General features: G+C 36.4%; 1 long non-coding RNA gene across 1 annotated transcript; it reads right to left on the bottom strand.

The window, feature by feature from the left end:
- Window positions 1–58,073: 58,073 nt before the first annotated feature.
- LOC116529728 lies at window positions 58,074–99,864 on the bottom strand. Its single transcript, XR_004259633.1, has 3 exons — window positions 99,634–99,864; window positions 64,432–64,597; window positions 58,074–58,222 (listed from the first exon to the last, which is right to left on the bottom strand). It is a non-coding gene; the product is annotated as an uncharacterized LOC116529728 (long non-coding RNA).
- Between the last annotated feature and the right edge of the window lie 44,315 nt (window positions 99,865–144,179).

The raw sequence follows: 144,179 nt of genomic DNA on the forward strand, positions 1-144,179 counted from the left end.
AAATTTAACCTTATTAATAGACATATGGCTAGTCAATGTTATTTATTTCATTTTGATTGAGTTTTGATAGCTTGTGTCTTTCAACAATTATGACTTTTTAATCTACATTGTAGAATTTGTTGGTATAAAATTGGTTATAATATCTCTAATCAACCTTTAATATCAATGAAATCTTTAGTGAGTCCCCATCTTTCATTGCTCCTATTGGTAATTTGTATACTGTATTTGCTTTCTTTCTCCTGATCAGACTTGCTGAAAGTTTATTATTTTTGTTGGTCATTACAGAGAACCAGCTTTTGGGTTAATTTTTCTCTACTGTTTTTCTCTTTTCCATGTAATTAATTTGTTCTCTTATGTTTATTGTTTTTCCTTTTTGCTTTCTTTCTGCTCAGTTGTTCTTCTTGTACCATGTTCTTAGGTAAGAAGCTTACAATATTGATTTAAGCCTTTCCCTTCCCACAAATTTACTTTAATTATTGTCTTAGTCTGTTTGACTAAGAAAAACTTACCATAGATACTCGGTGGCTTAACAACGTCTCACACTTCTAGAGGCTGGAAGTCAGAGATCAGGTTGCCAGCTAGCACAGTCAGATTCTAGTAATGACTGTCATCTGGGTTGCAGAATAACTTCTTGTTGCATTCTCACCTAACAAAAAAAAAAGGCGGGGGGGAGGCAAGAGAGTTATCTGGGGTCTCTTTTATAAGGGCACTAATCCCATTCATGAGAGTTTCACACATATGACCTAATTATCTCCCGAAGTCTTCACCTTCTATGATCATCCAATTATGGTTTAAGGTTTCAAGATAAAATTCTTTAAAGAAAGGGCAAACATTTAGTTCATTGCATTTATACCTCACAAATTTTGACATTTTAAAATTTCATTAGGTTCAAAATATTTTCTAACTTGTCATGTAATTTCTGTTTTACTCTTTTTCGTACAAAAATGTATCTGTGGTTTAATTAGGTTGTTATAAATTTAGAAAATGAATTTGTGAAGATAAACTCCTTTCATCAGGCAAACAAAGATCACAGGTAACCCTGGAGCTGAGGAATAACTTTGATTTTTGGTAACTTTCACAAGTCCACAGCTTTCTGATCAACCTTGCACTGCTCTGTAATCTCATATTTCTCATTTTCTGTGTCTAAGATCTCACTGTCCTGGTTTCTGAGCATCGACAGCTGCTTTTTCTTGAAGAAAGCATCAGTGAGATGTTGGGGGATTTCTGTGTCATTGATAACAATTTTTGCGGAGGTGGCAGTGACACATTTCTGGTGTGTTCTATGCAGAAGAAACTGATTGAGAACCGTAGGTTCAGTTACAAGTAACAAGCCACTGCTCAAATGCTTTACAGCAACCAGTCTATTGCCCTGTAGTGTCCAGTGAGGATGAGCAGGATGGTCCTAGGAGAGACGCTAGCTCACATTTTTTCACATTTTTAGTTGTGGCTCAACAGCTTTTGAGGCTCATCTTCAGTAGAAGTGTATCTAAGCATTTTGTGAAGCTTAACCACTCAGGTTCCACATTTATATGACCACCAACTGGTTCTGGGACAATGGCAAGAGCTTTTATTTATTCATTCATTCATCCGTCCGTCCATCCATCCATGCATCCCTCTCTCCCTCCCTCTCTCTCTGGATTCAGTGGCTAAATACTTTATCTTGTATGTGACCTCTCAGAAATATATAGCAGATCGGGAATGTTTGCTATTCCCGTCGATGATGATGACACAATTTTATCTGCAGTGAGGCTTCCTCTTCTTGGGCTGTTTAGCCTTCATGTTAACATTTTTAACCTAACCAATGGCTTTAGACGTCTCTGCTACAGGTTTCTTCTTTCTACTATCAGGCTTCTCGGATTTTTTACTCACCATCCTGCAAGATGGGAAAGAGAGCCATTAATTTCTCATATGAACTTTGGGTGTATGGAAATTCACTGTCCAATTTTCATATATATGGGGATTTTCCAATGTTTTAATATTTTTAATTTCTACATTAATTTTGTGTTGGTTAATATATCATTTATGTTTTCAAACTTTTTAAAATTACTGATACTTATCACCCAAAATATGACCCGATTGTAAATATTCTGTGTTCATTTACTAATAACTTATTTTCAGCTATTTATTAGTAAAGTACTTTATAAATACCAATTACGTCAATTTAATTGATAGTGTTGCTCAAGCATTCTATATTTTTGCTGATTTTCTGTCAACTTTTTCTATCAATTACTGTGATCTCAGTACTGATCATTATAATAAGTATAGCTTATTATTTCTGTTCTATTAGTTTTGACTTCATGAATTTGAAGTCTAAGGTACACACCCATTTAGAATTGTTGTGTATTTTTGAGGCACTACCCACTCATATTTCTTAAGTATTTCGTATATATAAGATATAGCAGGTTCTTTCTTCTTAAATATACAATCTTATTCCTAATTGCCTTGTTTATATAATTATTCTTCAAGCAATTATCACTATGCTTGGTTTACATTTTCTTTCTTGTTGTTTATATCCAATAATTGCTAGAAGAAACTTAAAGTCATGAAGATCTGAATACACGCAAAATATAACTTATTTACCACTTTTATATAATTGCCAGTTATAGAACAATACACACAACAGAATATGCACTTTTTTCCATGTGCACACAAATGATTTACCAAGGTAGTTCATATTCTGTGCTATACAAGTCTCAATACATATCACAATATTTGAGTTAGTAAAACTATCTTCTCTACCCACAATAGAATTAGATTAGAAGTCATTCCTAAGTATTTGGAAATGAAATAATGCATTTCTTGATAACTCACAGATCAGATAATAAATCAAAGGAGAAATTGGAAAGGTTTTTTTTGTAACAAATGAAAATCAAAGCAAATCAAAATTTGTGGAATGAGGGAGGCAATATTTAGATGGAATCTTATAAAACTCAATATCCATGTAAAAAGTAGAAAAAATTTTATATCAATGAACTCAATGTCTAACTTTAGAATTATTTTAGAAAAAAAGAGCAAATTAAATCAAAGTAAGCAGAAGAAAAAATAATAACTATCAAAGCAAAAATATGTAAATATAGAGGAAAAAATAGAAAAAGATGACAAAATCAAAAACTGGTTGTTTGAGATTAATAAAATTGATTAACTTCAAGTGAGTCTGATTAGGAAAAAAGAGTTTGACAAAAATTAACACTATTTTCCATAAGAAAAATGACATCAATACAGGTATCACAGATTTAAAAGTATAAGAAAATAAATATTATAAACAATTTTGTGCCAATAATTTAGGTAACTTAGATGAAAATTTTTTGAAATACACAACCTACCAAAGCCTACTTTAGAATAAATAGATAACTTGTATAGCCTCATATCTATAAATGCATTCAAATTTGTGGTTAAAAACCTTTCCATGAGATCTCCAACCACAAACGGCTTCATGGGTTAAAGTGAAGAATAAATAAGTACATTCAGGAAAAATAATACCGAGCCTTCACAACTCTTCTAGAATATTGGAGAGAAAAGAATTCTTAGCAATTTACTTTATGAAGCCAACATTACTCTGAGAGCAAAACCAGATGGAGACATTATAAGAAATTTTTAGATCAATATCTTTTATAATCAGAGAGGTAAACATTCTTATCAAAATTTTAGTAAGCTAGGCTTAATAATAAATAGTTTTTAACTAATACATCATAACCAAGTGAGGCTTGTCCCAGGAAAGCAAGGTTGGCTTGACATTTAGAAATCAATCAATACAATTCATCATATTAACCAATTGTAAAAGACTTATCACATGATCATCTTAATAGATGCAAAAAAACATTTGATAAAATCCAGTATTACTCCTCATTTTTTTTTTTTAATCAATTTAGGAAAAACAAGTTACTTCTTCACCTACAGCAGCTAACATTACACCTAGGAGTCAAAGACTGAAAGCCTTTCCCTTAGTGTCAGGAACAAGACAAGGACAGCACCTCTATTTAACATTGCCTGGGAGTCTCTAGCTACTACAATTAAGTCAGTGCAAGGAAATAAAAGGCATCTAAATTGAAAAGGACAAAGTAAAACACTTATTATTCACAGACGACATAATAATCTATATTAAAACGTAGAGACTCTGCAAATTGCAACTGGAACTACTATGTAAGTTTAGTAAGTTTTCAGGATACAAGATGAATGTAACAATATAAAGTATATTTCCATATACTAGTATATTTCCAAATACTATGATTGATAATTAAAATGAACATTCACTTACAGAAGCAACAAAAAGTGTGAGCTACTTATTAACAAATGTAACATATTTACAACCTGAAGCACTAGTAACTACAAAGCATTGCTAAGATAGAAACTCTAAATAAACGGGGGTGTTTGAAATGTTCATTATTTTGAGTGTGGTGATGTTTCACAGGTATATTTATATATCACAGCTTACAGCTAGGCACAGTGGCTCATGCCTGTTATCCTAATACTGTGGGAAGCAGAGGCAGGTGAATTACTTGAGCTCAGGTATTCAAGAACAGATGGGCAACATGGTGAAACCCTGTCTCTACAAAAATTACAAAAATAAGCCAAGTGTTGCAGTGCATACCTGTAGTCCCAGCTACTTGTGGGGTTAAGGCAGGAGGATCACTTGAATCTGAGGTCAAGGCTGCAGTGAGCCCAGATCATGGCACTGCACTCACCTGGGTGACAGTGAGACCCTGTCTCTAACTCCAAAAAAAAAAAACAGAAGCCTTATCAAAATTGTACACTTACATATGCAGAATTTATTGTATGTCAATTTTAGCTCAATAAAATTCTAAAATACAGAAATAAACATTTGATATTATTCAGCATCGATTGGTGATCAAGTTTATCAGCAAACGAAGAATAGAAGAAAAGTTTCTCAATCTGATAAACAGCATCCACACAAACCTATAGTTAAAATTAAAAAGAATGGTATAATACTGGATGTTTTCCTTTCAATATTCAGAATGATACTAGTTGTACTTACTCATCAGTTTGACTTAACGTTTTACTGAAAGTGTAGCCAGTGAAATTGGTGGGATGAGATGCAATAATGATTGGGGAAGAAACACACACAACTGTCTTTGTTTACAGACAGTATGGCTGTTTACTTAGAATATCACAGGGAATCTTCAAAACAATTGCCAAGCTTATCAATTTATTTAGCAAGTTCTTAAGATACAGTATCAATATCCTTAAATCAATCATGTTTCTATAGAATAACAGCCAGTAATAGCAAATAAAAATTTAATATCCCATTTACGGTAACAACAGAAAAAAGAACTAAGGAATGGATAAAAGAATATGCAACCTGGTGTGGCTGCTCATGTCTATAATCCCAGAATTTTGTGAGGCTGAGGTGGAAGGACTGCTTGAGCTCAGGAGTTTGAGATCATCCTGGAAAACACAATGAGACTCAGTCTCAAAAAAAAATTTAAAAACATTTTTTAAAAGACTCCATGAAAAAGTGAAGAGGCCAGCCACAAAATGAGACAACATAGTTAAAATGCATATATTTTAAACAAAAAAAAAAAACTTGTACCTTAAATACATGATAACAACAAAACAATTAAAAAGACAACTCTCCTTTCATAAAATATGGACAAAAGATAATCACTTCACAAAAGAATGTCTAGGTGTGGTTAATAAGCCTATGAAAAAGTGCTGAATATCATTATGTATCAGGGTAATTGAAATCTGTATATGACAGCATTTTATAGTCACTAGAATAGCTGGATTAAAAAGATCAAATATTGGTCACAGTCTGGAACAAGTGAACACTCATATATTTCTAGAGGATGTACAGAACGGTAAAACCATTCTGAGAGCTATTTGACTTTTTCTTGTAAAGTTAAATGTACTCAACTATTCATTCCTAATTATTTTTCCAAGAGAAATATCCTAAAAGACTTATATAAGACTTTGTTCATAGCAGCTTCATTCAAAATATCAAAACCTAGAAAACCAAACTGTTTATCAAGCAAGTGTATTAAAGAAATCACAGAATAGTCATACCATGGAGTACTACACAGTAGTAATAGTGTCTTCTATTGATGCATATAACAACATGGATGAATCTCAAAAGCATTATGTTAATTGAAAGAAGCCAGAAGGAAATAAGGATATCTCACATGTTATTCTGTAAAAGGTTCAAAAACAAAGCAAAACTAATCCATGATAATAGAAATCAAAGCAATGATTGCCTTTGGGGGTGGGTTGACTACAAGATGACACAGGGCAACTTTCTCAAGCATTTGGAAGTATTCTCTGCCTTAAGTCGTTAACTAGAGTATGTTGATCTATTAAGATGTATCAAATTGTACTCTTAAGACTGATGCATTTCAAATTTATGTAAATTTTACCTCAATACAAAAAAATTTTTGATTTTTAGGCAAAATGAAGTGCCTTTTTGAGGGAGAAGAAAGATTTGAGGGAGCAAATTGCAGAGAATGGAAAGTAATAGGAAAGTTAGAGTGAAAAGAAAAAGACTGACAAGGAAGGAGGGAGGGAAGAACAATGAGAGAGAGCTCCGTGAAGTGGTGGGTACTACTTTGCAGTGTTTTCTAGATTAACCCTGCAGGAAAGCCAAAAATTATTGCTTATCTCACATTTTCATGATCATTTTGGAACTGCTTACTTGACTCTAAGATATGTTCATTGACCACTATCCCTAGTTGTATTTAGTGACTGGAAAATTTAAAAATGTAGTATTTTACATTTTTTAAATGGAACATCAATCAGAAATCTCTGAAGCCAAGTGACACCTAGAGGAAGCCTCAGCATCCCCAGATGCCCCATTGATTGTAGGCACAGAGCCCAGTATGGAGCTCAGCAACTTGGGTCTCTTGCTAGGCAGAGAGTGACGATTACATAGGGTTTCCGGTGTTTCATGCACCATGGGTTTAACATGTGCAACAGAGGAAGATTATTTTTGCAAGATAGCAGCCTGTATTGAGGCACACATGCATTTATATTGCTTTTGGCATCCAGGGGCCCTTTTTACCAAATTTTGTCAAGCACATTTCCTTTCTGAACAGAGGCTGCATGCAACAATTGGATGAACAATTTTTGCAAAATCTCTCAGGGGGCCTCTCTTGAGACTGAGCCTGTATGAGATCATGATATGAGACTATGGCTTGGCTGGATTTTTATTTCAGTAAGTGATCTCATTCATTTAAAGCACTAATCATTTTAACAGGAGAAAAAAAAATACAGCCTTCCAAAATCACAGCAGGAAAAAAATAAGGGAAAAAACATGTCAAAGTAATCTTGTGGAGGTCCCCATGTGATTTTACATGGAAAATTTTCCATTTATACATCATCAGAGTGGATATACAGTCTGATATTACTGGTAGAAGATATATGAGAAAGTCAACCTAATGCAAACAAATAGGATTCCCGGCTGCAAAACTGACTTACCTGGTTTGGGTTTATTACACTGACATGAAGAAAACCACGTTCCCCTTTTGGAAGTCTTTCCATCATGAGACACATAACATCTGCATGAGCATAATTTGCAGAAGAGAAAGATTATAATATGCTTTATAGCAAGTGTGATACTAGTGACAGGATTTACCTGATAAGAAATATCTGGATGAAAACTGGAAATTGCAACATGGCCACCCCTACCAGGCCTCTTGGTTTCACTTCATTTTATTTCCATATTGAGGTTAACTAAGCAGAGCTCTTTTGTTTATATTCCCCATCCTCCCAACTTTAAATCTGTCCCTTTGCTTATTTCTAACTATCCACTGTGAAAGCTTTGCTCTGAGTATACAGCAAAACACTTTTAAACATTCCACACTATAGGGAGTAAGATTATTTACAGCTAAACCTAACAAGTCTGCAAAGCACATTAAATCCAGAAACCAAGTTGGTCTAATTCTGTTTTCTATTAGTAAGTTCATCGGGAACAGATTCAAGTAATTTTGTGGAATGGTTATATTTTAAATAAAAATATGTATCTACCAGAGGGAAAAAAAAAAGACAGCAAGAGGATGATTAGCATTTCTGTAACTGCATGTGTGGCAGTTGTAATTCTTGGATTTTCTAGATAGAATACAGGGTAATTGTATTAGTCCATTCTCAAGCTGCTATAAAGACATACAAGAGACTAGGGAATTTATAAAAAAAAGGGGGTTTAATGGACTCATAGTATCACATGCCTGGGGAGGCCTCATAATCATGAAAGAGGCCAAAGGCACATCTTAGATGTCAGCAGGCAAGAGGTCCTCTGCTGGGGAACTGCCCTTTATAAAACCATTAGATCTCATGAGACTTATTCACAACAGAAGAACGCCAGGGAAAAACCCATGCCCAAGATGCAGTTACCTCCCACCAGATCCCTGTCATGACAGGTGAAGATTACAAGAGCTATAATTCAAGATGAGATTTGGGTGGGAACACAGCCAAACCATGTAATTCCACCCATGTCCTCTTCCAAATCTCATGTCCTCTCATTTAAAAACCAATCATGCCTTCCCAAAATCTTAGGTCATTTAGCATTAATTTGAAAGTCCACAGTCCAAAGTCTCATCTGAGACAAGTCAAGTCTCTTCCACCTATAAGCCTATAAAATCAAAAGCAAGTTAGTTACTTCCTAGATGCAATTGGGGTACAAGCATTCGGTAGATATATGTGTTCCAAAAGGGAGAAATTAGCCAAACTGAAAGGGTTACAGACCCCCATGCAAGTCTGAGGTCCATCATGGCAGTCAAATCTTAAAGCTCCAAAATGATCTGCTTTGACTCCAAGTGTCACATCCAGGTCATGCTGATGCAAGTGGTGGATTTCCATGGTCTTGGGCAGCTCTGCCCCTGTGGCTTTGCAGGGTACAGCTTCTCTCCTGCCTTCTTTCATGGGCTGGCATTGAGTGTCTGTGGCATTTCCTGGTTCACAGTGTAGGCTGTCAGTTAATCTACCATTCTCGGTCTGTAGAACGGTAGCCCCTTTCTCACAGCTCCACTAGACAGTGCCCCAATGGGCCCTCTGTGTGGGGGCTCTAGCCCCACATTTTCTTTCTGCACTGCACTAGCAGAGGTTCTCCATGAGGGTTCTGCCCCTGCAGCACACCTCTGCCTAGACATGCAGACATTGCCACACATCATCTGAAATCTAGGGGGACATTTCCAAGTCTCAATTCACAACTTCTGTACACCCACAGGCCCAATATCTCATGTAAGCCACCAAAGCTTGGGGCTTGCATTCTCTGAAGCAATGACCTAAGGTGTACATTGGCCACTTCTAGCAATGGCTGGGAGGCAGGGCATCAAGTCCAGAGACGGCACAAAGCAGGAAGGCTCTGGGCCCAGCCTACAAAACCATTTTTTCCTCCTAAGTGTCCACGCTTGTGACGGGAGGAGCTGCTGTGAAGACCTCTGACATGCCCTAGAGACATTTTCCCCCTTGTCTTGGTGATTAACACTTGGCTCCTTGTTACTTATGCAAATTTCTACAGCAGGCTTGAATTTCTTCTCAGAAAATGGATTTTTCTTTTCTATTCCATCATCAGGATGCAAATTTTCTGAGTTCTTAAGGTTCTGCTTCCCTTTTAAATGTAAGTTCCAATTCCAAACCATATCTTTGTGAATGAATAAAACTGAATGCTTTTAAGAGCACACACGCCACTTCATCAATGCTTTGTTGCTTAGAATATCTTCTGCCAGATACCCTAAATCATCCCACTGAAGTTTAAAGTTCCACACAATCTCTAGGGTAGGGGCAAAATGCTGCTGGTGTCTTTGCTAAAGCATAGCAAGAATCACCATTGCTCCAGTTCCCAGTAAATTATTCACCTCCATCTGAGACCACCTCAACCTAGACTTCATTTTCCATATCACTATCAGTGTTTTGATCAAAGCCATTCAACAAATCTCTAGGAAGTTTCAAACTTTCCCACATTTTCCTGTCTTCTGAGCTCTGCAAGTCTCTAGGAAATTTCAAACTTTCCCACATTTTCCCGTCTTCTTCTGAGCCCTCCAAACTGATTTAATCTCTGCCTGTTACCTAGTTCCAAAGTTGCTGCCACATTTTTGGGTATCCTTATAGCAGTACCCCACTATACCAGTACCACTTTATCAGTCTGTTCTCAAGCTGCTGTAAGGACATACCAAAGACTGGGTAATTTACAAAGAAAAAGAGGTTTAACTGACTTACATACAGTTCCAAAGGGCTAGAGAGGTCTCATAATCATGGTATAAGGCGAAGGAGGACCAAAGGCCCGCCTTACATGGCAGCAGGCACGAGAACATGTGAAGGAGAACTACCCTTTATAAAATCATCAGATCTCATGAGACTTATTCACTATCAGGAGAACAGCATGGGAAAAACTCACCCCCATGATTTAATTACCTCTTACTGGGTCCCTTCCACGGCATGTGTGGATCATGGGAGCTACAATTCAAAATGAGATGTGGGTGAGGACACAGCCAAACCATATCAGTAATGCAAACCCATTGCATCCCAAGTCAATTTAGTACAAGACTGGGGGCTGTCACTGAAGGTGCTCATGGCCAGTGGCTCCCATGGATTTAGAAAGCTTGAATTAATGATGAGCTTCTCTCAGCTTCTATGATCACGCCTATTCATGCCTCTACTATTAGATCTCCACCCTCACTCTTCATCATATACAATACAGTGGAGGGAGCCTATGTTTAGAAAACTTACAGCCAGAGCCTATCATCAGAGCCAATGCAATCCACCCAAGTCAGAATTTTCTCATCAAATGCCTTCAGAATTATGGCTACCCAAGTCACGGCCAGTCTTTCCCAAATGAATAATATACCACTACAGCCAGGTTTAAAAGTTAGTGGACAGTTTTGTCTGCCATTACTCAAATCTGTTATCTTTTCTCATTGCCCAAGTCTGAGCCTTTCTGCTCGTCTGTAATCTAGGTTCTGTTATATGTACTGCTCCAGGATCCAGGATCCTTCTTTCTTGGCCTAACTTCATTGCTCAGTACCTTCCATGTGCCTTTGGGACACCCTGATCTATAGTTACCAACTTCTTTGTTTTTTTTTTCTTATTTTGAATTTTTATCGATACATAGTAGGTGTAGATATTTATGGTGTACATGAGATATTTTGATACTGGCATACGATGTGTAAAAATCACATCAGGGTAAATGGGATATCCATTGCCTCAACATTTATTATTTCTTTGAATTACAAACATTCCAATTATATAAACTTATTTTTAAATGTACAATGTATATTACCTGACGTCAAATTATACTATAAATCTATAGTAACTAAAACAGCATAGTACTAGCATAAAAACACACACACAGATCAATGGAACAGAATGGAGAGCTCAGAAGGAAATCCACACATCTACAGTAAACTCATTTTTGACTAAGGGCCAAGAACACATATTAGGGAAGGGACAGTCTCTAAATGGTACTGGGAAAACTGGATCCCCATATACAGAAAAAGTAAACCAAACCCTTACCTCTTTACACATACAAAAACCAAATCAAAATTGATTCAATACTTAAATCCAAGACCTCAAACTATGAGACTACTAAAAGAAAACATTAGGGGAACTATTCTTTCTCATTTATGAGCTCTTCATTTAACATCCTTTCCTCTTCTGCACACTTAACTGGAAGTTGAGTCTTCCATGAAAAGCCTTTTTCTCCTGAAGCTTTTTCATTTGGTGTCTGTAAGTTCACCAGTACCGCATGGACTTTGTATCTGGCAATCAGACTTGACATTCTTCTGATCTCCATTCTGAATCATACACTACTTTTCTTCTGCTGTGAGTAACGATTATGCTCCTTGGCAGTTTATGCCAACCTTTCTGCGGCACTGTCATAGTCATCCGTGGATTTTCTGATTATCCTTGTTCATTTACTGATATCTTAGTAACTGGCCATAGTCTTTTCCACCTGGTTAAATTGGACTTTTATTTTAGGTGACTTTAAACTTTGTTTTGACAACCAATCTCATGTGATAGTCTCTCGATTCATGTGCCTCTTGCCCTGTTCCATTTGCCTTCACTTGACTCCACACTGGTCACATTGTTCAGTCCTCATGGTCACATCCTGGACCTTGACTTCTTCTGGAGCTCTTCCATCACGGGACCAAACTTTTAGAAGCCTGGCTGACATGGGAAAATGGGAAAGGTGAGAAAAAGCTGAGGAATTCTTCTGTTTAAAAGTAAACATGAGAATGTGTTTCAAATACATATTTAAAATTATGCTGCCATAAACTGCCAAGGAGCATACTTTCAAATACATATTTTAAAGGGGCCAATCAAGAGTCAGTGGATGAAACATATGGGAAAAGATTAGTGGTGAAGAAATGTGTTTAAGAAGGGTGAGGGAAAAATATGAAAGACTAGGTAGGATGATGAATCTCAGTTCAAGAAAAAACAACTTTTCCTCTGAAAGAGGTATAAATAAAATAAGGGCAAATGTTTACATATATGGAAAATTTAGGGAATGTAGGACTTCTGGTTTCTAATTTCTCTTTAAGGAAAAAGTAAAAATCTCCTTCTGAGAGCGAAAGAATGGGAGTGAGTGAAAATGGGTCCGAAGAGCTAACGAAAACTGTGAAGGGTTGAAAGAGGATTACCAAAGACTGTTGCCTATTCAAGTGAAGATCCAGATCATAAATGTGCCAGAGTAGAGGATGTAAAATGATGACTTGATAGATGTTTGTAGCAGAAGGCAGAAAAGCCGATACCGTGATGAGTGTGGTATTGATGGAGAAATGGTTTGATATTTGCTAAGGAAGGAAGTGAAGCAATACAAGAGAGCTAAGAGATAAAGATAACTGGAGGCTGGGCGCCGTGGCTAATGCCTGTAATCCCAGCACTTTGGGAGGCTGGGGTGGGCAGATCACCTGAGACTGGAAGATCAAGACCAGCCTGGCCAACATGGTGAAACTCTGGCTCTAATAAAAATACAAAAATTAGCTGGGCATGATGGCACACGCCTGTAGTCCCAGCTACTTGGGAGGCTGAGGCAGGAGAATTGCTTGAACCCAGGAGGTGGAGGTTGCAGTGAGCCGAGATTGCACCACTGCACTCCAGCCTGGCGCCTGGGAAAGGAGTGAAACTCTTTCTCAAAAAAAACACACAAAAATAAGCCAGGTGTGGTTCCTCACACCTGTAATCCCAGCTACATGGGAGGCTGAGGCACAAGAATCACTTGCACTATAGCTACTAGGAAGTAAAGGTTGCAGTGACCTAAGATCGTGCCACTGCACTCCAGCCTGGGCAATAGAGGGAGATTCTGTCTGAAAATAAAAAAAATTAATTAGAGAAATCAAAGGACAAAAAGTCTCAGAAATGTCAAAGAGAAAGTATAATAAAAACAAAAGAAAAAACCTGTAAAAATAGGAAATACAAAAGAGCAAAAGCCTGAAATATCACCCATAATTCCTTTCTCACATGAAAAATTAGGGGCTTATATTAACTTGTATAGAATATCACTACCAAGTAAAACTTATTAGGGATTCACAAAACCAAAAGCAGATAAAAAATGCATTTTAGTGACACAATCCATTTGTAATTTTGAGACTGACAGCTTGTTCAGCCTTGTCACAGCCTAAGTGAAGTGGGATCTCTAATCCAATAGTTTATTTAAAGAGCGAAAAAAGGGAGCTCCTTCAGCAGGAACAATAGAGAAAGCCATTCTATACCGAATTTATTTAGTCATAAATTGCCTCAATCCCACACTTCACAGCAAACAAACAGATGACAGTTATTCTATTCGAACAATGTATAAAGGTTGCAGAAATTAAATTATCACTCTTTTTAAAAAGAAACAGAGCAGTATCATAAAAGTACAATCAAGTTTCTATTTCATGTAACATTTTACTTAAAAATCAAAAAGGTGTTTTGACAGAGACAAAATGAAGCCAACCCCAGGTACAAATAAAAATCAAGCTGAGAATTAAAGATAACCACATGAGTAAATTAAACAAAACTATTGTAATTTTTAAAAAGGAACTGCTATTCTGCATCAAAAATACATTGAGAAGAAAGTTAAGCATTTTTAAATATTGTGAGAATATGTATTTGTTCTGTGGGATATACTGAGGGTAAATACAATGAATCTTCCAATTAGGGTTTCTTGATAAACCTTGGAAATCCAGCATTGAGAAATATTATCTATTGGAGAAAGAATTTCTTGCAGTTGTATTTTATCCCAGGCAATTGGTAAACAGCATTTGTTTGCATTGCGTTTTCTAGTAGGCTGGTTGTGGATTCTGGGAAAACAGCTTTTAGCCAAAGGGTAGACTTGATTCTATTACAACCCCACACTCAACTATTCTTGCTCACTGGGGACCATGACTCCAGTTTAACTTGCGTTCCAAAGAGAAATACACTTGCTGCTTTCAATGAAGTTTCTGGTAGACTGTAATCTGTACAAAATCCAGCCTCAGTGACAAAAAAACAAAAAACAAAAAAACAGAGCCTTTGTCAAAGGTATGAAAGAAAATGAAATACAGTAGGAATCGGTCCCTTTGCATCAACCTGGAAGGCATTTGTTTGGAAGTATATTTAATGACAAAGATGGAGCACAGCAGTGTTATGTGTTCTGTCCAAATATACTGAGAGATAAAAGGAGATTAGGGGGTCTGCATATTGCATTCCTTGCCCTTGAACTAGTTTGGTAGAAGGCGGAAGAAAGCTTTCTCATACTAGGGTTCAAGTATGCAACCTTAACATCATTATGAAAAATCACAATTCAGATACAAAGAAGCAGTTTATTTATCTCATCTTTTGAGTAGCTGCTGTCATTCATAATCAGTCTTATCCAGAGATGGATTGAGGAACCCCTTCCTCTGGAAGGACAGGGAAGAAAACAAGCAATCAAAACACTTGTATGTATTCATTCTTTCATTTAACAAATGTTTATTGGTACCTACTAGGAGCCAGGTGCCTGTAATACATCTGTGTGCAAAACAAACAAAGCTCCCAGTAGAACTTACATTCTACCTAGGTGTAGAACATTATAAATAAATTGGACAGTATGTTGAAAAGAGTATGTTAGAAAGTGATCATAAGGAATCAGGAGGACATTAAATAGGAGGGTTGAGATTTAAAAAGGTTACATGTTAAATCAAGTGTTTAAAATGTTGAAGGAGTGCTGCAGATATCTGAGGGAAATGATACATGTAAATGAGGATGAGTTTTGAAATGGAGAGACTTCAGTCTCCTATCTTTCTGGAAGAAAAGTCATGATCATCTAAGAATGAGGCAGGCTTGGAGTAAGCAACTTAATGAGAATACTGAGAGTCTGAAGGAACCACAGTGAGACATGAGAAAGGAAGGTATCCAGGAAAGCATAAGCCAGGTTCTCAGCAGTGCTGGGAAACCAGTTATGTTGGACACTAAATATTTGTATTGGATGCATTTGGAATAGTTGTACAGTTTTTTGAACACAATGCGTGGCAGAGCAAGAAATGATTTAATTGATTCTAAGTTGGGAATTATCAAGAGAGAGGGACAAGGGAATGAGGGAGTGAAGTTTGTTGACGAAAGAGCACGTGTGGAGGTGGGTCACAGGAGTCAATTCAGCAGTAGGAAAGTGAAGATGCACATGGGACTTACAGAGGAGAAGAAAAAACATAAAAATGTTTCAAGGGATTTGGAGATGAGGAAAGTGTATACTAAGATTAAGAATATGTGAGAAGTAAACAAATAAAATGTGGTGGTTGGGATTTTAGCTTCTAATTCTGAGGTTAAATTACCCCTGCAATGGTGACGTGTAATTTTGAGAATGAGATACTGAAGAAGAAGATGGTTACATTGTAGGAGATTATTTAAACTCATGTCTCATCCCCTGCTCTTGAAATTAATAGGTAGAATGCTTCATCTACCACAGCACCAGGAGAAAAAACACAAGCTTGGCAGCTAAGTCTAAAATACATAGACCATTCTTTCACTTACTAGCCCAGTAACCTTGAGAAAGCTCACTGAGTAAAATAAAGTTTCCTCAATTGCAGGATGGATAAAATTGAATGTAACACAGGACTATTGATGGGGAATAAATGAGTTAAGGCATGCAATCTGTGTCTAGCACAGTACCTGATTCAATAAAACTTAATACACCGTCTATAGCTTTTACCAAATTTTGTACATTCAGAGATTTTTTTTTACACTTAAACCTTCTATGATAAAGATGTGTCCTATAAGTTTTTCCCCATAAAGCTAATATTAAATTAATACGGCTTACATTCTTACAATGATAGTATCTTAGAATTCAAATATGATGTCCATTCCCTCTCCTTTGAACTGTCATTTCTTTCACAGTGAACGTGAAGGAATAATTTTAAGCTAAGAAATAATCATTGTAAGTATGAGCCGAGGCTGAAATAACTGGCTGGCAGGAATCTGGAATAAAATAGCTTTACTGAAAGGTATGAATTCAAATGATCCAGAAGGAGTGTCATGATGACACTGATACTACTAGTGGGTCTGAGATATGCTTTTATTTCCCCATGCTTAAATTCTACAACTTGCCCCAAATTCTCAGGAAGGAATTCTGTTTTGCTACTGAAATGCCAGGGGTTCAGTCTAGGTCCTGCTGCTCACAGCACAGACTGCCTATCACTGAGACAATGAGTACTGGCAGGGAAGAAGGTGTTACCTGGGTGGTGCAATCGGGAGAATGGGAGCTCAGTGTCAAATCCATCTCCCCTACTAACTAAAATCGAAAGGTTCTTGTAGCCAGGGAAGCCAGGAAAATAGGAACCATGGAGAGATAAGGAAGCAAACATGATGGTTGAGGGGTTTGGCATCTCATTGTCTCATGGCAGCTGATGGCAGCTGAGGCGAAAGAGAAACACAGCTCCTGTAAAAGGATGAAACAAAAGTACAACTACTGGCAGTGATGCTGAGGTTAAACTGGGGGAAAAAGCGAGACTGTAACTGGAAAGTGAGTCTCAAGTTCAGAAACAAGAAACAAGAGGAACAGATCAAAAAGTTGCAGGGAGTAGGAACTGGGTCAGTGAAGGGACTCAAGGCAGAGAGTCCCTTATGAGCAAAGAAGGAGAATCAAGGGCCACATTTACATGGAGTTAGTGTCCTACTGAAGGCTGAGGCAAGACTAGGTAATTGTGACACTTCTCTCCAGGATCTGAGAGTAGTCAGTGCATCCCATAAAAGTATCAACATTATTTTAATCTGATCATAATCTCTGTTCATAATTTTGCAGGTGTTTTTTTTTTTTTAGCAACAAAAATCATCTGATTATGAAGACTGGGTAATATTTGTCCTTGAAGTCACCAAAGGTTTGATAGCATGAAATAAAATGACTATGGGGCTAAATGGTAAGGTTCTCTTGTGCTTAGGTAACTACAATGATTACACTATTTTTATACCAAGCTCATGGCGTTAAGATTTTGTCTCTTCCACTTCGTTTTCTTGAACTCTTTTGCACAGCATGTGATCCATGATTTATAGCACACAAACAATTTATCTTACATTGAGGTCACATGTACATAGCTTCTATTCACGCAGGTACCTTATGAAACACAGCCTCTTCATTATAATCCAATAAATTTTACATTTGGGCCAGGATTTTATGTTTTTTAATTCTTGATTTTCTACTTGACTTCTTTCTAGATTTCATACAGAATTTACTGTGTAGCTCTCTTTCTTAGTCACCCCCCCCAAATTTTTATATATGTATATCAAATTGCCATCCAAGTAGCAACCTGATTTAAGACTTTGTATGCTAATGATAGTAAGTTTTATATTTATTGATCATGTATATGCACCAGATACTGTGCTAAGGGTTTTATATATATTATATATCATTTAATTGTAAGAATATCAATAACAATGGCTCTTTTCTTAACGGTAGATGTGGAGAAACTAATTTAGGATTAACTTGCCAAGAATCCTAAATCTGGTAACAGAACTTTGAGGCCTGGTTGTTGACCATGAGTTCTTATAGCTTAGCCATCATCATGTACTGTTTTCAGTTGTATTTCACAGAAATTCTCTTAAATCCTTTGTGTATGATTTCTGATCAGCAATTTCAATGTTTTCATTTCCTGTGGTTTTCCTAGCTGATTTGCCCCAGTCAGCTAATATTCTTCATTTTGATATACAATGTAACTACTTCAGGCATAATACAATTATCCTGCTTTCAGACCTCCAAACAGTTTACTCATGTCATTATCCCTGTCTTTTTCTTAGTGCACGTTTCTGGGCCTTCACTTAGAAGACACTAAACAGTCAATCCCTGTTAGGTCACCTGGCAGTCAAGCCTTGTTCGTGATAAACATCAGTAAGAATGAACCTGACACAGGCCCCTGTTGGTGCCTCCCTTTTGCAGATAATACTCATATTTAAAAGGACATCTATTTTTGGAAATGGATTTTCTTTACAGAAACTATTTTCTTTTAATTGTATATTACAAAGGTTTTAAGCAGTGATTTTTCTGCTTTAAATGGGAGCATCTATCTGGGTATTATGTTAATTCTAACTTTCTTTGTCTCTCCTAAATGAAAACATTTTAGGTCAAAGCAAATGGACAGCAATAGCACAACTGGGCTAACAACCTTTGTATCCTTTTCCCTGATATCCAGCCAAGATTAAGTGACACACTTTACAGTGTACTCTTAGCAAATACAAGGTGAAATTTATAAGCTGTTCAAATGGTATTGCCTCTAAGTATCATTGAAATGTTTCATATGTTACTCTGTCCCTAACTAGTGTTTAAGTTATGGCAGTTAGTAGTGGGAAATGCAACATGTTTGGAAATAGAACGGCTGAAAGCATTAATTTATCCTTTTTTTCTAAAATCTATAAAATATTTGTTAAACACCTACTTTGTGCCCTGCCTGTGTGGTAGTTTTTAACACATAATAGTAAATTACAGTGGTGAGATGCTATCCCCCTTTTTTTTTCAGGAGGGAAAGCCAGATGAAGAAATGATTGTAATGCAGTCTTATGGTGCCGTGATAGAGGCAGAACCATCCTTGGTGAACTAGTCACCACTTGGGAACCTTTCATTCAGAATTCTTTGAATGAGAATGGCATAATGGAGCCTTGGTTTGAACAGATCTAGTAAAGCAGCACAAGATGAAATTTAACATCTAATTCAAATAATAAAATATACTCATTTACAAATATATAATACTTTTACATATTTGTAATATATTTACAAATGTCATATATGAATAAAATCAATTTATTTACATGTATCTACATTTTCCAGTAGTATGATATGATCTATGTCTAGTTTTATGCTATGCTTAAGACAGTCTTTTCGACCTGTGGATCTGAAGTCAGGACAGGCACTTTCTTATTTTATAAAACTAAAGAACAGATGAAAGGAAAACGTAATAGAAGAAAGTTGGGAATTTAACATATCAGGTGATAATACTAACAACATATGGTTTATGACCTTCTGATAGCTCCACTGCACGGTTTTCATCACTCCCCTTTGCTTTGTGAGGAGGGAGGCAGAAAAGAATCATTTCTGCTGGTAGAACTGAGAACTATTGTACCTTCTTCTTGATTTTCTTTCCTTTTTTTTTTTAAAAAAAAAAAGAAAAAAGAAAGCCTTTCCTTACAAATTCATCAAGTTATAAATATTAAAAAGGCACTGCTCTATAATCCCATGAGTTGTAAAGACAGAAAAAAACCCACAAATTATGATGAATAAATAGCCAAAGTATACGCTTTCTTTTAGGTCATACTTTTCTGTTCAGCATTATTAGAAAATATATTCACATCATTATGAAAATAGTTTATTTATATTGAAAGCCTTGCTATTGCTCATTAAATATTTTCATATAGTAAATGCTAATTATTAATTATGTTTTTGGAAATTAATTATTGAACCTCTATTAAAGTTAATTAAACTAACTAGGGTGAATACTAATGGAAGTTTTGCAAGGAGAGTATATTATAGAACTTTCTTTTTTATAAAAAAGGAAGTAGTAGATAGAGTTATGCAACTCCATCAAAAAGTAAAAGGAAGTGAGGGATAGTCTAGAAAAGGAGACAGCAATGAAAATGCCCAGATGCAAGAAAAAAACAATGAAATATATTTAAAAACTAGAAGAACATGGTGTTTTCTAATGTATGCTACAGGATAGATAAAGTCCAGAGTTTAGGTTCAGAGACAGGGACAAGATTTAAACATCTAGTAGGCTCTTGAGGCACAAATAATGACTTCAATTTCTTTTAAAAAAGGATAGAAAAGAATGAGGTTATCTACCAAGAGACACTAAAGAAGGCCTCAACGGAGGCTGGGGTAGAAAAGTTATTAAAAGGTTTGGGAGAGTGTAAAGGATAAGTAAAAGAATTATTGTCCCTGAACATCCTGTTGTGTTTAGAGATGAATTTTAGAAGACAGAAATCATGGAATTGTTATGGACCGAACTGTGTTTCCCCAAATTCATGTATTGAAGCTGTAACCCCCAGTGTGACTGTGTTTGGAGATGGGGCTTTTGTGGTAGTAATTAAAGTTAAATGAGGACAGAAGCATGGGCCTTGATCTAACAGAACTGGTTTACTTTTAAGAAGAAGAAAGGAAGAGACATCAGGTCAATCCCCCCTCCCCCTCCCCCCCTTTTCCCCCTTCCTCCTTTCCCCCTCCCTTCCTCCATCCCTCCCCCTTCTCCCTCCCCCCTTTCCCCCCTCCCCCTCTCCCCCTCCCTCTCTCCCCCCTCCCTCCCTCCCTCTCTCTCTCTCTCTCTCTGTGGCTGCCTAAAGAAAGGCATTTGAGGACACAGTTAAGTAGGCAGCCATCTACAAGCCAGAAAAAGAGGCCTCACCAGAAACCAACCCTGCTGACAGTTTGGGAGTCTGCTGTACATAGTGACATGTTGAGACTTTAGGAGAATAGTAAATAACATTCTCCATTCCCTCTTGAATCAGGAATCAACTGAGTGATAAACGTGGATCCTATCAAAGAAGATCAAAATCTCAAATTTGTCACTAAGGAATATGGAAATTACATATTTGATTAGCATTTTAAAGGCTCATCAATGTTATACTCCTGAATTACAGAGATTCAACACCCATCACTAACACAGGTAGATGACCACGTGGCAAAAAAGCACAGCAGAATGCATGCCTCCTGCAGACAGACCTGGCTCAAAAGAAAAACGGGAACTCTTTCCTGAAGCCACCATAAAAAACTGCCACAAACTTGGTGGCTTAAACAACAGAAATTTATTTTCTTTTATTCTCTTCAGTAGGCTGGAAGTTCAAAGGTTTCAAAAGGATTATGCTGTCTCTGAAAGCTGGAGGAAAGAATCCTTTCTTACATTTTTCGACCTTTTGGTGGCTCCCAGAAAGGCAATTGTTGACATTACTTGGCCTGTAGCTGCATTGTTCCAAACTCTGCCTCTGTCATTACAAGCCTTTCCCCTATTGTTTCCATGTGTCCTTTCTCCCATAAGGACACTGATCATTGGTTTTAGGGCCCACCGTACTCTAGTAGGACTTTATCTTATTACAGCTGTAGAGACCCCATTTCCAAACAAGGTCAGATTCCAATGTTCCAGGTGGTCATGAGTTTTTCAGAGGATATCATGCAATCCACTAGAAGCTGGACTAGTTATGCCCAGATGTTTCTTCTGAACTCCCTAAATATATAAATCAGTTCTCTTATTATTTCTTCATAAGAAAGGGAAGGGAGAAAGTGTCAGGTGTCTCACTATAGAAGTCCTCCAAATAGAAAAATGAAGTCAGGAAATGAGAAGCTCCCCCAGTTACACTTTCAGCTCCTTCTTTGCTTAATTTGTCGCACTCAGCCCTTGGGTCTATATTCCACTGGCTCTGCGGCAATCTCTCTCAGAGGAGGCATGCAGCATTCTACGCAGACAACCCCACTCATACTTCATGAGCCATTCCCCAAACACCCGCTAATCCTGCTTTGGGTTTTCTTCTTCCTGGAGGTGTTTAACTTTTGCCTCCACAGACTCTGAAATGAGTCAGTATTACATAGGAAGGGCCTACTGTTCCCCAAGGCAAAACAGTGTTCCTTATGCTCATTTTACTTATTGTCAAAGTACATCTGGACACTTTGCAGAAGATACCTCAGTATAATTTATGCTGTTAAATTAAGTGACAGCATAAAAACATTCTAATGTCAATAATATAGAGATATCCCTAATTTAAACACTCCTTATTATCATATCTCTGAGCAGAAACTAAAATGTCAAAAATGAGATCCTTGCCAATCGAAGTCCACAGAAATCAAAGACCCATATTCTTGTTTCTACTCAAAAAAAATAAATTCCAAGGATGAAATTGTCTTGCCTCTACATATTACATTCAAGAAAAGTCCAAAACCTTGAAGCTGAAGTCAAAAAATCATCATTGTTTTGTTTTATTTTTTTAATCCTGCTAATTCTCAGCTGGAGAGGAGGACTGTAAATCAGATCCCTGAGCAAAGTTCAATAGCTTCAACCTGCCCCTCACTGACAGGGATGCAGTTTTGTCAATGTCCCTGATATTGAATTACCCCTGCTAAGTTTAGCCTGTGTCTCCATTTGTAAAAAGTCTAAAGTCTACATTACGAACAAAAGAAAGTATTAGCATTAAGTTGCATATTTACAAAATGAAGACAATAAAGCAACTCCCAGATTGTAGTTACCCCAAGCAAAAAGAAGTTTCCAAAAAACAGAGTTAAACTAGACCCACATTACTCTGGTTTAAGACTCAATAATATCTGAGCAATGGAGAATAGACAGAATCAAGAAAAACCTTTGTTTCAGGCCTACCAGCCTGTCAATCATTCTATCCCAGGAGAATATCCTTCAAGATATATAAATTAAAATTCAGTAAGGAGAACTATCTCACCATGGAATTAATTAGGGTACTATTTAAATTCTCTATATTGAAGAAAAAAATCTCTCCCAGTACATAGCATTAGAACAGTCCTGCTATCTTGGGGTGTTCAAAATTTGTAGTGATGGCAGACCCATTCTTCAGGGCTTATTTTTATCCAGCACATTAAAAATATCTTAATTTCTAGTTTCTCTGTGGACATTGAGTAGACAGTGTCCTGGTGCCACACTGAGAGTAGAATTTATGTGGGAATACTGCCCCTCAATAACACCTACATACACACGCACACACTCTCTCTCTCTCTCTCTTCCCCCTTTCTCGATTAGAAGGCATTTTTCCTCCAGTTCTATTGCAGCTTCTTGCAGCCATTAACTTTTACAATATGATTACTCTGGGCCTCTAAGGTAGAGTCCTTTAGTCTTGCAACTGGAAAATCATACTCAGCAAATTACTTAAAGGAAGCTGCTGCTGATGTATATGAAACTTGTGTCCCTAGAGACATAGTAGGTATCAACAGCTCAGCTATCTGCACGACAAGACATTATCTTCACTTGATGATTTTAATGTTTTGGATTTTGAGAAGGATCTTGTTTGGGAGGCACATAGCTTCTCCAGTGGTCTATTTCCCTTGTAATTTTTCTGCACTTTTGAGGAAGCTCAGCTGGATTGGTGACAGTGAAACTTAACTTCTTGACCTCATGCAGCACTGGCACATCTGAATGACGTGTTTTTTCTCTTTGTCTTCTTGCCTTAACATTTTTTTTTTTTTTGCTAACTTATTCTTCTAAACTTTGTCTTATGTCATTCTTTATAGTGAGAGATTGGGAATAAGTGAGTTCCAATTTTGCTAAAAGCATTAGTTGTTCATGCAATGTGTTCTCTGTTGCAATGTCCGTTACTCCACCTAATTAACAGAACCCTAATTTTGCTCAACTATTTACTTCTCAAACTCTCTCACAGAGAGACTGGCCATTAGCCCTAGTACTAGCTAAAAAGGGATCTATAATTTGCATATATTATGGGGTAGAAATTCAAAGAGGTTTTAAAAGAAAATTCTCAAAGCCTGCTCTACTTGTCTTTTGCATAGCTCTCTTTCACTTTTTTCCTTCCTGGAAGATGGATTCCTGCACATATAGCAGTCATCTTGATCAACATTTTATAGGTACAAGTACACAAAGACCAACATATCAAATGAACATCCCACAAATACAAAAGCCATTAAATTAACATCCAAAGAGGGCTGGATTCAATCTAACAATGACCATCTTCCTCACTTTCAAAAAATGTGTCTAATCTTCCCTATGCCTTATAACCCTGACTACATGCATTTCCAGGGTATATTCAACTAAGGCAGTAGTTACTTCCTCATATACAATATTTGAAATCACAAATTAATACTTTAATAATTCTATGTTAGTCTTTCCAGTCTTTACCTCTCAAATCATCCCAAATGTTATATAACCACTTGGAAGAGGTCCTTGGTCTTCAAGGGGTAATTTCCTGAAAGCTCTAATTTTGGGTTAAGTGAGTAGCTTTCAATTGTTTTAGTACTCAGGTTCCCTTCAAGGAGTCATTCCAGGTTACTCTTGGGGACTGTTGTCTCCTTTCCTCTAGATAATTTCTTTAAAGGCCCAGTCCCAGTTCCTGATTTATAACAACCAGATCAAGTCCCCGCTTTCTCATACTCTCTTCAAGAGTAGCCAGACCTGCAAGCACTTCATTGTACTTCTCTTTTCATCTAGCTTTTCCTTCAAGGTCCCATTTTTCCCTACATGTCTTCCTTGCAAACCTCCCAAAATCTCAAACTTGTCTTCTGCAGACATAGGTCTCTCTCACTTTAATCAACCTATTTGGCTTCATCTTTCTTTCATTCTTCCACTGCTCCTGTGCTGATGGAAAGACAAAGGCCTAATTTTCAAAGCTCACCAATTTTCTTTTGGGTTTCGTATTTTTAGAGTCAGGGATTTTCAGGGATAGAAATTTTAAACTGCCTTCTTAGCCTATGGATGAGCAGTTTCTCTGAATCATCCAAATTATTGAGAGGGTGAATTAGGTTGGCCTATCTTACTTCCCTATTACAGTCCCTATCTTTGGCCTCCACCAGCTCACAAAGGGACTATTCTTAGAGCTGACAGCCTCCCCTAGTTTAATCAAATGTGAAAAAAAAAAAAAAAAACTCATAGAATCCAAATAAATTTGCTTCTTTATTGCAAAAATGTGGGAATCGTGATTTTCTGAAGCACAGTTGGGGGCTGGCAGACGTTGACTGTTTTAATCTTATTAAAACGAGTGATGATCTGAATAGCGTCTTAGGGTCAAGGTGGACAGAACCAACCTCTCTAACCAAGCACTAATGAGTATAAAGGAAGCATCTGCCTTGACTCAATGGAGAAATTGCCGTCCATTGCCATGTGTCAGTTAAAGCTAGGAGATATGAGAAATACATTTTTAATTGATGAATATAGTAGTGGTACTTTTTATGACGAAAGAGGAGTTCTAGACATAAAACATTTGGAAAGAAGGACATTCGTGAGAGGTAAAGGAAGGCCAGAGTTAAATGGTCATATTAAAAAGATAATAGGACATTTGTGACCAAATACAGGGCTTACCTTTAAGTAGTGACCACGAGTGTCAGGGGTGTGAGGCTAATCAAACGCATCATGGGTCCTGACCACAGGTAACCTCATCTACATCATTACTACATTCAGTTTTATTCTAGAGACTATGCCAATTCCCTGAAATAATTTACCATGGGGACAGAGGTACATTTTTCTAAATAATATGTTGCCAAAGCTACACAGAAGTTACTTTATGAATATTGGCTAGCATATACACACAAGGAAGATGAATTTCAGATGAAAGAAGACTGTGGTCCAGTCGTCAAGTTTTGAAGATAATTTAAAATCTAGGTACTTGATGACAAACAGCAGGAACAGATATCCTAAAGCGACATAATATTTAGAATGCACATGTAAGATTATGAGGCTGATTGGCCTAGAATGTACCGTCAAACTACACAGAGGTGCCACTTTGTATCTGCAGTAGAAAGACTACCTTTCTTTTGGATAAAATTATGTAAGTGGATTTCCTGTTTAAGCACTGGTAATGCAAAAATCTCAAAGACAACATATTAATTTCATTTTCAGATAGTTCAAGAAGTCTGCTTGTGTTGATATATCTTTTAACAGATAAAATATTAATATCAAGCTAGAAGACCAAGGAACTTATAAAGCAAATACTACTGAAAAGCCATTTCCCTTGCTGTAATCATTTCGTCATTTAAACTATTCTGCTTCATAATGGAACAAAGAGGGAGTATAATGAGGCAAAAGCTATCAAAGTGATTGTTGCTATGAATGCTGAGATTGATTAATTGTTCACTTTTCAGTAAGGTCTCACTATAACCATAGGCAAAGACTGAGTCAGGACAAACATTTACATTTTGAAACAGCCTGCTAGGAAGCAAAATCCAGAGCTGCTTATGATTAGCTCTGCTGAGGATAGAGATTTTTAAGATAACACATGCAATAAAGTGTCAGGAAATGGTGCCTCTTTTTAAAAACAAAATCTTATGTATATATTTTAAAATCCTAAAATATGACTATTTAACAAAGCAAAATGGTCATAGCTACTATCAGGAGGAGAAGCAGAACCCCACTAGTTTGTTCTCCTCTTGACAGCCTGGAGGAAGGGAAGGTGTTTCAGGAAGTTGTGCAGGATTCTAAGGCTCTGATAAAAGAGACTTGATAAGTATTATTTTAAATTGACAATTTGAATGACTCTAGGTACCTCAATTCACCATCACAATAGAAAATCTTTGAAAAGCTATGTTAAAGTAATACATGCTTATGAAATCTAAGCATTAAAAATGACATAACTCCCATTCAAGTAACCACACATCACTGGAATCCTGTTTGGCCAATTTCTGGATAGATAAAAAAAAAATCCAGTTATTTTGGCAAATAACCATCCTTCTATACATTCTCTAGTTCAAGTTCTTCATTATTATTCATCTGGTATAAGAGGATACAGCTCTGGTTTCTCTCCTAATATATATGTGTATATATACATTATATAACATACATATTTTATATATTTGAACTTACATTCAGAAAGGGTATAGCAGACATCTGACAATCTGGGACATCTGGGGACTAGGCTGACATCCGATAACTGGCCTGCTACTATTCATTAGGTACTGATCTCCCTGGGAACTGGTCTGGTACTTACAGGTAGGCCTTGACGTTCTGTTGAACACATATAACTTTACAGAACATCAATGTCAGACCAGGCTACTCTGTGACCATAATGGATAAAGACAGAATCAAGACCACTCTCCAATCTGTCTGAACAGAGAGGAAGATATGAGCATTTTCCCAATCACAGAAAAGACCAAACAGCCCACATGCTGGCCAGTATTCGTGACTTTTGCTTGTTCTGTAGCTTTAGCCTTGCTCTAATGTTCTGCCTTTCTAGATTATATTAAGATATCCCCACTTCCTGACAACATTCAATCCAGAGAAAAGCCCAACTTTCTCTCCAAAATCATCTAACCCATGTACAAATTCTGTTAAATCCTACCATTCTCTTGCAGAAACACCCCACACTTCCCTTGCTGCAATCAGCAATAAGCCAGAACCCGGCGGTTGGCGGTCTTTAGGTGAGATCAGTGATAACATTCTCAGCTCATAAATTTTCACCAAGTCATTATTACTCATGACATAATATTCTTTCTGGAGATGTATCATGGCTTCAAAGACCTTCCTGATTTCATCGTGAACTTTACATCAAAATTCATTTCCTTTACCATTTCTCATGCAGTATTTGTTAAGATCTAGCAGGTGCTAAATTCAGTCCATACAATGATCTTGAAAGATGACGTGAATCTATTTTTATTTTTGAAACTCAAGAAACTGAGGAGCAGAAAAGTCCACTATTTCAGCGGATTCATGCAGAGAATAAATTAAAGAAGCAAGATTTATATTCAAGTCTGTTTATAAGTCCTGTGGTTTTTCCTTTATATTATACAAATAGCAGACCACTTGATAATACTCAGATACCCCATGCTTTCAATCTCCTGTGATTTTGCTGGTGGTATAGATGTGTGTTAATTTACTGTAATTTATTTTCCTTCAGAGTCTATCGAAAATACTGACTTTTCCATTCTGTCTTCCCTGCAGCATTCATTTGTTCATTTACTTAATCAACATTCATTGGGGTCTACTAATACCAAATTTCCATTAGAATAAAAGTTCTATGAAAACAGTGCTTTCCAGCAAAACTAGTATGAAGATATGGGATGGGGTACGCATGAAAGACAGTAAAGCAAGATTAAAATAATCTCCAAAAATAGTTAAGTAATATTCATAACCTATATATATAATACCCTATATGTAGGTTTTAAGTATTACCATTGTTCATTTTTGTTCACTTAGTACATTTCATCCCTCTCCCTTTCTACCCACCTCTCCCAGAAATGTATACTTATCATTCACAGATTCTCCTTGGAAATAACAGGTGAGTATTGGTATTTGCAGCTGAAGTATCTAGCAGCCTACCCTTTCTATATATACATGGCTGGACACCAGCCGTGTTCCCTGAGTGAATCAGCCTCTAGTAGACACCATATACACTCTGCTTAGTGGTTTTTTAAAGTAATTTTTAATGAAACATTTTATTATGTTAATAACAAACATGTCAACAACCATGTGAAATGAACCAACTGTCTAAGCTACATGAAGAGCAATCTGGTCAGTATTCTCTTATTTTAAGGCTTTTTTTTTTTAAATCACATAATAACTGTTTGTATTTACCAGATACGGTGCGGGTATTTCAATATATGTATACAATGTGTAATGATCAAATTAGGGTAATTAGCATATCTAACACATCAAATATTTACCTTTTTGTGGTGAGAACATTCAAAAATCTCTCTTTTAGCTATTTTGAAATATACAGTATTTATTGTTACTATAGTCACTGTACAATGGAACACTGGAATTTATTCTCCTATTTAACTGTAACTTTCTACTACTTGATCAACCTCTCCATCATCCCCCAACCCCTTCCCTTCCCAGAATCTCACAACTACTATTCTATCTCTACCTCTATGAAAAAAAACTTCTTTTTAGTTTCCACATATAAATGACTAAATGTGATATTTATCTTTCTGTGCCTGGCTTATTTCACTTAACATGGTGTTCTTTGACTCATCCACATTGCACAAATGACAGAACTTTATTCTTTGTTGTGGCTGAATAGTATTCTGTTCTGTAAATATACCACATTTTCTTTATCAATTCATCTGCTGAAGGGCACGTAAGTTGTGTTCATGGTTTGGCTACTGTGAATAGTACTGCAATAATCACGGAAGCACAGATATCTCTTTGACATGTTGATTTCATGTCCTTTGGCTACATACCCAACAGTAGAGTTACTGGATCTTATGGTACTTCTATTTTTAATTTTTAAAGGAACCTCCATACCCTTTTCTATTATGGTATAGTGGTTTACATTCCCACCATTGGTGTATGAGAGTTCCTTCCCCTTTCTCTAGCTCCTTGACAGCATTTTTTTCTTTCTTTCTTTTTTTTTTTTTTTTTTTTTACGTATTTTTCATAGTAGCCATTCTAATTAGGTTAAAAAAAACAACCTCCTTGTGGTTTTGATTTGCATTTCCCTGGTGATTAGAGATGTTGAACATTTTTTCAAGACATCTGTTGGCTACACATGTCTTCTCTGAGAAATGTCTATTGAGACTCATTGCCTGATGGTTTATCAGATTATTTGTTATTTTGCTATTACGTTAATTGAGTTCCTTATATAGTCTGGATATTCACTCATAGTCAGATGCATAGTTTACAGCTATTTTCTCCCATTCTGTGGGTTGTCTTTTCACTATATGCCAATAGCAAACTATCTAAAAAAGAAATCAAGAAAGCAATTGCATTACAATAGCTACAAAAAAAGATAAAATATCTAGGAATAAATTTAATAAACAAGGGAAAAGTCTCTACAATGAAACTATAAAATATTAAAGAAATTACAGAGCACAAAAATACATGAGAAGTATTCTATGTTCGTGGGTTAGAAACATTAATATTGTTAAAATGTCCACACTACCTGATATGGTGTGGCTGGGTTCCTATCCAAATAACTATTTTGAATTCTATGTTATGGGAGGGACCCAGTGTGAGGTGACTGAATTACCGGGAGGTGGAGGCAGGTCTTTCCCATGATGTTCTCCTGATAGTGAATGAGTCTCACAAGGTGTGACGGTTTTTAAAAAGGCATTCCCTTGCACAAGCTCTCTTTTTGCTGGCCACCATTCATGTAAGATTTGACCTGCTCCTCCTTGTTTTCCACCATGATTGTGAGGATTCCCCAGCCATATTGAACTATAAGTCCAATTAAACCTATTTCTTTTGTAAATTACCCAGTTTCGGGTATGTCTCTATCAGCAGTGTTAAATGGACTAATACACTATTCAAAGAAATATGTAGATTCAATGAATTTTCCATCAAAATACTAATGAAATTTTTCACAGAAATAGAAAAACCATCCTAAAATTCATATGCAAATACAAAAATCCCAATAACCAAAGAAATCTTGTGCAAAAAGAACAAAGCTGGGGACATTACACTATCAGACTTAAAAATATACTACAAAGTTATAGTAACCAAAACATATATTACTAGCATAGGACAGACATATACGCCAATGAAACAGAGTAGACAACCCAGAAATAAATTCATGCATTTACAGCCAACTAATTTTTGAAAAAGGCACAAAAATCACACATCAGGGCAAGATCAGCCTCTTCAATAAATGGTGCTTAGTCATTAATTCAGCTCCTTGACCAGTCCTCACCCAGCCTCTGCTACAAGATTCCCTTCCACTCTTACAAGATTCTGTGTGTCATCCACTTATTTCTTAACGGATAAATATTCCAAGGGGAAACTCACAGTGGCTCAGCAATGCTAATTAAACCTCCACACTCCTCTCTGCTATGCTACCACTTACTGACCTAGTTCTAAGGTTGTTGTGACACAGCTTGGGGAAGATTATTGCACAGGGTTCTAAATGGGGGATAAGGGTAATTATCCTCCCCAATTATAAAGCTCAATTCCATAATGCAGTAACTACAGGCTGCATTACCTGATCACTCCTACCTACACATGCATATGAGGCAAGATTATTATTACCTTCATGTGACAACCGAGGAGACCACTGACAACATGGGAGGAAAAAGACAATAGAAACTAAGAGCACACATGTTCTCTGCTGTGCTTAGTTCAAATAAACTACACTCCATACACCAAGCCATCTTAGGGAGAGATGAAGAGAGGGATACTATTTGAGAGACATTTTTATCCCAGAGAGACTTCACCATCTGAAGGAATGGCTAAATATTACAGAGACTCAGAAAGATTTATGCTGGATAAAAACAAAGCTTTTTTTTTTTTTCCTGTGTTTACAAAGTAAGAAGGTTCTGGCAAAAAGTCACATTAAACATTAGAAAAATAAAGCTACATGTTTCTCTGCACATTTTGTTTGTTCTGTGTCTGAACATGGCTGGAGACAAACCCTGCTGACTGGCTGAACTTTTAATTCATGACCAATAACCTCAGGTGGGCCTCAGTGCTTCTGGAGATCATGCTATATTTCAAAAGTCTGTTTACTCTTGATTCTTCTAAATTAATATTTAACACTTTTTCCTATCTCCTGAAACATCCCTCATTCTCATTTTCAGCTGATGATCTTGCCTCCTATACTATTAAACTAAAGTTATCAGAATAGAACTTTTACAGGCTTTCAACACAACATCCACTCATGTAAGGCAGGTTCACTTCAGGAATCTTTGTGTTTCTGAAGTCTAAAGTCATGTAAAGTCATCTCTCCACTTGTTCACTCAATCCTATCCTGCTCATCTACTCAAGAACATCATTCCAGCCATTCTCTCCTTTCATTCCTACTTCATCATTTTTTTCTTGTGTACTGGATTACTCTCATCAACATATAAAATATTATTTCTCTAAAAATAACCATCAGAAACTCCAAACACCTCTATGCACACAAACTAGAAAACCAAGAAGAAATGGATAAATGCCTGGACACATACGCCCTCCCAAGGTCTGAATCAGAAAGAAATTAATTCCCTGACAGACCAATAATGAGCTCCAAAATTGAATCAGTAATAAACAACCTACCAAACAAAAAAAGCCCAGAAATTAATAGATTCACAGCTGATTTCTACCAAATATACAAAGAAGAACTGGTACCATTCCTTCCAAAGCTATTTCAAAAATTTGAGGAGGAGGGACTACTCCTCAACTCATTCTATGAGACCAGTGTCAACCTCATACCAAAATCTGGCAGAAACCCAAAAATAAAGAAAACTTCAGCCAATATACTTGATGAACATTGATGTCAAAACCCTCAACAGTATACTTGCAAACCAAATCCAGCAGCACATCAAAAAGCTAATCCACCATGATCAAGTAGGCTTCATCTCTGGGATACAAAATTGATTGAAAATATGCAAATCAGTAATGTCATTCATCACATAAACAGAACTAAAAAAAAAAAAAAAAACCACATGATTATCTCAATAGATACAGGAAAGCCTTTACATAAAATTCAACAGCACTTCATGTTACAAACTCTCAATAAACTAGGTATTGAAATAACATACCTAAAAATAGTAAGAGCCTATGACAAACCCACAGGCAACATCAACTGAATGGGCAAAACGTGGAAACATTCCCCTTGAAAAGTGGAACAAGATAAGAATGTCCCTTCTCACTGCTCCTATTCAACAAACTATTGGAATCCTTGCCAGAGCAATGAGGCAAGGAAAAAAAAAAAAAAAGGACATCCAAATAGGAAAAGAGAAAATCAAACTATCTCTGTTTGCAGGTGATATGATTCTATAGATAGAATACTCCATAGTCTCAGCTCAAAAGCTCCTTCAGCTGAAAAACAACATCAGCAGTTTCAGGATACAAAATCAATGTACAAAATTCACTGGCATTCTTATACACTAACAACACCCAAGTCAAGAGCCAAAACAGGAAGGCAATCCCATTCAACACTGAAAAAAAAAAAATGAATAGAATACCTAGGAATACAGCTAACAGGGAGGCAAAAAATCTCTACAATAAGATTTACAAAGCACTGCTCAACAAAATCAGAGAAGACACAAACACATGGAAAAACACCTCATGCTCATAGATAGGAAGATCAATATCATTAAAATGGCAATACTGCCCAAAGCAATTTACAGATTTAATGCTTGTGATGGTTACTACTGTCAACTTGATTGGACTGAAGAATACAAAGTACTGTGTGAGGGTGCTGCCAAAGGAAATTAACATTTGAGTCAGTGGACTGGGAAAGGCAGACCTATTCTTAATGTGGGTAGACATAATCTAATCAGCTGCCAGCAGGGCCAGAATAAAAGGCAGGCAGAAGAACCTGAAAAGACAAGACTGGCCTAGCCTCCCAGCCTACATCTGTCTCCTGTGCTGGATGCTTCCTATCTTCAAACATCAGACTCAAAGTTCTTCAGCTTTGGGGTTCGGACTGGCTTCCTTGCTTCTCAGCTTTCAGACAGCCAATTGTGGGGCTGTATAATCCTGTGAGTTAATATTCCTTAATAAACTTCTCTTTAAATTTACATCTATCCTATTATTCTGCCCCTCTCGAAAACCCTAATACAATGCTACTTCTATAAAACTACTAATGACATTCTTCACAGAACTAGAAAACACTACTGTAAAATGTATGTAGAATCCAAAAAGAGCCCAAATAATCAAGGCAATCCTAAGCAAAAAGACCAGAGCAGGAGGCATCCTGTTACTCGACTTCAAAATGTAACTACAGGGCTACAATAACCAAAACAACATGGCACTGGCACAAAAAAGGATACAGAGAGCAATGGAACAGAATACAGAGCCCAGAAATGAGTCCATGCACCTACAATCATGTGATCTTTGACAAAACTGACAAAAACAAGCAATGGGGAAAAGACTCCCTATTCAATACATGCTGCTGGGAGAACTGGCTAGCCATATGCAGAAGACTGAAGCTGGACCCTTTCCTTACACCATACACAAAAATCAACTAGAGATGAATTAAAGACTTAAAGGTGCAACCCAAAACTATTAAAACCCTGGAAGACAACCTAGGCAATAAATACCACCCTGGACACAGGACAAAGATTTCATGACAAAGACATGAAAAGCAACCACAAGAAAAGCAAAAACTGACACATTAGATGCAATTAAGTTTAAGAGTTCTGTACAGCAAAACAAACTATGAACACAGTTTAACAAGCAACCTACAGAATGTGAGAATATATTTGCAACTATGCACCTGATGAAGGTCTAATAGCCAGCATCTATAAGGAACTTAAACAAATTTATAAGAGAAAAATAACCCCATTAAAAATTGGGCAAAGGACACAAACAGACACTTTTCAAAAGAAGACATACATGTAGACAAAAGGCATTTTAAAAAAGCTCAATATCACTAATCAGTAGAGAAATGTCAATCAAAACCACAATGAGATGCCATCTCACAACAGACAGAATGGCTATTATCAAAAGCTCAAAAAATAACAAATGCTAGTGACATTGTACAGAAAAAAGAACACTTATACACCATTGCTGGGAATACAAATTAATAAAAACCATTATGGAAAGCAGTATGGTGAATCCTTAAAGAGCTAAAAGCATGGCTGCCATTTGATTCCACAATCCTGTTACTAGGAATATACCCAGAGGAATTCTACCATTAAAAACACATGCATGTAAATGTTCATTTCAGTGCTATCTGCATTAGCAAAGACATGGAATCAACCTAAATACCCATCAATAGTAAATTGGATAAACAAAATGTGCTGCACCATGGAATACTATGCAGCCATAAAAAAGTATGAGATCATGTCCTTTGTGGGAACATGGATGAAGCTGGAGACTATTATCCTTAGCATGCCAACACAGGAACAGAAAATGAAATACTCCATGTTCTCCCTTATAAGTAGAAGCTACGTGATGAGAATTCATGAACGAAAAGAAGGAAACAACAGACATTGGAGTCTACCTGGGGATGGAGGACAGAGGAAGAGGAGGAGCAGAAAAATAACTATGAGGTACTGGGCTTAATACCTGGTTGATCAAATAATCTGTACAAAAATTCCCATAACACAAGTTTACTGTGTATCAAACTTTCACATGTACCCCTGAACCCAAAATAAAAGTTTTCTTTAAAAAATTATGCCTTCTATTAAAACAAAAAATTTAAACACCTTCTTTTGATCCCACTTACCTCTCTCAGTAGTTCTCATTTTGAACCATTTTGTAAAAATTCTCTTCAAAACTGTGGCCATTATTTGCTATCACCAATTCTCTTCCCTCTCTTTCTTAAGCCTACTTCAAAGATCTCTGCTACTTCTCTAAAATTTATCTTATAGAGGTCACTTGTGATCTTCATTTTTCTCAAAGTTCAATTCTCAATTCTAATCTTATTAATTATCTGCATATTTTAATACAGAGGTATGTGCTGCATAATAATGTCTCAGTCAATGAACTGCATATATGATGGTGGTTCTATAAGATTTTAATATTGTATTTTCACTGTACCATTTCTATGTTAAAATATGTTTAGATGCACAAATGCTTATCACTGTGTGACAATTGCCTACAGTATTCAGTACAGTACCACGCTGTACAGATTTGTTGCCTGGGAGCAAGAGAATATCCTACCTAGGACCTAATGGCTTGTTTGACATCACCAACAGAATGATTAGTAAATATCACAAATTATAACATATCAAAAATTGGAGCTAGATTTTGTCAATTTTCTTCCCATATCTCAGTAAATATCAATTCATCCTTCTGATTGCTTGAGATGAAAACTTTAGAGTCATTTGTAACTCTTCCCTTTATTTCCCACCCATAATCAAGAAATTCTACTGTGTCTATCTTCAAAATAGGCCCAGAATTAACACTTGGCTTTTATCGCCTCGTTGAAATCTTCATGAACTCTTGCCTAAATTATTTTGAAAGCCTGTAAACTTATTTTACTGCTTCCATCTTCACCCCTTTGCAATCTGTTCTTTACAGATTAGCCTTTTAAGTATTTCAGGTCATGCCACTCCTCTACTGAAAACCCTGTAAAATCATCCCTCACCTTCTTCAATGTAAACCCCACCATTCTTACAGTGGGCCATTTCAGGAGACATGGGCCATTTTCTTCTTATCTCATCTTCTCCTCTCCTCTCCTCCCCCAGCTTATTACTCTCAATCTACTCTGTTCTCCCTGTGGTCACTCAAGGTCCTCCTATCCTAAGGCACAACCCACCTAAGTTAACTTTGCACTCTCTGCGTCCTCTGGAGAATTATTTCCCCAAACATCTACATATCTAGCACTGTCCCCTCCTTCCTCTATTTGCTCAGGTGCTACCTTCTCAGTGCTGCCTACCCTGACTATCCTTCAAACCGCACTTTCTCTGTTCATTTTCCTTACACTACTTCAGCTTCTGTTTCTTTTTCCATGATACTTTCAGCCTTTTAAAATCCTGTATAAATGAGTTATTGTATTTATTACATTTTCTATCTCCTCTTCGTGAAATATAAGCTTTGTAAGGGGAAGTTTAAAAAATAAACTGCTTACTTCACCATTGTGTTTCAAGAACTTAGAAGAGGGTCTAAGATAGAAATGAATGAATGGTATTTCACATATAAAGTGTCTTGCATGCTACAAGTTCTTAAAATTCCTTTCCTTCTCTCCCCCATCTTCTATTCATTCCCCAAAAGCTTTCAGATTGACTATGTTATTAATTAATTGCCTTGTGCATGTACAGGATCATTTGGCTCCAAAGTTCACAATCCTGTCTCATCTACTATAGACCACATTTAAGAAAAACAGAACCATCTATGTACAATCATAGCTTGAAGAATTAGGAAGAATTATCCCAGATTTTAAACATCAGCATTGTTTCTTATTTGGAAGTAGGATTGGTTATGAAAACAGAGTGTCTGTGCAGGGAGTCCAGGCTTTTAATTAACTGGAAATTGTTTATCAAACTCTGCCATGAAAACATGGCAACTTTTACCCCTCTGAGCACATTTTCAGTGAAAGACAGTGTCTTAGAGGTGACAATTAGTTTCATCTTAATTTGAGCCTCAACATCCCCAACCGAATTTTTGCCTTCTCATTCCTACCTAAATGGGTAACTTTTCAATAAAGGATCTTAGCCAATGTGTAATTTAAAAGACAGATAAATAGCTTTGTATACCCCAGTGCTGGTTCTGAGATCCAGGCATGAATGTGTCTGGGGATGTCAAATTAAATTTGTGTCATTAGCATATTGAAATGTTATTGTATGTGCTTTTGACAGAATTTGTTAACAACAGCAAAAATGCTTCTACTAATCACACTGGTTTGTAGAATGCCAGTCCCCTGAAAACAAATTTTCTTTGGTTCGTGGCAGGATGATCTTTTATACAGATTCATGAGCTACACAGCATAACTGTTTTATCCAGTAAATTTATAGAAAACTAAAGGAAAAAAATAATGTGGCAAAGAAAAAACACCTTTGTCTTAAATAGCATCAACGAAAGTGTAGATTATAGATGATATTTCATCAGCTCCACTGTAATTATAACCTCAATTATCTGAGAGGTGTTTCCCAGTCACAGCATTGCATTTCAAGCTAAAATTTCATTGTTCTGAAATTTGCAGTTCAAAACGAATGTTTGACAAGCTGGCCTCTTAATTGACATGTCATCTGTTTTAGGTCATTGGCAACTATGTCTGCCTGTCATTTTTTTTTTTCTCTTGCATTTTACCTTAATTTCCCACCAAATCCCTCCATATGTATATTTAAGCAAATGAAACACTGACATTTTCATTGCAGAGAGACAGGTTTCATTCATAGCTTCCTGTGATATGTTTTTTACTCTGAAAACAATACAATTTGTACGTTTTCTAGGTTTTATTTTCTTCTTAATACTCACATGGACTAAAGAGAGGATTTTTCAGCAAGGATGGAGATGATGTGTTTAACAAAAGACTAGCCTGCCCCACTTCTCTGCCCATTCCAAGGCCTTCTGAATAATCTTCTTTGTTAAACACTAATTCATTATCTCTACTTACCTCCTATAGGGTGGGGATTTAATTTAAATCTGCAGCTTAAACAGATTTATATAGCGGGGAAAGAACTACCCACACCACCAACCACATACACACATACACAAGCCCAGAAGATCTATATTAAGTGGATGTTGCATATGTGTAATTATTATGAGAAAAAACTGGGAGTACAAGGAAGATAATGGAATTGTTTTGTTGTTGTTGTTGTTTAGGGTGAAGAGAGCAACCTACCTCTTAATTGAATGATACCAGAAATCTCTGCTCCACCCCAAATATTCCAAAACGTTCTAGCCACATCAATTGATGTTCTACATCCATGAAACATGGACATTTATTTCAGTTAAATATTAGGGTTAAAATAAAAGCATCTCTTGAATATATAATTCACTGATTTATTTTGATTTGCTTTATTGTCCTGTTTAGTTCTTTCTGGGTTAAAGCAGAGAATAAATAAGATGATGGATCAATTGATAAATAGAGGAGTATTAGTTTTACTAATATGTCATCTTTGTAGAGTTCAATTTTTATGCAAAGAATATGGAAGTGATGCTAAGTTACACTGCCTAAGGGAGAAGAGAGGAGGATTTTCACACAAAACAAAACACTGAAATGAAACAAGAAGTGAAATAAAATATTGGTGTATCACACTTTCTTTCACAGGTCAAGGCTTAATTATATCAGTATTTATGGATACACAAACTGTTTACACTTCCATACCTAAATTAAGCTCACACTTGAGAATCAGAAAACTCTGTCATAATAGTTACAGAATCGCCTTAAGAAAAAGAGAGGACTCAATCTCTTTTTCCAGAAAAATTGATAAAAATTTTAGAGAGAATTCTAGGAACACCTGTTTTACAAAAGAAGAAATAAGACCCAGAATAGTGAAGGTGGATGGTTCTTAGGTTGTATGGAAAATTTTAAGTAAGATCCAGTTTCTTAAATCCCAGATTTTACAATTCACTGAGAATAAAAACCTGCTAATGAATTAATAGATCACATTTTTTTGTTGTTTAAAATCAACCTTAAATCTCATTGGCCAAGGGACGTCAAATAGCACGTACGTAGTACAAACAGGTTGAGAGATCTGAGGTAGAACATGAGGCCTATAATTTACAGTGTACTGGGAATTTCTGTGAAATGAATAAATGTTAGCTGCCCTTGCCACACATACATATAAAATGAGTAACTACATGAAGTGAGATGATAAAAATGTTATCTTCATTAAAAAATGCTTCACTCCAGTAATAATTTTACTATCTGTGTGTATCCCACAATGTCATGTTATATACCTTAGATATACATGATAAAATTTAAAAAGAGAAGTGACATAAAAATGATGAGTATAACTGGGCATCTAAAATAATTAATGAACACATACTGAATAAATAAATTTAATTTACCAAGAGAGTAAAGAAAGCCAAGGTTGCAAATCAAAGACTTATATTACCATGTCTGTCTTTCTGTGTTTTGGCTTCAAACGCTTGAGAACCTATTGACTTAGTTTGATGATACTCTTTTTTTGAGCAAGGGTATAAGATGTCATCATCCTGACAGTTGTTCTAGGACCTCTCCTTCTCTATATACTTGTCACATACGAACCTGAAGCCACCTCTAGATCTCTGTTTTAATAGTACTCATTTGTGGTATTTATTTCATTTTCAAACAGAATTTAGAAGAATTATAAAGTAGTCAGAACTTGCTTGCATCAACAATTAAAATTATTCACAACTTATCCTACTGATAAAAGTTCTCAAAGTGAGAAATGGCCTCAGGAAAAATATTAAGCCCTAGATGCCCTCAATGAAACATGGCCTTAGGTTAAGGATCACATCAAACTGTGACTGTAAATGTCCAGTTAATCGTTAATATAATGAAAGAATATTGTTTGTCCCAAGAGCAAATACCCGTCTGAATATCAGAATGGCAATGAAATTCCATTTCCATTCTGGCTGTTAGTGCCTTCTCTTCTATCCCATCGTGAATGTCAATGTCTACTGTATTTTTTTACACTGTTGTATGTTTGCTGTGTGAGAGACAGAACTCAGTCAAGTCTACTCTAGGAGCATACCTGAGCAGCTCTATCTGCGAGTGGAAGTAGCTTACATGACAAAAAACAGAACTCTAAGCCTGAGCCTGATGTTGTAGTGAAATGAGGCATCATCAGGCATCCTGGGAAAGGGCTGCCTATATTTTCTAAATGGGAGGAACAGGAATCCTCAAATAGCTAGAAGGAAAACTGTGATAGGAAGCTACACTCCTGGCACTTCTCCGTTTTGCCAATTTGATTTTGAGGATTTTCAGGTTCTGCTTGATCATGGAAATTGGTAGTAGGAATGAAACATGAGGAAATACATTTGCCTAAATCATTTGCTACTTTTATATTCGGCATGTTTCTCATGATGAATCCAACCCTTTCATTATACATTCCTATTTCTGGTTGTTTTAAGATTTTTACACAATTTTCGTGGTTCCAGATGAAATTTTACACTGTCCTATGGAACAACGGCAGACAAAAAAAGGAAAAATAACTGGTGTTAAGTTTTCTGGTGTACAGAAGCTCTAAGAGTTTAAATCAACCGGCAAATGTTGAAGAGGTTAAAAAGAAAATTCTTATTTTTCCTCAGGTTATGCCAATTTCAAAAACTATTGGCAGAATGTACCAGAAGGAGAAGGCTGAACGTTTTTGCCTTTAATCTGATTTAAAATATATTTAATAAATGTTTATTTCTTTAGATTTTGGCATTAATTTGCTCATCTGTCATAATCTTCTGGTTGTCATTTTCATTTCATTCAACAAAAATGTGCAACATGCTTTCTGTATTTCAGGCACTGTTGCGGGCATTGAAGATGCAGCAGCTAATCAGAGTAAATCACTGTTCTCTTTGAGCTTAATTTCAGATGAAGAATAACACATAATTAACAATATAAGTAAAACAGATAGTATGTTAGAAAGATATCTAAGTGCTATGGAGAAAAAATATAGCTGAAAACAAGAAAAGGAAATGAGTGTAAAGTTGTATTTTTCACTAGGGAAACAAGGAGAATTCTCTTTAGGTGGTATTTGAGTAGCTATCTAAATGAGATAAAACGGAAGGACAAAGAAGTAGGTAATAGGTTAAAAAGATAAAGGAAAGCAGGTAGTGAATGTTTCTATAGGCTATTTTAGAGACTTTGGCTTTATCTAAAATAAGATGGAAAATCACTCAAGTACTTTGAGTAGATGAATAACGTAATCTGATTGTGCATTCACAGTATCAGTCTTGTCATAAATACGTATGCACTTTTAAGTCTTTCCTCTAAGATCTGAAATAAGACAAGGATGCCTGCCCACTTTCACCACTTCTATTCAACATAGTACTGAAAGTACTAGCCAGAACAATTAGGCAAAAAAATAAAAATAAATAAATGGTTTATAATCTGAGAAGAAAGAAGTCAAATTTTATTTGGTTGCAGATTATATAATCTCATATTTAGAAAAACCTAAAAACTCCTTTTAAAAACAGAGCTGACAAAGTTATCCAGTACTACAGGATACAAAATTAACACACACAAGTCCGTAACATTTCCGTGCAATAGCAAATATTCTGAAAAAAATTCAAGCAAAGAATCATATTGCTAAACAAGAAAAAAAAATCTAAGAATAAATTTAACCAAAGAGGCAAAAGATCTTTAAAATGAAAAATATAAAACACTGCTGAAAGAAATGAAGACATACACACACAGAAAAGATATTCCATATTTATGGATTGGAAAAAATACTGCTAAAATGTCCACACTACTCAAAGTAATTTACAGCCTCAACACAATCCCTATCAAAATACCAATGACATTCTTCACAGAAATAAAAAGAACAATCCTAAAATGTTGATGGTATGACAAAAGATCCCATGCAGACAAAGCAATCCTAATGAAAAATAACAAAGCTGGAAGCATCCCATTATCCGAGTACAAAATATACTGCAAAGCTATAAAACAAAACAGCATAATGCTGGCACGAAAACAACACACAGAGCAATGGAATGGAAGAGAGAACCCAGAAATAAATCCAAACATTTACAGACAACTCATTTTTGACAAGGGAAGCAAGAACATACATTGGAAAAAGGACAGTCTGTTCAATAAATGGTAGTAGAAAAACTAGACATACATATGCTGAAGAATAAAACTCAAATGCTATCCTTCACCATACATAAAACTCAAATCAAAATGGATTCAAATCTTTGGCCCATTTTTTGACCAGATTATTAGTTTTTTTTCCTATAGAGTGGTTTGAACTCTATCTATTCTGGTTATTAATCCCTTGTTAGATGGAGTGTTGCCAAATATTTCCTCCCATTCTGTAGGTCTTCACTTTGTTGATTGTTTCCTTTGCTGTGTAGAGCTTTTCAATATATGATCCAATTTGTCCATTTTTGCATCAGTTCCCTGTGCTCGTGTGGTATTACTAAAGAAATTTTGCCCAGATAACCATCCTGGATATCTTTTCCTGTATTTTCTTGTAATGGTTTCATAGTTTAAGGTCTCAGATTTCAATATTTAATTCATTTTGTATATGGCAAGATATAGGAGTCTATTAACAGACATGTTTAAAATCATTAAAGTTTAAAGTGATTTGCTAGTAATCAATAGGTAAGTAGAACTCCTACGTGTTTTTCTTCAGCCTCGCTGCTTGGATTCTTCAACTCTGCTTGTTGAAGTACTTTAGCTTGAATTCTAAATTATTTGTTCATTTCTAATATGTTCTACCTAAAAACAACAAAGCCAATTCAGAGCTTTAGATGGACTTTACAGAGATGACTTGACTCCCAAAAAGCTATATTCTGTTCTAGCCTCTTAAATGAGTTCTAGATTTATGCAGTCAGTTGCTTCTGGAAATTGCTACTTGAATACCTAAAATTTACCTTCAATCAAATATTTTTCCTCATTCTTTTTTCAGTAAATGATACGCCCATCAGACCAGTTGCAAATAATTGTTAAATCTGGAAATAATTATTAATCCTAGCTTTTCCCTCAACACCATTGCTATGAATCAATAAATCCCCTTGACTCTGCCTTCCAGCTTATCCGAAGCCCTGCCATTTTCTTTCATCACCACTTCTACCAAGCTCCATCTATTGCTTTTACCTTTAGTGTTAGCATTGTCACATTTGCTCTGCCCCAGAATCTACAATCTATTCTTTTCAAAGCAATGATTGTGCTCTTTAACAACGACAACAAAAAAGTAAACATATTATATGCTCCTGTTAAAAACATTCCCTTGTTTGTAACTGTAATGAATATAAAATTATATGTGGAAGCCTTCCTAAATTACTCAATTTCAAGAAGCCATCTTTCAATTCCTCTCTTGTACAATTCCCTTTTTCATTTTCCTCATAGCAATGATCACATTCTAAAATTACCTGCTTTATTTATCTTCTTACTTGTTGCTGTTTTCTTATTTACACAGGACCTTGTTTGTTCTTTTCTCCACTATATTCTAGTACACAGAACAGTGGCATTTAGTATATGCTTGATAAATTTTGATGTATAGATACATGAATAAAATTGTATTTTTCAGAAGATAAATTGATCCTGATCTGTCAGAGAATGATTAGGCTTTTAGATATTAAAAAGAGTTACCGCATGTCTACTTTTGGCTTTTTATTTCTTAAGTGGTGATAATATAGACCAGAAATGCTAGATCTGTGTTTATACAATTTGGTAATAGCAATCATTAGATTTTAAATGACTCTAAATAGTACTCCAGACAATACTATTTCTATTGTTTTTACATTTCTAACATGCAGGTTTGCATTTATGTGTCTCTATGTGAATGTGGGGATGAGTACATTGATTCAGTTTGACTTTGCAATTGGGCTTTTAATGTCAGGACCACGGTAACTACAAATTTGTCTTGTCACTAGCCTGGTTAAGTGTCATAAGCTACTGTGAACAAAGTATACTGTCTCCTTTTTGGAGTAACTATGCAGATTCATGTTATAATGAGCATATATGACATGCTGATCCTTTTAGTCTCCTTTCTTAATTTTAAACATTTTTATAAAATGTTGAATGGTTCTGTCACTTCTTTTCTTTGGGAGATTATAGTCACTGCAGTGCTTAAGACTTGAAGGACTAATGACTAACGGAATCGTAGAATCTTTCCCCAGTGAAAACAGATGTGAGCTCTAAAATGTCACTGGTACATAAGAAACATACCATCCTAGACTGACCAGCAGGGTTCCAAGCTCAAATTTGGCTGTTCAGTACAGAAAGAAGTCATTATTGGCATATTTAAGTGATTTAAGAAGGATGATCTGTGATTATAAAATAACCAGTTATCTGCAGATTCAGAAAATGTCAGAGCTTTTTGAAAATTAAAGAGGAAATTTAAAAACCACCTAAGCTTAATAATTTTTGGTACAAATAATTGATAGCTTTAGGTTGGAAATTCTGGCAAAACCAAGTAAGTAACAAAAAAGGATTTTCCAAGGAGGCAGATAAACCCCTGAATGAAAACAAACGTAAAAAAAACTCAAAGCCACAGTCTCAAAGAAGTTAATTATATATGGATAGATATAATATATATGTTATGATATAGATAAGCTGTTGAACTTTCAAGTGACCAACTGTATATTTCAATAGGTAATTATACATGTTACATATTATTTAAAATAAGCTCCTCATTTCTATCACTGTAATAATCCAATGAAATGCATGACTCTGTTTTCCTTACACTGACAAGGAGAATACTTATGCCAGGAGCTTCCTTGTTAATGGGACTAAATCAAACCTGAAGGTCCAAAGAAATTATTGGCATTGCCCAGAGCAGAGAGCTAATAAGCGTTTCTTAACAGTAAGTCTGAAACCATTCCCAACAAAATATATGTGAAATGTCAATGAGATTAAATTTGCCAGGAGTTTTCTTTCCTCTTCTTTGACCAACAAGTGAGAATTTTTCTACATGAGATAATGCTGTTCACTCATGCTTTATTGGATGAATGAACAACCATCCTGTGCCAGACTGCAGAGTCCTGGGATGGAATTATCTCAAGCAGCTGCTAGAGTGTTCTCCCTGTAGCCAATGCAGTCAATTTAATAATACTTTTTAATAGTCAATTATTTTTCCACCTTGCCTCTTCACTCTTAAATAATTTGATACCAAAGACAAATGTCTTTTCTTGTTCAACAAGAGTATTGCACAATGAAATTTTTACTGACATCTCTTTGCACCATAGCTTAGAACACTAAGGGATCCCTGGATCTGTCACTTGAAATATTTTAAAGTATCGTTATTTAACTTATAGCTTGAAGTTATTTCAATAGTTTTGTTGTATTGCCTTTTGAAGTGATTTATAGGTTTTCTTACTTTTATCATGGGGTTTAAATTCAAAGAGACCAACTCTTCAAATGCTTGTTAACAAAAGTCACAGCAAACTTATAAGTCCAGCTATCCTAAGCATTGTATTTTTCACAAAAACAAATATGTGTCTATAGTTTGTTATAATTATGTGCTGCACTCAATTTTTAATTCATGAAGAAAAATGGGCTTTGGATTCATAAGTATTAAATGAGATTGTGGATTCATTACACTTCCTAGTTACATTAGAAGAAAAAACATTGATCTCATCAATAGGTCATGGGAATAAACACAAAGTTGCACATTTTGCAGCCAGTTACAGGTCTTTTCTTTTCCTAAATTCAAGATTTTACATAGATAATTTTTCATACTCTTTTGGAAGAGTTTTCAGTATTCTTTTCCATTATTGAAAAAATAAACTAAATTAAAATGCTACAAAATATATTTCCTTACAAATCATGCAGAGTGGAAAGTGAGAAACAATTTAAGAATTTTTTAAAAATTGAAAATTAAACTATTTATCTTTTCCATGTTTATTAGTCTATTCTCAAGATGCTAATAAAGACATACCCAATAATAATTTATAAATAAAAAGAGGTTTTGGGGACTCATACTTTCACATGGCTGAGGAGATCTACAATCATGGCAGACGGCTAAGGAGGAGCAAAGCCACATCTTACATGGCAGCAGGCAAGAGAGCATGTGCAGGGGAACTTCCCTTTCTAAAACCATCAGATCTGAGGTTTATGTCCTTTGCAGGGACATGGGTGAAGATGGAAATCATCAATCTCAGCAAACTAACACAAGAACAGAAAACCAAACACCGCATATTCTCACTCATAAGTGGAAGCTGAACAATGAGAACACATGAACACAGCGAGGGGAACATCACACACTGGCACCTACCAAGGGGTAGGGGCTGGGGAGGGATAGTGTTAGGAGAAATACCTAATGTAGATGATCGGTTCATGGGTGCAGCAAACTACCATGGCACGTATAAACCTATGTAACAAACCTGCATGTTCTGCACACGTCACCCAGAACTTGAAACACTGAACTAAGCATTTTCCATGGGCCAAGAAAGTGGCCACTGTTGGAATGAAATAATAGAAACATCTGCTACAGTATCTACCAATCCTTTAAATTTCCTTCCTTGAGTCATAATCTCACATGTAGGACATTTACCAGTAATTTGACCTACCCAATATGCTGCGCTGTCTTGTCTGTTTGTACCTCCAAAGCCTCTCATTCTTCTAGTTTCACCTCCTCCTATGTTTTCATATGGTATAACTTAAAGCTGTGCTATGTGTTACCAGGCTTAACACACCAGGAAATGGAAGAAGACACTACAATTTGAATTTCCCCTATAAAGTCCCCATCAATAACTCCTGTATGAACTCTACTTGAGCAGCAAGACTAGATCTTCCTAGAAGTAAGCTCATAGTTCCAGGGGTAAAGGGCCACAAACTCCTGTAGATATTTTTTTGCGGTGGCTCTCCCAGTAAAATGCTTACCCTTTGAGAGCTGCACAAATCTACTGCTGCGTTCCCAGCTGTGGCAAGGAACAAGCATTGTGTAGGGATGAGGGAACAGCTTGACCTTGACAGGCCTCGGTTTGGATTGGAGCCCGAGGCAGCCCCTCAACCCATCTCGCAAAAATCAGATCTATTGGATTCAGCCGGCAAGAAATAGCTACTTTCTTTAATAATTATAGAACAGAGACTCAGGCCCATGATCAGTGACGGCCTGCTTAAGCTCTCTCCACAATCTGAATGGAAGGGGTTCAAAAGCAACTGCTACTTGCCCTGGCTAATCTTGAGGTTACACAACAACTGGAAATTACTATGCCTCCAAATTTTCCTCTTTTCTTACTTGAATTCTGGCCTAGATAGAATCGGTTACCATAGATCTAGGAGTATAGGCTCCTCAACTGGTTACTGTAGATCTTTTCCTTATTTAGCTTTTCATCTTTTTGCTCTATAACTTCTTTATATACTTATCACACTCCTTCTCTCCTGAATCTTTTGAGTCATCTTCCTCCTGGTCAGTCTGAAACAGGTCCGGGGCGAAACACACCAAAACCCAAACAGCCCACACCAAAGAGGCCCCGGGTTTACTTCATTTTTGCCGCGACTCCTTTTCCTCCTCCTCGGTCTACAACAGCTCCAGGGCAAAACACTCCAAAGCCCAAACAGACTACACCAAACAAGCCCGTGTTTACTTTTCTCCCCAAGTTATCCCAATATGGCCGAGCTCCCCCAGCTGCCCCCCTGGGAGATACTTTTCCTTAACGTCCTCGGGCTAATCCCAAGCTCCCGGAGCTATCCCTGGGAGATTCTTCCTCTAACATTTTCGACCTTACCTTGGGTACTCTCTAAGTCACCTGGGAGTCTCCCCGGGGTCTTCTGGGCTCCTGCTAATTCACCAGGGGGATACTTTAAAACGTTCCCAGGATTCCTTCCGAGCTCCTCAGCTTGCCTTGGGGATACTTTCCAAAGGTATTCGGAATACCTTCAACCTTGCCTCTCCTTTCTCTGTTGCTCCGGCAACTCTTCCTCGTGGGCTCGAATCCCCACTGGGTGCCAGCTGCCGAGCTTCAGCTTGACTGGGAGACTCCCATCCAGGTGAGCTGAAGATCAGTGAGAGGCGGACACCCAGATAGCCAACTCAGTGGAGCTAATCTGGGGACTAACAGCCTGAGAGCCTGCGGGGTTTCCAGCTCTCCAGCACTGAAGACCCCGAGCAAAGATTCATCCACATATTTCTTTGCTCTTTGACAGGTGATTCTCTTTACTACACAGGTGTTTTACATATACACACAACTCAGGAAAATACTAAGTAGGCAGCTGTCACTTGTCTACCACAAACTACAAGGTATCCTCCACAGAGGAGCCGTCGGGGCAGAGTAAACTTAATGTTTCTCAACATATTTCAGTTACACCAATGTTGCTTTTACAGTATTTATTCTTTCACATCCTTGGGAACATAATCATTTATGTGCAAAATGATGATTTAGAATATTTGATCATCCTTAAGGGAAAAAAGAGGCAAATCTGTGTGAATTGAAAATTTGACCAGAAAAGGACTTGGCGTGAGATGATTTTACCATGCAAAAATTGCTATGAGAACAGCATATTTTACATACGCTTTTTCAAAAGTATAAATTCTGGATGAAAGAGCAAAGATTTTAAAAACTTTTTAGAATTATGAATTTTCTGTATGTGCTGATGTTAAAGCTAGTTAAGTTTATACCTTCAAAGGAAAAAGCATTTTAGCTTAGCTATTGGGCAAGAGTAGTGAACACTGGCATATCTCCACTCACTGAGCTCTATCAAACACAAGAAATCTAAAATAGAAATTGTGCTAAATAGTTTAGATGGTGTGAGGAGCAAACAGTACATCAGTTAATGCTTTGTATAGGCACCAGTGCCCTGTGTAAGATCAAAAACACTATTTTTTTTTTCTGATTTTCATGCCACTATTAGCATTTTTATAGTGCAAGTCTTCATTTGCCATTCTTATGCTTAGGATTTGTTTTCCTGGGGCTAATGTAACATGGAAGGAAATCCAGTGTGACCAAAGGCTTTCACTGATTTACTTTGCAGTGGCCAGTTTTCGGGGCTTTTGAACAGATAGAATAAGTAATATTTCTTCTGTAGAAGCCATTATATTGAATTTCTTTTCTCATCGGCCTCTGCAATATATAGGGATGATTATGTGAAGTGGTAGGGCTGATTGTTTTTTTAATTAAACCTTTTATTTTAGAACAGTTTTATATTTATAGAACAATTATGAAGATAAAGCAGAGAACTTCCATATGACCAACATTCGGTTTTCCTTAAGTGTGGGCGGCACATAGTAGCTTCCTTCCAGAGAGTATGTAAAGGGCAGACCAGAGGAACTTTATAGTGAATAAAACTGAAAAACACTATCTGAGCCTGGTGATCAAGCTCAACATCAATATTGATAAGTTATACTGCTACCTGTATTCAAGGATACATAGGTATCCTTGATATAACATGATGAAAATGGCGTTTTACATGTCTTCCTCTCAAAAACCTATAACCCCCATATAATTATGAGAAAAACAGCAAGGAAGTTCCAACAGAAGAGCATGCTACAAGATACCTGACCAGTATACTTCATACCTGTCAAGGTCATCAATAAACAAGAAAATTCGGAAAAAATTGTCATAGCCAAGAAAAGCTTTAGGTGTAAGAAAAATAAATGCAGTGCAATATACTAGATGGGTTACTAGAACAAAAAAGGAGCATCGGGTAAAAACAATAAAAACCAGGAGAATAATAGTGTTTGTAGGTTTCTCCATTGTAAAATCACTCTTTTCTCTCCCATTTCATACTGTCTCCTTGGAAGAAAATCACTATGTGAGGCAAACACTTTAATGAAAGAGGAGTTTCATTCCACTTCCTTGAATGTAGAGTAGCTACATAAATTATTTGGAAGTAGTCTCCAAGGGAAACATGTCTGTTCTCTCCCAAATTATTCAGACATCAATTTGTATCAGTATGGACACATGAATATATATTTTAGTTACATTCTGACACTACTTCATTTTGTTACTCAAACTGTTCCACCTGTGGCCATTGGGAACCCTTTCGCAATTTCATTTGTTTGGTTAGTTGGTGGTTGGCTGTTATTGTTGTTGCTGTCATTTAGTTTTTCACCATTTCCTTACTTTCTGGCATTCGGCAGGCTCTTCTGGAATTTTTCATGCTTGGTTTCTGGAATCAGCCATTTCTCCAAAGAACTCTGATTTCTTTTAGCAGAGAATGGTATTAGAAACCAAGATGTGGGAGTTAGATGTGCTCATTGCAATGTGGTGTAGTTTTCTATGATAGGGCTTTTTTTTAAAACACAATATAGTACTTCTCCATATTTGTTTTTTAATTATTCAATTTGGGTTTTCTGTAAAAAATCTGACATTCTTAGAATTTTTTTTAAACCAACTTAAAAATTCCAATTTAGAAGAAGTTTGCAAATAGCACCCAAATACTGTCAAGTAATACAAGCACTGCCATTATTTTATGATGAGACTTCCCTTCTACCTAAAATATCAGTTTTATCAAGCTTGATGGTTAAATATCTAATCAAATCAAGAACAAAGATGTTTTACTATAATTGCTGTTCAAAGTAATATATCATAACTGAAAATTTATTTCTAAAAACAGTTTAGAAAAGATTTTTAAAAGGTTTTAATTTTACCTGATTCTTAACTGAGGGATACTGCATAACCGTAGGCTGCTGAAAGCAATATCAGTGGAAAAATCCAGCTGGAAAGCACTGAGGTTTGTCAGTCATGTCAGGAGAAGGTAACAGTCTGGTGAAGTGGTGGACAGGGAGGGTGTTGAAACTGCAGTTTGAAACTGGTGCTGATCAGTTCACCTTTCAAGTGTTATGACGCAGACTTCAGAGTTGGACATGGTGCTTTATGAGCCAGTGGTCCAAATAGGAAGTGTCTGTAATTCAACATGAGAGATATTTGATTTAGCTTGGAAACGAGGGCAGGAAAACAAAGTAACAGTCAAGATTTTGCCTTATATGCCCAAAGGATTTGTAAAATGCTTTGAGAAAATGCCTACCCAAGGATTCAGATTCACTCAAGATTTCTCCCTAGGAGCTTAATTTGCTCCTAGAACATCCTTTAAAAGGCTAACATTTTCACTTCATGGTCTTCTGAGTGATTGCTTTATAGTGGGGTGAAGATGGTGATGTGTATACCTGCTTTTTATGGAATTATGCTGTAGCGCTAAGAAGCCTTCCAGAGCTCTCAGAAGTGTACTGCTTTCAATCCACCTTCCCACAGCCTGTGGTCAAGAGTAAATTGCAGCCCCTATGTCTGACTTTCCATAGGATTATTTACTCCTTGAGTGAAGGAATGTTTTCTTGTTCATCATTGTGCCTCACATATAAATCACTACACCGGTCTAACAGGAGCTATTCACCAACTATTGAACTAAATGAAATATGTTGTATGCTTATTCTTAAAATGTATTACTATGTACATTTTTCTCACTGAATAATTCTGTGTCATGATGTAAAATAGATGAGTAGCAAGAGTCAATTGGAGAGACTACCTTTCCAGGACTATGGTGTGAGTAGATAAAATGTTTCTTCCAACTGTGATGTTATGAAATACAAAAAAAGTTCTAAACAGGTGTAAAATATCCTCTGAATGACCAGGTGTTACTGTTAAGTGACTGAATTCATTAGGTAATTGCTAAGGGTACCCACTTTCCTATATTTTGCTTTAGCATAAAGCCTAGGATTTTGTGCAGAAATAGACTAGGGTTATTTTTCTGAGGTAAACCAAATGCTGCATTCTGAATCCCATTCCAATTTACCCTTGTTGTTTCAACTCTATCCCTAGATTCTGTGAACAGGCGCCTGAGTGAGATGAAAGATAATTATTCTAATAAGAACAATTTATTCAATAACTTATTTATAAAGATCCTTGAGAAGATAACTGATTGAGTTGGTAGTCTACATGGAAATGTATAATCTATTTATAAAAATCCTTGAGAAACATAACTGACTGGGCTGGGAATCAATGTGGAAATAGGTCCAGGTTTGTCTCAGTTGGAATTCATAGTAAAATGCAATGTTAATTTTTTATAACCCTGAAGGAACAAATTTTGTGCAGTGAGAACTCAATCAGAGGCAGGAAAAAAAAAAAAGACAGGTTTTTGCTGATTTTCCATTATGTTTGAAATTCTTTGCACAGCTTCAGCTTTACTTTCAAAGCCTTATTTTTGAGTAACTGTGACAGTGTGTGAGAAGAAAATAAGAAGACAGATGGAAACCCAAATGAAGCCTTATAAATGCCTTTACTCACCAACTCCCAATCCCAATGCCTTTAATTAAGCTTATATAGGCACTTGAGATGTTAAGCCCAGGGAAAGTTTCTTTTTGTTTGTTTGCCTAAAAGCTTTATCTTAATTTTTGTAATGACATATATCACGCAGGCTAATTGGTTGCAGTGCTTTGCCATTTATAAATAGCTTGCACTATTTGGACTGAAAATCTGTAACCTGAAAAGTAGCACAAATTTATCCATGTGCAGGCACTGGAAGATTAACTTTTCAAATTAAAAAATAAAATATTTATCAATAACTAATATGAAAAAGGCTATCTTTGAATGGCAGTAAAGAAGAATGGTTTCTAAAGCCAATGAGGGCATATTATCTAGTAAGGAAAAACCAAAATAGATCAGCATTAGAAAGCATTTCAAGATCACAAAATCCAGTTTATCCAATACACTGGGTGATATGTGGGGAGGGCCTGTGGGGTGGGATCTGATGTAAATTAAAAACAAAAATGTGTTAATAATCAATTAGAAAATATAATGGAAAAATAATTGTATGTGTATTATCAACCCAAAATATAAAACACCAAGAAATAAACCAAAACTCTGTAGGACATATATGAATAAGCTACAGAATTTATTGAAATTTAAAATATCTGAGCTATATCATATTCTTGGTTGGGAATTCTAAATACTTTAGTAGTGACCATTAGTTACCATTTAAAAATAGTTTTTATAAAATTCAAAGTAAAAATCCTAACACAATTTCTCTTAGGAAATTGTAAAGTTTTTTAAGCTTTAATGAAAATTACAAATAGGCAAGTTTAGTTAAGATAGTTTTGTTTCTTTTGAAGGAGGAATTATAAAGTGTGAATAGATACTGAAATATGTAATGATGCTAGGTAATTAAATAGATAAAGATGAAAGAATATATAAGTCAATACAAATAAAGAGGTATTCCACACACTGACGCTTACATTTAACATAATGTGACACCTTATAATATAGTCATTTTAAGTCAGTAGGACAAGGGAGGATCATTCAATTGAAACACTGGTATAATTAGTTGAATATCAGAGGAGTTTTGTCTTTTTAAATTTAGAATGTATCTCATCACATGTAATATAACTTTTATTGTGTCATGTGACAAGAAAGTAAAAAAAAAAAAAAATCAGATAAATATAAGGTGGAAAATATATTTCCAAGCATCAATACCTAATTCAGAAACTATCCAGAAGAGACATTAATGGATAAAATACTATATAAATTTAAAGAAGGTCAAAAATTAAATAACAAATAATAAGTTGTCTAAATGTTAAAATATTAATGATTGATGTACCAACAGAAAGTCATTAAAAATGTGAGTAAGCTTTTATTGGAATGAAAGCTGTAGGAAGGCAGAAATGTTTGTTTCATTCACTGCAATAGATGCTCAATAACTATCATTGGAATTTACAGATGGAAGAAATACAAATGGCAAATAAATGGATGAAAAGAATTTCTCAGCCTCAATAATATTTGAATAAATGAAAATTAAGTGAAATGCACAGTTTAGATTATCCAAGTGACAAATATAAAAGCAAAATCATAGATCTGTAATAATTATAAAATGTAATGACCATTATCGACAAACTTTGGGAACACAAACACACACACGCGCACACACACACACACACACGTGCACAAACACACATACATAGGGCCTTAAAAATGAACACACCAATTGATAAATAATTCTCCAACTAGAAATTTATGCAGATAAAACTTTTACCAAAATGTTCTTTTTGGCCCACTGGTTGCCCCTTAACTGACATCTCATCTTAACAACGTCCTCTTTCTTCAATTGTGTTCATCTGAATTATTTTATGAACATACAACTTATATTTTGCAGTGATAATTTGCAATTAAAAAACAGGTTTATAAATGAGAGTTTTAGTTTTCAAAAATTAATTAATAAATTAAGATTTTCATGTTTCAACATGAAAATATTTTAATGTAGAAAAAAAAAGTGCCATCAATTATCATATCTAATGAGAAAAAGAACTTAGGTGATATAAAATGTCAATGGTGCCAACTCACCTTCTAATGTCCCACATAAATGATGATATGTAGTAGTTTTTAAAAGTAGAGAAAAAAATTGTCATCAAAAGGCAAACAATATAGGCAAGAACACATAAATATTATTTACCAGCAAGTAGAAACATGTTCACAATACATATAAATGTACTGCTTGAGTTGTTTTGTTATATATGAGAAGACTCAGTTAATGTAAACAGAAGTCTTTTTCTAAAGTTGAATTTGGAGATCAGTTTCCAGTAATAATTCTCAGTTCTGAAATATGAAAAAAAAAATATCTGAGGACTAAGTTGAAGCGATTCATCTGAAAAATAGAAAAACTGATATTAGTATTTCAAATAGTTTAAAAAGTTATCACAGATCAACTATTTTGGCTGACTTACTCAAAATCACCAAATATCTTGAAGCATGAGACCATATATTTGATATTGTGCAAAGCCATTGTTTTGTGTACATGATATAAAAATTATTTGGTCTTTTTATAACAGAAGCATGACCAGTTATTTAGGTTGTAGCTTTGTAAGTTTGAACATACAGAAAATGATAAGATCATATTTTAATCAACATTGTTGAGGTATAATTCATACATAAATAAATTTACTTTTAGTTTTCAATGTTTGAAAATGTATATACCCATGCATATGCTTCTATACTTTCATTTTTTATCTATTATCTATTCGCTATCTGTCAATATCTATCTGTCTATATATATAGGGTTTTTGGCATACAGTTTAATAAGTTTAAAGGCCTATATAGATTCATGTACTCATTACAAAGTCATGATAAAAATTCCAAAAGGTCCAAAACCTGAAAAAAAAATCTACTGTTGTACCTTTGTAGTCAAACCCTCTGTTCTTGATCTAATGTCATGGTTATGCCAATCTATCAATTTGCAGTTCATCTTATGTCATTTTTAATAGCCATAGACATAGGTTCCAGTCTTAAAAGGTAAAATTTACAAATCCTATTTTGCCATTTATGAAACTATTCCTTCTAAAAGAGAAAAATGTCAGCTCTTAAAGATTATTATATTTGCATAACAAAAGGGCTTGGTGTCCAGCAGACAAGTAATTCTATTATTAAACACAAAGAAAATACTTTCAGAAAAGAGTTCTATACTTAAAAACATAAGGTCCACAATCTGTAGAGTTACATTTTAGAAACCATGATCCTAGATAAAAAGATCAATAGTCAGATATTAAACTTTAGTCAGTACTTTATCCAAGGGCTTCAAAGAGCTTCACCAAGAGAAATTATTTGTCTTTATAAAAGGTAAGATAAAAATGCCAATGCTTTCTGAAAATCACTGGACACATTAGTACTAAATCACACAAATCCATTTGAAACAACCCATTCACATGTATCTGTTAAAAGAATTAAATGTCTCTGAATTATACTGGCCTTTCAATATTTTATTTTTTGTTTCTTTCTGGGCAGAAGTAAAACATATCGAATGAGTTCCACATCAACATGATCTCTTAAACCTGAAAAAGTATGTGATATAGAGTTGGTTCCTCTTCTCTGACAAGATATGTCTCTGGTTTAGTGATTTGAAATGGACAAGGAACAACTGTGCAGTGTCTGTTTTGCATTTCAGTTCATTATAGACACTACAAGACTTTAACAGGTCTTTGAATCTGATTGCTTCCTCCATTTGCATGAACTGTCCTGTAAGTTCTTGCATTAAACAATTTTTGTTTGGGCTTATTAAATAATAAAATGGACTCTTATAACAGACATAGGTGCCTTGAACTCAAGTTCAGTTCATATTAAAAATGACAGGATGTTGGAATTCTTTTTCTTATTGTAATAGCTTATTTATTCTCCCTTTGCCATCATGATCCTGTAGTCTCCAACAAGTAGACTGCCATGTAAAGCCAGATCTAAATATCTCCTGTGATGGATCCTACCTTAATTTTACTTTGCCAAAGACGCTTCTGTGATTCAGAGATTTTTAGCAAGTGATAGGGAACGGCTGGCAATGCCTCCTCCTTCTGAGTACAGTATACGCTTCGCACGCTGTTTCCTTCTGCCAAATCATCCTTAGAGTCAGCAGAGTACTTAAGAGACCTTCAACATTCACCAATCTCTGGTTGAGAGATACAGCAAGGAGACAGAATTCTGGATTTACATATACATCTTATAGCAGAGATGCTGAAAATGTTTTTTTCTAACTTCCAGACAGGTATTTTTTACTTAGCTATTACTATCCTTATATTATCCATGCAGATTTTTCCATGTGTCAACTACCAATATGATGCACAGTATTTTAAGGAGGGTAAACCTTTAAAGTATTTGGCAAATGCAAGCTTACTTACCTTTCCATTCCATCTACCTCAAAATTTAATAGTTCTGAATAAAAAAATATGCATTAAAATTAGTAGGATTGTTATGATCACCACTCATAACGTTACTATGAATGATTGCTCTTATTTTTTCAAAGAAATTGTCTCTAGAAGTTAATTTCACTTTTCATTGGAGCTTGGCCCCCTGGAAATGATTAACTTGACAGGGAGTGGAAGAGGAAAAATTTTCAGGAAACATCTGGCAAATTGCAAAGAAATGCTAAACATTTTCTTCCCCATAGCATTTATTTTTATTACCTTATCTTTCTTCCATATAACATTTTAATCAATATACATGGATACATCAACACATGCATACACACACACATATTTATGTATAATGTGCCTGGGTTTATATGGAACATATAAATGAGGTGTTTTTTTTTTTTTCAATTAGCTCCTATTTCTCTTAACTTCATTTTGGCAACATCAAGCTGTCATTTTTGTAAAATTTTATCATGTATATATACCTCTAAAGTCTTCATGGTAAGGGAGTGATTGCATCCAATTTGTTACCCAGGGAGTACTCAGCTCATAGGTTCTTGGCCTCTTTAACTCTGAAGAATGGGGAAAGGGGCCCTGGAGGGGTGAGTTTACCATTCAAATAAAAATCCTGGACCCAAATTCTTTTGCAGAAGAGTGATTTATCACACAGACAGAAAGAGAGAAGACAGCTCCCACGCTGTTGTGGGAAGGGACCCAGAGAAGGAATCCGTTGAAGAAGGAGCAGCTGAAGTTTTAACTCTTGAGTTATTCCCTCCCCATTCATGTTCTCATCCAATGAGAGGAGTTCTTTCAAACTTCCTCTGGATTGATTGATCTTTGACTCTGATACCAGATTGGCTACTTGTTTTACAGCCCTAAGTCACAGAGCCCCCTCCTCCCAGAGCTTTCAGGGGAATTTGGGACAAAAGGGCCCTACCTGGTTTTCCCCAGTGCAGGAAGATCAGAAAAAGAACTCTCCCTGGCCCGTGTGGAGGAGGTGCTCAAAGAGTCCCAGCGGCCTGAGGCGGGGAGCCAGGAAATTCCTGCACTTGAAGCCATGCCCCTCGTGGACCCAGGAAGAGAAGGTTCTCTAACCCCATTCCTCAAATTGTTTCTATTCATATCTAAATATAATGGTTTTGTTTTTCAAATCCTATTCAATTTTGTCCTGATTGTGTCATTAATGATATTTTGCAACACAATTTATATTTTATAGAAATTCCCTTGCAATTTTCATGTGTATGTAATCTAATTGGGAGCTCCTTGCAATGATTTTTCCACCACTCTAAAAGGATCTATAAGCTCAGTATAAGAGTGTCATATTGGGATACTGAAGGAGATCATGGGGGTTTGTTAATGCCAGTGTGGTTTTTGCTCCATTCTTTCACCAGAATTGCTGTTCACATGTCACCAATGGTGTTAATAAAAATCATCCAAATGCATGTTTTCAGTCTGTATATTGCACTACCATTTCCTCTTTCATGAAATTCTGTAGCTTCCTTGATGTGTCTGTTCTAGGTGGCTTTGCCAGTATCTTTTCCTCTACCAGATCTTTTAATGTTTATATTGCTTTGTCTGTGTATTTGGGGTTTATTTGCTTATCTTAAGACACCTCAGCCAATCCTGAATCATTCAATTACTGTCTCAATGCCAACCTACCTCAAATCTATTCATCTGTTCTTTCGTACATTCTCTTACTCCTGAGCTCCATACCTGCAGATGAGAGAAAATGTATTCTTAGAGGTTAGAAAGAAACTTGCTGGAGTAAACAGCTGAGCTGAATATTCTTGGATGCCTCTAATTAGTTGAAGGATAATGGTAGTTTGGATTAAGCAGTGAGCATGATGATTATACCAAATTTAGGCAAAAAAAAAAAAATCTTGAGCTCAATTCCTATTTCATCAGTCATATTTTGAAAGATATAACTTCTGGAAAGTTTGATTTTCTCCTCCAAAAATGAGATGAGTAACACTAAATAGTTGTTTTAAATATGAAGTAATGTATGTAAAGCACTTAGTACAATGCTTGCCCTGTACTAAGTATTTAATATAAATAGCAACATTTGTAATAAATGATTTCTTCATCATAAAATCTCTACAAATTCAACTACAGTAAGAAAACCCATTTATAGTGAAAGAGAGATGCTGTCCTACCTAGGAAGATCAACAAAGTGTTCAAGAGACACAGAGAGCTCTTTCTATTACCCTAGGATCCTTGGAACCCTTTTTAGGAGGGTTTTTAAAAATGCAGAAGGAAGTAGGTGATAGAGACTATTTGCACTGAATGAGGTGTTATGATTGTGAGAGAAAGAGAAGCCGCACACATGGGGTGGGGTGAGTCTAAGAGAATTTGTCTCTATTTTTTTTCATTAAGAGATTAAGAGAAGGAAAGGATTCTGAAAAGCTGCAGGGTTTAAGAATAATGACAGGAGAGAAAGGTGGAGTTTTTAAAAATACCTTTGCATTTTGAATTAGTTCATTCTGGTGTTATTTAAGAGGGGCAATAAAGATTAGACAATCTTTAAATTCTTAGTGGCTATTGAACTAAGATTTTTACCCACAACACCATGGAGTGAACTGAGCCACAGGTTTTGTTTGGGCATTATTACTCTATTATTATTATTATTATTATATTTCCAAGTGCCTCCCTGACATTTCTACTTGGATATTTCACTGAGTTCTCAAATCTAATATATGCAAAACTGAAATCATGGCCTTCACACCCTAACTTCCACTTCTTCCCCAGCCAGTAGTATTGCCAAGTCCCCCTCTGCTGAAGGCATAAATCTAAAGAAAACCATTGGTCTTTCTTCCCAAAATCCCACATAAGTTCATTTTTCACCGTATCCTACAGAGCCGATCTCTAAATAGCTTTTGCACTTTGTCCACTTCTTTGTAAGCCTACTCTGTATTACTTATGTATTTTAAATCTTATAAAATTAGTAAAATACGTTGTAGAAAGCTAGATCATACAAACAAGTATAAAAATAATGACATTATATGTAAATATATGTATCTGCATCAAAATAAGGTTATACTACAAATGCCATTTGTAATCCTTTTTTTTTTTTTTTCAGTTCATGATCTCTAACCTACAAGGTCGTTATGTTTTTCCTCTTACATAATTGCAATTCTATATTCGTTTTCCTTGGTGTCCTAAATATGTGCTTTAAATTTGGTTTGTGCAAACCAGAATGCAATTCATAATCATAACCTGAATCTAAATATTCTGTCTCTTAGATATCTTTTAACCTGGCATAACTGCACCACCACTGTTTTTGGTTTTGTTTTGGTAGCCACTTATTAGTTGAAGGATAATGGTAGTTTGTAGTAAGCAGTGAGCTGAACAGTCCACTTTGTGACACTGATGTTTTGAAGGACCTAGCCGGTGATAAACTGCAGTATTGTTTCTTCATGATTTCATTTAACTTGTTTCTCCACTTCCTGTATTTCTCATAAACTGCCAATTATATTTTTTATTTGGAATCCAACATAAATGATGTGATATGCTTCATATGTCCTGATACCAAGTGATATATGATCTGGATAATTCAGCATTAATTGTGTTAAATTTCAGCATTGGATTAGGATGACAACCTGATACCTCCATTTCGTATTTATGTCTTTCTTTTAAGAAGCAGACAATAATCTAGCAGGATGCTGCTTTACCACTACATTAATTTCCAGTTTAAACTAATCACAGACCTACTGGTATTAAAAACATATAGTAACCATGACTGTGACAAACACTTCACTAGGAGTTGAAGGATGTTGATTTTTAAATTTGATTATTTCATCTACATTATAATGGATATTTTTTTGGCAAAGTAAAGCTTTTCCTCATCAACAGGGGTCATCCTTTATTTTTAAAACCAGATTCTACTGGAAAAGTAGCATAAGAACTTATTTCTTAACCCTTTAGTTACCAATTTGCAAGACTGGTTTAGTAGTTTATTTACATTATGTTGTGTAAGATTTTCTGGTTTTCTCTTACATAATTATTATTTTTTAATCATAAATTGTAATTGATTTGATGTACTTCAAACCCCTAAAATTGTTTTCCCCCCTCTAAGTTCCTTTGTCTTGTTAAATGGGATCCATCGCCTCTCTCCTTCCCTCCCTTCCTTCCTTCCTTTTTATAGTTGGTTGTGTGTGTGTGTGCGTGTGTGGCAAATTGTGTTTTCTGAAAATGGTCACAAGTTTATCCTATGCCCAGATGCTCTTCCTTCAATGTAACATTGGCCTTTCTTCAACAAGAGATGCATTCTGCATTCCCTCCTGCTTAAATTTGGCTGGGCCTATGACTGTAACAGAAGTGACACAATATGACTTGCTAGGCTGAGTTAGAAAAGACAACTTAGCTGCTGCCTGGTCCTCAAGGGATGTTTGCCCTTGAGATGTGGCCCCATAAGCCTATGGGGAAGACAAGCAAACACTGAACAGCCACATGTAGGTTTCTGGCCATAGCCCCAGGTGAAGTTGCAGCTGACAGTCAGACATATGAGTGAAGGAGCCACTGGTTATTTCAGCCTCCAGCCTTTCAGATGACCCAGCTGACTATGAGGGAAACAGCAAGAAGATGACCCCACTGAGTTCTATCCCAATTGAAGATTCATAAGCAAAATAAATGTTCTTGTTTTAAGTCATCCATTTTTGTGGTTGTTTTGCAGAAACAGCTAGAATTTTTTTAACAGAATTTTTGCTATTATTTCAAGTTTACAGAGAATATAATAAGGCACACAACTCTCATATATTCTTTATCGAGATTCCACAATTGTTTACATTTTGACTACTTTGCTTTACCAGTTCCCCTGGAAATATGCTTTTTTCTGAACCATTTGAGAATGAGTTGGAGACATCATGTCCCTTTACAGCTAAGTAATTTGCTGTGTGTTTTCTAATAAAAATATATTCACTAACATGACAGTTTAATTATCCAAACCAGGAAATTAATATTAATGCAATATAATTATCTAATCCACAGTCAATATTCAAGCTGCCAATTGTCTCAATAATGTTCTTATAGCTGTGTTTTTCCCAGGCTAGAATCTAATCCAGGATCATTCATTCCATTGAGTTTTCATGTAGTTTAGTCTTTCTAAATCTCAAACTATTTTTCAACGTTTCCTTGGCTTTTTTGACTTTGATATATGTGAAGAGTATGGACCAGTTATTTCGTCCAAATAACTGACCTCCAACCTGGGTGTATCTGATATTTCATCGTAATTGAATATACCTGTTTGCCATAAATATCACTGAAGTGAGTTTGTGTTCTTGTGAGTGCAGCACATTATAAAAGACACATTGTTGGTTTGCCTCAATGGTGGTGAAACTGACTTTGATCACTGTTCAAGACGGTTACTGCCAAGTTACTCTACTGTAAAGTTAATTTTTTTTTCCATTTGTATTTAGTAAATAATTTGGGGACAGGCACTCTGAGGCTATGCAGATATCCTATTTCTCATCCAACCTTTACCCACTCATTGTGCCATTCCCTACATTTTCTTATCTCATTATTCTTTCTTTATTAGTTGTCATTCTACTAGAAGGAAGAGATTTCCCTTTGATTTCTAAAATTTATTTATATTACTATGGATTCATGGATTTTAATTCTATTTAATGGGTTATATATCCATTATTATCATGACTTATTCTTATGGCCAAATTATCCCAGCTTTAACCAACAGGAGCATCTTCAGGCTGGCTCTATTATTCTTTTGCCATCATTCTTTGAGTACTTCTTAATTTGTGGTACAAGAATATGTTCCATTCCTTTTCTCAAAGGGGCCCTAGTTCCTAGGAATAAAGAATGCTACTTAGAAATCAATTTCAGATTACTAGAAATGCTTATTGTTTCTTGAGTATTATTGCTTCTAGGCATTCAGAGAACAGAGCTAGGAAACACACAAACATACATACATACACACAGAGTCAGGATTTGATCAAGGAAGAAAACCCACTATGCATAATCTAGAATCAAGGTTGTATATTAGAGATTAGATTACACACAATCATGGGAGATGCTCGGAGTATTTATATAAATCTGTTACTTTAGCATCCACCTCCAGGCAACACTGGTAATGAAATATGAAGTGAGGAAGACTGGGGAAGACCAAAGAAAAGTATAATAAATCTGGACAATCTGGAACTGCATCTGTCTGTCACTGCCTCTAATGTGATGAGGCAGAAAAATCTGGTGCTGCAGCCATGGAGCTGCACGTTTACCTGGCGCAGGGTTGAGAAAAGCTAAAGATGAAGTAGGAGGTGCAACTGCTGCCAGCCTGGCTGCTGCCTTCCTCAGTGCATCCTCGCTTCCACCACTAAATCAACAGACACGTATACGAACTGTAATTGTCTGTGCCCTACATTGAACTTGCAGATCGCACATAAGTCTCTCTTGGCCAGTCTTAGCTAAGACATTTAAAGAGGGATACTGGGGGAAATGTAGCTCCAATTGAGCTAAGTGGACCCAGTAAATACTGCATCTGATGGTCTTTATTAAAGAGTAAAGAGAAAAAAAAGCACTTGCCAGATCAATAGCTGCATTGTGTTGATTTCCTACAACTGCAATTAGACTTAACATGTGATTAAGTTTCAATAATCACTGTCATTTTCCAAAATCCATCTGTCGTTTGCAAGTCAAATAGGTGAGCTGAGTGGGATGAAGTGGGAATCGCTACCTCCTGAATCTTTCAAGTCTTTGATGATGATGCTAATTTCTGTAGTCCCTTTAGAAACAAGGCAATGCTCTCTGTAAACAGAACTCTCTCATGGCTTCCAGTTTATCCTTTCTACCACAGTTGCTCAAGCTAGGTAACCACTTTGGAGTTTTTGCCAGTTGCTGAGTATATTTGTTTTCAAATATTTATTTCTCAACTAGGGAAAAGGGACAGGCAGGTGGTTTTGTGAAACCACTGAGCCCACTGTGAGTGAACCCAAGATAAAACTTGATAAGCTTTATATCCCTAAGCTGCTACAGTGACTTGAGGACCACAGTGTCTCTGAAGTCTAGAAAATAGTATTACTTCAGACAGTGTCCAGTAATTTTTCTCATCTCCCAATGCATACTCATCCTGGTAAATGTCCAAAATTCTCTTTGGAAAGGCTAAAAGAAAGACATATAGTATACATCTGTGGCTATGTAACATGGTCCTTCCTCATAGGAATCTGTCCTCATTTTTATTCAAAGGGCTCTGGGCCTGTAACTGGCTCGAGTCTTGGACATGACTGAGGGCAGTGACTGTCTGTGGTGCTAATTAAAGTCAGACTTCTGTTAGCCAGATATATTAGTTCCCTGTTGCTGCTTTAACAAATAACCATAAGCTTAGTGCTTAAAACAGCATATTTATTTATTATCTTATAGTTCTGGAGGTCTGAATTCTAAAATCTTGGGTCAGTGGGTTGCATTGCTTCTTCAGGCTCTAGGAGATAATCTGTTACCTTGCCTTTTTCAGCTTTTAGAGGTCACCTGCATTCTTTGTCTTGTAGCTCTTTCCTCATAGCATTTCAACCTCTTTCTTCCATTGTTGTATCTCTCACTTACCAATCTGATCTATTGCTTCCCTCTTATAAGGACCCTTGTGATCACATCATACCTATTCATATAATCCAGATGATCTTCCCATCCCAAGATCCTAAACTTGATTGCACCTGCAAAGTTCTATTTTCCACATAAGGTAAAATTCACAGGTTCCTGGGATTCGAATGTGGACACCTTTGGGATGGTCCATTCGTCATTCTCCCATGCCACACCCACAGCTTTTTGTTTATGCAATTCAAATAAGACCTTAATAGGAATGTCTTTCTATTGCAGTTCTGTTGACACTATGATCAGTTAGTCAACACCAAAGATGTCTTGGATCTTAGATATCAGGGTTGCCAAATCAAGCATACTTTCTGCACCCTTGGTGAAGGTAATACTACCTGGAACTTCCTCCGGGAGACAGAGAGTGGGTGAGCAGGTCTTCCATGTTAAGTTCATTCTAACGTTCTGATGTCCATAAGCCTTTAGATTCTTTCCTCTACAGTATACCAATGAACTAGTGGCATTTTATCTTAATTTAATGTAGGTCACCTCTTTTCCAGGCTTCTGTCAACACATACGGCATACTGTTAGAGTCACATCAACCATCAGCACTAACACATTACATCCAGAATCTCTGCTTCATAAAGCTGTGTTAATGAATTTGTCATAGTCCAACATTTTATTTCTTCTGACAGCCCTGAAACAATGCACTTAGGTTACATTCCCAAACATGTCACCCAGGTTTCTGCCATATACATTGGCAAAATATTGTCGGTCTTTTGATATGCATTTTACTTCTTCATGGGTCATGCTATTTAACTTACCTTCAGGGGCCTGACAAGACTCGAATCTGATTGCAGCCCTAGAAGTAATGAAAGGTGGAGCGGGGGATATCTTCTGAAGAGGATCAGCTATCCCCTGAATATTACCTCAGGGGAGACCAGTAAGAATTCTTCAGTCAAGGAGAAACTAACCACCTCAATGTCCTTGGGAAAATGTACATGTTGAAAATCTCCAGGACCATCTGCACTGATTCTTTCATTTTTATTCCATTTTCAGGGTTCCACTTTTTCACAATATATTACAAAAGAAACCCAGCTAATATGAGAATTTGGTTAGCATTATAATTTAGCTGTCCTAAGGATTAAACTGTAGTTTTATTTGTTTGTCATGTTTCAGCCCTGTGGCTATAGACAAAAGGGCTTCCATTAGGGATGTCGTAGAAGCTTTCAGGTTTTTCACATTACTGAGTTGAGAATTTATGGCTATGATCTGCTTATTGTTATTCTGCAAGCTCTCCTGTGCACTGAGAAGCAATCAAACAAACCCATTAGAGTACTTATTTTAACAAAAATGTTCTAGGGCAGGAACTACTCAATCACCTAAAATTTTGCCTTCTATAGGCCCTTTATGACAATTACCTACAAGTGATGGATGGCCCATTCCTGCAGTCACAGCACTTTGGGAAGCCAAGATGGGAGAATTGCTTGAACTCAGGAGTTTGAGACTAGCCTGGGCAGCAGAGTAAGACCTCATCGCCACACAAAATCAAAAATTAGCCAAATGTGGTGGCACACGCCTATAGTCCCAGCTACCTGTGAAGCTGAGATAGGGGAATCTTTTGAGCCTGGAGGTCAAGGCTGTAGTGAGCCATGATCATACCACTGCACTCCGGCCTAGGCAATAGAGCAAGAACCTGTCATTAAACTAAATAAATAAACAAATAAATAAATAACTGTGTTGCCATTGCTTGTCATAGACCAACAGTGTCCCCTTTCCCACTGACAATATGGTCAGCAAACGCTTCCAATCTAATCCAATCAGAGCTTCAATTTCAGATAATGCCAAAACAATCCAAGGAACTTATTCCTAAAGTTTTGTTTCTCTGGAACTATTTCTAATACCAGATTATCAGCAAGTGTTTGGTCAGATAAGTGGAATTAAGTAAGGTACAATAAGGAAATCAACATAGTAATTTGATCTTAAACAATCTTGGGAACACGTTAAACTGTTTATTTAAGTTTGTACCTTCTGCATCTGGTGTTGGGCATGTATTCTTCAGGGCTAGTAAATGGGGAAGGAAGATAGGTATGAAGTGGGGGAGACCAAGAGCATACCTCCTCTTTCTTTTCCCATCCCCAACCTTAGCAGTTGGATACCCTGAATAATAAATGGGTGCTCTTCAACATGGAAATGGAAGCACCTCTGCCCCAGGAATAGGAGAAAAGGTGGAGATCTGGCAGAGGCTGCCTGTGCAGCTATCATCCAAACAAGGTGAGGCTGGTGACCACGTGAGTCAGCCACAACAGCCCTACCCTAAGTTATCTTCAAGAAATAAAGATGGCTACTGCTCCATTGCTGCTTTTCAAATCTCACTCAGCTTTTCCTCTGGCTGACCTTGTCCTAAACATTTAGTGAGGAAAAATGTGAGAAACTAATTCCAGCTCGGAGAAGTATAGTGGGTAGAGCTACACATGATATAAACATGGACACACAAACACATTCATTAGACTGATTTTTTTCTCTGTATTTTATTAAAACCCATAAATTGATATGGATAGTTATAGTTTCCATTCAGTAATGTATAGTATATATTCTACATCTATAACACAGAGTCCAACACGGTAGAGTGTATGCTAGTCTTCCCCCTTTTTTATTTTGTACTTTCCTAACAGTGAGAAAACTGTCTCTCTTTACTCTCAATTTGTTACTCATTTGTTCAAGACTAAAAAACATATGTCTTTCAAAGTTGCTAATAATACTACTGTGAAAAAAGCAAACTTGCTAATTAGGGATTGCTATGTGCTTATGGTTCCTTTATAAAGGTAACATTTACATAAAGGGGAATGCAAATTTTTAAGAGTGTAATTCCATGAGTTCTGGCAAATGTATACAGATAATTTGTCCTTACACCTCTCAAGTTATCAAACAAGTTCAACAACCCTAGAAAGTACACTCATGTTCCTTTCCAGTCAATTCCATACAACCCCTTTTCTGATCATTTTCCCTTTACATTACTTTTGACTATGTTAGAATGCCATGTAAATGGAATCACCTACTGTACAACTAGGTTGTTTTGCTCAACATAAGTCAAATGTATTGTTGCACATGTCAGTCATTCGTTACTTGTTATTGCCAAGTAGCATTCCATTATATAAACATAACACAATTACCTATTCACCTTCAGATGGGTATTTTGGTTGTCCTGTGTTTGACTATCGTAAATAAAACAACTATTAAGAAGTCCTTTTTTCTGTTATAAATAAAGCATCTATAAAGTCCTTTTTTTGAGAACCTATGTTTCACTTCTCATGGGCAGATACCTAGGAGTGGATATAAATGGATATGAGAATCTACAGGTTTGCCTTGTACCTTTCTTGTCCTAGAACTGGAATCACTCATTTCTGAAAGAAGCCTAATTTCTTAGGTGGGAAATCATATTTTAAAACAAACTCTGGTGTCTATGGGCCCTCAACTGTATTGGAGCAATGTTGCTTCCAGGCTCTTTTACTGGAAAAAGCTAGATGATAGGGATTTTCAAAACCCACTGGTTTATGTTGGTACTTACAATTCAATTTTAACGTCTTAGTATTTCCCTTCATTTCTCCAACTTCTTATTATATTCCTTTTTCCTTACCCAAAAAATCTTGATTCTGAACATCATTAACACAATTTCTTAACTATATTATCCCTTGATGAAAAGAAACTAGTTTCAAAATATTAACAAATAAAACTTCTTTGGCAATATATTTTTTTAAAAAAACCTACTTTTAACAAAAATTACTTAGTAAATTTAATTTTGTTATTTCTTATCCCAAACATCATTCTTTTAAATGTGCAAAGACAAAGTTGTTTGCTATTCTAATTTTTTTCTTAGTTTAAATGAAGTAAATTTATTGTGAAGTCATTTAATATGAGTATTTTTACTATGCATTTGTCTTACCATTTTATTATATGTTTTGACTATTTTTTATTCCATTTTAGGTGTTTTTAGAATTTAGAGTAATTTATTTAAAAGATCATGTATTTTCATTTAAATTTTGAAACAACATAAAAAATGTTTCAGATAGAAGTCTGACTTCCCTTCGTGAAGCTTTCCCACATTGTACCTATCTTTCAAATAGAACTCTCTGTGTGAGTGAGAAATTACACTTTTTACCCCCCTCCAAGCACACACATTCCCTAATTCCCTACAAACAGCTACTTTCGTCAGGTTTAAAAAAAAAAATTCCTTAGTTTCTAATTTTGCAAATTAACTAAATCTATTTTTCCTTTTTCTTCCAACACACAAAAAGTATCTTACATCAAATATACTATTTTTTGCCCCTTGTTTTTAACCACTTTAAGGTGTATCCTGGAAGCCTCATCACTTTATACGCCTCATCATCCTTTTTGTAACGCTGATTGTTAACTTGATACAGAGGCGTCTGCTAAGCAGAACTTAGACAGTAGCTCACTTAATTTTCCCAACTGTCCTCTGTGGGGGCTTTGTAGGGGTGTGCCAAATGGATTCCCCCTCCAGGACTGAAGCATTTGTTGTGTTCCAGCTGTTTGTAGTGTTAGCTTCTCAGTTGAGGCCCACTCTGGGATTCACCCTTGGCTCCAGGGCCTCACCCCATGTTGCAGTCCCTTTGAATTCCTGGACAGTGTGTAAGTTCAAATGCAAATCCCCTTCCCCTTCCCAGTTTGAAAGGATTCTGGTGAGGGGGACCATCCTGTTCCAGTGGTCCTATTCCATTCCCCTCCCCAGTCCTGCTTGTTTCATTACCTAAGAACAACACTCCTCCTGCACACTCTTTTTCTGGGCTTCTCTTTCCCAAGGAGCCTAATCTGTGATATCTTATGGGGTACATCCTATTATTACCTCAATTTTGCAGGTGAGCAAGTTGATACACACATAAGGCAAGGAATTGCCTCAAACCATCAGCTGGTAAGTGACAAGAGGTTGGATTCACAACCCAGTTTTTCTGCGCTCTTCTTAGCCACTTTGAAACATTATCTGATCCATTTAATCTTAGCAACTATTTCCTCCCTCTGTCCTGAGCATTGAAGCTGCCTCTGAATTGATCTCCTTGCCTTTATTCTTACCCCCTCCAGTCTACAATCAGAGTAAACTTCCAAAGACTCAGAAGAGATCACTCTCACACATAAAAGCTTTTGGTGCATTATTCTTAGACTTAAGCCAGAGTAAAAGATTTTGCACAGCACACAGAGCTCTCCACTTCTTGACCTCTGCATCTTCTTCAAGCCTCACTGCTTCGGCCCTTCCCATGGTTCTTCTTAATTCAGCCATGGTCATAAATGGACTCTCATCCTTCATCTGAATAACTCTCTCTACCTCTTTCATCTGAATAGCTACTTCTTATGGCTCAATCTCACGTGCAACGTCAACTACACAGAGCTCTTTGCTAAGCTCCTAGTTAGGTTACCTCTCTATTTATTAGTTCTCATAGTATCTATATTTCTCCCACTTTATAATGCTTCCTATGTTTGTGATTATTGGGTTTTTGATTGCCTCTTAATTACTTTTTATTGAAGTACAACCTACACACAGAAAATAGATCAGTAAAAAAAAATTTCACAAAGTGAACATACCTATGTAACAGCATCCATATCCCAAAATAGGAAGTGTCTAATATATCAGAGGCCTCTTCCTCTCCCATTGCCAGCCATAACCATCATCCTGCTTTGTAACACTACTGCAGTGGCTTTTTAACGTGTTTTCAATTTGGTGCCACTGAACTGCATTTCCCAGAATTCCCCATTCCGTAATAAGTTTTCAGTTAGAGACACAGAAGGGGCTCTTGTGGGAGATGGTGAATGCAGGAAGTGAGGCGGCAGCCATTTTGTCACTCGGGCACATTGGTGCTGCTCTGTGGTTCGCTTCCTACTGTGAGTTGCAGTAGGAACTTCCTACTGTGGGTCTCGCAGCTGCACCTGCTTCCCCCACATGCTCCTTCCCAGCCTCTAACTTCCGGTTAGGTGTGTATGTTTAGCCTGTGAAGAAGGACCTAGGATCCTGCAGGATATCTGCACTACCAACAACAGAGGAAACAAAAGTGGACATGGGTTCCAGTCTTTGTGGGCTTTAGTTAATGCTTCCAGCTTGTTCTTGCTCTCTCTCACTTTATGTCCATTTTATTTCTCAACTGCCCACTCTATAGACCTGAAGCTCCAACATCAGTCTTACAGAGACTGCTTAACCAGCTTTCACCGTTGGGTAAATGCACATCTCTGTAACAAATTCCCTTTATATGTATATAAAGCTTCTGCTCTCTATTTGAAATTTGTATACTAATTTGAAGTTCATACTTCCTCCCAGTTTGTATATCCCATGATGTCAGAGATCATCTTCCATTCTCTCCTGTCTAAAATTATATCCGTAGCACCTACCAGAGCACCTGGCACACAGTGGAAGATCGATACCTTTCTGCTGAATGAGTTCATATATACATATATAATATCAACAGTGCATGATATAAGTGACCATATAGGAAAAAAAAGTCATGTTTCTTTGGAAAGTCTATGAAACCACTAAAGGAAAGAAACATCACTTTCAAGAATGATTGCTGAAAAAGTTCAGTTTCAGGAAACTGTCAGCTTGTTTGATATAAATGCAGTGAGGCTACGTACCAACAGTCAAAGATCGAAGAGGAAAGAAACTTCTGAGAGCTCACAACAGAGATGTATTACTGTGCAAAGCACTGACCATCCTAAGGAAACCGACACATGCACACTTCAGCACTGTGTCCTTGACAGGCTTCACAAAAAAAGAAGGTAATGGTAAAAGGCTATTTGATGGAAACACAGGCTCTTCTCCTTGGATAAGCCTCCATAACCGCTTCATAAGCTCTAAGACTTATGTGTTGCTTTTAATACTCTTCCAGGGATTACTCCCCAAAATACTGAGAGTGATATGCCCAGATAAGTGTCACAAAATGCCATTCTATATTCTGTTGTGAGGTAAAAATGATTCCTTCCATGCCCTGCCAACATTACATAACCTTCCATCTCGTCAGTAGTCATTATTGCCTGTCTCCTGTATTTATAAGCACATGCGTGTGTGCACACACACACACACACACACACCCCAATACAGAAGGTGAACAATTTACTTTGCATTGGAATTACTAAAAATCAATATCGATCAGGCTTTCTCTCTCTCTGAATTTCAGAATTCAGAAAATAGAATGTTTTTTAGAGACTATGCTTTAGCAGTATAGAGTAAAATACTGTAAAAAATAAGATGATACTTTGAAAAATCCTCAACTATATTCCTACATCATGTACTCTTTGGATTGACTTCATAAAAATAGTGTTCTTTTGTCTGCCCAAGAAACGCTCCCAATACCCTTTCTCCCAAACCTAATTTCGTCTCCTTTGACTAATTCAAAATATTATTTTATTTATCAGTGTAAACCTTACTTCTCCAAGGATCTCTTTTGACTTCTCTCTAAACTACCACAAGTGGTTAAGTAGACTAAGTTACCCATATGCTAAGAGTACTCTCCATGATATTACTGACCAAACCACAAGTTATTGCTTGTTTAATTATCTGATTCCCTGCTTGTTTTGAAAAACAGGACCTTGGCTGGGCGCAGTGGCTCATGCCTGTAATCCCAGCACTTCGGGAGGCTGAGGCAGGTGGATTATTTCAATTATTTTGGGTACCTAGGGGTGGATTAGGTATACCGTTTTCCATTGTGTGATGCTGAATACAATTTAAAATGTTGAACATACTGCCAGATATATTTTAAAGATCTCAGACATATTTTAAATCTTCATTTATATGTATATGTTGATTTAACACAGACAAGTATGACAGATTTATAAAATAAAACAAGGCATTAAAAACTTGTCTTTTGTATTAGAATGTGATGTCATTAGACACGGATGCTTTATTACTTCTTAGGAACTTATCCACAGTTACATTTATCAATACTTAAAATTAGTAGCTAAATAACAGGTAACATATAACACATTTACATGTGCATCTCCTTGAACTGCCATGATGAATTACTAGATTTGCTACAGTCTTTTATCACCATCAACCCTATTATTGAGAACACTGTGACATAAGAAGAAAGGATAGATTTAAAAGACAAACACTAGAATATTTATATTAGTAAATCCAGAAGAATATGTGCAAGTCAGTCCTTGTGACAATGAATGAGATTTTATTGAGAGACCAACCTGAGAGAGAAAATCATAATAAAACTTCAATTTGTGCATTTTTAAGCCATAAGAACAGGAAAAGGCAAAAGCATAGAAGGTACCTGAACAAGCCACACTGCACGTATTTTACTCCCATTTGTCTTCATGATAAGATCCTTTTTTTTTTTTTTTTGCTAATGACCATAAAATAAGAGGAAGAAATAACAAACAAAAAAAAATGTTGTGAATTCCACAGTCTACCTGTGTCCAAGTTAGGAGACATTCTGAGGAGAGTTTAAGAGAAATTTTGCTACAGATAACTGATTATGATTATGTTATTGAATAGGATGTAACACACTGGCTTGCTTGGGGAGAAAAAGGAAAAGAAAAAAAAGTCCTGATTGATGTACAGCTGGTTCTCTTGAGTCTGTATGCATGGCTCCAGCACAACACCGAGAAAAATCCAAAATCCTTATGTACAAAAAGCTTAACTTGAACTTGTATACTTGAGAGATGTTCTAGATTTTAAATGTTACCTCTTCTTCTAACTCTGCTAGGAATCACCGTTGAGGAAAGCATCACCTAGTTATACATCCATATGTATCACCTGCCCAGTATCACTACTTGGGGAAGAACCCAGAAGTTGGGTTCTCCTAGTATCTTCTCCGATACCAGGAGAAGGTGGAAGCTTCCATTCCTGGTGCTCTATGGTACAGCTCACAACCATCTAGGCTGCCTGCCTGTTTTGCCCTATGTGCCCCTCCCTTTACCCTTGAAAACCATAGATGTGTGGGCAGGATACGGGGCCAGTCAGTGTCTGTCGTCTGACTTACTGACTGAATAAAGGAATACACGAAATTAAGTAACTGGCTCTGCATCTCCAAGTTAGGAAATAGCATTCAGGTCCTTGGTCTCTAACTCCTACCTGTATTCACTGAAACACAGAACCACTAGTGTGTCAGATTTTGTGCCAGACTGTTTTATTATGATGAGGAAAAGCTATGAAGTGCAAATAATCTAAAAACAACATGTAACAGAAAGCTGGCAAATGCTGGTTCTTACGAGAAGAACTAGAGAAGTTGAGTAGTTTCAGGATTGGTTACTTCAACAGCTCAGTCACATCTGTGATGTCTACATTTACACCTCTCTGCTCAAGTGGCTGTTAGTGTACTGGCTTCTCCTTTTCAGACTACAGCTTGGCTGCAGTAGCTCCAGGCAACACGATATCCAATGGCAGGAAAACAGAAGAAGGATTTGACTGAGGTCTCTTTTAAGAGCAAATACAACTTTCCCAGTCCAGTGGCTGTGGCTCAAGCCTGTAATCCTGGCACTTTGAGAGGCCAAGGCAGGAGGATCACTTGAGGCCAAGAGGTTGAGCCAGCCTGGACAACATAGTGAGACCCTGTCTGTACAAAAAAAAAATATTTTTTTTAATTAGCCAGGTGTGGTGATGCATGCCTCTAGTCCCAGCTATTCAGGAGGCTGAGGCAGGAGGATCGTGTGAGCCCCAGAGATGGAGGCTGCAGTGAGCTAGGTATTGCAGCTTGGGTGACAATGTGGGATCCTGTCTCTAAAAAGGGAACTTTCCCAGAGGCCTTGAGCAAAGGGTCTTGAGATCTTTGGCCAGAATTACATCACATGCCTCTCCCTAAATAAAACAGAAACAGAGAAAGACAAGTACTGAGATTAGCTTATGTTACTCAGAATTCTGTCCTGAAGTAAGGAAATGTCAGCTTCTCCAGAAGAATATACTCCATCTTCTGATACCAAAACAAATCCAGCAACCTACAATATCTGCCACGTCAACCTTCCAACCTTTATACGCTGAAAAGAAGGTCAGACATAGGCATTGGAGAAACTCTGAATTCCTCAGCCTCATTTCCTCATCTCTTCCTACAACAAGAGGAAGCCAAGAAGCAGAATAACTCACTTGCTAGACAGGTCACACGCAGGCATTTGAACTTAACCTGTGATATTTGGTTTATCAGTTTGCAGTAGTGTTCCACATAGTGACATCAAGTGTTCTAAGTGCAACAACAAAGTCACTCTGTGAAACCAGCTGCTTTCTCTTTTCCTTTTTGACTTAGTTTATGACATTTGTCATGCAAAAAATTATTAGTGAAAGAATACACAAGAATGTAAAAGAAATACTGTTTACAGTTTGGTGTTATTGTATAGATCATTATATATAATTATTATTTTATAATTGTATACATAATTATACAATTATAGATGTAATTTATATATTAAATATATTTTTATAATTATATATAATTTATAATATATATTATTGTATAATTATATGTACAATTTACATTAAATATATAATTCTGTAATTATATGTGATTGAAAATTATATCTTGCTATATTGATTTTATATACAAAACCAAATCTTATAACATTTTATATTGTATATTTGTTTTCTATACATATTTTATATGTATATAAATTGTTACAATTATGCATATACAATTGTTATTTTATAACAATTAAATATATAATTATTTTAAGTACAATTTAACACACTCACATTGTTACATATACATATCTTCAAATATACAACCTTTGTGTCAGAAAGATTGCTAAAGACACAGAACTGCCAGGGGGTGTGGCTCACACCTATAATCCCAGCACTTTGGGAGGCCAAGGCGGGCAGATCAATCACAAGGTCAAGAGATCAAGACCATCCTGGCCAACATGGTGAAACCCCGTCTCTTCTAAAATACAAAAATTATCTGGAATGTTTATGTATACTATGTATATATAATAACAGTATGTAACGTTTATATATATATATAACCATATGGCTGTGTTAAACTGTAATTAAAAATAACAAAAATATGTTAATATTGATTCAAAAATATGTTTTGCATTCTCATTTGTGGCCCTTTCCGCTTCTTAAAGCGTAGGCAACATTTCCTTGCAGTGTTTTTCTCATCTCAAATGGCTCTGTAATTTAGACAACAGCAAGCAGAGCACATGATTAATGAAGCTGTGAATTGAGGACGGGACAGCTGCTGGATCACAAAGAGATGCTTTGTGGGCATGTTACTACATGTGCAAGGAACTCTACAAATTGATAATTTGTTAAGCTAATTGAATCTCTCTGTGAGTGTTATTGTAACTTTTGGTTAGACCAGGGAATAACCAAGTGTTTATACCAATCTAGGGAGGCTAAAGGCAAAGCCATCATTTGCTATTGATAGGACCTGCATTCACAGCACTCAGCAGAGCCCAATATAAGCAAAATAATCAGGCTGAATGTATGTGTTCTTGTCATGTTCAATGCCTTGCTTGCCCTCCTCTGCTTCCTCCAGGGAGGATCCAGGGCTCTCCTGGTGATGTTCAGTCACCCAGGCTGCTCTCATTCTGCATTTTCCACCCAGCCAGGCTGGTATCAGCCACCCACATTTGTTCTCAAATCTCTCCTCATCCCTCTCAAAAGTACCTGTCTTGTGTTACGTCTCTTTTACCAAGAGTAGAAATTAAGAAGAAGGAGATGGAGAGTTGATCTCTATCTAATAGGGAAGAGAACAGTATTGGTAATGATGTGCTTTTGCCAGCACTAACATCTTTCCTTCTATTAACAGAAATGAAGCATTCTGTAAATATACCATCCTTTGTGTCAGAAAGATTGCTAAAGAAACAGAACTACCAGGCGCCCTGGCTCATGCCTGTAATCTCAGCACTTTGGGAGGCCGAGGCAGGCAGATCACAAGGTCAGAAGATCAAGACAATCCTAGCCAACATGGTGAAACTCAGTCTTCTCTAAAATACAAAAAATTGGCCGGACATGGTGGTGCGTGCCTGTAATCTTAGCTGCTCAAGAGGCTGAGGCAGGAAAATCGCTTGAACCCGGGAGGCGGAAGTTGCAGTGAGCCGAGAGGGCGCCACTGCACTCCAGCCTGGGTGACAGAGCAAGACTCAGTCTCAATCAAAACAAAACAAAATAAAAAGAGAGACAGAAGTAATAGTCAAGTCATAGGAATGCCTTCTAGGATCACAGGAATCCTGAGTTCTTCAAGTAACTCCCACCAGCTTTCACTGTTGCTGCTATATTCAGCCAGCTTGTGTCAAAGTCACATTGCTGAAAAACCAGTTTGTATTCCAGCTCTTGTTGAACTGCTACAGCTTTTAGATATGGCTAGTGCTTGCCCACTTGGCTCTTGAGGCCCTGCTCTCCTGATCTTCCTCCTTTTCTGACTTCTCCCATTTCCAAAACCTTAAAATGTTGGCATGTTCCAGAGCTCATTCCTAGAAGTGCTTCTTGCATCAAAGTTTTACATATCTTTGATAAGCTCTAACTCCTAAATCGTTGTGGCTATCTTTGACATCTGTATGAGACCCCATTTCCAAAGTCAATTCAATATCTCCATTGGAAGTCTAGTAATGTTCTCTGAGTTAACATCTCTGAAACTGTGCTCCTGACCTTCAGTCCCAAAGCTGTTCCTGATAAGATCTCCTTCCTCTGTCTTAATTTTTAAAAAATCATTTTTTCTTTAACCAAAAATCTTGATATCATCTTTGACTCCTCTTTGATTTACACCCAACATCAAATTCAACAACAAAAAATTATTAGTTCTACAATCACAAAGATCCAAAAATGGACTTTTTATTATCTCCACTCTTGGTTCAAGACATTATCCTCTTTTACCTGGATTACGACAATAGCCTTTCACCCGATTTCCCTCTGCCAGTCCTTGCTCACCTAGCAAGTGTACGATCCTTTTCAGAGGTTAAATACAATCACTCAGTTCATCTGCTCAAAACCCTCTCATAACTCCCTGCCTTGCTGAGGGTAAAAATTTGAATCCTAGAAATAGCCTATGAAGCCCTACCTGATGCGACCCCGCCATCTCTCTGATATTGTCCTCTGACACCTTCCTCCAACTCTTCCCATCTAAGAATGCTCTGGCCTCAAAGTCTCCACCGTTGCCCTCCCCTCTACCTGGAAAGTACTTGATCTACACACACCCATATTTCATTTCCTCACCTCCTACAGAATTCTACTCAGATGTCACCACTTTCCTAGGATTTGCTGGCCACTCTAATACAATCACTACCTATATTTATAGCAATTCCCATTCCCATTTTCAGTTTTATTTTTATCCATATATATTATTGCAATCTAATATGCTATACGTTTTATGGATACATTTGCTTAATATTTCTCTCTTTCTAGTAAAATTGTACGCTCCAAGAAACATGTGGATTTCTTTGCTTTGTTAATATTTGCTAGGCATTTCTGACCCTAGATAAATGCCTGACACACAGAAAGTACTAAAAAAGTGTATTGAATGAATAAGTGATCCTACATAGAAATACCAACAGATAATTAAAATTTTCACAAATAGGCAAGCTAAGAAATCTTGATATAAGAAGTAGAGCCAGGCACAGGCTTCACCTGTAATCCCAGTTACTTATGATGCTGAAGCAAGAGGATCACTTGAGGCCAGGAGCTAGAGAACAGCCTCAGCAACAATCCACTTCTAATTTTTTTTTTTTTAATTAGCTAGGCATAGTGTCTCACACCTGGTAATACCCACGACTTAAAAGGCTGGAAAGATCACTCCAGCCCAGGCGTTTGAGGTTGCAGTGAGCTATGATTGTGCCATTGCACTCCAGCCTGGGTGACAGACACAGAGCAAGACCCTGTCTCTAAAAAAATGAAAATGAATACATAAAGAAGAAATAGAAGTTAAGTTTGGCAACAGTTTAGAACAGAATAGAGAAAGATATAAGCATTGCTGTTTATAGTCATCAAATTTTATTGGCCTGGTTAATTTCATAATAGGAAATCTTTAAACCAAAAATCTATCAATCCAACATGTGGTGATGTAGACACACTTTCACATGAACTGATAGAAGTAATGTGATTTTTCTGAGGTTGTTTTTGACAGGCCAGTGCTGATAATGGAATCAGAATTTGAAAAGTTGAAAATCAGCCATCTCATTGTAAGGTGAAGCTGAGATCTGAAACTTGATCATCCAAGGTCAAAGGCTCCTGACCTTGAGTTCAGTCCCACTTTTACTAGGCTGTGCTGCTTTGGCAATTTGAGAGGCCTCATCGAACCTCTAAATGCGATAGCCTTTCTTACCTCTTTATCATTCTTCCTTTAACCAGAACTCTCTTTCTCTGTCCCCATCCGTTTATCCACCTATCCGTTTCTTCCTTTAATGTATTCAAGCCCCAAAGGGACTGACACATATGAGCTCTCACATATTGAAGGAAGACATTCATTTGATTGGTTGAAAGCTAAACAATCATATGTTAATGTTGATTCATAGATTTTTTTAAGTTGTGCCTTTAATTTTAATATGATGAAGAAAAGGGTAAGGAGGCCCAATTAACTATCTTAAAACAAGATTTTCTATTTAAATGAAAATATAAGAAGGGATAATGGGTTGCAATAATATAATCAAGACAAACTGGAAATAGATTTGTCTGAAAGACTATAAGCCAAATATGAGCAAAAATAACAATAAAAGGCTAAGCATACATTAATTTCTTACTGAGAATGGAAAGTTTGAATGGCTGTTTTTATTGCACAGGTCTTGTAACTTCTATAAACAATCTTGTGATAACTCAAGAAAAAGCAAAAAGAAAACAACTGCAACCAAAGTGTAATGTGTAATCAAGCAGCGGCCGCTGTGTTGTCAGCTCAGAAACAGGAGATGCAGTAGTAACGATATTTTGCTGATGGTTGGGGTGTATAAAACATCAGCTTTTATATAATGACAGGAAGCACTTCAGCATTGTGATCAGGTACAATTCAGGTGTAATTCACATATAGGTTTTCTAAGTTTTTAAAACAAATGAACTGTTTTTAATGAACTAATGGAATATTACTGCTTTTTGGTGATAGCTTTATTGAGATAAATTCACACACTGTGCATTTCACTCATTTAAAAGTTATAATTTGGCTGAGCACAGTAGCTCATGCCTGTAATCCCAGCACTTTGGGAGGTCAAAGTGGGTGGATCACTTGAGGTCAGGAGTTCAAGATCAGCCTGGCCAACAAGGTGAAACCATGTAACTACTACAAATACAAAAAGTTGGCCAGGCGTGGTGGCAGGCGCCTGTAGTCCCAACTACTCAGGAGCTTGAGGCAGGAGAATTGCTTGAACCCTGGAGGCAGAGGTTGCAATAAGCTGAGATCGCGCCACTGCACTCCAACCTGGGTGACAGAGCCAGACTCTGTCCCTAAATAAATAAATAAATAGTAAAACGTAATGATTTTCAGTGTATTCATAAGTATGTGAGACCATTACTACAGTCAATGCTGGAACATTTACATAACATCAAAAATAAACCTTGTACTTTTTAGCCATTAACTACTTTGTTCCTCCAATTCCTCTAGCCCTAAACAGCCACTTACCTCCTTTCTATGTCAATATATTTGTCTATTCTGGACATTTTATATAAATGGAATTGTATAGTATGTGGTCTGTTGTGACAGGCTTCTTTCCCCTTGTACAAGGTTTCTGTGGTTCATCCATATTGTAGCATGTATCAATACCTCATTCCTTTTCATGTCTTAAAAAAAAATTCCATTTTATGGATATACCATTTTTTGTTTATCCATTCATTCATCCATTGATGGACACTTGAGTTATTTCCACATTTGGCTATTATAAATAATGCTGCTACAGATATTAATTTGCAAATATTTGTGTGGATATAGGATTTCAATTCTCTTGGGTATGAACCTAGGAATGGAATTGTTATGACATATGGTAACTTTATGTATAACCATTTAAAGATCAGCCAGACTGATTTGCTAAGTGGCTGCACCATTTTACATTCCAACTGGTACTGTACAAGTGTTCGGGTTTTTCCATATCCTTGTCAAACACTTGTTATTATCTGGCTATTTTATTCTAGCCATCCTAGTGTATGTGAAGCAGTATCTCATCGTGATTTTGATTTGCATTTCCCTGATGTCTAACAAGGCCAAGCATTTTTTCCTGTGCTTATTAGGTATTTGTATATATTCATTGGAGAAATATCTGTTCAGTTCTTTTGCTCAATTTTAATTCAAGTTTTTTTGTCTTGTTATTATTGAATTCTAAGAGTAATTTTTATATTTTGGAGACAAGTTTCTTACCAGATATATGATTTGCAGATATTTTCTCTCATACTCTGGGTTGTCTTTTCAATCTCTTAAGAGTGTCTTTTGCGCATTGAAGTTTGTAATTTTTATTACTCAAATTTAGCTATTCAACAATTAGCTATAAATTTGAAATGTCCATTTGTTAGTTTCAGGAAGAGTATCATTGCCTTACTAAAATATCTCAGTAAATGAGTATGTGTCGATGGATGCTAATTAGATCTTTAATTAATTAATTTAATAATTACTTCTTTAGAAAAGTGTAAAACATTACCATAAAAGGCAAAGAGAATAGTCTGAGTTATAAGCATCTACTCTTCAACTTAGTATGATATGTGTTTACATTGTCATCTTTTATTCTGAGCCTGATTTTATAACATAGAATATTAAAGAAGGAATTGATAGTTCTTTAGTTTCTTATATAGACCAACTTTTTCACTCCTTTCTTCTCTAGATAGAGGCAACTGCTGTCATAAATTTTGTTTTCCTCCAGATTATGTTTTTACATGTGTACTACACACATATGTAATCATTTACAAAATACATCATTAACTTATGTTTTAATACATTCATGCATATTTTCAATCTTTCTACAACCTGCTTTTTTGCATTGTTTTCAAAATCTATTCTATTTAATTTGTATAGCTCTAGTTTATTCATATAATCTGCTTTCTAGTAGTATTTTTTTGCTATTTATTTTTATTATAACTTATTTATGAGTACATAGGATTTTTCCAAGTTTTATTTTCTGTTGTGTTTCTTTTGTTTTGTGCTATTAATAACAATGGGGAAGCTGACATTCCCATATACACAAGCCTGCTACATACAGAACTTCTTGCACTATTTATGTAAAAGAAAAATTCTAGGTTTTTGTCTAGACCTATTTTTATCTTTACCAAATGGCTTTAAAATGTTTTTCTCTGTTATTCGCTTTAAGCAGTTATATCCTTGCCACATTGCTGTAGCATTATGGTGAAGCATTTTAATCATGGTCAACTTGTGAATATGAGATGGTATCAGGTTGTTTTTTATTTTTTTCTCTGAATTTTAGATTCCAGGAAAAATAGAACATATTCAAATCTTGGTTGTATATTTGTGTGTTTATATATACACACACATCTTTCATTATTTATGGATTAATAATAAATTATAATGTGTAGGTTATTTGTGAAGAATTGATGTATGTCTGATACTGATTCTTAATATTTACAGTCATAGACTAGCTCTCCAGGTGACAATTTTTAAAATGTATTTTAGTAATATTTTACAATTCCCTCCATACATTTAGATTTTCAAAGCAGATATTTTTAGTTTTTATTACTTTTAGAAACAATCTTTTTTTTTTTTTTTTTTTTGAGACGGATTCTTGCTCTGTTGCCAGGCTAAAGTGCAGTGGTGCAGTCTCAGCTCACCGCAACCTCCGCTTCCTGGTTTCAAACGATTCCCCTGCCTCAGCCTCCCGAGTAGCTAAAACTACAGGTGCCCGCCACCACGCCCAGCTAATTTTTTGTATTTTTGTAGAGATGGGGTTTCACCACGTTAGCCAGGATGGTCTTGATCTCCTGACCTCATGATCCGCTCGCCTCAGCCTCTAAAAGTGCTGGGATTATAGTCGTGAGCCACCATGCTCAGCCTAGAAACAATCTTTATTGCACTTGTTACTTTTGTTATCATTATTTTAAATAATATATTTTACATTATATTCTCTAATGGTTCATTGTAGGTACACTGGAAACCTACTGATATTTGCGTAATGCTCTTTGATATAGTAACCTTACTGAGCTCTTATTTGTTCTAATAATTTATGTGTATACTCTCCAATAGATTATTCATTGATTTTTAAACAATTGATGTTGATGCCTCTTTTCTATTTCTTCTCTTACGTAATTGCCTGGGACCACCAGTACAATGCTGAATGGTGGTAGAAGTACTAAACACCCTTGTTTTGATTGGACCTAAGTGGGAATTTCTTACTCTATCAGCATAAAATATGATATTTATTGCAGGTTTTTGGAATTTTCCTCTTATCAAGTTACCGACAATCTCTTCTAGCTCTAGTTTGCTAAGACTTTTTTCAGTAATGATTAAGCATTGACTATCCTGTATAGTTATTTAGGGGATTATATGTTCTTCCTTTTTAAAATCTGTTAACTTTGGATAATAATATTAACCATATTTTCTTGCTTAATTATTTTCCATTTTTTTTAAAACTTCACAATTTTAATATTCTAATGGACTCAGTTTATCTGGGTTTTATTAATTTTTCTATCTATTTTAGTGGGAATACCTAATTATTTAAAAATGGACAATCCTTTCCAGTTTGACTTTTTGCTTAAAATATAAATTACTTGATGCTTCATAGATTTGTGAAACTGTTTCTTTTCAAGAGGTAGGAGGGGATTTTTGATATCTGATTTTTTTTTATTTTAAAATTTTCTTCTCTTTTAGTATTTATAATATGTTAATTTCTATGTATCTTAATTAAATACCAGTAATTTTAAACAACTTTATTTTATGAAGTTTTAAAAATTTATTGAAACTAAATTATTAAATATACTTTCCTGTTTCGTTTTAATATTTACTATATCTGTCCCATTGCAATACATTTGAACCTTCTTTTCCTGATGAACATTATGGGAGATGTGTCTATTATATTTGTATTTCAAAGTGCCAATTTTGAATTTGTTGGTTATCTATATATTTTTGCTAATTAAGTCTGTTCTTAAGTTTGTTATTTCCTTTCTTTTACTATCTTCAAATTTTCAAAATGCAAGTTGAGAAATTTTGAAAACTTATTTTGATCTTTCTGTCATAAAATAAATACATTGATAGCTAATACATTTATCTCTAAGAACAATCTTTGTGGCGATACACGGGTTTTTAAATGTGTAATATATTTATTGTTGTATATGAGCAAACATTTTATAATATCTAAACTGTTAACTGCCTTAGTTCAATTTATTTCATAGTATATACATTAAATTCAACAATAAATTAGTAAAATAAATATTAAATTAATAACAAATGTATACATTTCATTTCCTAATTTTATTGGATTTTCAGAAACTATCTTTTCAGTATCAATTTTTATATCAATGTCATCGGTTCCGATAATGTGATAAATATGTTATTGATTCTTTGGAGTTCTTAGTTTCATGGAGCATGATAAAAAATTAGTTAGTTTATTTTTCCTTTTGAAAATCAACAAGTTATGACACACACACACACACACACACATATATATACCCATTGTAATTACTACCACAATCAAGATGGAAATATGTCCCTCATCACTGAAATTTTTCTCATCTCTCTTTGCAGGTGATATTTTCCAAGGCCAGAGTAACAATACTGCTATTGTGCATTTTTTCACTATAGATTACTTTTGTTTATTTAGAACATCATACAAATGAAATTATTTATTCTGTGCTTTTTCAGCATGAATTCTTTGGCCTAATTCTTTTGAGATTCATTCATGTTATTTGTAATTGTTATTAATTCATTGCTCATATTACTCAATTATTTTTCTGTTATATGAATATATTTAAATGTGCTTATCCATTCCTCTAATGATGGGTATTTAAGTGATTTCCAGATTTTGGCTGTTATAAATAAATCTATAAACATTCACTTCTTTTGTGGGTGTACTTTTTATTTACATAGAGTGTATAACTAATGAGTGAAATTTCTGGGAAATACAGTTAGTGTTTGGGTGACTCTATTAAAAACTGCCAAACTGGAACTGTGTTTGGCACACATAGAACTGTGTTCTAATGTGGTTAAATCATTTTACATTTTTCAAAATTGCTCTAATTCCTCACAAATACTTGGTACTTTCTTAAGTTTTTAATAGGGTGACCTGGAAAGACTTAGCTGAACAAAATTGAGGATACACTTGAAGTAGATGAAGGAGTTTTCGTGTGGGTATCACGGCAAAGAGCTTTGTAGGCAAAGAGAACAGCGCCTGCAAAGACCTGGGACCTCAGGAGGAATCCAGTACGGCTCGGGTTGAGGGAACTCACTGAGGGAAAGCTAGGGAACAGAGATATCAAACTTTGTAGGATGCTGAAAGACATAGGGAGAACTTTGACTTAGGAGTGGAAACAGTAACTACTATAACACATGAGAAGAAGTGGAAGTATAAATCTGGCTGAGGTGTTGAGAAAAAATTATAGGAATGTTCAGGGTGGGGCAGGGAGACACTTAGAGGCTATTGCAGCAATCCAGCAAGAAAAAATGGTGGCTGGGACTAAAGGGAATGATGGCGATGCTGAGAAATGGTAGGGTTTTTAAAAATATCTGAAGGGAGAACCAGCAAAATGGCCTAGTAGAACTGGACGCTGAATGCGAGAGGAAGAAAAGAAGCAAGAATGACCCAAGATTCTACCCTGAATGACTGACTTGCCATCAGCTGAAACAGGCAGAGCAAGTTTGGGGGTGAAAATCAGGGGATCTGTTTCAGAAAGGTTTAGTTGAATGCATCTGTTAGAAAGAAATCAAAGTGGCTAGGGTGAACAGGTATTGCATTTATGAGTCTAAAGTTCAAGAAGGAGGTCCTAGAAAGTGGATTTATTGTGTATAAATACTGTTACAAACCATAAAACCACTTTACTATTTCATTCTATGATCAACATAAGTTTAGTCTTTGTTTGGTTTTTCTTTTAACATTACACTTTGGAATCCTTCCAGCTTTCATGCCACTTCATAGAAATATGCACACTGTTGGGTAATTTATCAGCAATTACATCTGTTGACATTCCAGCTGTTCCTCATGGTAGCTTCCTCTCTCTCAAAATCAGAAAACCAAGAATAAAATGACACCTGACAACCTCGCCAGCTCAGCACATCTGGAGGCACTAAATGTCTGACTCAGGAAACGTGCATCAAACTGACGGGTGAGAAAGTACTTAAGAAACCATTATAATTTTCAATTTTTGAAGGTTTTAAAAATAATTAGAAAAATGAATTTAAATGAGTTATATTTTTAGATTATTGAAACATTCCCTCCAACCATTGGTTCTTTGGGACAACTTAACCATTTTGCATCTATTACTCTAGAGAGTATTTCAGTACTTAGAAAAAACATCACACACTCTAAAATATGTAAAATGTGTAAAAATAGAACAGTATTTTACTGATCATGTCTGAAGCAATACTAATAATGAAAGCTAAATTTAGCTAACCATCCAACATAAACAAAAGAAATATTTTCGGTCATATTCTAGAAGACTTAAATTTTAAAATATTTATATGTAAGTTTCTCATTAGTGTTATTATTCCAGGCTTATTGTGTAAAGTTGACGATGCTAAGGTCAAGTCTTGGTGACATCATTTTTTCAGCTTTCTTCACTTGTTTACAGTTGGAGGGAACTGGCTATAGCAAGATGACTTGAGATTTCTTTGCTGTTCAGTTATACCTGCTGGGCTTTTCTCGTGTTCAAAAACACAAACTGTAGTTAGTAATCGATAGTTGGTTTTGGTATTCAGGCAACAATTCATATGTTCTTTTGTACCCTATATACTTGAAATAACATTCTCAATTCCTTTCTAATCAATTAAAGGCTGATACAGGCCCTTCCTTGTTACATGATTTGTGATGTATAAAGTAAATATCTTTTAATAAAAGTAGGGCAATGTGCTTCCTTTGGCAACAATTGTGAAAGGACATCCACCAAAAGCCTGGTACCATATTTTTAATATGCAACTTAGTGTTCTCATTTTTAATATAATTTCAGTATTTGTTTTTATAATGGTTGATGGAAAGCTTAGAAACAGTGATGTTAATTTACAGTTTTCCCTCATCGCTTATGTTCTCTTGCAGATTACACCAAAACATATGCTCATCTTTGTGAAGAGGCTTGTTTTTTCATTTTTACTCTATGTTGTAATAAACATGAGTTCACAACAAGTTGCAAGGTAATACATGCATCCCTTCATCTACTTTCACCAAAACCATTACATCCTATAGAATTATAGTATAATTCAAAACCAGGAATTTGATGTTGTGATAACATGACTGATAGTTCTACTATTCTATGCCATTTTATCACATGTATATTTGTGTAACCACCAATGTGCATTTTCATAAGATATAATAAAGCAATTTTCTAAAAGTGTTAATATTCATACATATAAATGATGTCTATCCCCCAAAATAATTACCTTAAAAGACTATGTTTCTGAAGATGTCTTCTTTTGCAATAGTACGTCTATTTTTTTTGCAAAAAAAAAACAAAGGAAACCTACCTAGTTCATTAATTCTTCCCTGAAATCTTACCGTATTTGCCTTTTACAGTTGCTATCTCATTCTCTGTTTTCACTATGCTAAATTCTCAATTCTTATTTTAAACCTAAGACTTTCCCATTGCTTACTTCACTGCTAGCAAACTGCTTTGCCTCCAAATTTTCTGAGAAAATAAGACTCTCAGACATGAGCTCCTTTGACTTCTCAGCAACCTCGGCTACAATGGAAGTACCCTGCATCCTATCCAAAACACTTCCCTCCACCGTTCACTTCCTCCTACGACATGGTAGATGACAGAAAGATTAACAGGGCTTTCCTTCTGGTGAAGAGTCCCTGACGGCCTCCCCTCACCTTGCAAAGCTGATCTCTGTAAATTTTCTCTACTCAAACCTAAGGCATCCTGTTCTTGCTTGGCCAAAAATAATTACTCTGCTTGAAGTTAAAAGGACGTAACTCCTTTATTGGAAAAAGCGTTATTAATGAAAATGGAAATCTTTATGATATTGTGTATTGAGGATTATTTTTACCAGATCTTGCAGCTCTGGCCATGTGTGGGTCAGCACATAGTTCCCTGGCTTTAGAGGTGGAAAGTACATTATCATGTTCTTCTGGGGAGGGACCCAAGCTCAGCCAAGACAAAACTGCACTGGAGTCTCTCCTCATTGAATCACTTGAGTAGAATGTTCACTCATAATAGCACAACTGTGATAAATGTATAGTTCATAGCTGCCAATATAGTTTGAAAAAGGCTCTCAAACATAATGCTGAACAACCAGTTTGTTTTATTAATATTTAAATGGATATATTTCTGGGTGAAATATACACTCAGTGAATAGACATTTTAAGCTGTATTTGAATGTGTTTCACCTTGTAGCTTGAATATTTTCATTGTGCCATGAGTATGGCACATTTCAATATTTTGAATAACTGAAGACAGAAAACAGAATATTTGATTTGTGTGAACCTGCTGTGTGTATACAATGTTTTCTTGGAGAAAGTGTGCTTATTTTTGTGACCCAATTAGAAATATGCTGAAATAGTCAAGACTCATTTGGACAGTCAGTGAACCCAAGGGTCTGTAAGGTGCAGCAAAGGTGATCCAGTTCTAATGCTTGCTTCCAGATTGCCTCCATTTCCTAAGCAAGTAGTGTTCAAAATTTTAAGTGACCTCAGGCTAAAACCTGTTAAATCCATTGTCAGTTCATTTGCAAATTCTTCTCTCTCCCTAACCTGAAAATGTTTGAATTTTCTAATCCATGTAGTCAGCAGCTGACTGTGGAATTTTTGCTTACCCTAGGCAAACTGTAAATTGCCTACTCTTTCCAAATCCCATTCTTTGACTCACACACCGGTCATTTTGCATTTCATTCCTAGTAATGTTTTGCAGTTGGGAGGTGGCCACCTGCTCAGCCTCTGTGATAAAGTCGGACTTGCATTTAGAACATGCACAGATTTAATATCAATTACCATTTTATCCAAACTCTGCTGTAAGACTGAGATGAAATTCTGGTTCAAATTAGTCAGTAAACCACCTATTTAGAGGCTGTTAGAGTGCTGATGCAGTGACAAACATCATTTCTTCTCAAGCTACTCAGAGATATCATAATGAAGTTTCCTGGTTAGAGTAGTGTAAGAAATCTATTTTGCGGTATTTAGAAAAGATAATGTTGCAGGTGCCAATACACACAAATGGAATTCAAATCCTATTGTCTCTGAATAAGCAAAAAATGAAGAGTAGATTGTATTAAAATAATTCCCTTGTTTACAATCATCTGTTGCACCTGCTGAGTTAATGTTGTCTATTAGCATCTCAAAGTAGTTAGTATTTTAATAAAGGCATGATATAACCTCATATAGTTAATACTAACTTGGTTGATAAATGCTGTTTTTGTTTTGTTGATTTCTTTAGTATCTATCATCACCCTTATCAAAGCTGTTGGTCTGTGTCACCTCTAAGCTTACCGTTTCTTGAATATCATGACATAATTTAAGAATTCAGTACTACAAGCCTACAGTAATCAAAACAGCATGGTACTGGTACCAAAACAAAGACATAGATCAATGGAACAGAATAGACGCCTCAGAAGCAACACCACACATCTACAATTATCTGATCTTTGACAAACCTGACAAAAACAAGCAATGGGGAAAGGATTCCCTGTTTAATAAATGTTGTTGGGAAAAATGTCTAACAATGTGCAGAAAGCAGAAACTGGACCCCTTCCTGATACCTTACACTAAAATTAACTCCAGATGGATTAAAGACTTAAACATAAGACATAACACCATAAAAACCCTAGAAGAAAATCTAGGCAAAACCATTCAGGACATAGGCATGGGCAAGGACTTCATGGCTAAAACACCAAAAACAATGGCAAAAAAAGCCAACATTGACAAATGGGATCTAATTACACTTCGGAGCTTCTGTACAGCAAAACAATCATTAGAGCTAACCAACAACCAACACCATCAGAAAAAATTTTTGCAATCTATCCAACTGACAAAGGGCTAATAACCAGAATCTACAAAGAATCAAAACAGATTTACAAGAAAAAAACAAACAAACCCATTCTAAAGTGGGCAAAGAATATGAACAGACACTTGTAGCTAACAAACATATGAAAAAATGCTCATCATCATTGGTCATTAGAGAAATGCAAATCAAAACCACACTGAGATACCATCTCACACCAATTAGAAGGGCAACCATTAAAAAATCAAGAGACAACAGATGCTGGAGAGGATGTAGAGAAAAAATAGGAACGCTTTTACACTGTTGGTGGGAGTGTAAATTAGTTCAACCATTGTGGAAGACAGTGTGGTGATTCCTCAAGGATCTAGAAATAGAAATTTCATTTAACCCTGCAATCCCATTACTGAGTATATGCCCAAAGGATTATAAATTGTTCCATTATAAAGACACATGCACACGTATGTTTGTTGTGGCACCGTTTACAATAGCAAAGACCTGGAACCAACCCAAATGCCCATCAATGATAGACTATACAACAAAAATGTGGCACATATACACCATGGAATACTATGCAGCCATGAAAAATGATGAGTTTGTGTCCTTTGCAAGGACATGGATGAATCTGGAAACCAACATTTTCCACAAACTGACACAAGAACAGAAAACCCAACACTGCATGTTCTCACTCACAGGCGGGTGTTGAACAATGAGAACACATGGACATAGGGAAGGGAGCATCACACGCTGGGGCCAGTTGTGGTGGCAGAGAGGGAGGGGGCTAGATATAGGTGATGGGGGGATGGAGGCAGCAAACCACCTTGCCATGTATGTACCTATGCAACAATCCTGCATGACCTGCACATGTATCCCAGAACCTAAAGTACAATTAAAAAAAAAAAATTCAGAAAAATGGTCATTGCTTTTGAACACTGATGACATTGAATTTTGCATAGTTTAAGAAAAGGGGATTTTAAACACAATCTGTGTTGAGGATTATGGAACAAATATTCCAGTAATAATAATAACAACAACTTCTTAAAGAGCAGAAATGTCTTACCCTCATCAAAGTATCTGTAGGTGAACAATACAATAAAACCTTTGGCCAATGCAGTAAAAAATGTCTCCTAAATAGGCTCTCTGCTCTACCATTTTCTTCCCTATTATGTAATCTTAGCAGAGTAGCAAATGTGATTCTTTTAACACGTTAGTCAGATCATCTAACTCTGCTACTGGACAGTAACTACATTTTACTCAGAATTAAAACAACATCTTCAAACGCTCTACATGAGGCTTTTCTGAGGTGGCCTCCCCATTGTTTCTCTGGTCTCACCTCCCATTCTTCTTCCCTTTATGAACTTCCTATGGTTTTAGGATACTTGCATTGACTTCTCTGCTTGGGATGTTCTTCCCCTCTCTATTTGCACAGCAACCTCTCCAAGTCCTTCAACTCTTTACTTACCTCTTAATGGAAAACATCTAATTAGGCTACTTAAAATTAGAACACTCAATCCCACCTTGAGATGCCTGTTTCCCCTTACAATGTTCTCTCTCTCACTTTTTTCCTTTAGCTCTTATCATTTTCTAGCATACTATATATTTAGCATATTGTTTTATTGTCAAGAATTTTCAAGCTTTTACTCCACTTGAAAGCCAACAAATGAAACTATTGCAATTTCATGGATGCTGCTATAAAATGTAAAACTAGGTGTATTAGTCTGTGTTCTCTTAGAAGGACAGAACTAATAGGATATACTACAGGATATATTAGTTCTGTCCTTAGCTATATAATAGGATATATTAGTTCTGTCCTTCTAAGAGAACATTGACTAATACATCTAGTTGTATATGTATATAAATGGAGTTTATTAAATATTCATTTACATTATCACAACATCCCACAATATATATAGGATATATTATTTGTGACCTTCTAAGGGAACACTGACTAATACACACACACACACACACATACACACACACACACATACACACACATATATATGTATATGTATATATATAAAGGGAGTTTATTAAGTACTCATTTACATGATCACAACATCCCACAATAAGCTATCTGCAAGCTAACCATCAAGGAGAGCCAGTATGAGCCCCAAAACTGAAGAACTTGGAGTCTGATGTTCGAGGGAAGGAAGCATCCAGCAGGGAAGAAAGGTGTAGTCTGGGAGGCTAGGCCAGTTTCTTCTTTTCATGTTTTTCTGCCTGTTTTATATTAGATGGTAAGTGATTAGACTGTCCCCACCAAATTAAGGGTGGGTCTTCCTTCCCCAGCCCAATGAATTAAATGTTAATCTCTTTGGCCAGCAACCACAAAGATACACCCAGGATTAATACTCTGTATCTCTCAATCCAATGAAATTGACTCTCAGTATTAATCATCACACTTAGTCAGAGACAAAACATTTTATTATGTATGACACAGCAAGCTGGATGGACATCACCATGTTTGCATCAGTTTCCCTTGCCTCAAGTATCATGGGGGTGAGGTGGGTGGGCCAGAGAGATGCCTGCACTCCCACAGTATTGCCATGTTACACGAGACGAACTCTGAGCTTAGGAAACCTGATTCTTTCGCAGCGGGCAATAAACATTTCTACTCTCCCTCTAGAGGGAGATACTATCTATCTTTCAAGGCTGTTCACTGTACAATTATTCTTGTACAATTGGCCAGAAAAAGGGCAGTCGGTGTCTTGTCTGCAAGGTGTGCACATGAAAGACCCATGAAGAATGATCTCCCAACAATAATGTTTACTGTTTATCATACAGGCCTCTCACAGTACACATTTCCTGAGAGAGAGATTTTATTTGTTCAGTGATATATTTAAAAAGCATGAAAAATGATCTTGGACTTTGTTTAATCAATCCATAATTTCCAGCTCTGGTATCTTCTTCCTTGGTGACTTTAGCCAGAGTAATCTTTATCAGTATTAATTTTTTCAACCATAAAATGGGACTAGTAAGTAACACCTCTCTAACATATTGTGAGGAGAATTTAATGTAAGGCATCATTAAGTGCTGGGAGTCCCGAAGGCTGAAATGTACATGAGATGTGGAATCTCCTCTTTACTGTCACGTTAACCTCTGCCAAATGTGATGACTCAAATTTATATCACTAGCCCAAACTTCTTCCCTAATCTTAGTCCCATATATCCTATCTGACTTCATAGGCATGTGCACCAAAACTGAATTCATGTTGTCTTCCCCACCTGGGTCCTCTTCTAGGATTCCTTAACCCAGTAAATGACTCTTTCATCCACTAATTTGTACAAGCCATCATCTATGAGTTCTCTGACTCTTCCTTGATAGCACTCAGCACCTCTTCCCACCCTCATGTCTAGCACTCAGCACCCCTCCTTCATTTCACCTCTTAAATATCCTTGAACTCTATCCATTTTTTTCTATTTCTACTGATGGAAACTTGAATCAACGCTAGTGAATCCCAACTGTCTCAGACCAGTGCCTTTTTTTATAGCAAATGTTTTGTAATATATCCTTTCATATATTAAAAAGAAAATGCATAAATGATATAAGCAAACTTACATATGAAATTTCAAAATAAAACCAAAATATTTAGCTGTAATATGAAATATGCACATAAAGAAAATGAATTACATTAAATTAGTTTGTATTTCAGTATGAAAATATCAGGTTTGGCTCGACCAGAAGACGTAACAATATTGTCAGAGGTTTTAACCTACATAAATAATCTGTGTGAATGTGACAGCTACAAAGGCACACAGGTCAATTGTACTAGACTCAGATACCATGAACAGCACTACCTTCAGTGGTATGATTTTCCAAAATGGCAACAGCACATAGTAATTACTCAAACTGAAGTGTTAGGTTGGTGCAAAAGTAACTGCAGTTTTTGCTCTTAAAAGTAATAACAAAAACTGTACCAACCTGATATAATCATCTCTCCACTCACATAGTAGGTGCACATTCCTTGAATATTCAATGTGTTATAAGTCACCCAAAAATACTGTGTTTATGTAAAGGTAACTAGGTTTTAGGTAATTTTTTTAAATTTTGATTTACGTCTCTGCTTTTGAGTGAAACACTTTAAAGTTCGTGAGACACAGACAATTCTCCCTTTAAGTCTGAGTGTCCTGCACATTGCAAAACATGCCTAGGAGGACTGGACCTCACCAAACAGTAAGTGGCACTAGCCACTCCTCTGTAAAAAGAACAAATGGAACAAAACATTCTCATAAATTTCTAATATTGTCCCTGAATAGATGCTACTCCCATTTAGAACTACGGCTGTAGACTAAACAACTCGTATTCATACCTCATTAGCCTCCTACCAATCTTTTGTTTCACTCTATTTCCATTACTTTATTCTCTACTCTAGTCAAAGCTGTTTACCAAATCCAACTTCATTATGCCACCTGGGTTAGAGTTCTGCAGACAAACAGAACAAGTAGAAAATGAGACAGAGAGAAAGACAGAGAGAGAAAGAGAAAAAGGATATGTGATTATGAAGGCTGAGAAGACCCAACATCTGCAGCCAGCAAGCTGGAGACCCAGGAGAGCTGATGGTGTAGCTCCATTCCAAAAGCTAGCAGGCTCCAGGCTCCAAAAGACCTCATGTTTCAGTTGAAGTCTCAAGGCAGGAAAAGACCAATGTCTTAGCTCAAAGCAACCAGGAAGAGGAATCTCCTCTTACTTATAACAAGGGCTTTCCTGATTTATTCAATCTACCAATTCAAATAATGGTCTCATCCAAAACACCCTAAAGACACACCTAGAATAACATTTAACCAAATATTTAGGCACCTCATGGCCCAGGCAACACAGGAAATTGACCGTCACACCAACCATTACACAAATCCTTTTATTGTGTTTTCTTTCTCTCAAGATACAAAAAATGTGCATGACTTTTAGGGGCTTATAAGACTCCCATCTGCTTTCAAGCCACATTGCATCATATTTCATATTCCTCTGTGTGTTTTAGCCACACTGACCTAATTATTCTGCAGATCTATGTGCTCTCATCCTTCACACAAGAAGGCCTGTGCGTATTTATTTTCCCAATGTACTCTTCCTACCACACAACTTTCCAAGGTAAGGCCTAATTATAGCTTCGCTCTTTAGAAACTTTAGCTTTTCTGCTTAGTAGTGATAATGGCCCTTCAGAAAATTTTATCTTAAACTTTTCTATATGGCAAGGATGACATACAAATATTTAACAAGTATGGCATGGGGAACAACCAATCAAAATGCATGCCAGCCACTGAATCAGTGTCCTAGAGACCCCAGTGTGCTCAAAATCAAGGCATTCATTATTGGATTATGGTGTGTTCTAGAGTGGGGTGATCTAGAATATTCCTGGGAAGAGAACAGGGTAGCTGGCAGTTAAGCCTTAAGAGAATCAGTACAGTAGTTGAAAATACTCCAAATTATTTTATTATTACTATTACTGTTATCACTTGTTATTTGTTACATGCAGTATTTACGCTTAGATGAAGTTTACATATAGATTTTGGCATTAGTCTCAAGCAACCCCACTCTTTATTACAGAATGGGGTGTCCAATGTTTTGGCTTCCCTGGGTCACATTGGAAGAATAATTATCTTTGGCCACATATTAAATATACTACCACTAACAATAGCAGATGAGCTAAAAAGAAAATCACGAACAAATCTCATAATGTACTAAGAAAGTTTATGAGTTTGTGTTAGGCCACATTCAAAGCCATCCTAGGCTGCATGTGACCCACGGGCCATGGACAAGCTTGTTATAGAACATATAGCCCCATGTCTCCTCCTTCCCTACATTTCCCACACATATAATTTTATGTTTAACTTGCAAGACAATTTGACTGAACTTTTATTACAAGACTGTAAATTCAGTGAGAGCAAGGACTATACCTATTTTTGCTCACCAGTGTATACTTAATAACTGATACGGTTAGGCTTTATGTCCCCATCCAAATCTCATCTTGAGTTGTAATCTCCATAATCCTCATAATCCCCATGTGTTAAGGAGACCAGGTTGAGGTAATTGAGTCATTGATAATTTCCCCCATCCCCTGTGCTGTTTTCACGATAGTGAGTGAATTCTCACGAGATCTAATGGTTTTATAAGGGACTTGTCCCCCTTTGCTTGGCATTTCTCCTTCCTGACACCTTGTGGAAAAAGGTGCTTCACTTTCCCTTTGCCCTCCACCATGATTGTAAGTTTCCTGAGGTTTCCCCCAGCCATGAGAAACTGTAAGTCAATTAAACCTCTTTCCTATATAATTACCCAGTCTCACGCAGTATTTTATAGCAGGGTGAAAACGAACTAATACAATAACCTCTCCCAAAAATGTGTGGTGCATACTGCAGTAAATAAATATTTACTGAAAGTATGAATGTTAATGCCTTTCATGTAGTTATAGTATACAACACAGTTTAATTTCCTTTTTTCCTTCCTTCTTACCTCCAAGAACAAAAATATATATATATTTTGGACACTCATGTTCTATAAAAAAGTATTCCAAGAATGGGGTTGCTTAAGAGTACTGTCAAAATCTGTATGTAAACTCCATCTAAGTATAAATGCTGGTATGTAACAGATAGCAAGTAATAGTAAGTGTGTGTGTGTGTGTGTGTGTGTGTGTGTGTGTGTGTGTATTTAAACTTTATATATATATATACCCACAGTAAATAAGTGTAAGTATATATAAGTATATAAAAATAACACTAAGTATATAGACACATTATACTATTTAGTATGTATACTATTCAGTGTCTGTGTGTGTATATATATATATATATATATATATACACACACACACACAATTATATATATATTCTATAAAGATAAATACTTACTTTAGTCATACATATCAATAATTTTCAGGTATCCAGCTACCTGAAAGTTTTAGGAGCAAAAATCAAAATTATATAGTAAGTCTTAGAATTTCCCTTTCTAATTTTAATGTGCCTAAAATAGAAGATGAAATGGGAGGCTTATTTTCTTGATATAATTGCTTCCATTTTCTTATCCTTAGCTTTGGGTAACTCAGGCCAGGTCTCAGCTCTTGTTTTCTCTCTCATGCCAGGAGTTGCATCTTCTGTTACACCCAATGCATTGCCAACCTCGTGCTCACCCCTAGCAGATTCATTAAGGAGGAAATGGAACCCTAGGCTTCTCCGACTTTAGGAATTTAGATGAAAAAAGTATTTCCAAAGAAAATAAATTGTGATGCCTTGGACCAAAATGAATTAGGAGACCACAAACTAAGACCAATGCTGATGACAAAGAGTCATGACTGGTATTTACGTGTCATTTATACACCTTTAAACTTCGAAATTTCCAAAACAAAGCACTTTTTCTTGTATTTATGATCCAGTCTGTTCAACATTTCTTGTAGTTTATGCCTCTGTGAAATTAGATATAATTTGTTTATGGAAATGGAATGAAAGCCTAAATTCAAAGCACATTTAAAAAATCCGATTCATTAATTTGGGTCATACACTTATTGACCCCCATCCCATCAACTCTACCATTCTTTGCGCTTTTCCTGTAAACCTAAAAATATGTTCAGATGAGATCACAAATAGGGTAGTGAGAAAATATTTTGATTTATTAGCCAATATGGTTTTTCTACTATTTCTGTACCTCTTATCTTCCCCCACCTCCCCCTTCAATCTGACTCCAACCAACTAGAACACAGGTATTCTGCCACCATTGTCTTAGGAAAGATATCATGCTGAAGACTGCAACAAACAAGTTCTGGTTTTGAATTTCAGAAACAACAACAACAACAACAACAACAAAGCTATTATCCAGGAACAAAATAGATTTGAAAAGATACAAGAATACAAAATCAGAATAATATTTTGTAGATAAAATTTTCTAAATAGGAAGAATAAGAGAAAGAGTAGGAAGAAAATGTATTTAAAAAGTTCCTGTACCTTACCCCTCTCCCCAAGCTCACTCTCCCGAAGAATTAGAACTCCTGGATTGGTATGGAAATAAAAGCACATAAGCAGTATGTCTACCAGCCACAGAGAACATTCTAAGAAACTGGCAAGTTCCATGTGTTATTCTGAAAGATTTCCTGTGCACCCTAGAAGAATAAAAAATTGTTCAAGGACCTTTGATCGCCCTGGGAGTCCACAGTGTGTCTCAGTTCCCAGCCTAGGAAATGAAAGCAGCTAAACATTCCCACTGCCTGGGAATGTTTAGGTGGAAAATTACAATTGTCAGAGAGCTAGAACTGGAGAACTTCTATACTCAGAAGCAAGGGATATTTATATCTCTCAGGACCCTGTATGAGTTGAAGTCTAGGGAGCAGACAAGATGAAATACGGCTGAAAAGACACCGGCCTGCAATGACGATAACCAAGAATCAGATGCTCTTAATCCCCAAGCATGGCACCATGAAAGCCCCTGGAATATAGATGCCATGCTGAGAAAGTGGAAGTAGATAAAGTAATTTGTTGACATAATTTACTTTTCCCACCAAAGAGTAAGTAGGGCCCAAAGCAGAAGTTACCTAATGTATGGAAAAGTTAAAATACATTATTTCTTACACTATAGAACTTTTGACGGTTTGATTTCAAGGCCTTAGAAAAGGACCTGAAAAGATTGCTGTCTCAATTATGAACTCTATTCTGGATGAGGATATCAAGATTTATGAAGATGAGTCATGACTCATCTATGACTTTACTATAATGAGCCATAACAGGTAACAGAAATTTTTTTAAAAAAGCTAAAGCAGAGAAAAGTTGACAGGATACGTCATAGTTCCATATGATCATTACACTCTGTTTGCTGAGGCTTCTAGAGAGTTCCATACAGATGGGACATAGGCACCTACGTGGTCCTGGCATTCTTATAGTCACTGTTGTGGGAAGTCCATAGGATTGAAGAGCCAAGAGCCAAGAAAACAGAAGGCAAATAAGTAGGCAATGCCTTTTATAAGTCCAAAACATAATACATGCCAGGCACATTAAAAGGACGTGAATCCATCTTTGACAAAAACAAAAATTAAATTATAAGTTAATGAAGAGGCAAAGCCAAGACTAAAACAAATCATGTGAAGATGAGGGCCATTTCCTTGCTTCCATCTCATCCACCTGTTCTGAGTTCTCCTGGGGAAGAGTGTGTGGTGTAGCCTCTATACCTTCACCCACCGGTTAGACCCCGCCCTTCTGAGTCCATTGCCACCAAGGGCCACTGACTCACAGATCTAAGCTTGTTGGAACTTCAAATTCCTTGTATTTCCCCCACCCTATCTTTAAATTGCGTGCAATTTTACATAGCCCTTGAGTTTCAGAATGATTTATCTAGAAGGGAGTGATGAAGTAATTTTCATGAAGTTAGATCTTTAGCTAACTTACTCTGAGCTGGGATTTCTCATGGTCCACCGCTCTTTCCTGTAGGGACAGAGAAAAGGTGATTCTGGGAATTACCATACAAACAATTCAACTACAAAGAAGCCACAGGGTAGGGAATATAGGGGTGAAGCAGGGCACATAAGATATCAAAAATTAGTTATTAAAATCCTTCTGTGTGCAAAGTGCTAGTTAATACATATAATAGTTTGGAAAACATCATTGGGATTCTGATGAAGAGGTCGATCACAGCCTTATCACCTTACATTTATGCTACTCTTTCAGAATGGAAGACAGTTTCCTTCCTGAATAAAGCTAATGGAATGACTCTTAAAAATATCTTCTACACCCATAAAAGCAGTTTCCTAATAATTGATCTATTTCAATGTTTCTCCAAGTGTGTTTTCTAGAACCACTAGTTCCGAGTCACCTGAAGTACTTGTTCAAAGGTGGATGTAATACTCAGGCCCAAATCTACTGAATTAGTAGAGATGGACTGAAGTTGAGAGCCAGAACTGGAAACCAAGGAATCTCTGCTTTTTAAAGTAACCCACTTTTGCCCACTAAAGGGTAAGAATAGCTTTTCTAGCCCTTCAAAAACCTTGGCATCATAAACATGGTTTCCTAGCACAGGCATGGGCCAAGTCAAAGTCAGCTACAGTTTCTTTTGGTATTAAATGCCTCTGAGTTTCATTAGGGTGAATTGGTCCTCTGGGATTCTGCCCCTTTGGGTGAGCTGAGATTAAAGAATTGATTAGCAGCCAAGGGAACAGACTGTAGCCTCCGGATCCCGCTGAATAAGCCATAACCATGTGTGCAAAGCTGAATGTATGGTCCTATCAAATTTATGGCCAACTCTGTTTATAATCTTGCGGCATATGCCTCTGTAGAGTTTGTTTATAAAGGGCCAAGGCTGGGTGTATTATGCATCTCAAATGATACACTGTAGAGTTTCCCAGGATAAATGAAATATGTCCATTTTGTCCCATCTGGATCTTGTTATTTTTTTTTTTCCATGATTAGCATTTTGGCAGTTTCCACTCTTCCACTCTGCTGTTCTATGTGCCCAGGGGAGTTGAAGAGCTGAGCTCTTTCCAAAATCAGGGTAGTGCTGCCTGGAGAAAAACTACAGCTGAAAGGGCACTTTCTTTATGGTAGATTCTCCACACTCGGCAGAGGAAGCACAGGTTTCAAATATGATTAGTGGGCAGCGAAAGCACCGTGAGATCAAGGCCCGCGTGAGTCACAAAGTGTGGAAATGTTCTTACCAGATGATCGTCAGGATACCGGAGATTTGCTGTCCCCAAGAACCAGCTGAGCTTGTGAAATTTTCCACGTACAGTTTTGCTGAGCTGCAGAAGGCAGCCCTGTTCTCAGCTCTGAATTTAGTCTGCTGGAGATAAAAATGGGGTCACAATGTTCATTTGACACCTTGTTAATTTATGCTACAGCAAAACCAAAGCAAAACAAAATTCACTGGTATGCAGTAATGTAGCTTAAAATAATGCTAAAGCAGCCCTAAAGTCTGTTTTTCATTTTGAGTGAGTTACTGGGGTAAGACTTAGAAAAAAACATTCTGCAAGGGCAAAGGTCTTTTTATTTCACTTTTGAAATCGTCAGAACTAACCCAGAAATCAGGGCCTTGATGTCCTCATGGATTTGCACTGAAAAGAAAACCACTGGTGGTTATTTTTGCTTTTTATTTAAACAAAAATGTCTTGTAATAATTGATATTTTTAGGTGAGAACTTAGATTTAAAATAGCTTGCTATTTTATTTCACACAGCATATTTCTGCTCATATTTTTATTCATGTTTATAGACTAAACTCTTACTTGCATTATGGTGATTCATTTTGTATATGTAAAATCAGGAAATTAAAAACAAAGTTGTTAAAAATAGAGACTGTATAACATCCAAAGTAAAAGAGAAAATTAAAAAATAGCCTTTAGGAGTTTTGATTAAGAATTAACATGCCACATGTCAGGTACTGGAATACATTTATTATTTTCATGTTGTTGCAATTAAATATTATATATAACATAACTGCCTAATAAATTTTTGATATACCTTGAGAGGTGGTGCCACTTCAAATGATGAAATGAAGCATTTTCTTCAAAACAAAACCTAAAATCTTTCAAAATACTGTTTTGATTATATTTATATTGTTTCAATGGTTACCAACTCCTCCATTGGTGCAAATTACTCTGTCTACATTCATTTATTTTTCCATCTCTATGTCTCTTCAGCCTGCTAATATATATTTCATAATATATTGCCACCTTATGTACAATCTCAAAATATTAGGTTCCCCTTTCCACTTTCTGCCTTGCAGAAATGCTACTAAGTTATATTACTTCTAGATCAGACACAACTTCTGTGACAATTCATCCAAAGCCAAGAGACACATGAAAACACACAGCTGCCTCTCTTCACATCTTTCCTCTATCCCAATCCTTTAGTGTTTTATATTTGTTACACCCTAAGTTACTGGAGTGTTTTCAGCAGTCTCTTGAAAAGCTTGTAGAAGTCCAGAGACTTACTTGCCATTCTTCAAACAATTCTGATTCAGCAAGCCGGAAGTCAGCCCAGGAATCTGCATAATAAATGACCTCCCAGGTAGTTTTGAGGCAGATGGTCCTGAAATCACAGGTGCTTTAAGACCTGTGAGCTTGTGAATGATAGTGAATCACAAGCTTTCCTATTGCATCCCAACAGCCTTAGAATTGTTTCCCCAAAAGTGAATTCCAGGAAACTTTCTTGGCTCTCTCTCTGAGGAATGGATATTTGCTGTGGTTCATCAAGCCAGCTGGTTTCCTGTCAACAAGGGGCATATTTTTTGAGTAATGTCATTCTACTTCATGCTGACCCCATCCCCACCCTTCTGTCCTTTGACTCCTTGATATTGACCATTACTTGAATCACATATGAACTTGCTCTGTCTTTTTTGGACACTGTGTCTACCTATCTGCTTCTCCTTGGGCAGTCAGACTCCCAAGGTCTCCCTTGGTCTAGCAGGTGACATAGGCCAGGTTCCAGAGCCCATTTTCTCCAGGCTTGCTGTGCATCCATGATCAACATGCTTTACAAACTCTCCTCAAGTCTTTGAGTATAAACTCTTCATAGCTCTTTGAGCTCTTCGGTTAGGCAAAAATTAAAGATCTCTTAGATAGGAGACAAAACATATGAATCATAAAAGAAAAGCTTTCCAAATCGGACTTTACTAAAATTAAAAGGCTCTGTTCTTTGAAAGATAACATAAACAAATAAACTAATAGAAAATACTTAATAAAACACCTATGTGCTAAATACATGATAAATAACTTACTTCCAGGATAAAGAATTCTCAACAGTTAATTCATTAGTTAATATTTCAACAATAAAATAAATAACCAAAGTTTTATTTTTATTTTTTAATATTTATTTTAGGGTCAGTGGTACATGTGAAGATTTGTTACATAGTTAAACTCAAGTCATGGGGGTTTGTTGTACTGATTATTTCATCATCCAGGTATTAAGCCCAGTACCTAATACTTACCTTCTCTCCTTCTCTCCCTCCTCCCACCCTCTACCCTCAACAGATCCCAGTGTCTGTTGTTTCCTTCTTTGTATTGATAAGTTCTCAGCATGTAGCTTCCACTTATATGTGAGAATATTCAGTATTTGGTTTTCTCTTCCTGTATTAGTTTGCCAAGGATAATCGTCTCTAGCTCCATCCATGTTCCTACAAAAGGCATGATCTCATTCTTTTTTATGACCACATAGTATTCCACGTTGTATATGTACCACATTTCCTTTATCCAGTCTGCCATTGATAGGCATTTAGGTTGATTTACACTCACAACAGCCATGTATAAGTGTTCTCTTTTCTCTGCAACTTAGTCAGCATCTGTTATTTTTTAATTTTATCAATAATGGCCATTCTAACTGGTGTGAGATGGTATCTGATTGTGGTTTTGATTTGCATTTCTCTAATGATCAGTGATAATGAAATTATTATTTTTTTCATATGCTTGTTGGCCGCATGTGTGTCTTCTTTGAAAAATGTCTGTTCAGAAGTCTGTTTATTCTTTAATGGAGTTATCTTTCTCTTGTATAATTTAAGTTTTCTATAGATGCTGGATATTAGACCTTGTCAGATACACAGTTTGTAAAAATGTTTTCCTATTCTGTAAGTTGCATATTTACTCTGTTGATAGTTTTTTTTTTTTTTTTTCCTGTGCAGAAGCTCTTAAGTTTAATTAGATCCCAATTGTCAATTTTGCTTAGGTTGTGATTGTTTTTAGTATCTTTGGCATAAAATCTTTGCCTGTTTCTATGTCCAGAATCGTATCGCTTAGGCTGTCTTCCATGTTTTTATAGTTTTACATTTAAGTCTTTAATTCATCTTGAATTGGTTATTGCATATGGTATAAGGAAGGGGTCCAGAGTCAATCTCCTGCAGATGACTAGCCAGTTCTCCCAACATCACTTATTGAATAGGGGATCTTTTCCCCATTGCTTGATTTTTGTCCGCTTTGTTGACAATCAGATGGTCATAGGTATGCAACCTTATTTCGGGGCTCTCTATTCTGTTCCATTAGTCTAGATGCCTGTTTTTGTATACATTTTTAAAAACAGGCAAAGGATTTGAAGAGATGCTTACCAAAACTCTATACAGCTATTAAAGGATGCTTAATATTGTTAGTCATTAAGATAATGCAAATTAAAACTGCAATGAGATATTATCATGCTATAAGAACAGTAAAAGACAGACAACAATTTCAAGTATTGCTAAAACTACAGGGCAACATAAACTTCATGAATTCCTGGTAGCAATGAAAAATAGTACAACCACTTTGGAAAACAGCGTGTCAGTTTCACATCAATTTAAATATACACTTACTATACAACTCAGCAATTCAATTTATCTAAAACAAATGAAAACATATATCCCAACAAAAACTTGAATCCATATGTTCATAGGAAGTTTATTCATAATCATTAAAAGCTAGAAACAAATGTCAATCAACTGTGGGAGAGATCAACAAATATTGCTACCTCCAAATAAAAGAATACTAGTTAGCAATAAGGCAAACTTATCCTCTTGCAAAAAGACATACGAATTTCAAATGTATCAGGATTAGTGAAAAAAGCAAAACCCAAAAAGCCGAAAACTGTATAAATCCATTTATGTGATATTGTGATAACAAAAATACGGGGCCAAGAACAAACCACTGGTGGCCAGGGTCTGGGGGTGGAGAGAGGAAACTGATTGAAAGGCAGAGAATAATGAGGGAATTTTTTGGTATGAAGTACATGATCTATATTTTTATTTGGATGGTCCTGACAATAAATATTTGTGAAAATTTATAAAAATGTGTACCTAAAAAGATGTATTTTATTCAATTTTAAAATTTTACACCTCAAAAAGCTGCCTTCAAACAAACTAAATTTTGTCAAATATCGCAAGAAAAAGATCTTTTCATGGGACACCTCCTGTGACATTTCAGCAAAATGGTGAGCATTCATTTTTCTTCTACATTCTTTGAAGGTAGAAGCATGATTTTTTCAATTAAATTCATTCCATCTGAAATTCCATAATCTTTAAAATCAATCTTCTCCTGACTTCACAGTAATTGACCATGGATGAGCTGAAAATATCTTCCCTTTTGGTACCTTTGTCATAAAATCTTTGCCTGTTTCTATGTCCAGAATGGTATCGCTTAGGCTGTCTTCCCCTTTAGAGTTTTACATTTAAGTCTTTAATTGATCTTGAATTGATTTTTGCATATGGTATAAGGAAGGGGTCCAGTGTCAATAGTTTTTAAGAGTGTGAAATGGGGGAAGGAAATAAATGTCATGATAATCATATTATTTTTAAAACTTTAATTCCATTCAATCTGACATTCTCTGGAGTTTCTGGTTTCTCCCAGAATTGCATGTATTTCCCTTGCAATAAAATATAGACATGCATATGGAACAGAGGAGGAGGGTTGTGATTTAAAAAAAAAAAAGTACAAACACCACCAAACAAACGAAAAACCAAAAACACACCACTACCACCAACAACGCTATCAGCTTTAAGTCATGGCTGATATTCAACTTACTAAAATGCTTACAGAATCAACCCACTGCTTGCTGATCATGCTCTGGCCACCTGTGGGTGACAAGAAAATTACCTGTAATACAAATAATTCAGCCCGTGCCATCTAGCACATCACGGAGATTTAGTTTTCACTGGGGATAAAGAGGCCAGTAACTGAGAGCTGAAACACAACACAGAGGAGCTCTTTGAAAATCCAACGCATCCTGGATTTTCCAATCTTCAGGACAGATAAAGTTACCTAGATGGAGAACCCCTGCTACAAGGATAATGGGGCCCGTCTGCATAGGAATGGCTTCCTGTCACTTCCTCCCTGGGAATCATACCATTTCATGAGAAGAACAAATTTGTACCAAAAAAATCATCAATTCCATTGCTGACACTAGTCAATATTGTAAAATGCAACTGTTTTGTTTATTTAAATAACTTCTAATGAATACACTAACAACCAATTCAGTGAGTGGAATAGTATTACCACCATCTGAGTTTCTAAATACAAAGAGGTGCTTTGAGCTTTGCTGAGGCTTTATTGAAAATTAAATGTCCACAATCGTTAATTAAAAATGGGTTTAAAGAATGAGTAGGTTATGAATGTATCTGTATGAATGCAACCAGCTGGATTAGTACAGGTGCATTTTCAAGCAGACAAGAGACACAGCATTTCTGGTAATCTAATGGAAAGCAGGATGAAGAACCAAAAGATGGGAAAGGTTTGATGGTCTTAATTCCTACAGCCATCACTCACTAATTCAACAATCATTTATAGGGTGCTAACTAAGAGCACTGCACTAACTTAAGCCCCTAGGGAAAAGAAAATGAGAACAACTCATACTTTCCAATATCTCCATAAAAAGTTGTGTGATCTCAGTGAAGATTAAGCACTCGATACTTAAATCAGGAAAATGCCTTGCCAGCCACATAAAATTAATAGTTCCAATCTAACAAATCAACAATGTAAGTTAAAATTTTCAAGAGTTAAAAGATCATCGCACTAGAGAGGAATTGGGGGCAGCATCTCTTTAATTACGCAGAAAATAATATAGAAAGCATGCCACTGGATTAAAATAAAAACAAACTTCTGAAATGTATGCCAGAGATATTTTTAAAGCAAGTTATAACCCATTAATAATGTCTTTTAATTAGAACACACATAAACATGTCAGCGGCATTTGTTTAACTAGATAAACCTTGCAGAGGGTTGCTGGAATGTGCCTAATATATTAAGTTTACAGTGTTATAGTGGGCATCTTTACTATGTATCTATTTAACTATAATAAACAAAACAACTGAAAACACAAGGAGAGTAGATGTGTATATTCACATCATCCAGTGGAAAACAAAAATCAGGTTTGTATCTATTTTCCTATATTAGTTGTCAGTAATTATTGCCAGATAATGTTCAGTTTTTAGCTGTCATGACTAATAAGGAAAGATGTCCAAAAATTATTTTATATTTTTGTTTCTAAAACAAATGTGTGCAACATAAAAACAGAAACAGGCCGGGAGACATCGTTTGTCTGTAATTAAAGAAAGTATAATCAGTGTTCTATTTACGTGAAATACTAGATGGAGTTATACTGTTTAGGAATTTGTCAGCTACAGGAGGAGAAGAATAGGAAAAGTGTAGAGAATAGGAATAGAGTTGAGTTTATTTTTATCAGCTCTCATTCTGACTTTTATAATGTGTTTACTTGAGACTGGATGGGATCAAAGAGAACTCTGACACCAGTGACCTGGCACACATTATATTCCTAATAAATATCTGTTATATTGAAGTGAAAATGTGTCTGTAGAAAATGATAGATTTACTATACACCAAAAATGTCAACCAGGCCCAACTGTTTTCAGGAAGAGCCAGAGAAAAAACCTGGTATTCATGCACAGCAATAGGCCACACGTAGGAATGCTATGTATGGCAATTAAGAAAGAAATCTTAAATTGCAATATATAAGAAAAACAAAACATGAAACTAGATTCACAATATAACATTATTTCCATATCTGTGAATGGTATGCATCAGGGAAAACTGAAATGTCTTGTCTTTACATTTCTCTTATTCAATAAACTTGTTCCCTGCACCACCAAACCTCCTTAAATGTTGTTTGGCTGTAGGGAAGTGCCCAGAAGTGTATCATTACAACCAAAAACAAACTGGTTTTAAGTTCAGGGATTGTTCTTGGAATTGCTGCATGAGCATCAACAAAAAAGAGTGAAAATCAGTTACTTCTTTTTTCTTCTCTCTTTCGTTCTCCTTCCTTCCTTTCCTCCCTCCCTCCCCTTTCTTTTTTTCTTTCTTTCTCTCTTCTCATTTTCCTTGCTCTCTCTTCTCCTCTCTCTCTCTCTCTTTCTTCCTCCTTTTCCTTTTTGTAAACTTCCTGACGAAAGGTTGTAGGTGCCAGCCTCAAAAGGCAAGCTAGCGCCTTGGCTTTTAATTTTATATTAAAATCAATGATGATATTTGACTTCAGATTACAACTCAGAATTCAGTAAATGATTGTGCCCTCTCCTTGCATGATGTTAATTTATACCCACGTGGTAAGTACTTATGCAAATTAATCCTATGGCAGAGTGCAGCAGTAAATCCTAGGAAGAAAAATAGCCAAAAGGCCAGGGATGCAAAGGCATTAGCTCCAGAGCCCATAGGTTCATGCTAATTTACGAAGAAAAGAAAAAATTCTAAACCTTAAGATAGTTTAAAAAAGAAGGATTATCATGTAAGTATTTTCAGAAGAAAGGTGAGTTCTACATGAGATTTGGCTGGATACTTATAACCCAAAGAAATATAAAACATCTGGGTAAGGTTTATTTCATTGAGTATACTATGCTGGGAAGAGTTACGTCCAATTCTTAAAGAAATAAAATGATAAAAATATAAGCGGTGTACTTTTATTGAGCTTTTTCCACAAGGAGTTCTTTCTTGGTCTGAAATGATAACGTTAATAGACATAAAAGCTAAATAATGTCAGTTGGTTTTTAAATTCTGTTCTCCAAGTGAAATGTGAACCCATTTGTTTAAATGTTTGTTTATTCAAGTAAAATGTGTGTGAGAACTCTTTAACAAGCCACAGCTCAGACGATAAATGAAAGGCAGTTTGTGAGATGATAAAATACGATTCCCTCTCTTTTTACTCAGGTACAGAATCATTTGGGACTTGAAAGAATATAAGAAAGTAAATTGCCTTCAGTGCCTCATCTCAGAATAAAATTGTTTCTTATTCATCAGACACTTAAAAATTTTTTACACTAAGAAAAAAATATTTTATAATCACAAACCCCAAGTCAGTTCTATGAATATACTGACAAAACAATTACTATCATAAATGTTTCCAAGCATTCAATTAATCTTATTTTCCCTAAAATACAACAAGCTGAATAACAGTGCCCAATATGAAGGAAGTCCATTTCTAATGTCCACTTAATATTAAGCTTGTACAGAAAATTTCCTTTAAATGTAATAGGATATATACTTTCCTCAATCATATATCTGTTTTCAATTTTCAGTAAGTATTTCTGATTCTACTAGAAACTTAAAAGTAAAATAAAGCAAGGAAAAGAGAAAAATGTGTTCTGAGTCCTGGTTTCTGCAGGAATTTATATTTTCCATTAAAAAAATTGTTCTGGAGCATTTTACTGACCATTTATACTTTTCAAGAAGAATACAGAAATTCTAGTAAAAAAATGGTTACCAGGAGCTGGGAAGGGGAGAGGATTGGAGGAGGCAGGTAAAGGTTGGTAAACAAACACAAAGTTACAGTTATATAGTGGGACTAAATTCTGATTTCTAGTTCTATTGCACATTAGGGTGACTGTGACTATGATTAACAATTTTGTATTGTATACTTCAAAATAGGTTAAAAAAAAAGCAGATTTTGAATGTTCTTACCATAAAGAAATAATAAATTTATGAGGCAAAATATATGATAAAGATTGTAATTTGATTAGTACACAATGTATACATGTATCAAACATCACATTGTACGTCATAAATATGTAAAATTATGTGCAAATTTAAAACAAAATTTTAAAATATTTTTATTAAATATAAAAAGAAAATACAAATTACGGAATTTGTAAAAAAAAAAAAAAAGAAGAGAATGAGATAATCAGGTAAGCCTATTAACACATTTTTCTTTCTAAATATCATTGACTTGATATTGTCACTTTGTGCAAAGGAAGTAATGTAGTATAAAGAACATAGATTTTGGAAAAAGACATGCACTCATGCCTCAGTCATGCCACTTTATAACCATGTGATCAGAGACAAGTTATGGGAAAAAATAACAGCAGTTTTCTCATTTGTATATTGTGGATAATAATACTATGATTGCAATGCAGGTCTTTATGATGAGAAAGTTGAATGATCTATTTTAAAGAACAAATATATATTAAGTGCTCAACAAAAAGACCCTACTAATTATGTTACAGTTTATAGTATGGTATTATGGTTCTCAAATAGCATCAAACTATATTTCCAACCAAATTATAAGATTGAGAATACAATAAATGTAATGGAATAAGTAAGGATATGCGCTACACATAAATGGTGCATAAAGTAATGGTTTTGATGAATGATCACAGCTTATTGACAATACTTATTAGATAGCATTTTTACAGTTAGAAAAGAATGTATCTATATACAGACACTTTTTTTGTATTTCCTATGGACAGTTATCCAAGAGTACATTTTCTTATTTTTAGTTTTTAAAAAATATGTTTTGTAGAGATGGCGTCTTGCTATGTTGCCCAGGCTGGTCTCAATCTCCTGGTCTTTTGCCTCAGCCTCCCAAAGTGCGGGAATCATAGGCATGAATCACGACACCCAGCAAGAGTAATTTATAAGGTAGCACCACACTGACTGAAAATATTATGTCTACAAAGATAATTAAAATTAAAATGTATCAGAGATCCAAGATGGCCATTTAGGAACAGCTCCGAGTTGCAGCTCCCAGTGAAAGTGCAGAGGGTAAGTGGACGTCGCATTTTTATTACCCACGGACCAGGAGATTCCCAGGTGAAGGAGCCTCACGGGTCGCCAGTGCGGCTGTTTTGGCTAGTGAGGCTCTTTTGGTCTGCTCTGCTGCTTTGCCCCGCGCAGCTGCTTTGTCGGCACCCCAGCGAACGGCTCTCTGTACAAAATACACTGGACCGGATGCCCTTTTGGCTAGTGATTTGAGCCCCGAGAAGTCACCCATTCATCTGATTAAAGAGGGGACTGAACAGCGACCTAGGCCAGGAGATTCCTGGGCAAAAAAAGTGCCGCAAATCTCAGCACCACTGTTTAAGCCGGCGCAGAGGGTCGCCGCACGGGAAATCAGACAGATCCCGGCGCCCTTTCAACAGGCGACTGGAACACCTGGGAAAAAAATTTTAAAAAAGGCTCTGAGGCAAGGAGCCAGGCGATCAGACTCGGCTGGTCCCACCCCCACAAAACAGCAATCAAAAACTCTCTGGATTGAGAGTTTCACAGCAAGCACAGCTGAACCCATGACGGTCCAGCTCTGTGGGGGAGGGGAGTTCGCCATTACCAAGGCACTTCACAACCAGGGAGGTAGTCCGCCATTGCTGAGGCAGCCTGACGTTGCCAAGGCAACCCGCCATTGCTGAGACTGCCTACCATCGCCAAGGCAACCTGCCATTGCTGAGACTGCCTACCATCGCCAAGGCAACCCGCTGTTGCCAAGGCAACCTGCCATTACAGAGAGAGTCCGACAATACAGAGGCGGGCCACCATTGCCGAGGCAGTTTTAACTACACCCATATAAACAAGACTGCAGGGAAGTTCACAGGGCGGCTGGGCAGAGCTCACAGCAGCTCAGCAAAGCCTCTGCAGGCAGACAGTGACTAGGCTGCCTCCTTGCTGGGCAGGGCAGCCCTGAAACAAACAAAAAAAGGCAATAGCACAATGGAAACTCATAAATAAAGCCCTAAATCCCTGGGACAGAGTACCTGGGAACAAAAAGCGGTTTATGAGTTCTGCTGCAGCAAACCTAAACATGCCTGCCCAGCAGCTCTGAATGAACAATGGAGCTCACAGCTCAGCACTTGAGCTCCTATAAAGGAAAGACTGTCTCCTAAAGCAGCTCCCTGACCCCTGTATATCCAAAGAGTCACCTCATAAAGGAGAGATCAGACACATTTGGCAGGTATTCTTCGGGGACAAAGACAGCAGAAGAAGAAACTGGTAGCAACCCTTACTGTTCTGCAGCTGCTGCAGGCAATCCCCAGGCAAGCAGGGCCTGGAGTGGACCTCAGCAGTCATAGAGCAGAGGGGATAGTCTGTTAGAAGGAAAACTAAGAAACAGAAAGAACTTCATCATCAACAAACAGAAAGTCCACTCAGAGACCCAATCTGAAAGTCAGCAACTACAAAGACGACAGGTAGATAAATCCATAAAGATGGGAAGAAACCAGCGCAAAAAGGATGAAAACACCGAAAACCAGAACACCTCTCCTCCTACAAGGGAACACAACTCCTCGCCAGCAAGGGAACAAGGTTGGATGGAGAATGAGTGTGATGAAATGACAGAATCAGATTTCAGAAGGTGGGTAGTAAGAAACTTCTGTGAACTGAAAGATCATGTTCTAACTGAATGCAAAGAAACTAAGAACCTTGAAAAAAGATTTGACGAAATGCTAACGAGAATGGACAAAATAGAGAGGAATATAAGTGAATTGATGGCGCTGAAAAACACAACACGAGAACTTTGCAAAGCATGCATAAGCTTCAACAGCCGCATTGACCAAGCAGAAGAAAGGATATCAGAGGTCGAAGACCAAATCAACGAAATAAAATGAGAAGGCATGATTAGAGAAAAAAGGGTAAACAGGAATGAACAAAGTCTCCAAGAAATGTGGAACTATGTGAAAAGACCGAATCTACATATGATAGGTGTACCTGAATGCGACAAACATAATGAATCTAAGTTGGAAAATACTCTTCAGGATATTATCCAGGAAAACTTCCCCAACCTAGCAAGGCAGGCCAATATTCAAGTCCAGGAAATACTGAGAACACCACAAAGATATTCCTCACGAAGAGCAACCCCAAGGCACATAATCGTCAGATTCACCAGGGTTGAAATGAAGGAGAAAATTCTAAGGTCAGCCAGAGAGAAAGGTTGGGTCACCTACAAAGGGAAGCCCATCAGACTCACAGCAGATCTCTCAGCAGAAACCCTACAAGCCAGAAGAGAGTGGGGGCCAATATTCAACATCCTTAAAGAAAAGAACTTTCAACCTGGAATCTCCTATCCAGCCAAACTAAGCTTCATAAGTGAAGGAAAAATAAAATCCTTTGCAAACAAGCAAGTACTCAGAGATTTCGTCACCAACAGGCCTGCTTTACAAGAGCTCCTGAAAGAGGCTCTACACATATAAAGGAACAACCAGTACCAGCCACTCCAAAAACATGCCAAATGGTAAACAGCATCAACACAATGAAGAATCTGCATCAACTAATGGGCAAAACAGCCAGCTAGCACCAAAATGGCAGTATCAAATTCACACATAACAATATTAACCCTAAATGTAAATGGACTAAATGCCCCAATCAAAAACACAGACGGGCAAATTACATAAAAAGCCAAAACCCAACAGTGTGCTGTATCCAGGAAACCCATCTCACATGCAAGGATACACAAAGGCTCAAAATAAAGGGATGGAGGAAGATTTACCAAGCAAATGGAGAGCAATAAAAAAGCAGGAGTTGCAATTCTCATCCCTGATAAAATAGACTTTAAGGCAATGAAGATCAAAAGAGACAAAGCAGCACATTACATAATGGTAAAAGGATCAATGCAACAAGATCCTAAATATATATGCACCCAATACAGGAGCACCCAGATACATAAGGCAAGTTCTTAATGACTTACAAAGAGACTTAGACTCCCACACAATAAAATTGGGAGACTTTAACAGCCCATTGTCAATATTAGACAGATCAACCAGACAGAAAATTAACAAGGATATCCAGGACTTGAACTCAGACCTGGACCAAGCAAACCTAATAGACATTTACAGAACTCTCCACCCCAAATCCACAGAATATACATTCTTCTCAGCACCACATCACACCTACTCTAAAAGTGACCACATAATTGGGAGTAAATCACTCCTCAGCAAATGCAAAAGAACGGAAATCATAACAGTCTCTCAGACCACAGTGCAATCAAGTTGGAACTCAGAATTCAAAAACTAACTCAGAGCCACACAGCTTCATGGAAACTGAACAACTGGCTCTTGAATGTTGACTGGATAAACAATGAAATGAAAGCAAAAATAAAGATGTTCTTCGAAACCAACGAGAATGAAGACATACCAGAATCTCTGGGACACATTTAAAGCAGTCTCTAGAGGAAAACATATAGCAGTAAGTGTCCACAAGAAAAGCAAAGAGAGATCTCAAATTGACACCCTATCATCAAAATTGAAAGAGAAGAGCAAGATCAAAAAAACTCAAAACCTAGCAGAAGACAAGAAATAGCTAAGACCAGAGCAGACCTGAAGGAGAGACACAAAAACCTTAAAAAATCAATAAATCCAGTAGCTGGTTTTTTTAAAAGATCAACAAAATTGACAGACCACTAGCCAGATTTATAAAAAAGAAAAGACAGAATAACCAAATCGATGCAATAAAAAACGATACGGGGCTATCACCACAGATTCCACAGAAATTCAAACCATCATAAGAGATTACTACAAACAACTCTTATGCACATAAACTAGTAAACCTGGAAGAAATGGATAAATTCCTGGACACTTACCTCCTCCCAAGCCTAAACCAGGAAGAAGCTGAAACCCTGAACAGACCAATAACAAGGTCTGAAGTTGAGGCAGCAATTAAGAGCCTACCACCCAAAAAACACCCAGGTCCAGACGGGTTCACAGCCGAATTCTACCAGACATACAAAGAGGAGCTGCTACCATTTCTTCTGAAACTATTACAAACAATCCAAAAAGAGGAAATCCTTCCCAAATCATTTTATGAGACCAACATAATCCTGATACCAAAACCCAGCAGAGTTTCAACAAGAAAAGAAAACTTCAGGCCAATATCCATGATGAACATAGATGCAAAAATCTTCAGTAAAATACTGGCAAGCTGATTGCAGGAGCACATCAAAAAGCCTATCCACCATGATCAAGTAGGCTTCATCCCGGGGATGCAAGGCAGGTTCAACATATGCAAGTCTATAAACGTAATTCACAACATAAACAGAACCAAAGACAAAAACCACATGATTATCTCAATGGATGAAGAGAAGGCCTTTGACAAAATTCAACAGCCCTTTATGCTAAAAACTCTCAATAAGCTAGGTATTGAAGGAATGTATCTCAAAATAATAAAAGCTATTTATGACAAACCAACAGCCAATATCACACTGAATGGGCAAAAACTGGAAGCATTCCCTTTGAAATCTGGCACTAGACAAGGATGCCCTCTCTCACCACTCCTATTCAATATAGTACTGGCAGTTTTAGCCAGGGCAATCTGGCAAGAAAAAGAAATAAAGTGTATTCAAATAGGAAAGGAGGAAGTCAAATTGTCTCTATGTGCAGACGACATGATTGTATATCTAGAAGACCTCATCGTCTCAGCCCAAAGTCTCCTGAATCTGATAAGCAACTTCAGCAAAGTCTCAGGATACAAAATCAATGTGCAAAAATCACAACCATTCCTATACACCAATAACAGACTTAAAGAGAGCCAAATCAAGAATGAACTGACATTCACAATTGCCACAAAGACAATAAAATACCTAGGAATACAACTAACAAGGAACGTAAAGGACCTCTTCAAGGATAACTACAAACCACTGCTCAACGAAATAAGAGAGGACATAAAAAGACGGAGAAACACTCCATGTTTATGGTTAGGCAGAATCAATATTGTGAAAATTGCCATACTGCCCAAAGTAATTTACAGATTCAACGCTATCCCCATCAAGCTACCAATGACCTTCTTCACAGAACTGGAAAAAAACACCTTAAACTTCATATGGAACCAAAAGAGAGCCCGCATAGCCAAGCCAATTCTAATTAAAAGGAACAAAGGGGGAGGCATCACACTACTGGACTTCAAACTATACTACAAGGATACAGTAATCAAAACAGCATGGTACTGGTACCAAAACAGAGATATAGACCAATGGAACAGAACAGAGGCCTCAGAGGCAACATAACATATCTGTAACCATCTGATCTTTGACAAACCTGACAAAAACAAGCAATGGGGAAAGGATTCCCTGTTTAATAAATGGTGTTGGGAAAACTGGCTAGCCACGTGCAGAAAGCAGAAACTGGACCCCTTCCTGACATCTTACACTAAAATTAACTCCAGATGGATTAAAGACTTAAACATAAGACCTAACACTATAAAAACTCTAGAAGAAAATCTAGGCAAAACCATTCAGGATATAGGCGTAGGCAAGGACTTCATGACCAAAACACCAAAAGCATTGGCAACAAAAGCCAAAATAGACAAATGGGACCTAATCAAATTCCACAGCTTCTGCACGGCAAATGAAGCAGTCATTAGAGTGAATTGGCAACCAACAGAATGGGAAAAATTTTTTGCAGTTTACTCATCTGACAAAGGGCTGATATCCAGAATTTACAAAGAACTAAAACAGATTTACAAGAAAAAAACAAACAAGCCCATTCAAAAGTGAGCAAAGGATATGAACAGATACTTTACAAAAGAAGACATACATGAGGCCAACAAACATATGAAAAAATGCTCATCATCACTGGTCATTAGACACATGCAAATCAAAACTACATTCAGATACCATCTCACGCCAGTTAGAATGGCAATCATTAAAAAATCTGGAGACAACAGATGCTGGAGAGGATGTGGAGAAATAGGAACACTTTTACACTGTTGGTGGGAGTGTAAATTAGTTCAACCATTGTGGAAGATGGTGTGGCGATTCCTCAAGGACCTACAAATAGAAATTCCGTTTGACTCAGCAATCTCATTACTGGGTATATATCCAAAGGATTATAAATCGTTCTACTATAAGGACACATGCACACGAACGTTAATTGCAGCATTGTTTACAATAGCAAAGGCCTGGAATCAACCCAAATGCCCATTGATGATAGACTGGACAGGGAATATGTGGCACACATACACCATGGAATATTATGTAGCCATCAAAAAAACAATGAGTTCGTATCCTTTGTAGGGATATGGATGAACCTGAAAACCATCATTCTCAGCAAACTGACACAAGAGCAGAAAATCAAACACCACATGTTCTCACTTACAGGCGGGTGCTGAACAATAAGAACACATGGACACAGGGAGGGGAGCACTACACACTGGGGTCTGTTGGGGGGAAATAGGGGAGGGACGGTGGGGGGTGGGGTGTTGGGGAGAGATAGCATGGGGAGAGATACCAGATATAGGTGATGGGGAGGAAGGCAGCAAATCACACTGTCACGTGTGTAGCTATGCAACAATCTTGCATGTTCTTCACATGTACCCCAAAACCTAAAATGCAATAAAAAAAATTAAAATGTATCATTAAATCACCTAAACAACAGGAGGGTACTTAAACATCATATGTGCAGGTTAAAAGAAAATAAAGATACTTCCAGTCTGGACAGGATGACAAGAATTCATTTCCTTGCTCCTTCTCATTAAACATGACTATAAACCCTGTAAATCACACAAAAGTCAGCCAAGAGAGAACCATGAAAGGTGCTAAGAAGAAGGGAGCCGGTATGGAAAACTACTCAACAGTGTAAGACCACCCAGACCTAACACTCTCAACCTATAACTTAGCAAAAGAAGACAATTCAGGTAAGTTCATTCTCCCTCCAGATTCAATGAGCATCCCTCTGATATCATCAGAAGAGCCCAACACTATGAACAAGAGCTATATGTTAAAAGCTCCCCTAAGTATTAGCAGCTAGGGAAGCACTCTCCTCCACTGGGCCTGAGGCTCACCTTTCTCACCAAGAGATACCAAGGAGTTATAGCCACCCTGGCAAAGAGGCTCAGGAACTGAAAGCAGCTTGGTACAGGAAAGTCACTTTGTCCCTATGGACCCAAGATGCTCTTTCTCCACCTACAGATACTAGTTCAGGTATATAGAACCAACTGGGAGATGCCGCCAAACCAAATGGCCTGGTCATAAAAATATTTTTGTCCCCATGAGCTAAGAGATGCTCTTCCCCACCTAGAAACACTGAACGGCCAGATTCAGGAGAGGATTCTATATCATTTCTCCACCATTAAGAAACACTCAGTAGTCTGGCCTGAGAAATCTTGCCCTAAGCATACCAGAGAGCTCCAGCAAAGAACAGTGAGGGACTCAATGGCACTAGATAAACTCAGCAGACAAAAATAACAGTATAGATCCTCTTAAAATTAAACTGCCATTGGAACCATAGCCTGCAAAAATAGGTGAAGACCATTATAAACTTAGAATAATTGCTCGCTAAAATGCAACATTTAAATAGGATCCAAAGTCCCCTAACCTAATAGGCAAAAGACCAAATGTACAATAGAAAATCACATGTCATACCAAGAATGAAAAAAGGACAATTTAATAAACAAAAGACAAACAGTCAATGCAAACATCTGATTTTTCTCAAGGTGTTAGAATTATCTGAAAAGAATTTTAAAGCAGCAATCATAAACACATTTCAATTAATTATAAATTCTCTTAATACAAATAAAAATATATACAAACTTAAAGAAATAGAAGTTATTAAAAAACTGAAATGAAATTACAAAACTGAGAAACACAACAACAGAAATTAAAAACTCACTGAATGGACTCAACATTAGAGTGGAAGTGAAGAGAGAATAGCTTCAGTAAACTTGAAGACAGAACACTAGAATTTATGCAATCTGAACAACAGAGAAAATATAGACTGAACAAAAAAGTGAACAAAACCCCAGGGGTCTGCGGATAATAACAAAATGTCAACACTCATATTATCAGTCACAAAAATGGAGAAAAAGAGAGGAGGCCTGAAAGAGTATTTGAACAAATAATTGCTGAAAACTTCCTAAATTTGGTGAAAGACACAAACCTACACATCCAAGGAGCTAAGCGAATCCCAAATGGGATAAACCTAAAGAAATCCATACCAAGAAATCTCATAATTAATCTTTAGGAAAAAAAAGTTAAAATAAATATTGAAAGCAGCAAGACAAGATACAACACCTACAGGGGAACATCAATTAAAATAACAAAAGCTGCTTTAAAAATCTGAAACAATAAAAACCAGAAGGAAATGGTACAACACTTTTCTAAGTAGAATCTAGTGCTGAAGGAAAAAATTCTATAGTGCTGGAAAAAACTGTAAATTGTGAATTTTACATCTGCTTAAACTTTTCTTTATAAATTAGGTGGAAAAAAAAACACTCTCAGATTAAAAAAAAAAAAAACTAAACTAAAAGAAATTGTTACTTGCAACTCTAGCCTAATAGACTAGTTAAAGGAAGTTTTGAAACCAAAAGGAAATTATAAAAGAAGGAATTTTTGAACATTAGGAAGATGTAATAATGGAAAATAAATGAAGAGGAAATAAACAATCAATGAGACAGAAAATTAACTAGGATTTTCAGGACTTGAACTATACTTTGGACCAAGCAGACTTAATAAGACATCTATAGAACTCTCCACCCCAAATCAACAGAATATACATGCTTCTCAGCATCACATAGCACTTATTCTAAAATCAACCACATAATTAGAAGTAAAACATTCCTCAGCAAATGCAAAAAAAATTAAAAATTAAACAAACAGTCTCTCAGACTACAGTGCAATCAAATTAGAACTCAGGATAAAGAAACTCACCCAAAACCACACAACTACTTGGAAACTGAACAACCTGTCCTGAAAGTGTGGCCACATAAAATAGACTATCCTTGCACTCCTGTATTTTACAAATAACACTTGATGACTGAAACAAAAATTATAATACTATGTGATACCCAAGCTTATTATATAGAAAAATGAGATACGTAAAGAAACCTAAATTATGTGAGGTTTTCACTGTTCACTAGAAATGGTTAGATGGTGATACAAGTAGGAAATAATAAGCTATGTGTAAACAGGCCTGCCTTACAAGAGTCCTGAAGGAAGGAGGAAATATGGAAAGAAAAAACCAGGACAAACCACTGCAAAAGCAAACCAAAATGTAAAGACCACTGACAATATGAAGAAACCACATCAATGAATGGGCAAAATAACCAGCTAGCATCATAATGACAAGATCAAATTCACACATAACACTATTAAACTTAAATGTAAACAGGCTAAATGCCCTAGTTAAAAGGCACAGACTGGCAAATTGGATAAAGAGTCAAGACTAATCGCTGTGCTGTAATCAAGAGACCCATTACATGTGCAAAGACACACATAGGCTCAAAATAAATGGATGGAGGAAGATTTACTAAGCAAATGGAAAGCAAACAAAACAAAACAAAATGTAGGGGTCACAGTCCTAGTCTTTGATAAAACAGACTTTAAACCAACAAACATCAAAAAGACAAAAAAAGCATTACATAATGGTAAAGGGATCAATGCAACATGAAGAGCTGTCTTAAATATAAATGCACCCAATACAGGAGCAGCCAGATTCATAAAGCAAGTTCTTAGAGACCTACAAAGAGACTTAGACTCCCACACAGTAATAGTGGGAGGCTTTAACACCTCACTGTCAATATTAGACAGATCAATAAGACAGAAAATTAATAAGGATATTCAGAACTTGAACTCAGCTTTGGATCAAGAAGACCTAATAAGACATCTGCAAAACTCTCCACCCCAAATCAACAGAATATACATTCTTCTGAGCACCACATGGCACCTATTCTAAAATCAACCATATAATTGGAAGTAAAACATTCCTCAGCAAATGCAAAAAAACCAAAAATTATAAGTCTTTCAAACCACAGTGCAATCCAATTAGAACTCAGGATTAAGAAACTCACTCAAAACCACACAACTACATGGAAACTGAACAACCTGCTCTTGAATGACTACTGGGTATATAACAAAGTTACATCAGATATAAATAAGTTCTTTGAAACCAATGAGAACAAAGACACAATGTGCCAGAATCTCTGGGACACAGCTAAAGCAGTGTTTGCAGGGAAATTTATAGCACTAAACGCCCACAGGGTAAAACAGTAAAGATCTAAAATCAACACCCTAACATCATAATTAAAAGAACTAGAGAAGTAAGAGCAAACAAATTCAAAAGCTAGCAGAAAACAAGAAATAACTAAGATGAGAAGAAAACTGAAGGAAATAGAGACTAGAGACATGAAAACCCCTTCAAAAAATCAATGAATCCAGGAGCTGGCTTTTTGGACACAATAAAAAAAGATAAAGGGAGATCACCACTGATCCCACAGAAATACAACTACCATAAAGAATACTATAAGCACCTCTACACAAATAAACTAGTAATTTCTCGAAGAAATTAATAAATTTCTGGACAGATATACCCTCCCAAAGCTAAACCAGAAAGAAGTTGAATTCCTGAATACACCAGTAACAAGCTCTGAAATTGAGGCAATAATTAATAGCCTACAAACCAAAAAAAGCCCAGGACCAGATGGACTCACAGTTGAATTCTACCAGAGGTACAAAGAGAACCTGGTACCATTCCTTCTGAAACTATTCCAAACAATAGAAAAAGGACTCCTCCCTAACTCCTTTTATGAGGCCAGCATCATCCTGATACCAAAACCTGGTAGAGACACAACTAAAAAAGAAAATTTCAGGCCAATATCCAAGATGAACATCAATGAGAAAATCCTTAGTAAAATACTAGCAAACTGAATCCAGCAGCACATTAAAAAGCTTATCCACCATAATCAAGGCAGCTTTATCCCTAAGATGGAAGACTGGTTCAACATATGAAAATCAATAAATCTATCACATAAACAGAACCAATGACAAAAACCACATGATTATCTCAACAGATGCAGAAAAGGCCTTCAATAAAGTTCAACACTCTTTAATTCTAAAAACACCAAATAAACTAAATATTGATGGAACATACATCAAAATAATAAGAGCTATTTATGATAAACCCACAGCCAGTAAAATACTGAATGGGCAAAAACTATAATCATTCCCTTTGAAAACCAGCACAAGACAAGGATGCCCTCTCTGACCACTCCTATTCAACATGGTATTGGAAGTTCTGGCCAGGGCAATCAGGCAAGAGAAAGAAATAAAGTGTATTCATAAAGTAAGAGAGGAAGTCAAATTATACCTGTTTGCGGATGACATAATTATATATTTAGAAAACCCCATTGTCTCAGCCCAGTTAACTCCTTAAGGTGATAAGCAACTTCAGCAGTCTCAGGATAGAAAACCAGTAGGGAAAATTACAAGCATGGCTATACACCAATGGTAGCCAAATCATGAGCAAATTCCCATTCACAATTGCTACAAAGAAAATTAAACACCTAAAATGTAATTTTAATTTAAAATTAAATTTAAAAATTAAATTAAACTTACAAGGGATGTAAAGGACCTCTGTGAAAGCAACTACAAATCACTACTCAAGGAAATCAGAGAGTACAGAAACAAATGGAAAAACATTCCATGCTCATGGATAGGAAGAATAAATATAGTGAAAATGACCCTGCTACCCAAAGTAGCTTATAGATTCAGTGTTATTCCCATCAAGCTATCATTGACTTTCTTCACAGAATTAGAAAAAAACTACTTTAAATTTCATACAGAACCAAAAAAGAGCCCATATAGCCAAGACAATCCTAAGCCAAATGATCAAAGTTGGAGGCATCATGCTACCTGACTTTAAACTATACTACAAGGTTACACTAACAAAAGCAGCATGGTACTGGTTCCAAAACAGATATACAGACCAATGGAACAGAACAGAGGTCTCAGAAATAACACCGCACATCTACAAACCATCTGATCTTCAATAAAGCTGACAAAAGCAAGCAATGGGGAAAGGATTCCCTATTTATTAAATGATGTTGGGAAAACTGGCTAGTCATATGCAGGAAACTCAAACTAAACTCCTTCCTTTTATCTTATATAAAAATTAACTCAAGATGGGTTAAAGATTTAAACATAAGACCTAACACCATAAAAACCTTAGAAGAAAACTTAGGCAATACCATTCAGGATATAGGCATGGGAAAAGACTTCATAACTAAACACCAAAAGCAATGGCAACAAAAGCCAACATTGACAAATGAGACCTAATCAAACTAAAGAGCTTCTGCACAGCAAAAGAAACTATCATTAGAGTGAACAGGCAACCTACAGAATGGGAGAAAATTTTGGCAATCTATCCATCTGACAAAGGACTAATATTCAGAATCTACAAGGAACTTAAACTTACAAGAAAAAAACCCACAATCTCATCAAAAAGTAGGCAAAGGATATAAACAGACACTTCTCAAAAGAAGACATTTATGCAGCCAACAAACATAGGAGAAAAAGCTCATCATCACTGGTCATTAGAGAAATGCAAATTAAAACCATAATAAGATACCATCTCATGCCACTTAGAATGGCAATCATTAAAAAATATGGAGACAACAGATGCTGGAGAGGATGTGGAGAAATAGGAATGCTTTAACACTATTGGTGAGAGTGTAAATTAGTTCAACCATTGTGGAAGACAGGGTGGCCATTCCTCAAGGATCTAGAACTAGAAATATCATTTGACCCGGCAATCCCATTACTGTATATACCCAAAGGATTAGAAATCATTCAACTATAACGACACATGCGCACGTATGTTTATTGCAGCACTATTCACAATAGCAAAGACTTGAAACCAACCAAAATGTTCATCAATGATAGACTAGATAAAGAAATGTGGCACATATACACCATGGAATACTATGCAGCCATAAAAAGGAATGAGTTCATGTCCTTTGCCAGGACATGGATGAAGCTGGAAACCATCATTCTCTGCACACTAACAGAGAAACAGAAAACCAAACACTTCGAGTTCTCACTCATAAGTGGCAGTTGAACAATGAGAACACATGGGCACAGGGAGGGGAACATCACACATTGGGGCCTGTTGGGGGATGGGGGAAATGAGAGGGATAACATTAAGAGAAATACCTAATATAGATGATGGGTTGATGAGTGTAGCAAACCTTGAAGGCACATGCATACCTATGTAACAAACCTGCACATTCTGCACATGTATCCCAGAACTTAAAGTATAATAAAAAAATAAGTTATACGTATATACTCTAATATCCATTCCTCTGGGTACTACAGGGAGATATATATTCAATATACTCTAATACCCATTCATATGGGTACTACAGAGAGATATATACTCAAACACACTATACACAAATGTGGATAGAACCTTTAAAGATATTCAAATAACCTACAGGAAGGCAAGACAAGTTTAACAGCAAGAAGAGAAACAGGTGAAACAAATAGAAAACAAATAAGAAATGGCAGATTTATGTGCTTACATAGCAATAATTAACTCAAATGCAAATGGTATAAGTACACCAATCAAAAAGCAGAGATTTGCAGTGTGGATTTCTAAAAGCTACGCAACCAAATACTATTTACAAAAATTCGCCTTCATAATATAGATGGGTTGGCAGTAAAGGAATGAAAAAGATACACAATAAACATATTTTTAAAAAAGCAAAGGAGTACCTCTGTTAATATATACTCATGTAGACTGAAGAGCAGTGTGTGTGTGTGTGTGTGTGTGTGTGTGTGTGTGTGTGTGTGGACAAAAATGGCATTAAATAACGATCAAAGAATTAAACTTCTATATAAAAATCTTAAATATGTATGCATCAAACAACAGAACCTCAGTAAAAATAGACAAAGCCACAATTAAATTTGAGGACTTCAACATCCTCTTCCTACAGAACTAGACATTATCATCAAGCATACAGAAGATCTAGCTGGATGCAGGTGGGTACAGTAGCAGGCACCGGTAGCCCCAGCTATTCAGGAAGCTGAGGCAGGAGGATCGTTGGCCCCCCGGAGTTCAAGGCCAGCTTGGGCAATATATTAATATTAAGGACCTCTCTCAAGAAATCTTTATATATGGAAGATCAAAATAACACAATCAGCATAATCTAATGGACATATGTAGAACATTCCACCCAACAACAGCAGAATACACCTATTTTTTCAAGTGCTCAAAGAATAGGTACCAAGATAGGCTATACTCTCAGCCATAAAATAAACTTCAACAAATGTAAAACAAAATCTTACAGAGTGTTTTCTTTCCCCATAATGGAATCAAATTAGAAATCAGTAACAGAAAGAAAACAAGAAATCTCTGAAAATGTAGTACTGTTAAAAGATAATATATACCTGCAGGATGCAGGATGTGCACATGTACCCCAGAGCCCAAAAACAATAAAATAAAATAAAAATAAAAGATAATATACAATATACTCCTAAGTTCAAAAGTGTAGAAAGAATGGAGTAATTCCTCAACAATTACAAACTTCTAAGTAGGCAGTATAAATCATCTCGTATTATCAAAGAAATTGAAGTTGTAATTTAAAAGCCACCTCCCTACACCCCATTTTCCAACACTCCCATTTTCCCCAAAAATCTTCAGACCTAGATAGTTTCACTGGAGAAATCTAAGAACATTTAAAGAATAATTAATACCAATTTTACAAAATTTTTCCAGAAAATAGAAGGGGACACTTCTCAACTCATGTTATGAGTCTATTATTGCCCTAAATACTAAAACCAGAACATGATAGCTCAATAAAACAAAACAAAGATAAAAATTAAACAAAAAATTCCACAAACATCTATCACTAATTTAAATGCAAAGTATTTGCATACCAAACCCACCAATGTATGCACAGTTACATATCACAATAAAATGAGGCTAATTGGTCATTCAAGTTTCCTCCTCTTTGAAGTGTCTGTTTAAAGATTATATTCACTTTAGGTTTTTTTTGTGTGTCTGTGATGGAGTCTTACTTTGTCACCCAGGCTGAAGTATATTGGTGCCATCTGAGCTCACTACAGCCTCTGCCTCCTGGGTTCAAACAATTTTCCTGCCTCTGTCTCCTGAGTAGCTTCGATTACAGGTGTATGCCACAACACCCAGCTAATTTTTAAAATATTTTTAGTAGAGACAGGGTTTCACCATGTTAGCCAGGCTGGTCTTGAACTTGTAGCCTCAGGTTATCACCGCTTCGGCCTCCCCAAATGCTAGGATTACGGGTGTGAGCCACTGCACCAGCCAAATCTTCTTGATTATCATTTTTGTATTAATTTTTAAGATTGCTTTATATCTCCTGAGTACTAATACATTTATTTTTTCTGCCGGAAATAATTTCTCTGTCTTTTTTCTTCATGTTAACTGTGAACGAAAAAGGTCTGTAATTTTCTTATTTAATATTTGTATTATCTCTTATGGTTTGTTCTTTTTGAGTCATAAAGAAATCTCTTTGTGCCCTAAGGTCATAAAAGTCTTCTGCAAATTTTCGTTTAAGCCTTCTAAAGTTTTGCTTTTAACATTTAGTATTTAATCCATCTGCAATTGGTTTCTATATATTAAATGCAGTGAAACCACAGTTAAATATTTCAATAAAATTCTGAATTGTCCTATAATGGTTCATTCAGGGCTCTGCATTCTCTTACTGATCTGCAGTGCAGCTCAATCACATATCAGAGGTTCATACATGTATGACTCTAATTCTGGAGACTCTTTTCAGTTCTAGGGGTTTGTCTATTACTGTGCCACTACTGAGCTGCCTTAAATATTCTAATTCATAATAAATCTCAATATCTATAAGGCAAGACTCCTATGCATGTTTTAGTTTAAGTTCTGGGATACATGTGAAGAATACGCAGGTTTGTGACATGGGAATAAGTATGCCAGGTGGTTTGTTGCACCTATTGACCTGTCCTCTAAGTTCCCCACCCTCAACCCCATCCCCTAACAAGCCCTGGTATGTGTTGTTCCCCTCCCTGTTTTCATGTGTTCTCATTGTTCAACTCCCACTTATAAGTGAGAATGTGCATTGTTTCATTTTCTGTTCCTGAGTTAGTTTGCTGAGGATGATGGCTTCAAACTTCATCTATGTCCCTGGAAAGGACATGATCTCATTTTTTTTTTATGATTGCATATGCTGGTGCCAATTCTTCTGAAAATATTCCTAACAGTTGAAAAGGACAGACTTCTCCCTAACTCGTTTTACGAAGCCAGCATCAATCAGTCTGATACCAAAACTAGGCACGCGCGCGTACACACACACACACACACACACACACACACACACACACACACAAAAGTTCAAGCCAATATCCCTCATGAACTTCAATGCAAAATCCTCAATAAAATACTGGCAAACCAAATCCAGTGGCACATTAAAAAACTTACCCACAATGATCAAGTCGGCTTCATCCCTGGGATGCAGGTTGATTCAACATATGCAAATCAATAAATGTAATCTATTACATAAATAGAACCAAGGACAAAAACTACATGCTTGTCTCAATAGATGCAGAAAAGGCCTTTGATAAAATTCAACATACTTTCATGTTAAAAACTTCAATAAACTAGGTATTGATGAAACATCTCAAAATAATAAGAGCTATTTATGACAACCTCATGGCCAATATTATATTGAATGGGCAAAAGCTGAAAATACCTAGGAATGCAGCTAACAAGGGATATCAAGACCTATTCAAGGATATTGCATATCCATTTCTTCTAGATTTTCTAATTTATTTGCGTACAGGTGTTTATAGTGTTCTCTGATGGTAGTTTGTATTCTGAAGGATCAGTGGTGATATTCCCTTTATCATTTTTTATTGTGTCTATTTGATTCTTCTCTCTTTTCTTCTTTATTAGTCTAACTAGTGGTCTATTGGTGGTGTTAATTTTTTCAAAAAACCAGCTCCTGGATTCAGTTTTTTTTTACAGGTATTTTTGTCTCTATCCCCTTTAATTCTGCTCTGATCTTAGTTATTTCTTGTGTTCTGCTAGCTTTTGAATTAGTTTGTTCTTGCTTCTCTAGCTCTTTTGTGATATCAGGGTGTTGACTTGAGATCTTTCTAGCTTTCTGATATGGGCAATTATTGCTATAAATTTCACTCTTAACACTGCTTTAGCTGTGTCCCAGAGATTCTGGTACATTGTCTCTTTGTTCTCATTGGTTTAAAAGAATTTATTTATTTCTGCCTTAATTTCATTATTTTCCCAGGAGTCATTCAGGAGCAGATCATTCAATTACCATGTAATTTTGTGGTTTTGAGTGAGTTTCTTAATCCTAAATTCTAATTTGATTGCACTGTGGTCTGAGAGACCGTTATGATTTCAGTTCTTTCACATCTACTGAGGAGTGTTTCACTTCCAATTAGGAGATTGATTTTAGAATAACTGCCACGTGGCATGGAGAAGAATGCACAAACTGTTAATTTGGGGTGGAAAGTTCTGTAGATGACTATTAGGTCCACTTGATCCAGAGCTGAGTTAAAGTCCTGAATATCCTTGTAATTTTCTGTCTCATTGATCTAATACTGACAATGGGGTGTTAAAAGTCTCCCACTATTATTGTGTGGGAGTCTAAGTCTCTTTGTAGGTCTCTAAGAACTTGCTTTATGAATCTGGGTGCTCTTGCATAGGTTGCATATATATTTAAGATAGTTAGTTCTTCTTGTTGAATTGATCCCTTTACCATTACGTAATGTCCTTCTTTGTCTTTTTTGATGTTTGTTGGTTTAAAGTCTGTTTTGCCAGAGACTAGGACTGCAGCCCCTGCCTCATTTTTGCTTTCCATTTACTTGGTAAATCTTCCTCCATCTCTTTATTTTGAGCCTATGTGCGTCATTGGATGTGAGATGCGTCCCCTGAACACAGCACACTGATGGGTCTCAACTCTTTATCCAATCTGGCAGACTGTGTCTTTTAATTGAGGCATTTAGCCCATTTACATTTAAGGTTAGTATTGTGATGTGTTAATTTGATCCTGTCATCATGATGCTATCTGGTTATTATGCACACTACTTGATGCCATTTCTTTACAGTGTCACTGATCTTTATATTTTGGTGTGATTTCCCAGTGGTTGGTACTGGTTTTTCTTTTACATATTTAGTGCTTCCTTCAGGAGCTTTGCAAGGCAGGCCTGGTGGTGACAAAATCCCTCAGCATTTGTTTGTCTGCAAAGATTTTTATTTCTCCTTCACTTGTGAAGTTTGATTTGGCTACATATAAAGTTCTGGGTTGCAAATTCTTCTATTTAAAAATATTGAATATTGGCCCCCTCTCTCTTCTGGCTTGTAGAGTTTCTGCTGAAAGGTCCACTGTTAATCTGATGGACTTCCCTTTGTAGGTAACCTGAACTTTCTCTCTGTCTGCCCTTAACATTCTTTTACTTCATTTCAACCTTGGAGAATTTGATAATTATGTGTCTTGGGGTTGATCTTCTCGTTGAGTATCCTAGTGGTGTTCTCTGTATTTCCTGAATTTACACCTTGGTCTGTCTTGCTAGGTTGGGAAAGTTCTCCTGGATAATAGCTTGAAATGTGTCTTCCAGATTGTTTCCATTCTCCTGTCTCCTTCAGGTACTCCAATCAATCATAGGTTCGGTCTTTTTACATAGTCCCGTATTTCTTGGAGGCTTTGTTCACTCCTTTTTATTCCTTTTTCTCTAATCTTATCTGCATGCCTTATTTCAGCAAGGTAGTCTTCAAAGTCTGATATCCTTTCTTCCACTTGATCAATTCAGCTATTGATACTTGTGAAGTTCTTGCGCAGTGTTTTGCAGCTTCATCAGGTCATTTATGCTCCTCTTTAAACTGGTTATTCTAGTTAGCAGCTTCTCTAACCTTTCATCAAGGTTCTCAGCTTCTATGCATTTGGGTTAGAACATGCTCCTTTAGCTCAGCGGAGTTCTTATTACCCATCTTCTGAAACCCACTTCTGTCAATTTGTCTGTCTTATCCTGTCTAGTTCTATACCCTTGCTGTAGAGAAGCTGTGAAAATCTGGAGAAGAGGCACTCTGGCCTTTTGGGTTTTCAGTGGATTTTTTGCTGATTTTTTCTCAGCTTCATGAATTTGTCTAGTTTGGATCTCTGAGGCTGCTGACCCTTGAATGGGGTTTTTGTGGGGAATTTTTTGTTGTTGCCTTCTGTTTGTTTTTCTTTCAATGGTCAGGTCTGTCTTCTGTGGGGCTGCTGTGGTTTGCTGGGGAATCACTTCACAGTTGCTGCGGTTTGCTGCGGGTTCATTTCAAGCCCTATTCATCTGGTTCACTCCCGGGCCTGGAGATGTCACTCAAGGAGGCTGGAGAACAGCAAAGATGGGTGCCTGTTCCTTCTGGGATCTCTGACCTCGAGGGTCACCAATCTGATGGCTGTAGGATCACACTTGTATACATTGTCTGACTCTGTTCTAGAGTCTCAAGCAGTTGGGTGGTATGGGAAATGGGGCCACTTTACAAAGACTTTGACTATCCTTGTGGAGGGGGTGTGCTTCACTGAAGGGAAACCCACTCTCCTGGGCTGCCCAGATTCCTCGGAACTACCAGGAGGAAAGGTTATGTCTGCTGGTCCACAGAGACTGTGGCCACCACTTCCCCTGAGGGCTCAGGTCTAGGATGATCAGGGTTCTGTCTCTGAGCCTCTGGCTGGAGTTGTAGGTCCTGCAAGGAGGTCCCACACATTGAGAAAGGATGATTTGGGGTCAGGCCTGAAGAGGTGGTCTGGTCACAGTCTGACACAGCCCGTGTATTGGGCTACGGTAGATACCTCTTGGGACCAAGCCATCCAGCCTCTCTGGCTCCAGCAAGGGAAATTTGTGGCCTGGAGCTACAGAGATGGATGCTGCCCTTCCCCCACCCAGAGAGCTTAATGTGTTAGGCAGTTATGAGTCTCAGTGCTGACTGCTGCCCCTCCCTCAAGGAGCTCTAAAGGCTTAGACAGCAAGCAGCTGCAGCTGTGGTGCTGGTTGCCCTTCTCCCTCAGAACTGGACAGGCTTAAACAGATTCTAGCAGAGAGGTTGTTGCTTATCCGTGGGACTCTGGGATTGGGACCCTAGGCCCTGGTGACATGAGTGTGCAAGGGGGATCTTCCAATCTGTGGGTTTCACAGTTCTGCAGAAAAAGCATGGTTTTCCCAACAGGGTAGCACACTGATACACCACCTCCCTTGGCTAGGGGGTGGGGGCTCCCTTGCCCCATGTGGATCTGAGGTGGGTCACCAAACCATACTGCTCTTCCTTCCTCTTTTTGGATCATGTCAGCTGCCTGGTCAGTTCTGAAGAGAGAACCTGGAAACCTTGGTTGCTCGGGCAGGATTCACACGCTATTATGATTCTTTTCCATGGAACCTCTGATCAAGCTGCTTCTAGCCGGCCATCTCGGCCCCGCCCCCTGTGCTTTTATTTTCTGAGTATTTTGTGCCTATGCTTGACTTGTTAGCAATTTCAAATAAATTTTATATCTAGATTCTCAAACTCTATAAAAAACTTGTAATTTTGATTTGGGTTTTAAACAAATCTTAAAATGAATTAAATGATAATTGTGTTAACTATATTGAATATTCCCATGTATGAACATGATCCATCTCTCTTTATATTTAAGACTCCTTGGTATAAAGAAAAACATTGTTTATAGTCTCCCTAAAGGACTTCCACATCTTCTTAAGATTTCTTTCTAGCAGCTTTAAATTTTTGGTGCTTTTGTAAATTTTATTCTTATTTTCTAACTCTGTTGCTTACTTACTGAAATGCAGTTGCTTTTATATATTAATCTTAAACATAGCAATGGTTGTCATTTAATAATTTTCATAATTAGTTTGGAAGGTCTTTTGTATTTACTTCATAAATAATCAAATAACCCATGAACAAAGTATTTCTTTTTTCCAATCTCAGTTTATTTTTCCTGCATGCTCCATTCTAAGATCTCCTTCCCAATATCAACTAAAGTGGTGACAGGGACCTTCCCTGTCTTTTTCCATTATCAATATTTTCAATGTTTTACCATTATGTAAGATATTTGCTGTATGCATTTGATAGATATCATTTGCGAGGTTAAGTAAATTTTCTTCTAATCCCAATTTACAAGATTTTTACATGAATAGAGAAGAATTTTATTTAGCATTGTGTCTGCATTGAATAAGATGACTACTTTTTTTTTATCTTTTAAAATAATGATATTTTGAAACACTAATTCAAATTTAGATCATGGGATTAAATTCACCTTGCTCATCATCTTGTATCATATTTATGTAATTATTTATTCAAACAGATACTTTTGTTTAAGATTTTTGAACATTTGTTTATAAGTGAAAGTAGCTTGGGAATTTCTTTCCACCTATAGTCCCTGTCAGGTTTTATAGTACATGATTATATAAACTTGATGAAATTAATTAGGAAAGGTTCCCCCTTGTTCATTCTTCTGGAAGGTTGTTAATATTAGGATCATTTTTTTCTGGTACTGATGACTGGATTAGGAAAATGTATTGTTAATTTCTACTATTGATTGATTTTCTTGTGATTACATAATCTTGAGCAAATATGTAATGAGTGGAAGATTTCAGTGTGATCTTAATGATGTCATCAGGCATGATATGGATGAATCTGCAGTTAAGAATCACCTCCCAAATTTCACCTATTATATCTAACCCATCTTCAAATCCCATGTATTCTACTCCGAATCATATCTACTTCTTGCCATTACAGCTGATGTCTACATTTCAAGCACTAATCATCTCTCCCACAAATCATACAATAGGTGTCCAATGGACTTTTTGTTTCCAGTGCCCTAAGTAATTTGATTGTCTGCACAGAAAATCAAAGGATTATCATAAATTGGTACTTCTGGTTAACTATTCTAGAAAAAACAGTGTTTCTAATGTATTATTATTCTTGAAAGTAATAAAAAAAGAAAAACCAAAAAAGAGAGAAAACGAAAGGCATATTCAAAATAGATATTTAAAAGACATGACAGAAAACATTATCAGTAGTAAAAAAGACACAATGAGCAAAACTAAGTAAAAAAGATAACTATAAAAGTTATGTATCACACATATACTTCTGTAAACATAAAAATGTGAAAAAATGAGGTTGAATTATATTGTCCATCATTACAGAAGCAGTAAACTTTTCAAAAATAAGTAATACCTGAATCTGAACATTAGATTATATTGTGTGCTAGGAAAATACTGATACAGAGCAATTAATACTAAGCCATGTTCGTAAAGTAACTGGACTTCAAGGCAAAGAAATATTTCCTTGGTGATTCAGGCAGGTTGGCCTCAGCCTTCTCCACAGTAATATTAAATGATAAAAAAAGAGTGAAATAATCAATAGATACAAAGTCCTTGGAGAAAGAATGTGAGAACCAAGGTATTTTCACACACAGCCAACTGGCTGTTGCTATATCAAGGTTAAGAGAGAAATAATTTCAAATATATGAAATCTCAGAGTAGATTGTAGACATAAGCCTTGGAAGTGAAGTTTAGAGAAAACTCACTGGGGTTGCAATTTAACCAACCAACAGTTGCATGAAGAGCTATGATAAAATAACTAGTGGCAAGCATCAAGTTCATTTAAGTATACAATTAAGGACAATTAACTAAGGAAAGTGGTTCATAAAAGAATCCAAATGTGATAAAATACTGTAAACCTTGATGCATTAATATCATATATAAGAATGTCTCATAAAAATGAGGAAGTGGAGAGGTGAAAAAAGGTTAAAGACTGTCATTGTTTTTCACAAATAAATATTTTATAATTTTAATTATTTTTTGCCATTAACCCATGGATTTTTTAGACAGTGTTTTTGTTGGCTATCTTTTGTTGATTTTTAATTTTATTGCCACATGAATAACATCTTACTGCAATATGGACACAAAATATATTTTATATCATAATATTACAATAGGAATGTTGTTATTGCCAAATTATTGCAATATGAACAATGCTATAAAAAATCAGAAGGCGACAGAAGGTTAACTGTTGGAATCCACTTAGGATGGCTGGCAAAATATTAGGGAAATATACAGATTATGGTTTCAAACCTTTTGGAAGGCTGAAAGGTTTTATTGGGAAGGCCGAAGATGGCCATTCCATTACATTAGGGAAAACATAGGGATGATAAAAGGCATTCCCAGTTTAAATCTGTTTACCCCACATACCTTTGTCTCTGCTCTGTTTACTCATGTAAACTTTGTGCTGGATGGTCCTCTCAGGGGGACATCAAAGGGGAATTACCCACTAATAGTGTTTACTCTGGGCCCTGGAACCTAAAGCTTTTATCATTCTTTAAACCACATTAATTATCCACAAGCGTGTTAATTTAGAATCTCTGTTATGTGAGGATGGGACAGGGGTCTTGGTCAACTGGCTGCATTTTGCCCTCTGAAAGCAGCCAACGACCATCCCTAGCCCACTTGAATCACTGAAATAGGTGTGAGAATGCATTTATTCATCTGTCATTGAATCAGGGGCTGTAGGACAGACCTCCTCAGGTGGTGATCAGTGTCTCAGGTGGTGACCTCGACATGATCGAGGTCACAGGTGGTGCCGCATGTGAGGAAAGCTGTGTTAGGAACCTGGTGTAAGGAAACCAAGGCCACCATTAACCACTTTCATCATTTTTTTGAATTATAGTTATTTGTTTATCATTATATCTTAAATCCAAGAACTATTTATAATTTATTGTTATTGTTGCCATCATTGTGCTTGTTGCTGTTCTGGCTATCTTCTGATTGCCAATTTTCAGTTTTACTCTTTTTAGAATATCTCTTTGACACCTTTCAATTTGGAGATCAACTTTGGAGCCTAATATGTAGTCACTTTTCTAAGTATCCCATGTGTGCATAAAAAGAGTGCTACATATTTCTTTGCTGGATAAAAAGTATCCCAGCATATAAGAACACTAAAAAAAAAAAAAAAAAAATTATTTAACGATGTTAACAGAAACTAACTTTCAGAGGCTTCTTTCCCTTACTGATGGACATTTAAAATGTTTTAAGTTTTGGCCACTGTAAGTAATGCCACCCTACAAACCCTAGTACTTAGTCCTTTATAGGCTAAATTTCCATTATATTGAGAGATTGTTCAATTAAAGGGACATTGGTATTTTTATTTTAATACATGCTGTCAAATTGCTTCTTAGGAACACTCTAATGCCTAACATTTCTCCACTCTATGGACAGGCATACTCTTTTGTTTACAACTCTGATATATATATGTGTTTATCTTCTAATTGTTTCTAGTCTGATGCATATAAAATAATCTCCTTTTGTCACTTTAATTTGTATATTTGCATTTCTAAAATTACTAGAAACTTTTGGCATCTTTTCATGTGTTTCTTTCCTCTGAAGTTTTAGTTTTGTGTGAATTATTTAGTGATGTTTTTATCTAACTTCTGTTAAACTGTTCATTTTTCTATTTATAAAAACTCATTTTTTATAAATATTAGCAGGTAATTAATATATGGCATCAGATCAGAAATCATGTTATAAATCAATCAGTTTATTAATTTTATTAACTATTTTCCATATAAAGTTTTGATTTATATGCAATAAACTACATTTATTTGTAATATCTTCCTGTTTTTCAGAATTTATTATGATAGCCACCCAACCACTGATTTATAAGGAAGTTGGTCTCCTAACTTCTTAATAAAATGTTCATAGTTTCTTGTTCATTTGTTCACTTGCTTTTCACTGAAGGCTTTATTTATTCTATCTGGAATATATATTTATTCTATCTGAAATATATATAAACATATATATATTTCTGTATGATATTAGATGATGTTCCATTTTTATTACCGCCCAGATGGCTGGCAGGTTGTACCTGTGCCATTTGTTCAAAAACCCATCTTTTCGCATTATATTCATTATTGTCTTCTCCTGTGTTGAAGATCTGGGAACTGAGATATTCATGCCGTTTCTTTTTGACTAATCTATCTGCCTATTCATATACCAATACAGTATGCATTTTTTGATATTAAGGTATGCCTGATATTCAATAAGGCTAGTATCCCTCACTCATTTTCTTTTTAATAAGCCAACACCAAACTCCCCCTGTAAGTTAGAGATTGTAATTGAAATAGGGAAAAGATCTGCATTTAAAGAAGATTCACCAAGGGGGCCAGATTACCTGAGGACAAGAGTCTGAAACCAGCCTGGCCAACAGGGTGAAACTCCATCTCTACTAAAAATACAAAAAATAGCCGGGAGTGGTTTAGTGTGCCTGTAATCCCAGCTACTAGGGAGGCTGAGGCAGGATAAAAAAAATAAGTAAAAAAGAAATATATGTATATATATATTTATACATATATTTTAATTTTCTTACAACATTAAATTTTCCTATCCACAAAAATAATATACGTTCAAATACTGATTGAATATCCCTTATCTGAGATGGTTGAAGTATTTAGGATTTCAAATTTAGGAATATTCACGTATATATAGAGAGATATCTCAGATAGGGGACCCAAGTGTAAACCCAAAATTTATTTATATACACCTTATACATTTAGCCTGAAGGTATTTTATATATTTTAAATCATTTGGTATATGAAACAAAGTTTGTGTACACTGAGCAATCAGAAAGCAAAGGTGTCACTATCTCAGCCACCCACGAAGGCAATCTGTGGTTATGTGGCATCATCATCATTCCTGACTCTGAATTTATATGCTACCAGTAGGAGTCATTTTCTTGAACTTATTCACGGAGAAGCATTTCACAGTAAAAATGACATGCAATTAATACAGTGAAAAAAAGTGTGTTCAGGGTAACTAAGCAGCATAGTACCATCACCAAAATACCTAAATCAGGTATTAACCAACAGTTAAGACAAACAACAGAAGGCTTTCCAGTTTCCACCTATAATGCTGGGTGTTTTTCTTTTCTTTTTTTTCTGATGCTGCTTTTATTAAAAAGTTATTGTACACTATATTGGGAGGTGGGGGTGGCAGTGAGAAGAAACATCAGATGCAATTAAGGGACCTGGAAGTGGGTACACTACAGACGATTAGGCATTCTGCTGCATGGCTTTGTTCAGTGTTTCCTCCAGAGTCATTTGCCTCATTATCAACTTGCTTTTGTCTCAGAAGTCTCTCTGACTATACAAACTGACATGACTTCTTATTCTGTTACAGATGCACAGTACTCTAGTCCTTCGATAAGCCCATCACACATTTTCACCATGTCCTCTATTGGCCTATACACACTTTTTCCGCAGGGTTAAAAACATCGTCTTCATCATCGCTATCAGCATGATCACCTTGATTCACAACGATTTTGTCCATTTCATCACAAATCAATGAATCAACAACTGAGGCCTCATTATCAATGCTAAAAACATATTTGATAGCCATTTCTTTCAACTTACTGGTAGACTACACATGTCTTTTTTGCACATATGAGAGGATCAGATGTCAGGTTTTTTTCTGACTTGTCATATAGTGTCTTTCAAAGCCACCAGCTTCCAGCACTTTGGGAGGCCAAGGCAGGCAGATCATTTGAGGCCAAGAGTTCAAGACCAGCCTGGCCAATAGGACAAAACCCCATCTTTACTAAAAACACAAAAAATTAGCCAGGTGCAGTCGCACACGCCTGTAGTCCCAGTTACTTGGGAGACTGAGGCATGAGAATCACGTAAGCCTGGGAGACAGAGGTTGCAGTAAGCCAAGATTGTACCACTGCACTCCACCTTGGGCAACAGAGGTAGATTTTGTCTCAAAAAACAAAACAAAACAAAAACACACAACCTTGTTCATTATCATCACGAAACTTAGCTGCAGGTCATGCACCACCACCGTGTCTTTAGTTTCTGTGTTCCAGAGTTGGCAAAAACAAAACTCCATTTGAAAATCTTCCACAGCTACACCTCTGTTCATTGCTGCTAGAATACTGTTCAAGATAATTTTTTAAATCTATTTTAATTGATCTAAGGATATGTGGTCACAGGCTGAATTAACGAAATCACATTTGGGAAAAAGTTCATGGCATACACATTATATTTTATGACAATTTCAGATGCAGAATGAGCAAAACAGGAATCACAAAATCTTGCAATTATCATCCAGTTTAGCTTCCCTGCAGTGAGCACAAGCCACTGACACAAACTGTGAAACCAATCAGAAAAGATGGCCCTGGTGATTTAGGCCTTTTTGTTAGTATACTAATAGACCAGTCAGAAATCAAATCCTTGAAAACAGCGAGGACACAAGCTTTTGCCTATCACAGCAAGTTTATACTTACACGTAACGGTTGCGTTAGCTCATCCCCGCAGTTATTCTGGCTTTGGCATTCTTAATTCCTGAGTGAGCTGTCTCATCAGCTGTCATCAGTGTCTTTCTAGGGTAAAAAGACAAAACAGTAATGTTTATTCAACATAGATTTGTTCTGACATCAGATTTTCAGCAGTGATGACCGTGACAAACTCATCTATGAATGTTATCTGCTGCTTCATGAACAGTAGATGCTTTATTCCTACAAATTCTTAAAAATTTAATACTATGCCTTTATAAAAACACTTCAGCCTGTTGAATATCCATAATTCCCTTTTTAGTTCATTGTAGTAGATCTTTGCTTGTTTCATGTTCAGCATACCATCAAATAGCATGTGCTCACTGCCACACTGATGGATTCACTCTCTGAATACACAACAGAGATCTTTAGTTATAGTTTTATGCAGCATTTTTATGTTTTTCATTAACTTATAACCATCACTTGCAGTGTAGAACTTGAACGGTTTATCCTTTTGTTTCTTCAGGCCATACGTGGTAGTCATTCCAACACTGCACTCGTATGTAAGATGTTTCACATTCCAGTTTCTCCAACAGCCTAACTTTCTATACTATAGATAAACATAAATGTTTCTTCTTTTTCTTACCAGGGTTACCCATAGGGGTGTCTGCAGGCCTTTTTAAAAACATTTTCAATGATATCTTTACACCACAAGCAGAGAATAAGACAAAACAAAAACCTCAGTGCATAACGCACATAGGTCTTGGCTCCATGCAGGGCACCATGGGGAACCTGCTATTGGTGCATCTTGTCTGCACAGGTGCCATTTTATTACCCTTTACAGGAGTGCTTGCATGGGGGAATCTGGGTGGGCACAGAATAGAGAGAGTGCCGCTGAAGTAAAAAGGGAAGATTTTTTGTTGTTTCTCTTGGCAATGCTGCATTTTGACAGCGACCCATCACATGAGGTCAGTTGTGGAATTTTTGACTTGTGTTGTCATGCCAGCACTCAAAAGGTTTTGAGCTTTTGAGCATTCTGGATTTCCAATTTTCAGATGAGATGTTCAACTTGTATGAAGTCATTTAAAGATATTTATTATTTTCTTCATCTAGCTAACACAGCATTCTTGTTAAATTTCTTTCCTCAGCATTCTTTTGTTTTTGATGCTGTTGTATGTCCAATAATTTGTGCCCTTTCCATCTCTACTCCGTGCTTCCAGATTAGAAAAAACAGCCATAAAGTGTTCAGATAATCATATTAACTATTTAAAAATTTAAACAAGAATCCTTGGGATTTCTCCACCTCCAATTATATCCTTCGCAAACACAGCTTTATTACCAAAGGTTTATGTTGTTTATTTTATTTTTTAATCTTAGTACTTCATTTTAAATCTTGAAAAAATATCTGCTAAAAATAGTGTTTGTGGACAACCCTACCCAGTCCCTTATCTTTAATGAAGTATTTTTTATTTTTATAATTTATAGTAAGATTTGCTATTATTTTTGGTAAGTGGCCTTTGTGATGCTTTAGTATTTTCCTTTTGTCCTCAATTTATTTATAATTCTAACTAGAACCAATTGTAGAATTTTACCAAATAATTTTTAGCATTTATTGATATCAAACTTTTCTCCCTTGACCAGGTTACAATAATCTGTGGTAAAATATCCTGATATAAATGATCCTTTAATTCTTAAAATAAACTCTGGTTAGTGCATTTGTCCCTTGATACAATGCTGAATATTACTGCTATTATTTAGAATTTTGCCTCACTATTAAGATTTGTCCACAGTTTTCTTTTATATAGTATCTTTATCAGGTGTTGATATCAAAATAATGCTGACTTCATGAAAGCAATCAAAAAATTCCACTATTTTCTATAGGCTTGCATAATTTAAATAATATTGAACTTATTTATATTTTTTTCTTTTTAATTATAGCATGCTTGGCTGCAAGCCGCTGTTCTGATGTATCTTTTTTATTGCACATGCTTCACCTTTCCAAACTCGTCCCTGGTAGTTAGCTTTAATCAGTTTTTCTATTCTGCCATATCTAGTGAATTGTATTATTCAAGCAGCAGGCTCTTTTTAGTCTGTCTAGCTTTTCTTTCTCTGTGGTATTTCTCCTCTCTCATAGTTTCTGTCTTATTATATAATCAGACTTCCAAGAGGTTTATATATTTTACCATTTTTTTTCCCCAGAGAATTGACCTATTTATCCTTTGAAAGTTTTGACATTTCATTTCAATTTAAATGTATCTGTATTAATTTCTACTTCTTGCATTTTTATAGTCTATTTTCTTAAAATAGATATTGAATTTTTTCCTTTCTTTAATATCAAAAACTGTTAAGGCTATTTATTTCACCCAAGAAAAGAGGAAAATTATGCATAGATATGATTTTGCTGTGTTACAGGTAATCTTATGAACTGTTCCTTTTGCTATTCTCTAGACAGTATGTCATTTCACTTTTGGTTTTCTTATTGACTAAAGGTTTCTTAATTACCATTCATATTTTCCTTAAAAACCAGTTAATGATTTCATTCATTCTTATTTCATCTTATCCTTCATTATACCTTGTTGGTTTTCTATTTCTTTTCTTATCTTTTTGTTGCCACTCATTGTTTTTCCATTGTTAATTTGAGGATTCTCCTAAAATTCTCCAGTCAAGATAGTTACTGTGATTACTAGACACTTACATACAATCCATTTATTCAAACTTAAGATAGTTGCTATTTTTCTACCAAGCTGCACTTACAATCACGCAAAGAAGCCAAGGCAAGTATATCCTTTCTATTTCAAACATTCTTTTAAAACCTTTGAGGAAATTTAAATGCCACTATTTATATTTCAAGGGAGAGATTTAAAATGTAATAATTTGTATGGCATAGAAACCAGCCCAATCAGCTGAATCACTAAGCTTTCAGAAACGATGTTATTCATAAACTGCAAATCTGGTTGTACAGATACTTACTGGCCAAATGTAGCCCTGCAGATTGCTATATATACACACATTTCTATATCTACCTGTATCTAGCTAGAAAACTATATCCCTATCTTTATATCAATTTTTATTACATTTTGCTCTACTTATCTAAAAATTTCAGGTTTCTTTTCCAGTTTATATATTTGTGGAAGTTGTTCGTTAGCTGTTATTGTTGTAAGAAACAAGATATGAGAATTCCTGCATAAGCTCTCCTCTCTCTCTCTCTTTCATTTTCACCAATGAATAAGGTCTTGGCTGGTAGCGGATTCTTGTACAACAGCTCTTTTCACTTCCACTATTCTTCATGTTGCTACTTCATTCTTTTGTACCTTGAGCACTGAAGATGAAAAGCCTGATAATGACCTCATTTTTTCCCCTTGGATGATATTTTATTACTTTTGATTGGAATAGTATACTTTTTTGTTTATGATCAGTTTTGAGTGCTGGAAATTTTACCAATATTTTCCTAGGTTTACCCTTTTCTAATCAATTTAGCCTGGAACAAAATCAGAGCTTTTTTTATTTCAAGAAAATTTTATTTTGTTATTTATTTAACTCATGCTTCTTCCCATAATTGCTCCCCCCACCCCATCTGGAACTGTTACTATTTATATTCTATTTTCACTACAATATTTACCTCGTGATATTTTCACTCCATGCTTTAAGATGATTTTCCAGGCTTCTCATAAATAATAACCAATCTCCCTTTTGAGTCATTTAATAAATTACTGTGATTGGTTGCACGGTTGTCAGCTACTATTCACTCTACCTTTACTGGAAGAGAATAATACACCTCTGCCCCATGGAATTCAGGTTTTGCATGTGACATATTTGCCTGTAAGATTATAAATGCATGTGACCAATGGTAAGTCCAAGCCTAGACTTTGAGGAGAACAGGCTCTCAGCAGCACTGTTGCTTGTCCCTTCTGCCATGAGAATGGAAGGTTGCCTGTATCACTCCTTCGAAATGGAATGCAAGGTGAGAAGACAGGTGGAGTGGAGCTGCAGCTCCCATGCAGGTGCCCTTATGCATTATGAGCCAGAAATAAATCTTTGTGGCTTGTATATCACAGAGATTTGGGGCTTTTGAAAACACGTCTTTTGTCCCTAAAGACTTGCCATCTAAATGCATTTGGCTGCAAGTGTTTACAAGTAATAATTTAAGTAAATGTTTTACCACTATATGCCTTGGCCCCTTTACCACTGAAAACAGAGCCAGCAATGCCTTTCAATCTAAACAAAACAGATAATCCATTCCAGAAAACTCAGAACCAGTTTGGAGAAACCATCATCAAGGTTGAGTTCCCCTGGAACCATTTCAAGTATCAAATGTTGTATATCATATTTCTATAAAAGAAGGAGGACTGGTTGGGCGTGGTGGCTCACACTTTGGGAAGCCTAGGTGGGCAGATCATGAGGTCAGGAGTTCCAGACCAGCCAGGCCAATACAGCAAAACCCAGTCTCTACTAAAAATATAAAAAATTAGCCAGGAGTGGTGGCACACACCTGTAGTCCCAGCTACTTGGGAGGCTGAAGAAGAAGAATTGCTTGAACCAAGGAGGCTGCAGTTGCAGTGAGCTGAAATTGCACCGTTGCACTTCAGCCTGGGCAACAGCACAATAACCTGTCTCAAAAAAAGAAAAAAAAATAGAAAGACTACCACCAGTAGTGATAACTATCTGCTATGGTTGAATGTTTGTGTCTCCTCCAAAATTCATGTTGAAAGTTAATCCCCAATGCAACATATTAAGAGGTAAGGCCTTTATGAGGTGATTAGACCATGACGGCTCTGCTTTCATAGATGGGACTAGTGCTTATGAAAGGGCTAGAGGGTACTAGCTAGGCCCTTGTGCCCTTCATCTTTCACCACGTGAGGACACAGTATGATTACGCCCCTTTGGAGGATGCAGCAAGAAGTTGCAATCTTGGAAGCAGAGACCAGCCCGTACCAGACACTGAATGTGTAGAGCCTTGATCTTGGACTTCCCAGACTCCAGAACTGTCAGAAATACATTTCTGTTACTTATAAATTGCCCTGCCTGTGGTATTTTGTAACAGCAGCAGAAACAGACTAACACACTAACATAGGATTTACTGTGGAGCTTTGACATTATGAAACAGTGAGAACTGGTAAAAGACACTGTCTGAAGTATAAGAAAAGAAGCCCCACCTTAAGCAGGGCTACCAGTTTTGAAGGAAAGATGAATATGAAATTGGGGGAAGGAGGACTGAGCAAGGGCAGATTCAGAAACTGAAGACAAGCTGAAATCCACAGAATGGTCTGGATTTCATATTAGTTTTTAACAACCTCTATGACTCTACCTTTCATAACAGTTGTACTGGGAGGAGAAGCTGGTATGTTTTGTAAGAGAAGTAAGCTCACTCATGCATTAGGAACCTGGGAAGTTAAAGGAGGGGATCTAACAGTATTTGAAAGCACTGTGGGCCTGGCCGTTGCCCCATTCCAACATGGTGAGTGAAGAGATGAGTGAGCGGAGTGCCCCGGAGAGAATATGGCTGTGCTTCACTCTGCCATTCAAATCTCATGCAAAATGTCTCTTGCCTTGTGATCTATACTAACCTGAAACTATGCAGAGAAGGGAATTCTGGAAACGTAGAATTCCAGCTAAAATGAGGCAACAGTAGAACATGTGAAAACTTCTCAATTAAAATTTGATGAGTGAATAAATGCACAAATGAACAACTAAATCACCTTAAAGATACAAATGCAGTGAATTTCATATCTCTTAATTATCAAAGTTAGTATTTCCCTAGGAGAACTTAACACTTCTTTGTAGGAAAATGTATTTATCACTGTTTTGTTTGTTCATTGTTAGCTGCAGCTCTCTTACCTTACCCCTCCTACAGAACATCTTAGGTCTCCCAATAAAACCTGCGTCTGCATCAGTGTCAACTTGTTTATTGGTACCAAGGAAACTATACTACCCCTGGATTAACCAAGCATCACAATTTCTTGATGTTTTGATTATTCTAAATGTCTCTCACAATATGCAAGAGTAATCAAGTAGCACTTATTCAAAGGGTGCAGGAAGAGATAAGAGATAATAAAAGCTGCATCTTGTTTAATGGAGCATGCAATGTTAACTTCTTTAGATAATGAAAATGGGGAAGCAAGGAGAGATAAGAGAAAAAGATGAGCTGCTTTCCATCACCCCAAACCTCAATCCTAACACACTTAGAATAAGCCAAAATCTATCAGTATGAAAACAAGTGTTAAAAAATTAAGAGATGACTGACGGTTTTTCATTATTATTAAATAATTTTCCAGCATTAGCTAATTTGAATATACAAGGTTAATTCATTAAGCTTAATTTAGAAGTGTTTCACATTGAATTGTTCTGCACCAAAACATAGCAGCACCCTGATGTCAGAGATTATTTTATACCAATGGCTCTCTAACTAACTTGGGGAAGAATCACCAGGAGGACTTGTTAAAGCACAGACTGCCGAGCCCCATGCTCAGAGCCTTGAATTCAGTAGATATGGGGTGGGGCCAAGAATTTCCATTTCAAACAAGATCCTAGATGATGCTGATGTTTCTGTTCTGAGGACTGCACTTTCAGAAAGACTGTTAGAATAGATCCACATATAGAGGGTGGAGAGTCTGTATCTTATTTGTCAGGATCACTTAAAGGTATGTCTAGCAGGTACCTGTAATTAACTCCACCATTAAAGTGTTTATTAACACAAATGGCTAAACACTAAGCTGTGTGTCAAATCACTGCTCAGCACAACCTGAAGTTAAAGCATCTACTGTATGTCTTGTTATCCAGCCAATACAGAGTGGAGCCAAGCATTTAAAACCTGTTTAAATAGACACAGTTACTATATCTAATCAACACAGCAGTGGGGCTTGCCAAAAACCTATAAAACTAATGGATTTGCAAGAAAATTACATCACCTTCAAATCAATGCTGGTAACACAGGTGGCATTTATAAAAAGTAAAGAAATTGACATTAACACAGCCTGTCTCTGCTGCCTGCCAATGAGTACTCCAGCTTTGCTAAAGAAAGCTCTCTCTTCCAAGAAGAGAATTATATTTAAATGCCTGAATTTAAATCTTTCTAAAATAGCATAGTAGAAGGAACCAGTTACTGTTGTAAATTTGATGTCAATCAATAGGTTGAGGGTATGTGGCTATGAGTATTATACGGATATTTCTGTCCTGCAATGGGTAAATATTCTTTACAGTCCATGATTTCTTTTCCTATTAAAAATAAATAAATTAAGGAATTCACTATTTAATTTAAACAACACTCACTCCTTACCAAAGAAGCCCACAGAAATTGCAGTGCACAATATAATGAAAAAGCAGCTGAAGACTTTTTAACCTGTAGCTGCTGCATGCATAACCTCTGCTCTGGGGACCTGCATTACTTAGCAGATGGAATTAAAATCCTGATAAGTGATATAAGAGAGGAAATTGGTGTGTGGTCACATTGTCTGCCTTAATCCCCTTCACTTTGCACTACCCAGCTTGTTGTTAAAACCAATCTGTGAGGAATCATTTTCACCTTG

Source organism: Sapajus apella, unplaced genomic scaffold (genome assembly GCF_009761245.1).
Source record: "Sapajus apella isolate SASKATOON/1434 unplaced genomic scaffold, GSC_monkey_1.0 scaffold63, whole genome shotgun sequence".
Lineage (NCBI taxonomy): Eukaryota > Metazoa > Chordata > Mammalia > Primates > Cebidae > Sapajus > Sapajus apella.